The sequence below is a fragment of the Acomys minous genome (genome assembly GCF_964271855.1).
Source record: "Acomys minous genome assembly, chromosome: 15".
Classification (NCBI taxonomy): domain Eukaryota; kingdom Metazoa; phylum Chordata; class Mammalia; order Rodentia; family Muridae; genus Acomys; species Acomys minous.
Genome location: NC_140497.1, coordinates 82,549,558 through 82,692,585, shown reverse-complemented (window position 1 = coordinate 82,692,585; position 143,028 = coordinate 82,549,558). Strand labels below are relative to the sequence as shown.

General features: G+C 45.0%; 6 protein-coding genes and 2 long non-coding RNA genes across 20 annotated transcripts; 7 read left to right on the top strand and 1 right to left on the bottom strand.

Moving 5' to 3' along the window:
* Nucleotides 1-1,094: 1,094 nt before the first annotated feature.
* Nucleotides 1,095-6,457, top strand: LOC311584796 (lysozyme C-1). The gene is made up of 4 exons (XM_084759439.1): nt 1,095-1,319; nt 3,672-3,836; nt 5,048-5,126; nt 5,576-6,457. The coding sequence occupies exons 1-4, from the start codon at nt 1,184-1,186 to the stop codon at nt 5,640-5,642; spliced, it is 447 nt and encodes a 148-aa protein (XP_084615565.1). The 5' UTR covers nt 1,095-1,183; the 3' UTR covers nt 5,643-6,457.
* Nucleotides 6,458-26,004: 19,547 nt separating this feature from the next.
* On the top strand, nt 26,005-34,388 carry LOC311584797 (lysozyme C-1-like). The gene is made up of 4 exons (XM_084759440.1): nt 26,005-26,214; nt 28,561-28,725; nt 33,679-33,757; nt 34,207-34,388. The coding sequence occupies exons 1-4, from the start codon at nt 26,079-26,081 to the stop codon at nt 34,271-34,273; spliced, it is 447 nt and encodes a 148-aa protein (XP_084615566.1). The 5' UTR covers nt 26,005-26,078; the 3' UTR covers nt 34,274-34,388.
* A 6,520-nt stretch (nt 34,389-40,908) lies between these two features.
* LOC311584795 (lysozyme C-2-like) lies at nt 40,909-45,955 on the top strand. Of its 4 annotated transcripts, none has more exons than XM_084759435.1 (4): nt 40,909-41,183; nt 44,176-44,370; nt 44,475-44,553; nt 45,060-45,955. In XM_084759435.1, exons 1-4 carry the CDS (start codon nt 41,063-41,065, stop codon nt 45,124-45,126), a joined length of 462 nt encoding a protein of 153 aa, XP_084615561.1. In that variant the 5' UTR covers nt 40,909-41,062; the 3' UTR covers nt 45,127-45,955. The 4 variants fall into 4 exon arrangements, with proteins under 4 accessions (XP_084615561.1, XP_084615563.1, XP_084615562.1 ...); XM_084759437.1 differs by having other exon boundaries at nt 40,931-41,183; nt 44,176-44,340; XM_084759436.1 differs by having other exon boundaries at nt 40,946-41,168.
* A 9,913-nt stretch (nt 45,956-55,868) lies between these two features.
* On the top strand, nt 55,869-70,537 carry LOC311584800. Its single transcript, XR_014775005.1, has 3 exons — nt 55,869-55,994; nt 64,102-64,230; nt 70,500-70,537. It is a non-coding gene; the product is annotated as an uncharacterized lncRNA (long non-coding RNA).
* A 3,132-nt stretch (nt 70,538-73,669) lies between these two features.
* On the top strand, nt 73,670-82,112 carry LOC311584798 (lysozyme C-2-like). Its single transcript, XM_084759441.1, has 4 exons — nt 73,670-73,886; nt 76,233-76,397; nt 81,398-81,476; nt 81,926-82,112. Exons 1-4 carry the CDS (start codon nt 73,751-73,753, stop codon nt 81,990-81,992), a joined length of 447 nt encoding a protein of 148 aa, XP_084615567.1. The 5' UTR covers nt 73,670-73,750; the 3' UTR covers nt 81,993-82,112.
* Nucleotides 82,113-88,659: 6,547 nt separating this feature from the next.
* Nucleotides 88,660-126,761, top strand: LOC311584794 (lysozyme C-1-like). Of its 7 annotated transcripts, none has more exons than XM_084759428.1 (4): nt 88,660-88,904; nt 91,786-91,980; nt 92,085-92,163; nt 92,655-93,550. In XM_084759428.1, the coding sequence occupies exons 1-4, from the start codon at nt 88,784-88,786 to the stop codon at nt 92,719-92,721; spliced, it is 462 nt and encodes a 153-aa protein (XP_084615554.1). In that variant the 5' UTR covers nt 88,660-88,783; the 3' UTR covers nt 92,722-93,550. The 7 variants fall into 7 exon arrangements, with proteins under 7 accessions (XP_084615554.1, XP_084615558.1, XP_084615557.1 ...); XM_084759432.1 differs by having other exon boundaries at nt 88,665-88,904; nt 91,786-91,950; XM_084759431.1 differs by lacking the exons at nt 91,786-91,980; nt 92,085-92,163; nt 92,655-93,550 and adding exons at nt 120,922-121,086; nt 126,063-126,141; nt 126,590-126,761 and having other exon boundaries at nt 88,677-88,904.
* On the bottom strand, nt 92,961-96,519 carry LOC311584801. The gene is made up of 2 exons (XR_014775006.1): nt 96,304-96,519; nt 92,961-93,735 (listed from the first exon to the last, which is right to left on the bottom strand). It is a non-coding gene; the product is annotated as an uncharacterized lncRNA (long non-coding RNA).
* Nucleotides 126,762-134,345: 7,584 nt separating the features above from the next.
* LOC311584792 (lysozyme C-2-like) lies at nt 134,346-139,322 on the top strand. 4 transcript variants are annotated; one of them, XM_084759422.1, is made up of 4 exons: nt 134,346-134,521; nt 137,537-137,731; nt 137,836-137,914; nt 138,427-139,322. In XM_084759422.1, exons 1-4 carry the CDS (start codon nt 134,401-134,403, stop codon nt 138,491-138,493), a joined length of 462 nt encoding a protein of 153 aa, XP_084615548.1. In that variant the 5' UTR covers nt 134,346-134,400; the 3' UTR covers nt 138,494-139,322. The 4 variants fall into 4 exon arrangements, with proteins under 4 accessions (XP_084615548.1, XP_084615550.1, XP_084615549.1 ...); XM_084759424.1 differs by having other exon boundaries at nt 134,351-134,521; nt 137,537-137,701; XM_084759423.1 differs by having other exon boundaries at nt 134,355-134,506.
* The last annotated feature ends 3,706 nt before the right edge of the window (nt 139,323-143,028 follow it).

The window sequence follows — 143,028 nt, the reverse complement described above, 5'->3', positions numbered from 1 at the left end:
TCCAGTACAGATCCAGGGCCTGATGCCCTTGCTTTCTGATAGTGTCACTTTAAGGGTGCCCACAAGGGCTGGAGAGATGGCACAGTAGTGGAGAGCACTCATTCTTCTAGAGAACCCAAGCTCACATTGGGTACACAGCCATGCATGCACACATGCCTGTACACGTAGAATGTGGGTAATAATCGAAAAGCTTAAAGAAACATTCTGTTTGTTGTCTTTTCTGTATCAGGAAATGAAAACTTTACTTAAAAAATACCCATGGCAGGGGGGGGGGTAGAACAAGGGAAAAAAAAAGATATAACTCTCTCCATAAAAATAAACACACCCATTTCCTGGGCATGCCTGTTTGTTTTACCTTTAATAAATGGTAAAATTACAAGTATAAAACAAAAATACCCACAGGCTCCTGAGATGATCACACGTAAAGGTTGTATATAGCTACATTTATGTGTTTGGTTCAGTTTGAACCTTAGGTTTTAATGTGGAGAGGGGAGGCAAAGCGCTGTGTAAAAAGAGCTAGGCGTGAGCTCACAGGAGCCTCCCCTATACTAGTAAGACAAATGAACACTAGCCATGAGAACATTATAGAGCAGAATGGCAAAGCGATGTGAGGTCCTGTGACATATCCCTCTAGAGAACAAGTATATGTGGTGGGCCTATTTGGGGAAACCCATATACATAAAACAATTCAAGTAAGAAATCAGTGCAAAATGGCGGATGCAATATGAAGGAATGTTGGTGAAAAGTAGTTGCTGGTTTTAACTGCAAATATCAGTGTTCTTTTTCTTTTAGTTACCTAACTTCATAATAAACTGGAAGAAAAATCCTCTTTCAGAAACTATCCCTCTACATCCTGTTTTCTTTATTTACCTATTCACCACACATCCCTACTGCACTCCTCTCCCTGCTTTTCTTCCGGTCCCACCCTACCTCTCCAGTCTTCATGAGGGGCATCGTTAAGATATTTAAAACGGGTACTGGGCACTTATTCATGGACCGCAGACCATCCCTCATCAAACTTCTGGAAAAAGAAGGTACACCACTAAAGTCCTCAGAACTGTAGGACCTTCCTGCTTTGTAGGAGGTCGCAAGCTGAGGGAGAAAGGAGGAACTTGGACAATGCTTAAATAGGAGGCTTTGCTGTCTCTAGTCAGCCAGCAGCTGAACCAGCTTCCAGGTCAACATGAAGGCTCTCCTCGCCCTGGGGCTCCTGCTGCTTTCTGTCACTGTCCAGGCCAAGGTCTATGAACGCTGTGAGCTCGCCAGAACTCTGAAAGCACACGGGATGGATGGCTACGGGAGAGTCAAACTGGCAGACTGTAAGTCTCTTCTTGATACCTCCAGATAGGCTTCCAGAGCAAGGACAGTGATGAGTGACAAGGGAGGGAGCGGGAGTCAATACAGTTTTACGTTTCCTGGGAGTTTGAGTTAATTTGACTAAAAGCATCACCTTTTGTCTTTTGAATCAGAGATACTGGGTGAGGCCATGCGAAAGGAGATTCTGGGCCAGGCTAAGGCAATAGGACCTGAGATGCTCTTGGCCTGTCACTAGGTTTCCCAGTTGCTTCAGACTCAATAGCCCATGAGAAAAGGGCTGAAAAAAGATGGAAGGACCCAGTCAGTCAGAACATGGGATCAGAGATCCTGAGTGACATAGTATTTGTCTTCACTTCTCTTACCATTGTATGGTGCTTGAGATAAAATTTTTCAATTTTTTGAACTTTCTACATACACAGAGTAGAGGGATCCTATTTGCCCCTAGTGGCCGCATAAAAGAAGTCCTCTGAAATTGAGTATGAAGTGACTTAGTTCTGTTCTTCACTCTGAGATGGCCTTTGTTTTACACAATGGCCAATATGGATGAGGAAAATCTTCCAGAGTTACTGTGTGCTTTTCAGATGCATTTCCACCAGCTACCACATAATAACTAACTTTCAGTGAGTAAGTGAATATATGAATGGATGATGGATGGACAGACAGATAGGTGGGTGGATATAATCATAGAATAGCCTTCCTTGTTCTAACAGTCTTATAGAGAAAATTCTAAGTAGCCTGCTATGCTGCATGCATCTCTCATCTTAATACCTGGACACCGAGGCAGAGACTGACAGTTTTATTCAACACTTGATATTTAGTGACATGTTTTCTAAAAAGAAAAATAATTTTAATGTGCCATGAAAATTCAGTTTTCTATAAGAATATTACTCTGAGAAAAATGTTAATTTGTTAATAAATTATTTTTCATCTTCATATGTATTCCCTATTAACTTACTAAATCTACTAAACAAGTCCTTTTTTATTCTAGTCTAAATAGAAAGATGAGAGCAGGGAAATGTTAAAGCACTGAAAGAAGTAGCTATATTAATATTTTAAGGACAGGGTTTCAGTATGTAGCCCCAGTTAGCCTGGAACCTCTTTCCTAGAGAAGAATGGTTTCCAACTCACAGAACTCCACCTTCAAGCTTCTGCCTTCCAAGGGCTGGGATTAAAGGTGTGTGCCAGCATGCTGGACGCATGTATTTTGAGTTTTATTTCTTAATCTTTGACCACATTTTTATTTAAACAGGCTGCCTCAGTTGTTCTTTCTAGAATGAAGCAGGTGTCAACAGTGTGTGCAGCAGGCTTCCTTTCTTCTGTGGCAGTTTCTTTCCTCTGCTGGTTTCCTGGTAGCTGCAGCCATTCTCTGGGCTTCTTCAGCTTCTTGCCATCTGCAGTCCTCACTGGCAGAGAGACATAGACTTTTTTTTATGCCATCTCAGGCCTTATCTTTCTTAAACAGAAAAGCAACATCCCTGGTCTTCTTGTACAGTTCAACCTTATCTCCAACCACCAAAGGTAGTTCAGATGGCCTTTAGAGCTCATCCAAGCTGTGGAGACTGAGGCAGCCACCCAGGGCTCAGCAGGGGCGTGTGTCTTTGGGGTTGTGTTCATTGGGTGATGCCAAAGGCCTAGGTTTCAGTTGGAGGAAACATGTGGTCTCCCTGACACAGATCTTCAAAAAATCGCTGGCCAAGGGATGAAACAACCACCTCCAACTCTGGGATTTTATTCAAGTCTCTGCCAATACAAGTCAAGGCACTGATCTGATGACCTGTTAATTCATAACAGCATAGGGCCGAATGCTATTTTTGGACAAGTTGGTGTGAACAGAATTCACAACATCTGGTCCTTTGGTAGCCATGAACACATCTGGCAATCCTGGGTGACAGGTATTTGTCTTTGTCAGATGAATTGTCCTTCTCAGAGGATACCTGTTGAGTGGAGAGGCACATGTTATAGTGGGAAGAAAAGGTGGCCCTCCTCTCCACAAAGGAAAAGGAAGTACTTAGTGCAGGACTTTAAACTTTTGAGTCCCTATTCTTGTTTATTCTTATACATATTGGTTTGTCCTCAAAAAGATTCTCTTTGGAGCATTTGAAAATTACTTGCTGACTGGTTGCATCAGCTGCACCTGCTTGAAAGGCAGAGGCAGGAGGATCACGTGGAAGACCACCCTGAGCAACACAGCCAGACCCAGGCTGAACTAGTGGTAGCTTAGTGTACAATTTAACCATATGATTGTGCTCATAAAGTAAATCCCTTCTAAAAGACAGCTCAAAGAACAGATTGTGGTATCAAATATAGATCATGTGCTGTTGCTGCTTATTGATAAATACTCTTTTTCTTTTTAGGGGTGTGTTTAGCTCAGCATGAGAGTGGCTATAACACACGAGCTACAAACTACAACCCTGGAGATCGAAGCACAGACTATGGGATATTTCAGATCAATAGCCGATACTGGTGTAATGATGGCAAAACCCCAAGATCAGTGAACGCCTGTGGGATCCCCTGCAGTGGTAAGACAAGACAGGTTCACAGTGACAGCAAGCAACCCATCTGCTCTCATTGTAAGAGCAAAGGTTCTGTGTAGGGACATAACAGTGAAGGAATCATCAGGAACCAGGGGAGACTGGCTTTACTGTTAAAGAGTCATTCTGAAGTACATCAGGATAAGGTGCAGTGTGGTGATAGAATGCTCTGCCTACAAATCAGAGGACACTTCGTCCTGCTGACAAAATCAATGAATGAGTAAATAAAATAGACAGAGGCTGGGAAGATAGCTCAGACAGAAGAGTCACCTAAGCCAAGGTTTGACCCTCAGCAGCCACATAAAGCTGACATCGGTGTCAGTTATTTGTAACCACAGCATTGAGGAGTCTATGACAGGCAGACCATGAAGCTCACTGGCCACCCAGCACAGCCTGGTCTGCATGCTAGTTCTCAGTGGCAGTCTCTGCCTCAAAAAAATGTGGAGTGTTCTTGTAGAACAGCGCCTGGGGCAGACCTCAGACTTCTACATACACATACATACATGTGAGGTTCAGTGGTGTAAATACCAGCACACATATAGACACACATGTTAAAGTTATAATTAAAAAGTAAAGACCTAGCCAGGCGGGGTGCCACAAGCCTGTCATTCCAGCACTCTGGGAGGTAGAGACAAGTGGATATCTGTGAGTTCAAAGCCAGCGTGGTCTCCAAGGCTGGATGTGGTGCTGGGAAACAAATTCTCTGCTAGAGCATCCAGTGCCCTTAGCCATTGAGCCATGTCTCCAGCCCCTGGTTTTTCTGTAGGATGGATTTTCAGAGGTAGAGGCCCAGGTGAGAGTTCTCTGCTTGCTCTGTGTTCCCGTGTGAGGATGAAGAGGGGCTTCCCTCACCACAGCTGACAGCCCCACTTCCTCAGCGACTCCTCCCTCCTGCAGTGCTTCTTTGCTGTGCATCAGTGCTGCGATCCTAGAAACACAAACACATGCACATGCGGAAACACCCCTACCACTCAAGGACACCCCAGCCCTCCAGGGACTTTATGGATGAGAAAGGGAGAGACTGACACAATGTCACGTAGACAGAATCATGGCTGTCTCCAATAATCACAGATGCAGGGACACTTGGGAAATGATTCTTTTTTTAATACACTGCGCAGTGTCACAAAAGAAAGCTGGCTGGATGTGAACTGAAAATAGCTCTATAACTGTCCTTGTCATTCCTCATCTTTGTCTTTCAGCTCTGCTGCAGGATGACATCACTCAAGCCATACAGTGTGCAAAGAGGGTTGTGAGGGATCCACAGGGCATTCGAGCTTGGTATGTTGGAACTTTGCTTCTGGTGATAGATGCAGTCAGAATCTCTAAGGCCCAAGGGTCATTCTGAGAACTGTGGGTTCAGTTGGGGGCTTTCCCTACATCATCATTTTCAAGGAATTTCTGCAGATTGTGAGATTCCCACCCATGACTGCTTCCTTGTCAGGCCTCCAGACAAGGGACCCGTGACCCATACAACACACGTCATGCAGCCCTGACCTGCAGCATGCTGTGCTCTCCTGTGGGATTGGAGTGGACCAAACTGCCATGTAGACATGGCTCCATCAGTCTGTAGCGTTTCTGGCTGCAGCTACAGACTGTGTTTCACACTAGACCTTGGCCCTGGAGTGAAACTCCATTAGTGCCATGGTTCCCCTCCCTCTCCCCAAGGGTTGAGTATGTGTGTGACACGAATGTAACCACTGACACTCATGTCTCACTTTCCTCCACAGGGTGGCATGGAGAAACCACTGTCAAAACCGAGATCTGTCTCAGTATGTTCGGGGCTGTGGAGTCTAACTGCTGTGCTTCTCTTCAGCTACTGCTGTCTTTCTCACTGTGGGATATCACAGCAAAAATCTTTGTTTTCCCCTTCAAACTAGCAGCAGCATTTAAAGAGAAACAGGAGCAAGATGGAGGCTTTTTCCTAAGGGGCTTAGTGCTGACTACTGTGTTAAGCCCAGCCTTCATTTTTCAGCTAGCGAATGCAATGGGTCATGGGGACAGCCGTCCAGCACTGTGACCTTCACACGCATCTCTCTACATCAGTTCTTCACCAGTGAGGTGACTCACATTAAGTTTCATTGAAATTAGTCTTAATGGCCATTGTGTAGGAAAAAAATTACAAAATCCATTTACAAGAGACAGGATGGTCTGAGGTAAAATGGCAGTTGTGTGGGCTCCAAGGCTTTGTGTGTGGGCTCAGCACCAAGACTGTTAGAACAGCCACTGTGGTGGGCAAAGTGTGTTTTTAAGAGGACAGAACTCTGAGTCAGTGTTGACTGAAACGGCCTGAACTCAGACATTGTTGTCAGGAGATATGTGACCATCCAATACAGTATGTTCTTGCATCTGGCCCATGTACACTGCTTAAGAAGTAAATTCTCAGCCCATGTGTCAGTCATTTTACCCCTTGAGATAGCCTTCCCTGCCTCTTGCTGATCATGAGGGTATTCAGAGACATTAATGAACTATGCTAGTCCTTACCTTCCTTAAGTAGCTTCATGCATATGAACTAACTCTGAGGCAGATGAGCTTGTAGCAGCAAAAAGCCACAGAAGCAAAACTAAGCACATTGTGAAAATTACAAATCACATTAAATGATTTTTGATGCACACCTTGTCTTTGTTTCCTCTGAAGTGGTGTCTCTTCGGAAATTGTTTATATATTGAAAATATCAATATGGCACTCTGAATTGAGCCTACATCTAATCTGCAAATAGCCTGTATCTACATCCTCCCCTGCACATAGCCTGTGCCTACATCCTCCCCTGCACATAGCCTGTGTCTACATCCTCACTACACATAGCCTGTGTCTACATCCTCCCCTGCACATAGCCTGTGTCTCCATCCTCCCCTGCACATAGCCTGTGTCTACATCCTCACTACACATAGCCTGTGTCTACATCCTCCCCTGCACATAGCCTGTGTCTACATCCTCCCCTACACATAGCCTGTGTCTACATCCTCCCCTACACATAGCCTGTGTCTACATCCTCCCCTACACATAGCCTGTGTCTACATCCTCACTACACATAGCCTGTGTCTACATCCTCCCCTACACATAGCCTGTGTCTACATCCTCACTACACATAGCCTGTGTCTACATCCTCACTACACATAGCCTGTGTCTACATCCTCCCCTACACATAGCCTGTGTCTCCATCCTCCCCTGCACATAGCCTGTGTCTACATCCTCACTACACATAGCCTGTGTCTACATCCTCACTACACATAGCCTGTGTCTACATCCTCACTACACATAGCCTGTGTCTACATCCTCCCCTGCACATAGCCTGTGTCTGCATCCTCCCCTGCACATAGCCTGTGCCTACATCCTCCCCTGCACATAGCCTGTGTCTACATCCTCACTACACATAGCCTGTGTCTACATCCTCACTACACATAGCCTGTGTCTACATCCTCACTACACATAGCCTGTGTCTACATCCTCCCCTGCACATAGCCTGTGTCTGCATCCTCCCCTGCACATAGCCTGTGCCTACATCCTCACTACACATAGCCTGTGTCTACATCCTCCCCTGCACATAGCCTGTGGCTACATCCTCCCCTACACATAGCCTGTGTCTACATCCTCCCCTGCACATAGCCTGTGTCTACATCCTCCCCTATACATAGCCTGTGTCTACATCCTCATGGGCCCATAGCCTGTGGCTACATTCTCACCTGCACGTAACCAGCTGGATATTTATGGGTAAAATTTAAAAGCAACCTGACCAGCCTCCCTCCTTCCCTAATAAGCCCTTGAGAAAGTGAACAACTTCTTATTTTCAGGGTCTACTCCAGTCGTCTGATGCACCCCCCCCACCACACCCCCTCCCAGCGTCCCACACCCTGTTTCCTCTCAAATAGTTGTTGGCTCTTAGATTGTGACTTCCCTTCTAAGTGTGGGAATGCTATGGGCTCTATCAATTACCAGTGTTACACTTATCTTTGATTTATTTACTCACTTACTATTATCTCTCTCTCTTGTTCCAATTATTAACAGTGTTCTAAAGATATGGAATGAAAAAAATGCAAGAAGCAAGCAATCGTTGCTGTGAGACTTTCCTGTCCATCCTGTCCCACATGTGTGGAAACCCCAGTGCTCTGCTCTGTTCTGCCCAGCACTTGAGTCACACCCTTCTGCAGTGTTTCCACACTGTGCTCACCATACACTTCCTAGTCACTGAGACCTTGTCGGTATCTGAGTGCTCATGTGACAGTATTTAGCTTTTAGTTATTTTAGGTTACTGAACTGAATCATGATCCTGTCTTATTACCAATCACCGATCTCTTCCTCATGAATTAAACTTTGCCAAGGGAATACATATTGGGAAAGGCACAGTGTCTGTGGGATTCGGTACACTAGCTGTGGTTTCCATCTGCTAAGGAGCCATCAGAACTGGAACAAACAGAGCATAGCATGTGAATTCTACCCAGGCATGGACTCAGCACACTTCACTGTGCTCTCACATTCTAATTCAGAGCACTTACTGGTTAACTGTGAGGCATGGCAATCTCAGTCTCTTCAAATCTCCCAGCAGCTCCCCTATCTAAGAGCTTCCAAACATCAGAAATAAGAATCAAAGATGCCACCTTCCAAGCCTGGCTGCCTGAGTTCAAAACCAGGATGCACTTGATGGAAGGAGAAAATGGACTCCAGCCATTTGTCCACTGACCTCAATATGAGTATTTTTCCTACATGTAAGTCTGTGCATCATGTACATGTCTCATGCCTCCAGGATGCTGAGGAAGTTAATGGCTTCTCTAGAATTGGAGTTTAGATCATTATGAGCTGCACGTAGGTGCTGAGAACTGAACCTGAGGTACCTAGAAGAGCAGACAGTATTCATAACCAAGAAGTCATCTCTCCGGCTTATTACTTTTTATTCTTTTAAAACAATCCCGGAGAGACTACTTCCAATCTTTCACGGTCATGTCTGAGATGCTCACGGTGATTATTGCCCAGATGAGTTTGTCATTCAGGGCCAGAGGCCTTCCCTTCAGCCTATCAACTGACAAGGGCAGTCCAGTGACTGTCCAGTGTCCTCTGCAGCTACATGCCGGCCAGCAGAGGGCTTTTGCCTTCGTTCAAGGCCCAAATAGGAGAGAAATACACTATTGTTTTTCGTAAACATGTTCTCACTTATGAACACTGTGGTGGTTGAAAGACCTCTATAAGTCTGCAGCATTTGGATCCTTGCTCCCCAGGTGGTGGGGAGGAGTGGGAGGTGTGGCCTTGCTGAAGAAAATGAGTCACTTGGGGCTGGGTTTAAGGTTTTAAAGGACTTTATACCACTTCAAGTTAGTGCTCTTTGCCTCCTCCTTGTGCGTTGGGCTTGTGCTCTCAGCTGCGGCTCCAGCCACCTGCCACCAAGCCAGCATGGACTCTGCCAGCATGGACTCTAGCCTTCTGGAAAAGTAAGCCAGGTTAACCTTGCTTTATCAGTTCTCCTGCCCATGGTATATCACAGCAATAGGAAAGTGCCTAATGCAAACAGGAAGGTCTCTCTGTGTTCTCTGGTCATTTACCATGGTGCCCTTGTCTCTCTGATCTATTTCACTTGTTTTGTTCTGTTTCCTCTTGGTCCCTTCTCTTCTGTTTTGGTCTCCCAGGCAGTGGCTTCCATCTGGTATCTAGTGATCTTCGGCTGACTGTATAAAATCTTAGGGACTAAGGAACTGAATGGACCATCTGTGAGCAGGGTGACATCAAATAGAGCTGAGCACAGCTCAGTCCTGTGAGCCCAACATGAGCGTCACTGGACATTTCTCCGGCCTGGGAGAAAACTGTGTGAAACAGACAGACAGGCTGGTTAAAGGTTTTGTTTGATGTCACCTGTAATCTTAGGACCTGTGATGACGAGACAATGATTCTCATTAATTCAGTGACAGTCTAGAATACAATGAACCTTAGGATAGCCTGGGCTACAAAGTGAATCCTGGTCTCAAAAACAGCAAAGGCATCCTGGAGAAGTGACTTAGCACTTGAGAGCACTGGCTGCTCTTCTGGAGGACCCAGTTCCTAGCACCCACACAGTGGTCCACAATCACCTGTAAGTCCAGTTCCAGGAGATCCAATGCCCTTTCTAGCCTCTGCAGGCACCAGGTATGCAAGTAGTACACACACACACACACACACACACACACACACACACACACACACACACACAGAGAGAGAGAGAGAGAGAGAGAGAGAGAGAGAGAGAGAGAGAGAGAAAACACTCAGTCATAATAAGTGAAAACAGTAAACACCAAAAAAAAAAAAAAAATGAGGGGGAGGAAAGGGGGTGAAGGAGACAAGTGAGAGGCTTAAGGCTCAGAATTCATAATTTTACTTCTTTTCTATTATATCCGCCTTCACCTGTGGCTCTCTCTCCCTGTTTCCCAAAACTTCACTCCCCCGACTCCTTTCTGCCTCCCTGTGCCCCCACAACCCTCTCCTGGCTTCCTTCCTTTCTCAGGGTTGGGAGCTGACTAATGGCCCCCACGGAAGCTAACCAGTGAGCTGTTGTCAAATCCTCAAGCCTGCACTGACTGTCCGGGGTCTCCAGGTGTCCTCTCCACTGCTTGGTCCTGCCGCTCTTCTCTGAGGTATGGAGAGTCGGCAACCTGTGCTCCTGGCCTGGAACTTTGACCTTCACAGGGAGACTTCCCACTGGCCTCCCTGCTCTCACTGTCATGCTATTTGTGTCCACAGTCACTGAGTGCTGCGTGGGTGTCAGGAGACGAGAGGCTTGCTTTCCCTGCTGTGGGCACTTACGTGTCCTTCCCTGCCCTCTAGGTTCCTGTCCTTTACCTCTGGATTGCAAAGTTCTGTGCCTGTTTCTGCCTAGCCTCATGTCTTCTGTGTGCTTTTTGGCTCACACAGGTTTTCTTTATGCGACCATGTCTCCCTGTGGTGCTCAAGCTGTTTTCCAACTCATGAGGTCATTTGAACTCCCACCGCAGCATCCCAAACAGTGGGAGACAGAACAGTGCAGGTGGAGGCGTGAGTTGGCCTGGATGTTTTAAAAGATTATTATTATTTTTTTTGATACTGTCATTGCATTTGGCAGGGAGGAGAATGGAGTTATGCACCCATTTCACTACGTTTAACAGAGGTCTTAGAGCACATTCAAATGTCTTAAAATTTTTTATTAATACTTTCATTTTATTACACATGTATAAAACAAACTACATACAGCAGGGAGAACCATGTGACAATCATGAGAATAATGAGTTCTACACATGTTACATTCATAGTGACTTGGCCATCTGCATTCGTCTCGTTTGAAGTAAGTGTCTTTCCTGTCTTGTTGGGTCTAAATTTCCGAGTGAAAGTCAATATCTATCCTATCTCAACTCTAATAGCTTAACTTCTTTATATTAATCTAAGACGATCTTGCCCCCTAATCAACTAAGCTTGGTTGTAAAACTATACTATCTTGTCGTCAATGCCCCTCAGAGACTTGAGAAGGAATAAAACTTAAATTCCTGAGGGAATCAGCAATGTGGGTTAGCAGCTTCCAAAATGTACAAATTGACCTAAGACAGTTTACTGCCTGACCACTCACCCAATACACTTTATAACGCTGACTTGGCTTAGTGCGGCCGTTTGACTCTGCCTGCATCTAAGTTGCTCATTTTTAGGCAGATTCTGTTTGTGGCAGGAATGAGGACATTTTGCCCAATGGCTGGTTTGCCACCTTTGAAGCCATCTCCATAAGGAGGTTCTTTGATGCTCATCATCTCTTTGAGGTTGGCTGGGTGTTGTCAGGAGTTAACTTGTCTTGTTGTCGAAGAAATTTAGGACTGTAAGAACATCTTTAAATGCCATATTCTGTGTGTCTCTGAGGCTTTTGAAGACCTTATTCAACTAATTTACCACATATATTGATAGAGTCGTATCTATCTGTTAGACTTAGGATATATATTCTTGTGTTAAAATCTGCCAAGTGTTTTTTTTTTTTTGGAAAATTCCATGCATGTATGCAATGTTTTTCAGTCACAGACACCACACCCTGTACCTCTTTCCAACTTCTGGGATCTCCCAACTCCACTTAATAACACTCTGAATAGCACATGAGTGTGGGCCCATCCATTTATTTCTGTGGTATTTCCTGCAACAGTGAGACAAGACAGTTTGGGAGTGAAAACCTGGCTCCATTTCACTGTATTTAGAAGAAATTTCCTGCCTATGACACATCATAAACATTTGAAATAACTGTATTTCCTTCTAGAATGCATTACCATCTGCCTCAAAAATAGTTAATTAAGAAATTAAGTCTGGCATGTAGTTCGATGGAAGAATTACTGCTTAGCATCCAAAAGGTCACAGAGTCTCTTCCCAATGCCAGATTTAAAAACACTACTAAAGGACTGATGTCACAAACAGTCATGCTCTAGAGTTTCTAGAATAGATTCCTTTGTTGTAACTGGGATAGAGGTCATTAGTATTATATTCTGGAAAGAAGCTGCCTGCATTGTAGCCACATCCTGAGAACTTCAGTGAGGTGAGATTCAAAACTAATGGAGTGGGTGGGGCTGAGAGGTGGCTCAGTGATTAGAACACAGGCTGCTCTTGCAGAAGACCAGGGTTCAGTTCCCAGAACCCACAAGTAGGCTCACAACTATCTGGAACTCTGGTTCCAGGGGACCCAACACCATCTCTGACCTCTGAGGAGGTTTGTGCACACACATGCAAGCAAAACACTCATATACATAAAATAAAATAAAACTCTAAACACCATATAAATAAAATATTTAAAGTAATGGACTAACTTGTTTAACAGAGGAAATCTCAAGACTTGATAGCACTCAGGATGAACCATTGTCACTGCTTTTATCCAGGTCTACAAGTGAGACAGAATAAAGCAGAAGAAAATGGTATGTGTAGTGTGCCAGGGAAAGGAGGAAGTTCAAGGTTGCACACATCTCAGGAAACAGCTGTAGTTGCTAAGAGACTAACATCCTTCAGTGTTCACAGGAGCAACAGGAAAGCCACACAGAGGGCAGGAGTGTGTTCTATCTGGATAGGATTTAAATAATGTGAAAGCAGAGAGCAGAGAGTGAAATGCTAGTAGAGCTGTTTCCTGAACATAGGGAAGTGACCAGGAAAATGTTCCCCAGGGCCAGCAAGGATCACCAATGTAACTGTGCTCTAAAAGGCCAGTGCAACTATGGTCTAAGATTCCAGTGCAACTGTGGTCTAAGAGGCCAGTGCAACCGTGGTCTAAGAGGCCAGTGCAACTATGGTCTAAGATTCCAGTGCAACTATGGTCTAAGATTCCAGTGCAACTGTGGTCTAAGAGGCCAGTGCAACTATGGTCTAAGATTCCAGTGCAACTGTGGTCTAAGAGGCCAGTGCAACTATGGTCTAAGATTCCAGTGCAACTGTGGTCTAAGAGGCCAGTGCAACCGTGGTCTAAGAGGCCAGTGCAACTATGGTCTAAGATTCCAGTGCAACTATGGTCTAAGATTCCAGTGCAACTGTGGTCTAAGAGGCCAGTGCAACTATGGTCTAAGATTCCAGTGCAACTGTGGTCTAAGAGGCCAGTGCAACTGTGGTCTAAGAGGCCAGTGCAACTGTGGTCTAAGAGGCCAGTGCAACTGTGGTCTAAGAGGCCAGTGCAACTATGGTCTAAGATTCCAGTGCAACTGTGGTCTAAGAGGCCAGTGCAACTATGGTCTAAGATTCCAGTGCAACTGTGGTCTAAGAGGCCAGTGCAACTGTGGTCTAAGAGGCCAGTGCAACTGTGGTCTAAGAGGCCAGTGCAACTGTGGTCTAAGAGGCCAGTGCAACTATGGTCTAAGAGGCCAGTGCAACTGTGGTCTAAGAGGCCAGTGCAACTGTGGTCTAAGAGGCCAGTGCAACTGTGGTCTAAGATTCCAGTGCAACTGTGGTCTAAGAGGCCAGTGCAACTGTGGTCTAAGAGGCCAGTGCAACTGTGGTCTAAGAGGACAGTGCAACTGTGGTCTAAGAGGCCAGTGCAACTGTGGTCTAAGAGGCCAGTGCAACCGTGGTCTAAGAGGCCAGTGCAACTGTGGTCTAAGAGGCCAGTGCAACTGTGGTCTAAGAGGACAGTGCAACTGTGGTCTAAGAGGACAGTGCAACCGTGGTCTAAGAGGACAGTGCAACCGTGGTCTAAGAGGACAGTGCAACTGTGGTCTAAGAGGACAGTGCAACCGTGGTCTAAGAGGCCAGTGCAACCGTGGTCTAAGAGGACAGTGCAACTGTGGTCTAAGAGGACAGTGCAACTGTGGTCTAAGAGGACAGTGCAACTGTGGTCTAAGAGGACAGTGCAACCGTGGTCTAAGAGGACAGTGCAACCGTGGTCTAAGAGGCCAGTGCAACCGTGGTCTAAGAGGACAGTGCAACTGTGGTCTAAGAGGCTGCCTCATTTGTTACAATACAAATGTATTGGTTAGGCCTAAGAAGTAAATAATTGACACAGGGAAACAGAAGCGTACTTTTAGGCTGTCAGTTCTACTCTGGGCAGAAACTACACTAATTAAAATCTATTCCTAAACTATGGTAAACAAACTACTCTAAACTGATATATTATACATATACCCCAAGCATTTGCCACTGATGCTCGTCTGGCCGTTCTTCCCTTGTCTTCCTACTCCGTCAACCTTCTCTCTCCAACTGCCTCTCCTCATTCTCCTCCCCAGATTCCAGCCTTCCACTCCCTCCTTCTGCCCAGCTCATTGGCTAAACAGGGCTTTATTTATAGTTGTTACACACATTCACAATACCTCCACACTCCATCTCATGCTGGTGGCAGGACTTGGTAAAGTAATTGCTCACCAATTACTGGTTCTAGAGGCAGGAAATAAGGAAGACTGAGGGATTATGAATCTTGCACCATGATGTGAGAGAGCAGCTAACCCAGGCAAGGATTGCTAGGGTCAGAGTTCCTTCTCAGAAGCCCTGAGAGGCCATAGTGTGAAGCCTACATTCTGGTGGTGGCCCAAAGATGTTGATGATGCCTCTTGGAGAATGCAGGCATAGAATGGAGTGGTCCAAGAGAGGGCCTGTGTATGCTCTGAGTTTCAGAGCTGGAGGGGCCAGCTGTCCAGGGGCTTCAGAGGTGGGTGTGCCCTGGGGGCAGACACCCTACAGAGAGCTGCAGGACTTGCTGCTTGCATGGCTGTTTTTAGGTCTCCCTTAGGTCTGCTATTTCCTGGCCATGACCCCATTCTACCCTTTGAGGATGGCAATATTAGCAATGGGCACATGGCTTAGTTGGCAAGGTGCTTAACACTAGAGTGGGGCCCTGAGTGTGAATCCACAGAACTCAAGCAAAGACAGGTCCAGTAGTGAGCAACTGTAATCCAAGTGTTCCTTCTGCAAGGTGGGAGGTAGTGGTACAAGAAGCCTGGGAGCTTGGGGTCGGGGAGTAGAGCCAGCTAGGCTGCTGCACACAGCAGCGAGCAGCACGGCCGATTGGTCTCAAACACAGTAGGCAACGGCCAATCCCTGCGGTTGTCCTCTGGCCTCCGCATGCACCCTCACACTTGCATCCCAATACTCAAACACATGCATGCACACACATGCACATGCACCATGCAAACCTATATACACCACACACATATGAGGTGCTATGGTATGTTGGCAACACATAAAGTGTGTACATTTCAGTTAGTCTGATTGGGGTTACTTATAGGAGCTGTATAAGAGGTAATTTATAAGATCATGGAGAAGCACCTTACCTGTAGCTATACCACTGAGGAACTTGTCTCTCCCTCTCCTAATAGCTATTAACTCTCAGTGGATCAGCAGGGAGGGGTGGGCCTTGGGATGGCCACTCTTCTTCATCAACTTGACTATATCTGCAGTAAACTAAAGCCCAGGCAGCTGGATACACCAGTGAGGGCTGTTTCTTAGTTAAATCATTTGAAATGGGAAGACTCACCTTTAATCCAGATCTTATGGAGTTGAAAGAGCCACCTTTAATGTGGACCACACCTTCTGGTGGCAGCCTATATAAAGGACACGGTAGAAGGAAACTTTTGCTCTCTGTCTGCTTGCCCTCACCCTCACTGGCAAGTCCATTCCTTCACTGGCAGTAGAGCTTGCTTCTTTAGGATCCCTATGTGTACTGAAGACCAGGTGAGACATCCAGCTCGTGACTGAACAACTGCTGGATCATTTTACTTTGACACCATTGTTACACTAGCTGCACCATGTTCTGTGAGCATCTGTCTGTCTATCTATCTATCTATCTATCTATCTATCTATCTATCTATCTATCTATAATATTCTATATATTTATCTTATCTGTTCTGTTCCTCTAGAGAACCCTGAAGAATTCAATCCTGAATAATTCTCCTTTTGATTTTTATTCTTCTAACTTTACTTTTTCTCCCTCATAACCCCCAGGAAAATCTTTCAAGCAGTACAAAAATCACAATGAAGTTATGTTCTATTTTTATGTAAATGAACAATTAAAATGTGTATACATAAGAAAAACATGTTCCCTAATACGTTCACAAGTCCAAATGTTTATATATTATGGGTGAGAAACAAACGAACAACAAATTATTCCCAAGAACCCATATGCATTTGTAACTAAGTAATTTGTTATATATTAAGAATGTGAGCACACAGGGTAACCTCTCAGCCACCTTTTCTTTATGTGCAGGCAGCTATTTGTGCGCCCAAAGAAAAATCAATTACCATCAAAAGCAATCTTGCAGAAATCTTAAAAGAATCACAAACCTAAAGTTTTATATACAAAGGCAGTCAGCCATTTCTACTTTAAATCATCAAGGTGTGCATCTACTCGTTAATACTTGTTGTGAAATCATATCAGGAAGCTGAGGGTGAGAAACAGGATAAGGAAATTAATCATCATCTCTGTCACCAGCCCAGCTTGAAATAGTCACATCAGCCAGTGCTGCTCTGAGCCATTGTTCTTGCAGGCCAACCTCCAAAAGTCCCTAGCTTTGCTATTAAGAGTGTACTTTTTCTTAACATCAGATTGTCCCCTAAGATTTTCTGCATGAGATTCAGTGGCTGAAACATCTATACCTAAATTTGCTGAACAATTTATCTTTCCTTAAAATTGTCTATACGAGAGCCACTAGCACAAATATCTTTACCTAACCTTGCTAAGCAATGTAGTTTTCCAGACTCTTTCTAAGGGTAGAGGTCATTGCCAGCCGTGTACATCTGAGGTTCTTTTCCAGGGTGGTGTCTGAATCATTAATCTGCTCCAGCAGCAATGCCTGAAAGAGATCAAGCATTAATTGTAGTGAGTGCCAGTGATACTGCCCAGGGAGGAGCTAGGAGTCGCCTTGAGTATACTATTATATATTATGACAGATGTGATGACCACAAGGACAATGCAGAGCTGTGCTCCATAACAGCACAGAGTCTTCAGGACACGTAGTCCTGGGCTATGCCTCTCTGAGATACCCATCGTGGGTATGTTAACCAGTGAGGGTAGATTCCATGAGTTCTAGAGTTGTTTTGCTGTTCTTTCTTCACACACACACACACCCAACAGATGTCTGTGGCTTGGGCTGCCACTGCAGGTTCTGTTGATGTCTGTGGTACATGTTAGGACCAGAGGATGTGAGGATGCCCGTGACCTCATGACCTGTGCTGCTGCTGTGGGCCATGTATTGTCCATGACCCTGCTGCACTTAGGGGCCATGTTGGTGTCCATAGTCTGTGTTACCATCCAAGACCATGTTGGTGTGTGTGGTCTGTGTGCTTCCTAAGGCCATGTTGATGCCCGTGGGCTTTGTTGCCTCTAGACATCATGTCGTTGCCCGTGGTCTGTGCTGCACCTGAATCCACGTGGACATCCATGATCCTTGCTGCCTCTGACTATAAAGGACAAGGAAGCTTCTTTTGCCATAGAATTGATGACTGCAGACGCCCAGGTGAGAGTGAGAGACATAGAAGGCTTCTGTGACAACATCTCTTCCCACCCCCAACCCCTTCCCCACTCCCCCACAAAAGAAACATTCTAGACAGGAAGCCATTGAAGAGAACTCTTTAAAATTGTGAGACGGATGCTGAAGTGTAGCTCTTCCCAGCTGATGGCTTCAGGCAGAGGTGGGCGTGGAGGAAATATTCAGTTCTTATGGCGCTGGCCACTGAGAGTCTGACCATGCTTCAGTGAGTGTATGACCACCACTTGGACCTGGTATTTTATTGTACACCCTTGGTACAAGGGTGGGGGTGGACCTGGGAGGACTGGAGAGTGAATATGATTGGGCTACATTATGGGGAATATTACCACTCCTCCTAAGAAGACAAAAAGCCATATAGTATGCTGAATAAAATATGCAATATATAGAAAATGATTGTGGGAACAAACTTTTACCTCTAGATCAAGTGTACTTGCTCTTTAGGTTTTAAAATATTCAATCACCTCACTCTAGTTTTTCAAGTGAAATAGTAAAATGGAAGCATCAGGCTTTTTCCCTATCTCCTGCTACAGAGAAAATAACTCAGGGAACTAATACCATCTCCTCCATTAAAATATACTTTGGAGCAGTCCCTTAAGTTTGTTTTAGAGTGGCAATAAATATTTAGGTCTGGCCTGCAATGATATTCTTAATTTTAGAACAGCGTCCCCAAACAATAAGTGGAGAGTGGTACTTACTGACTTGTTCCACATGGCTTGGCTCAGCCTGATTTCTTATAGCAACCAGGGCCACCAGCCCAGGGATGGCACCACCACAATGGGCTGGGCGCTCCCCCATCAGTCACTAATTAAGAATATACCCTGCAGTTCGATATTGTGGGGGCATTTTCTCACTTAAGGTTCCCTCCTTTCAGATAACTCTAGCTTGTGCCAAGTTGGTGTAAGATTAGTCAGAACACCTTGTCATCTCTACAGGCCAATAAGAGAATGCCTGCCACCAATGTAAGTTCAGAGTAACTGGACAGGGATGACTTGGGATCTTCCTTTCTAGGCACGTCCAAGGCATGGTGCATATGAGGGTTGACAGCGTAGTTTATAAGTATCGCCACAGCCTTGTGAGATGATTGCTTTTAAAGGCGGCACATAGACAATGTATGTATTAGATTTCAGTCTGATTATGTAGTGTTGTGGTTATTTACCAGTATTGCCTATTAATGTTTATTATAAGGCCTAAATATTATTATTAGGGCAGTATTTTTTCTTTTTCTTCCTATTTGTGTTTTCGAGACAGGGTTTTTCTGTGTAAGAGCTCTAGTCGTCCTAGAACTAGCTCCATAGACCACGCTGGCCTTGAACTCACAGAGATCTGCCTGCTTCTGCACCCAAGTGCTGAGATCAAAGGCATCTGCCACCACTTACCAGTTTAGGGACTTATTTTCTAACACATTCACAATCAATCAAGACACAGATACCTGATATGTTTTAAAATAGCCTTAACCTGGGGCAGAGGAGATAGTAATCCCCTAAACCATTTCCCATAGTGGGGCAGGAATCCCATGCCATCTGCTTCTAATAATTTCTATCAAGCTACCTCCTGTCCATAATCCCAAATACTTGCTCATTACCATCATCTGGGCCAAGTCTCCATCCATGCCGGCCATGTGCTTCTCCTCCCCTAACCCATGGCGCAGCCTCCTTCTTCCTCCCCTCTCCTCCAGTCTTCTTCCTCCCAAGACTCTCTGTCTCTCCAAGCTCTGGAACCTTAGCCACAGCTATCCCATTTGCCCTGCCCAGGTGTGATGGCTTTTATTGGTCAAACAGGATAGGCTCTTAGGCAAGGTACAAGTGGGTCACTGAGGCAGCAAGCAGTAATTAGCATCAAAATACATCAGACCAACCTCCACAATGCAGTTCTGTTGCTTCATAGAGACAGATTGTGTTTTAACATGGAGAGGAGAGGCATTGTGCAAAGGAGGTAGGACTGATGTTCATCGGATACCTCCCTATAATGGCAAAACCTTTATTCATAATGATATACATTTATAGTAACAAAAACCATTGTAGAATAGAAACTAACTGGCCAGTATGATGCCCTGTGGCACATCCTTCCAGGGACCAGGAAGGAAAGTAAAACCAAAACTGGTGAGATCGGAGAACAACCGAACTTTTCTAGATTTTGTTTCCTATTACTCAAATTATTTCCATATTACCAATATAAATCTATATAGTCTCTGAAAAAGTAAATAAAATTCTATTACACAAATATTCTATAATTCACTGACCCATCTGTTACTATTAAGCACGTAGAATGTTTCAGTGGTACTGTTGGAAAGTTGTCAAGAAGAGTTTTACTCATACACATTTGAATACAGTTTCCATTTCTTCACGAGAGCTTTCTTTCATTCTTTTTCCCCCCGAGACATAGTTTTTCTGTCCTGGATTCACTTTGTATTCCAGGCTGGCCTTGAAATCACATAGACCCACCTGCCTCTGCCTCCAAGTGCTGGGATTACAGGCGTGCCCCACCATGCCTGGCTCAGGAGGAACTTTCAATGCTAGAATTGTCAAGTAAAAAAACTACCAAGCTTTTTTGTAAAACTAAGCTCCCTGGTCTTCAACTCCATCAGAGACTTGAGAAGGAATAAACTTTATTATGTCAGGATGTGGGAAGTGCAGGTTAGTAGCTTTCCAAGTGAGAAGATGACAGAAATAGCTTGCCACCTGAATAGTCATCCAGAACTCTCTATAACATTGGAGCATCTTCTTCAGCCTTCTGGCCCGATATATCTGACAGACATGTTTGTGAGGCAGGAACTATTTGGACTTGCTTACCCTGTCTTGGCAGAGTTTGGCCTTCGAATCAGCCAGCATCCAAACTTGTCCCTTTTTCGGTGGAATTCTGTCTGTGGTAGAAACGAGGTCATTTTGTCCAGTGGCTTGTTGGCCACATTTGAAGCCATCTTCATAAGGAGATTCTGTGATGCTCATCATCTTCTTTGAGGTAGGCTAGATGTTGCCAGGGTTAACTTGTCTCATCATCAGTGAATCTTTAAAATAATGAAAACATTTTTAAATGCCACATTTTGTACGTCTTTGAGGTTTTAAAAGACCTTATCTAACTATTTTACCTTATCTTTCTATAGAATCCTATGTATCTGTTGTCCCTAATATGTATATTCTTGTGAAAGTAGACTAGTAATTGAAATTACCATGATTTGATCAACTAACAATTAACTTGTATAACTTATTTATCCTAAACATCCTGCAATAGCACTTTCAAAGTATTGGAAGTAAACCTTGTATTGTAATTGAGTTATATGGGGACAATACCTCATTATAGAATATATATATGTATCATTCTATGTATATATATGTATATAATCCTATATTTGAGTTCTGTACCACTGTATCTAAAATTAAACTTATTTTGCATCTATATAAAAATTCTATACCAGTGAATTAAAAATAAGGCTGTGAGTGACAATTGAGGCATTAAGTTGAGGAGTAGATTTACTAATTTACTTTTTGTTCTATTTTCCCTACGTATTTCTATATTCCCCCTTCTTTCTTTTCAACCCCTATCTCCAAACCTAAGAATGTAAGATAAAGGAAAAGAGAGACATTTCTGAGTCTAACCTTGTTTTCACTTTAAATAAGACCAATAATAACTTGTAACCAACTCCCATTGATAGTAACCCTCTATAGCCCTAGAAAGCACCCCAAAATCTACCTGACCCCTTATGTGCAGGCAACGTGGCTTTGTTCTCTTAAGGTTTCTTCCTGCTCATTAGAGATGAATAATGCCCTGGTAGTGGCCCAAATCAAATTGGGGAGATGGTTAAACAAGCTAGGAATAGTATTTGTGGTCCAGTTTCTAAATGTTGAGAAATTCCAGGCTTAGTTAGAGTTCTGTGCGGGACAGTCTGAATTTTGTTTAGAGGTTAATATGCTTTCAGTCTAGATAGCTGTTTTGAGTTGATAATGACAAGATGTGATGGAGATCGATTTACATTCAGAATTTTAGACGCACCAAGATAGGAAAGACACACCTCATTTCTTCAAGGCTGTCAAATACAAATAGCCAAAACACTAAGAATATAACATTTACATAATTCCTGATGTGTCATGGTTATTATTGCTATAGGTAGTTTATTGACTATGTGTTATAATATAAATGTACATGTAAAAAATAAAAAATGCTTAATTATTAAAAAAAAATGAAAAAATGACAGACATGTTTTACTTTCCAGCATTGAGCGCAAAAGGAGAATTCCACCCTGTTTAGTAATAATTCTAGAGATTCCAACTAGTTTAATAAATGTGTAGGTGAGGATGTAGACACAGGCTATGTGTAGGTGAGGATGTAGACACAGGCTATATGGAGGGGAGGATGTAGATTTAATTCAGAATGCCATGTTGATTTTTTCAATATTTAAACAATTTCCCCAGAAACACCATTTTAGAGGAAAGAAAGACAAGCTGTGCATCAAAAATCATTTAATGTGATATGTAATTTTCACATTGTGCTAAGTTTTGCTTCTGTGGCTTTTTGCTGCTACAAGCTCATCTGCCTCAGTTTTTCATATGCATGAAGCTACTTAAGGAAGGTAAGGACTAGCATAGTTCATTAATGTCTCATGATTAGCAAGAGGCAGGGAAGGCTAACTCAAGGATGAAAATGACTGACACATGGGTTGAGAGCTTACTTCTTAAGCAGTGTACATGGACCAGGTCCAAGAACATACTGTTTTGGAAGGTCACACATCTCATGACAACAATGTCTGAGTTCAGGCCGTCTCAGTTGCCACCTACTCAAGTTCTGTCCCTTAAAAACCCACCCTGCCCATCACAGTGGCTGTTCTAACATTCTTGGTGCTGAACCCACACACAAAGCCTTGGAGCCCACACAACTGCCATTTTACTTCAGACCATCCTGTCTCTTGTAAATGGCTTTGGTATTTTTATCCAACACAAGGGCCATTAAGACTAATTTTCAATGAAACTTAATGTGAGTCACTTCATTGATGAAGAACTGATATAAACAGGTGTGTGTGACCAGCAAAGTGTTGGATGATTGTCCATGAATCATTTTTCTTTCTTTCATTTCTTTTTGGGACAGGGTTTCTTTGTGTAGCCCTGGCTGTTCTGGAACTACTATGTTGACCAGGCTGGCCTTGAATTCCTTGTAGTGCCTGGATTGCTGGGAAACAGCACATCATGTGAGTGTGCCAAACACAAGACCAGAACATTCTCATTTGAAGATGACGACCACTTTCTGGCCTTCTGGTAACTACTGTGTCTGCAGTTGAAACTCTTACTTAGTGAAAGTGAGATTAGGGGATGTAGGAAATTTCCTTCCAGTCTTCAGACCCCATCCCATCTCTGGGCATCACCTACGTTTAATCTGAGCTATACCCTGGCTCCTGTTGCCTTTTGTAGCAGGAAACAGCTTAATAATAGTTTTTCAAACTATGCCAGAGGCCCAAGTAAACAGTGTTATTTCTAGCACACTGCTGATACTGTGATAGTTTCTAGTAAAAAGCAAAGCACAACAAAGCATGTTAGTGTTGCAAACGCATCCCTGATGACCCAGCACAAGGAACAGCAGTCTCGGGGGGCTCAGGTATGCATTTGCCCAGGCACATGAGAGAATTCTCTGTTCCAGAGGATGACTGCACCCACTTTCTCTGTGCATGCCCTTCTGCTGTTTCCTCACTCCTTTGTTCTGCTGCACCTCTTTCATGCATGAGAAGTCCACTGCTGCTCTGCACTTCACCCAAGGGCCAGCAGGAAGAACTATCCGTTCCTATTTCCTTTCATCCCCCATTTGCTTTTCTTACTCTAGGCTGTGAGGGTCTTGTATCCATCTTTCTTTTGCTGGCACCTAGCCATGGCCCATATTGAGACCTGTTAGGTAGGGATAATGGCTGATAAAGACCAATGCTGAGGGCTATCTCAGGTAAGCACGTTCTTCTGATAATGCAGGCCAGCAAAATGGGGAATCCATCTCAGGCTTCAATAGAAGGAAAGATGCAGGGAACAAACCAAAGTCCTCATTTTTACAAGATTTTAAAGGGAGTGGATGTTTTAGGATATATGGCTTTACTGTCAGAATAAGGCCATAATTGGAGATTGTGGGTGACATCAGGGCTATGCCTGGTACAGACACAGAGATAAAAAAGGAATATTCAAGCTGTGCATGGTGGTGTTTGCTTTTATTCCCAGCACTCGGGAGGCAGAGGCAGGCAGATCACTTTGAGTTCAAGGCCAGCCTGATGTACAAAGTGAGTTCAGGACAGCCAAGATAACAGAGAAACCCTGCCTCTCAAAGAAAGAAAGAAAGAAAGAAAGAAAGAAAGAAAGAAAGAAGGAAAGAAAGAAAATGTATTTTACATTGTTGATGCAGCTGAACAAATTAGAACTCGGGGCTGGAGAGATGGCTCAGCGGTTAAGAGCCTTGACTGTTCTTCCAGAGGTCCTGTGTGCAATTCCCAGCCACCAAATGGAGGCTCATAACCATCTCTAGTGAGAACTGCTGCCCTCTTCTGGCGTGCAGCTGTACATGTACGCAGAGCATTGTATACATAATATTAAATAATAAATAAATCTTAAGAAGAAAATTAAATTAGAACTCAAGCTTTGTCTTTCAGAGCAACCACATTAACAGCAGCAGGGCCACGGTCTAGAGGACAGAAGGTAAAGGGAGGTGGAGGGCCAAGGAACTGGGACAGAGCTGGCTTCCTCCTCTTAGGCTGGCCTGCTGCAGGGCTTTGTTTCCCTTTACTTATCATATGCTGGAGCTTAGGCCAGAGGCTGAATCTGTGTTCCTGTATTAGGCACCGCTTCACTCAAGGCACAAAGCAGCTTGTGAAAGGAGATACTAGATCAGCTGGATCAGCATGTGGATTGGAGAGGGGCCTTAATGTTGTTTGTAAACAAAATCCCCAACGTTTGATTTTACCAATAAAGACTGAGGAGCCAGATGCTGGGGTGAAGGCATGCTAAGTCAGAGAGGCAGAGAAAGCACCCAGCTGACCTTCCTACTCAGCCGGTGTCCCAAAAAGAAAAAAGCCCCCTTTCCTTCTATATGCTGTCTTAAAACATCATCACACCAAATGTCCCTTTCCACTTCCTGTGTGTCTCTCTATCCATCATACAGACTTCCTCTCCCTCTCTATGGTTTTTTCCTATGTTCAGTAAAGTCAAGAGGTTGCTTGCTCTGCCTCTTGACCTATGGTTGACTTTATTTGACCTGTTTACAAAATGCTCTTGGGTTAAAGACTTGTGATAGGACTGAGCCACACCACAATGACCTGTTTACAATAAACATAAAATTCTTGGATTAGGGGCTAGAAAGATGGCTCTGTTCTTCCAGAGGTCCTGAGTTCAATTCCCAGCAACCAGATGGTGGCTCACCACCATCTGTAATGTGATCTGATTCTCTCTTGTGGTGTGCCTCAAAACAGTACTCATACACGCAAAATAAATAAATAAATCTAAAAAAAAGGTTTGGATTAAAGATGTATGCTAGGGCTCAGCCACACCATAACTAGATACAGGTTTTTCTAGTACACAATCTTGGGATTCATGGTGTGATCAAATATTCTGTAACACCTACAGATACACGAATCAAAATGCTTATTAGAGCAACAGCCATAGGTATTAGCCAGAAGATCCATGAAAGGTTTTCCAGCCAACTGTGCAGTGACTCTCACATCTGTTGTCTGATTCCGATTCTGATTCTTAAAGCACAGTCAGTTAGCTTTTTGGCTCTCTTACCTGGCTAGATTGACAAGACGACTCCCACATCCATAGTGGGAAATACAGGTTCAACCATCAGCTCCACTGAACAAGGCATGCCCAGTGCCCAGACTCTGGCATAAGGGAGGATCGAGGCACATATCATCCTATCCTTGGGTAATGGTTATGTGTAGGTGCAGATGAAAGCAATGCTTATGTTTAGGAGAGTGTGCAGGCACTGGTGATGTGGACTCCCTGTCCAGGCCTGCATGGCACCTCACAGGGGGTCATCTCAGGCTTGCTCTGCCTGTGTGGGCTATGTGGAGCATGCCTGGGGACTGTTTTGCTTGTGGCCTCCCCACTCCACACTTAATGACCCATATTGTTAAGATGTTGAATGTAAGCACTGTGCACTTATTCCTGCACTGCCAGAACATCGCTTATCAAAGTATAGGAAAGAAAGGTCAAATTCTGAAATCTGTAGAACTGTAGGAAGTTCCTGCTTTGCACAGAGCTCAAAAGTTGGAGGTCAAAATCTGCCAGAGAAGGGAAGAACTCAGAGGATGCTTAAATAGGAGGCTTGCTGTCTCTAGTCAGCCAGCAGCTGATCCAGCTTCAAGGTCAACATGAAGGCTCTCCTCGCCCTGGGACTCCTGCTGCTTTCTCTCCCTGTCCAGGCTAAAGTCTATGAACGCTGTGAGCTCGCCAAAACTCTGAAAGCACATGGGATGGATGGCTATGTTGGAGTCAGCCTGGCCAGCTGTAAGTCAGAGAAGCTTCCAGAACAGGGACAGGGAAGCAATGAGTGACAAGGGAGGAAGCTGGAATCAATAAGTTTTTGAATTCCCTGGGAGTTTGAGTAGTTTGACTAAAAGCATCACTTTTTGTCTTTTGAATTAGAGGTGCTAGATGCGGCCATGCGATAGGAGATTCTGGGTAAGGCTAAGGCAATAGGGCCCAAGATTGGCCTGTCACTAGGTTTCCCAGTTGCATCAGACTCAATAGCCTGTGAGAAAAGGGGCTGAGAAAGGATGGGAGGACTCAGTCAGTCAGAACATGGGATCTGAGATCCTGAATGACATAGTATTGGTCTATACTTCTCTTACCATTGTATGGAGCTTGAGATAAAAATTTTTAACTTTTTTGAACTTTCTACATAGAGTAGAGGGATCCTATAGTGGCCACATGAAGGAGGTCTTCTGAAATTGAGTATGAAGTGACTTAGTTCTGTTCTTCACTCTGAGATGGCCTTTGTTTTACACAATGGCCAATGTGGATGAGGAAAATCTTCCAGAGTTACTATGTGCTTTTCACATGCATTTCCACCAGCTACCACATAATAACTAACTTTCGGTGAGCAAGTGAATATATGAATGGATGATGGATGGACAGACAGATAGGTGGGTGGATATAATCATAGAATAGCCTTCCTTGTTCTAACAGTCTTATAGAGAAGATTCTGAGTAGCCCGCTATGATGCATTCATCTCTCATCTTAACACTTGGACACTGAGGCAGAGACTACCTGTTTTATTCAACATATGATATTTAGTGACATGTTTTCTAAAAAGAAAAATAATTTTATCATGGCAGGAAAATTCAGTTTGCTATTAAAAACATTACTCTGAGAAAAAACCTTGATTTTTAAAATAAATTATTTTTCATCTTCATAAGTATTTCCTATTAATGTATTAAATCTACTAAACAAGTATTTTTTATTTTAGTCTGAATAGAAATACAAGAGCAGGGAAATGTTAAAGCACTGAAAGAAGTAGCTATATTAATATTCTTAAGGACAGGGTTTTAATATGTAGCCCCAGTTAGCCTGGAACCTCTTTCCTAGAGAACAATGGTTTCCAACTCACAGAGCTCCACCTTCAAGCCTCTGCCTTCCAAGGGCTGGGATTAAAGGTGTGTGCCAGCATGCTGCGCTCAGGTATTTGAAGTTTTATTGTCTCAATCTTCGACCATGTTTTTATTAAACAGGCTGCCTCAGTTGTTCTTTCTAGAATGAAGCAGGCGTCAATAGTGTGTGCAGCAGGCTTCCTTTCTTCTGTGGCAGTTTCTTTCCTCTGCTGGTTTCCTGATAGCTGCAGCCATTCTCTGGGCTTCTTCAGCTTCTTGCCATCTGCAGTCCTCACTGGCAGAGAGACATAGACTTTTTTTTTAATGCCATCTCAGGCCTTATCTTTCTTAAACAGAAAAGCAACATCCCTGGTCTTCTTGTACAGTTCAACCTTATCTCCAACCACCAAAGATAGTTCAGGGACTTCCTTAATACAATGACCTTTAGAGCTCACCCAAGCTGTGGAGACTGAGGCAGCCACCCAGGGTGAGCAGAAGGCATATGTCTTTTGGGGTTGTGTTCATTGGGTGATACCAAAGGCCTAGGTTTCAGTTGGAGGAAACATGTGGTCTCCCTGACACAGATCTTCAAAAAACGCTGGCCAAGTGATAGTCCACGCACCTTCAACTCTGGGATTTTATCCAAGTCTCTGCCAATACAAGCCAAGGCATTGATCTGATGACCTGCTAATTCATAACAGCATAGGGCCGAATGCTGTTTTTGGACAAGTTGGTGTGAACAGAATTCACAACATCTGGTCCTTTGGTAGCCATGAACACATCTGGCAATCCTGGGTGACAGGTATTTGTCTTTGTCAGATGAATCGTCCTTCTCAGAGGATACCTGTTGAGTGGAGAGGCACATGTTATGGTGGGAAGAAAAGGTGGCCCTCCTCTCCACAAAGGAAAAGGAAGTACTTAGTGCAGGACTTTAAACTTTTGAGTACCTATTCTTGTTTATTGTTGTACATATTGGTTTATCCTCAAAAAGATTCTCTTTGGAGCATTTGAAAATTACTTGCTGACTGGTTGCATCAGTTGCACCTGCTTGAAAGGCAGAGGCAGGAGGATCACGTGGAAGACCACCCTGAGCAACACAGCCAGATCCAGGCTGAACTAGTGGTAGCTTAGTGTACAATTTAACCATATGATTGTGCTTATAAAGTCAATCCCTTCTAAAAGACAGCTCAAAGAACAGATTGTGGTATCAAATATAGATCATTTGCTGTTGCTGCTTATTGATGAATACTCTTTTTCTTTTTAGGGGTGTGTTTAGCTCAGCATGAGAGTGGCTTTAACACCCAAGCTATAACCTACAACAGTTTAAAGGAAAGCATCGACTATGGGATATTTCAGATCAATAACCGATACTGGTGTGACGATGGCAAAACCCCAAGATCAGTGAACGCCTGTGGGATCCCCTGCAGCGGTAAGACAAGGCAGGTTCACAGTGACAGCAAACAACCCATCTGCTCTCATTGTAAAAGCAAAGGTTCTGTGTAGGGACATAACAGTGAAGGAATCATCAGGAACCAGGGGAGACTGGCTTTACTGTTAAAGAGTCATTCTGAAGTACATCAGGATAAGGTGCAGTGTGGTGATAGAATGCTCTGCCTACAAATCAGAGGACACTTCGTCCTGCTGATAAAAATCAATGAATGAATAAATAAAGTAAATAGAGGCATGGAAGAAAGTTCAGACACAAGAGTCACCTAAGCCAAGGTTTGACCTTATGGAGGTTTAAGTGTCGAAGTTCTGTGGTATAATCCATACAGTACTCCAAGCAGCAGGGTCACATGGGAGGGGTTATTCGGGAAGGAAACACAGAAGCAGCTTCTGGATGAGGGTCGCAGGAAAGAGAGAGAGAGAGCAGAGCAGTGAGAGAGCATGCCAGGTGACAGGCAGGTTCTTACCTGATGAGCACCTCACACAGGTGATGACATAGGTCTTTGTCAGCACCTTAAAGGCCCCTGAGGGCACACCAGTTGAAATGCATGCACACCAACATAACATTCTTCCCTTTTTGTTTAATGAAAAGACAATGAACTAGGACAGGGCCATGAGGTAGGAGTGAGGTCATTTTGTTAGAAAATGACGGCTTCCTGCTGACTTGAAGGATGTGAAATCTTTGTTGATGCCAGTTTCAAGTGAGACTTGTCGCTTTCTTAGTCTAAAAGGAGATAAAATAATAAACAGAGAGTTCATTAGGTCTAAGAACTTTAATAATTGTTGTTTTATACCATGTGGTCATCAAAAATGGTGAAGTCACATGGCCAATTGCAGGCAATGTGATTTGATTTGGTTGCTATTTATAAACATCTGTGTTTTTATAGATACTACAAACACACACACACACACACACACACACACACACACACACACACACACGTTGAAACCAGAGTTGAACTTAGATTTTAAGCATCATTTCCGGTAAGCAATTATACAAACACTTAGATAAGTGTTTATGGCATAATCTTAACAAATTATTTTTGCGAGCAAAGTGTAAAGAAAGCGATTTAAGAGTTGGGAAGTACTTCCTTAGCCATCAGAGACTTTGGGAGCATGGGGAAGAGTTTAGATATCTGGGGACCATTTGTCAGTAAGAATTTGAAAAATTGGAATGCCAAATTTTGGCTTTTAATGAGGCCAAGTTTCTGAAATAGAGTCCATTGGGGAGAGGAGGGGAGACAGAAAGTGACCAGTTGGGGCTCCAGCAGGCCCACGGCAGGAGTAGGGGAGGGGCTGGCAGCTGTGGAAAGTGAGCAGGTCCTCTTAGACAGAGAGCCGTGTGGAGGAAATGGACTCTTATGTAGGAATTTGGGATCAGATTCCCAGAGAGGTAGAAACAGAGAAGTGGTCCACACACACCGCAGGAATAGCCTTGGGAAAGCTGCTTGCTGCAGGCTGACTGATGGTGGGGTACAGGTCGATGCTAGAGTAGGAGCATCAGAGCGGCCTGTGGCTGGAGAGGGAGGTGAGACCGCTGAAGAAACCGGAGACGGGTAGAAGCTGTGGGTTGGGAGCTGATGGAGGCTGGTTCTTGAGGTTGAGACTTTATAGCGGGAAGGAGCTGAGTCAGGGAACAGGAAGGACAGAAGGGTCGTTTGGAGTGAAGAAGAGAAGACTGAACATAGGGAAGCTCCTTCAGCTTGACCAATTGCTGGCAGTGATTACCAATAGCTCGTCCTTCTGGGCGTGGTGGCGCGCACCTTTAAATCAGCACTCGGGAGGCAGAGGCAGGCAGATCTCTGCGAGTTTGAGGCCAGCCTGGTCTACAAAGAGAGTCCACGGCAGCCAGGACTCTGTGTAACAGAGAAACTCTGTCTCAAAAACAAACGCACAAACAAACAAACAAACAAAAAAATGGTGTATAATGTTGTTGTCTAAAGTGCCAGTAAACGGCCATTTGGATCCATTATCTACGGGATACTGAGGGCCAGTTTGGAATCAGAGGCATGAAAGCTTAGAAGCCCTTAAAGCTGGCACTAGGCCCAGAAGGCATCCCAGAGGGGAACCTGGAGGGATGGACGAATGGACCGTTGCCATGGGTGAGAGTAGGAGTCAGTGGCCTGTCCAGGCACTCCAAGAGCGATGTCTGACTCAAGGAATGGGCAAAGCCTGTTCCAGAGTCTTGTTAGTCACTGGTGAGACACTGAGGGCAAATACGAAGGACAGATGAAACCTTGCTGGTGGAGGCAAATCTTGCCCAAGGGGAAAGGTCCTAAATGAAGGTCAGCCATAGCCTTGAGGGCTGTGGTTGAGGGTACCACTGCTTCAGATGTACAAGCTGGATGCCAGAGGATTAGCAGTCAGCCCCTGGGACCTAGAGAAGTGTTTATGCCGACCAGGAAGGGAAATTCACCAATCAAACCGAGGTTGCATGTAGGAATATAGTGACTGGGTAGTTGGAAAGTGAGCAGCAAGCAGGTGGAACAGGAATAGGGCCCCCCAGTGGTGTGACTTCCACCCATAGGGGGAAGCACAGGTGCCAGGAGGGCCTGTCCAAGCCAGGATGCTATATGTTGGAGTTTAGGCGGCAGACTTATGTGTTATAATCCATAAAGTCACATCAGGCAGCAAGTGTCATGTGGAAGGTGTATTAGGGAAAGGATCACAGAAACTGTTTATGGGTGAGAGTGACACAAAACAGAGAGAAAGAGAGAGAGAGAGAGAGAGAGAGAGAGAGAGAGAGAGAGAGAGAGAGAGAGAGAGAGAGCAGAAGAGTGAGAGAGGGCCCATCAATTGGCAGGCAGTTCTTATCTGCCACACACCTGGCCCAGGTGATGACATAGGATACTGGAGGTGACATAGGACATTGTTAGGACCCTAAAGGCCCCTGAGGGCACACCAGTTGAATTGCCTGCACACCAACATAACAAACCCTCAACAGCTACCTAAAAGTTTACTTTGGTAGCATGCTTTTTTTGCAGAATATTTGATCTCAGTGTGGTCCTTGAGATTGTGAACTGTAAAAACCTGTCTTTTTGTTTGGCGGAGTTGAGCCCTAACACACACCTTTAATCCAAGAGCTGTCTGTAAACAGGATTTAATAAAGTTAGCCTGAGGTCAAGAGGCAAAGCAAGAAATCAGCTGACAGGGATTGAAAAGTAGGAGGGGCTTTGGGTTGAGGGGTGTTTAAGACAGTGTGTAGAAGCAGAAGGGTGCTTTAGCTCTTGGGGTCTTGGGATTTTAGCTTGAGCTCTTTTTAGGTCTTCAGTTTTAGCTCTTTGGTGCCCTAGCGCTTGAGCTCCTCAGTTCTTTGTCCTTTGGCTTTTGGGCTTTGAGCTAGCAAGCCATTGGCCTTGGGTTTTTTGGCCTTTTCCTTCTGGCCTGTCAGCTGAGCTAGTGAGCCTTTTGGGTCTTCTCCACTGGGAAGTGAGCTGAGTAGGAAGGTCGGCTGGTGTTTTCTCTGCCCCTCTGAGCTATCAGGTTTTTTTACCCCAACATCTGGTTCCTGAGTCTTTCTTGGTAAAATAGAACAATCTGGGATTTTCAATGAAAACAACACGCATTGTAACCGGAGCACGGAGGCGTCTGAGACAGGCAGATCCATGGGGCTCACTGCCCAACCAGCAGAGGCTGATCTGCAAGCCAGTTCCCAATGGCAGACTCCACCTCACAAACAGTGTGGACCATTCCCGGGGCTGTCCTCTGACAGGCCCCTGTATCAATTCCTACTCTGTAGAACTTGGTTGTTACATTTCCCAAGAGAAAATGGATTGTGGAACATTCTGTGTAAGTTGTCTGTAATCATTGGAAAGTATGAGAAATACAAGAAAAAAATGTATTGTTGCCTTCTTTTATAGTACACAAGATTCACTCGACTGGAAACTTTTTGAAAGTCCTGTTGCAGAATGCAAATCTATGCTGTAGGTACATGAAAAGTTGTATGATGCACATATTCCTTACAGGACAAGGTGTACACAGTTTCATTTTCTACACAAATTATATTATCCTTACACAGCTGCATCATTTGGCTGTGAATCAAAACCATATCCACAGTAGCAAATACTGACCTGAACTGTCATATTAAAGAGTAAAATATTCTGAGCTGGGAAACACCAGTCTAAAGTCCTAGGTCTTAAAGCATCTGGGCTGCTTCCATGTTACTAGTTATAAACCACTAAGACCTTTTTTCATACAAGGGTTATACATTGTTTTCTTTTTTAAGGATTAATTTATCTTTATGTGTGAGTGTGTTTTTCCTGCGTGTAGGTCTGTGCGCCCTAGGTGTATGTCTGGTACCTGTGGGAGCCAGAAGACGCATTTGGATCTCATGGAACTGGAGTTGCAGACAGTTGTGAGCTGCTATGTGGGTGCAGGGAAACAAACTCTCTGCAAGAGCATGCAGTGACCTTAGCCACTGAGCCATGTCTCCAGCCCCTGGTTTTTCTGTAGGATGGATTTTCAGAGGTAGAGGCCCAGGTGAGAGTTCTCTGCTTGCTCTGTGTTCCCGTGTGAGGATGAAGAGGGGCTTCCCTCACCACAGCTGACAGCCCCACTCCCTCAGCGACTCCTCCTTCCTGCAGTGCTTCTTTGCTGTGCATCAGTGCTGCGATCCTAGAAACACAAACACATGCACATGCGGAAACATCCCTACCGCGCCCCAGCCCTCCAGGGACTTTATGGATGAGAAACAGAGAGACACAATGTCACATAGACAGAATCAATGGCTGTCTCCAATAATCAAAGATGCATGGACACTTGGGAAATGTTTCTTCTTCTTCTTCTTCTTCTTCTTCTTCTTCTTCTTCTTCTTCTTCTTCTTCTTCTTCTTCTTCTTTTTTAATACACTGCTCAGTGTTACAGAAGAAAGCTGGCTGGATGTGAACTGAAAATAGCTTTATAACTGTCCTTGTCATTCCTCATCTTTGTCTTTCAGCTCTGCTGCAGGATGACATCACTGAGGCCATAAAATGTGCAAAGAGGGTTGTGAGGGATCCACAGGGCATTCGAGCTTGGTATGTTGGAACTTTGCTTCTGGTGATACATGCAGTCAGAATCTCTAAGGCCCAAGTGTCATTCTGAGAACTGCGGGTTCAGTTGGGGGCTTTCCCTGCATCATAATTTTCAGGGAATTTCCGCAGATTGTGAGATTCCCACCCATGACTGCTTCCTTGTCAGGCCTCCAGACAAGGGACCCGTGACCCGTACAACACATGTGATGCAGCCCTGACCTGCAGCATGCTGTGCTCTCCTGTGGGATTGGAGTGGACCAAACTGCCATGTAGACATGGCTCCATCAGTCTGTAGCGTTTCTGGCTGCATCTGCAGACTGTGTTTCACACTAGACCTTGGCCCTGGAGTGAAACTCCATTAGTGCCATGGTTCCCCTCCCTCTCCCCAAGGTTTGAGTATGTGTGTGACACGAATGTAACCATTGATCTTAATGTCTCACTTTCCTCCACAGGGTGGCATGGAGAACAAAGTGTCACAGAGGAGATCTGTCTCAGTATGTTCAGGGCTGTGGAGTCTAACCACTGTGCTTCCCTTCAGTTCACACTGTCTCCCTCTCACTGTAGGATAGTCATGACAAGGCTCATACCTACTTTCTTGCTTTCCCCTTCAAACACTTATATCATACAATAAAAACCTAAAAACCCTATAAACAGCTAAAGTAATCGACTAACTTGTTTGACAGATGAAATCTCAAGACTTGACAGCACTGAGGATGAATCGTGGTCACTGATTGTTATCCAAGTCCACAAGAGAGAGAGCGAAACAGAAGAAAACATTTTGAAAAAATATGTATAGTTTGCCAGGGAAAGGAGGAAATTCAGTTTCACATAGCGGAGGAAACAGCTGCAGCTGCTAAAAGACTAACATCCTCAGAGGGAGACCTGCAGTGTTCACAGGAGCAACAGAAAAGAGCCCAGAGGGCAGGAGTGTGTTGTACCTGGATAGGATTCAAATAATGTGAAAGCAGAGAGCAGAGAGTGAAATGCTACTAGAGCTGTTTCCTGATCATAGGGAAGTGACCAGGAAAATGTTGCCTGGGACCAGCAAAGGAAAAACAATGCAACTGTGCTCTAAGAGGCCAATGCAACTGTGCTCTAAGAAGCCAATGCAACTGTGCTCTAAGAGGCCGGCCTATATCCCAGGCTGGTAGCCGGACCTGATACAGTAGTGTCCATGAATTACTGGTTCTAGAGGCAGGAAATAAGGAAGATTGAGGGGTTATGAATCTTGCACCATGATGTGAGAGAGCAGCTAACCCAGGCAAGGATTGCTAGGGTCAGAGTTCCTTCTCAGAAGCCCTGAGAGGCCATAGTGTGAAGCCTACATTCTGGTGGTGGCCCAAAGATGTTGATGATGCCTCTTGGAGGATGCAGGCATAGAATGGAGTGGTCCAAGAGAGGGCCTGTGTATGCTCTGAGTTTCAGAGCTGGAGGGGCCAGCTGTCCAGGGGCTTCAGAGGTGGATGTGCCCTGGGGGCAGACACCCTACAGAGAGCTGCAGGACTTGCTGCTTGCATGGCTGTTTTTAGGTCTCCCTTAGGTCTGCTATTTCCTGGCCATGCCCCCATTCTACCCTTTGAAATATGAATATTAACAATGGGGCCATGGCTTAGTTGGCAAGGTGCTTAACACTAGAGTGAGGCCCTGAGTGTGAATCCACAGAACTCAAGCAAAGGCAGGTACAGTAGTGAGCAACTGTAATCCAAGTGTTCCTTCTGCAAGGTGGGAGGTAGTGGTACAAGAAGCCTGGGAGCCTGGGGTTGGGGAGTAGAGCCTGCTTCTTCAGGATCCCTATGTGTACTGAAGACCAGGTGAGACATCCAGCCTCATGACTGAACAATTACTGAATTATTTTAATTTAGACAATCATTATTACACTAACTGGACCATGGCCTGTGAGCATCTATCTGTCTGTCTGTCTGTCTGTTCATATTCTGTATATTCATCCTATCAATTCTGTTCCCCTAGAGAATCCTAAATAATTCAGGCCTTATGAGAACAGTCGCACACACACACGGATAGGTGTGCCCCCCCCCCCAGAATCAAGTGTTTGAATAATTGTTCCAAAACAAGTGACACCTCTGGGAGTTATAGCTTTTTTGGAGCCCATGAGTCACTGAGGGTGTGGACTTGGAGGTCTCCCATGCTCAAGCTATGCCAGTGTGGCACACAGTCTCCTTCTACAGCCTGAAGATGAAGAGACAAAACTCTCAGCTCCTTCTCCAGCATCATGCCATGCTGCTCTCTGTTACACAGTGGACCAGACCTCCGTAACTGGGAAGCCAGCTCCAATTAAATGTTGTCTTTATAGTAGTTTCTGTGCCGCCTGAGGCCCTGGTGATGTCTGTGGTTGTGCTGCCACCAAGGGCCATGTGGATGTCCATGGTTTGTGCTGCTGCCTGAGGCCCTGTTGCTGCTGGAGCGCTGCTAGAGACCATGTCGATGTCTATCAAAGACCACTTTCGACATCACAGGGTAAACTGAGTCAGGATGCAGATCGACCACTGACTGGTCACCCTCCAGACTTTCTCTGAGGGCAACTTCCCAGGCTGGAACTGGTTGGTACTGGCAGTGGCTTCCACTAATAGTGGCAGCTGAGAGGCCAGAACCAAATTGCTGGTGGTGGGCAGTACTGATAGCTTCCTAGTAAGGACCTACATTTGTTTTGGTTAGTGAGGACTGTTGGCTCCTAGGAGAGGCTTCTGCCAGTTGTGGCAAGAAGGGGCTTACTCCTATTATGGTACATGGGGGCTAGGACTGGTGGCCCTAGCAGGGGCTTCCCACTGGTGGTGGCAAAGTATCTAAAAAAGAAAAGAAAGGAGAGAAAATGAACACACACACAGACATGTGCACACACACACTTACACATAATGATGAAGTAATAAAGCCTCCAGCAGGTAGGCTCCAACAAGCTTCTTCTTACTTAATGTTTTCTCCTTTTTCTTTTTCTTCTTCTAACTTTATTTTTTTTCTCCCTCAGTTTATATATCACAGGAAAATATTTCAAGCAGTACCAAAGTCACAATGCAGTTATATTCTATTTATCTGTAAATGAACTATTAAATGTATATACATAAGAAAAATATGTTCCCTAATAGGTTCACATGATCCAATGTTTATATATCATGGGTGAAAAGCAAACATGAACAGCAAGTTATTCCCAAGAACCCATACACATTTGTAACTAAGCAATTTGTTATATATTAACAAAGTGTGAGCTCACAGGTTAAATTCTCAGCCAGCTTTTCTTTATGGGCAGGCTGCAATTTGTAGTTCAAAAAAAAAAAAACCAACAACCAATTATCTTTAAAAAGATAAAAAGAATCACAATCGTAAACCTTTATATAAAAAGGCAGTCAGCCATTTCTACTTTAAATCATCAAGGCATGCACCTACTCATTAATACTTGTTGTGAAATCATATCAGGAAGCTGAGGGTAAAAAACAGGATAAGGAAATTAATCATCCTCTCTGTCACCAGCCCAGCTTGAACTAGTCACATCAGCCAGTGCTGCTCTGAGCCATTGTTCTTGCAGGCCAACCTCCAAAAGTCCCTAGCTTTGCTATTAAGAGTGTACTTTTTCTTAACTTCAGATTGTCCCCAAGATTTTCTACATGAGATCTAATAACAAAAACATCTTTACCTAATTTTCTAAACAATGTATTTTTCCTTAAATTTGTCTATACGAGAGCCATTAGCAAAAATATCTTTACCTAACCTTGCTAAACAATGTAGTTTTCCCAATTCTTCCTAAGGGTAGAGGTCATTGCCAGCCGTGTACATCTGAGGTTCTTTTCCAGGGTGGTGTCTGAATCATTAATCTGCCCCAGCAGCAGTGCCTGAAAGAGATCAAGCATTATTGTTGTGAGTGCCAGTGATACTGCCCAGGGAGGAGCTAGGAGGCGCCTTGAGTACTCACACAACTCATATATTATGACAGATGTGGTGACCACAAGGGCAACACACAGAGCTGTGCTCCATAACAGCACAGAGTCTTCAGGACATGTAGTCCTGGGTCATGCCTCTCTGAGATACCCATCGTGGGTATGCTAAATGGTGAGGCCATATTCCATGACTTCTAGAGCTGTTTTGTTGTTCTTCCTACATGGCCCCCCAATAGATGTCTGTGGCCTGTGCTGCCACTGCAGGTTGTGTTAATGTCTGTGTTACATGGCAGGACCAGAGGATGTGAGGATGCCCATGACCTGCGTTGCTGCTGTGGGCCGTGTACTGTCCACAACCCTGCTGCACTCAGGGGCCATGTTGGTGTCCATAGTCTGTGTTACCACCCAAGACCATGTTGGTGTGTGTGGTCTGTGCTGTTGCCTAAGGCCATGTAGATGCCCGTGGGCCTTGTTGCTGCCAGAGGCCATGTGTTCTCCATAGTCTGTGAACATGTGAACATCCTGAATCCATGTGAACATCCATGATCCTTGCTGCCTCTGACTATAAAGGACAAGGAAGCTTCTTTTGCCATAGTACTGATGACTGCAGACTCTCAGGTGAGGGTGAGAGACATAGAAGGCTTCTGTGACAACAGCTCCCCCAACTCGAACCTTTTCCCCCCTCCCCCCTCCCCAAAGAAACATTCTAGACAGGAAGCCATTGAAGAGAGCTCTTTAAAATTGTGATACAGATGCTGAAGTGTAGCTCTTCCCAGCTGATGGCTTCAGGCAGAGGTGGGCGTGGAGGAAATATTCAGTTCTTTATGGCGCTGGCCACTGAGAGTCTGATCATGCTTCAGTGAGTGTATGACAACCACTTGGACTTGGTATTTTTTTGTATTTTTTTCTTCTTTTGTTTTGAGGGAGGTACAAGGGTGGGGGTGGACCTGGGAGGATTGGGCAGTGAATAGGATTGGGCTACATTATGGGGAATATTACCACTCTTCCTAAGAAGACAAAAAGCCATATAATATGCTGAATAAAATATGCAATATATAGAAAATGTGAGAACAAACCTTTACCTCCAGATCAAGTGTACTTGCTACTTATGTTTTAAAATATTTAATCACCTCACTCTAGTATTTCAAGTGAAACAGTAAAATGGAAACATCAGGATTTTCCCCCTATCTCCTGCTACAGAGAATGTAATTCAGGGAACTGATACCGTCTCCTCCATTAAAATACATTGGACCAGTCCCTTAAGTTTGTTTTAGAGTGGAAATAAATATTTAGGTCTGGCCTACAATGAAATTCTTAATTTTAGAACAGGGTCTCCAAGCAGTAAGTTATGGTACCTGGTATCTTAGTTTAAGTTACTATTTCCATGATGAAACTCCATGACCAAAACCACGTGAGGAGGCAAGGCTGTATTTCATTCACAGTTCCATATAATGGTTCATCATCAAAGGGAGGAAGGGCAGGAACACAAACAGGGCAGGAAGCTGGAGGCAGGAGCTAAGGTAGAGGCCATGGAGGGTGGTGGTTACTGACTTGCTCGGCATGGCTTGGATCAACCTGATTTCTTATAGAATCCAGGGCCACCAGCCCAGGGATGGCACCATCACAATGGGCTGGGCGCTCCCCCATCAGTCACTAATTAAGAATATACCCTACAGTTTGGTATTATGGGGGCATTTTCTCTGTTAAGGTTTCCTCGTTCTAGATAACTCTAACTAGGGCCAAGTTGTCATAAGATTAGCCAGCACACCTGCTCATCTCTATAGGCCAGTAAGAGAATGCCTGCCACCAATGTAAGTTCAGAGTAACTGAACAGGGATGACTAGGGATCTTCGTTTCTAGGCACATCCAAGGCATGGTGCATATGAGGGTTGAGAGCGTAGTTTATAAGTATACCCACAGCCTTGTAAGATGATTGCTTTTAAAGGCTACACATACACAATGCATGTATTTGATTTCCGTCCGATTATGCAGTGTTGTGGTTAATTTACCAATATGGTCTAATAATGTTTATTATAAGGACTCTAATTAATATTAGGGCAGTATTTTATTTTATTTTCCTTTTTTTTTTGAGGGGGGGTTTTTGAGACAGGGTTTCTCTGTGTAAGAGCTCTAGTCGTCCCAGAACTAGCTCCATAGACCACGCTGGCCTTGAACTCACAGAGATCTGCCTGCTTCTGCACCCAAGTGCCCACATTAAAGGCATGTGCCACCACTGCTCAGCTTACAGCTGAATTTTCTAATGCATTAACAATCAATCAACACGAAAACTCCTGTTGTATTTTAAAATAGCCTTAGTTAACCTGGGGCAGGGCAGATAGTAATCCCCTAAACTACTCCCCATAGTGGGGCAGGAATCCCATGCCATCTGCTTCTAATAATTTCTATTAAGCTACTTCCTGTCCATAATCCCAAATACTTGCTCATTACCATCATCTGGGCCAAGTCTCCATCCATGCCGGCCATGTGCTTCTCCTCCCCTAACCCATGGCACAGCCTCCTTCTTCCTCCCCTCTCCTCCAGTCTTCTTCCTCCCAAGACTCTCCTGTCTCTCCAAGCTCTGGAACCTTAGCCACAGCTATCCCATTTGCCCTGCCCAGGTGTGATGGCTTTTATTGGTCAAACAGGTTAGGCTCTTAGGCAAGGTACAAGTGGGTCACAGAGGCAGCAAGCAGTAATTAGCATCAAAATACATCAGACCAACCTCCACAATGCAGTTCTGTTGCTTCATAGAGACAGATTGTGTTTTAACATGGAGAGGAGAGGCATTGTGCAAAGGAGGTAGGACTGATGTTCATGAGATCAGTTCCTATAATGGTAAAACACTTATTCATAATGATATACATTTATAGTAACCGTTCTGGAGCAGAACTGCCTGTGCAATATGATGCCCTGTGACACATCCTTCCAGGGAACAGGGTACACATGGGAGGGGGTCAGTTTTAGGAAAATGTGCGTGATATGATCTAAGTAAAACTATGATTCCAAAATGGAGTATGTAAACAAAATAATATGAGCAAAGGAAACACCAGTCAAACGTCGCCGTTGATCTTAGTGGTATAAAGTACTCACGGATTTCCTTCTTAGTTGCTCATAAGGGACTTCCTCTTTCACTGCTAACTCCCATTTGTGTCAGAGCCAAGTCTTTAACAACAACACATTAGTTTTGTCACACTTATTCCTGCTACTCCAGAGTAATTCGCAGAAAAAAAAAAAAAAAAAAAAAAAAAAGGAAAGTAAAACCAAACTGGTGAGCTCGGGGAACAGAACACCTAGTCCGTACTGTTTGGCACATAGTTCAAATGTAGAGACCCCACCCTTTCGTACCGGAAGGAGGGAGGCAGAAGACATTTAAACACTGGAGCTGCTTTCTCCAGTCAGATGTGCAGCCTGCTTCCCTGGCAGCATGAATGATAAACAAGGCCAGCCCAAAGTCTATGGACGCTGTGAATTCGTCCAAACTCTGAAAAAACTTGGGATGGATGGCTACAATGGAGTAAGCCTGGCAGACTGTAAGTGTCTTCTTGGTACGTCCAAAGAAGCTTCCAGAACAGGGACAGTGATGAGTGACAAGAGAGGGAGCTGGAGTCAATACATTCTTATGTTTCCTGGGGGTTTGAGTTAATTTGACTAAAAGCATCACTTTTTGTCTTTTGAATCAGAGCTGCTGGGTGAGGCCATGTTAAAGGAGATTCTGGGGCAGGCTAAGGCAATAGGACCTAAGGTGCTCTTGGCCTGTTGCTAGGTTTCCCAGTTGCTTCAGACTCAACAGCCCATGAGAAAAGGGGCTGAGAAAGGATAGGAAGACTCAGTCAGTCATAATGTGGGATCTGAGATCCTGGGTGACATAGTATTTGTCTTCACTTCTCTTACCATGGTGTAAAACTTTTTAGATGAAAAATTTCAGCTTTTTGAATTTTCTACACAGAGTAGAGGGGTCCTATTTGCCTCTAGTGGCTGCATAAGTGGGGCCCTCTGAAACTGAGCATAAAATGATTTAGTTCTGTTCTTCACTCTGAGATGGCCTTTTGCTTCACATAGTGGAAGATGAGAATGTTTTTCAAGGGCTACTGTGTGCTTTTCAGATGTATTTCCAACAGCTACCATGTAATAACTAACCTTCAGTGAGTAAAAGAATATATGGGTGGATGATGGATGGATGGATCGATGGATATAATCATAGAATAGCTTTTCTTGGTATAATAATCCTGTATAGAGGAGATTATAAGTAGCATGTTGTGATGCATGCATCTTTAATCTTAACATCAGATACTGAGGGAAAAGACTACCAGATTCGTGCCCACATAAACTGCTTAGTGACATCTTGTCTGAAAAGAAAAAAAAAAAAAAAGAATTTTAGCTTGATTGAAAATCCATCTTGCTAAAAAAAAAATTTACTCTGGCAAAAACCTTATTTTTCTACTTAAATTATTTTCATTATTAAATCTACTAGAGATGCTTCCCCCGCCTCTAGGCTTAGGTGGCTTGAAAGATTAGAGCAGGTAGTTTAAAGCAACGCAAGAACTAGCTGTTTTACTTTATTTTTCGACGAGGTTTCACTGTATGCATAGTCCTGCTTAGACTGGGAACTTATTACTAGAAAAGGCTGGTTTCCAACTCACAGAGCTCCACCTACCTGCCTCTGCCTTCCAAGGGTTGGGATTAAAGGTGTATTTGGGGTTTGATTGTCTCAATCTTTGACCATGTTTTCATTAAACAGGCTACCTCAGTTGTTCTTTCTAGAATGAAGCAGGTGTCAACAGTGTGTGCAGCAGGCTTCCTTTCTTCTGTGGCAGTTTCTTTCCTCTGCTGGTTTCCTGGTAGCTGCAGCCATTCTCTGGGCTTCTTCAGCTTCTTGCTGTCTGCAGTCCTCACTGGCAGAGAGACATAGACTTTTTGATGCCATCTCAGGCCCTTTTTTCCTTTCTTGCTGCATGCTGGCTTCGTGCCTGCAGCTCACGCCCTAAATTGTCTAGAGCTCTGGTTTCCACTTTCTCTCCTGATTTCTGAACATCCACGATTTTCCTTCTATGCATGGGGGTTCACAGTCACCATGCCTCCTCTCTGTGACTCTGAGAAACCTCCTTGTGTGGTGCCTGGAGGGCTCCGTGGCGCTCTGAGGTTTTCAGGATTCGGGTAAGGTTTATCATGTCAGGCATGAGAAGGCTAAAGTTACTCTTGAAGGGTATAAAGTAGTTTATACTTTTAGGGCCAACTACTCACTAGAAACAAATGTCAGAGCCTTGCCCATGCCCACAAGGAGCAGCTTTCTAATTATACAGCTGGAGGCATGAGAAGGCTAAAGTTACTCTTGAAGGGTATAAAGTAGTTTATACTTTTAGGGCCAACTACTCACTAGAAACAAATGTCAGAGCCTTGCCCATGCCCACAAGGAGCAGCTTTCTAATTATACAGCTGGGTCCCCTTAGGCAGAGTAATAATACCAGGGATGCTTGTGAAGGCTTTGATGATGCCGCTACCTTCATTGTGATGACTCAGGAACCCACACGCAGGATACAACGTTGGATTCTCAGTTTCGCCCTTGCGAGCTCTCACTGGCAGAAAGACATAGACTTTTTGATGTCATCCCAGGCCTCCCACTTTCTAAACAGAAAAGCACCTTCCCTGGTCTTCTTGTAACCTTCAACCTTATCCTCAACCACCAAAGGTAGTTCAGGGACTTCCTCAATACAATAACCTTTAGACCTCACCCAAGATGTGGAGATCGAGGCAGCCATCCAGGGCCCAGCAGAGGGCTTATTGCTTTGAGGTTGTGTTCATTCTGTGGTGTCAGAGGCCCAAGTTCCAGATGGTGTGAGCATGTAGTCTTTCTGACATACTTCCAAAGAAACCCTGGCCAAGTGAAGGATCCCACAACCCCCAACAATGGGATTCCACCCAAGTCCCTGATAGGAGACAAGGCACTGATCTGATGACCTTCCAATTCATCACAGCATAGGGCTGAATGCTGTTTTTTCACAAGTTCATGTGGACAGACTTCACAGTATCTGGTTCAACAGAAAGAGTGCACACATCTGGAAAAGTGAAATGCTTTGCCAGATGAGTCCCTTTCTCATAGAGTATAACCACTGATGGGAGAGGCACATGCTACTGTGGGAGAAACGGTGACCCTTCCCTCAATAGAATTCTTCCAAGTGGAAAAAGGAAGTATTTAGTACTTTATTTAAACTTTTCAGTACTTATTCTTGCCTATTCCTGGCACAAACTGATTTGTCCTCAAAAATATATTCTTTGGAGCCCTTGAAAACTAGTTGCTGACTGGTTACAGCAGTTGCACCTGCTTGAAAAGCAGAGGCAGGAGGATCATTTGAGAGACCACCCTGAGCAACACAGCCAGTCCCAGGCTGAACAAGTGGTAGGTTAGTGTACTATTTAAGCATATGATTGTGCTCATAAAGAAAATTCCTTCTAAACGACAGCCAGCTCAAAGAGCAGATTTGGCGTCTAATATAAACTATTTGCTGTTGCTCCTTATTGATAGTATTCTTTTCTTTTTAGGGGTTTGTTTGGCTCAGCATGAGAGTAATTTTAACACTGGGGCTACAAACTACAACCCCAGAGACCAAAGCACGGACTATGGGATATTTCAGATCAATAGTCGATACTGGTGTGAGGATGGCAAAACCCCAGGAGCAGTGAACGCCTGTAGAATCCCCTGCAGCGGTAAGACAAGGCAGGTTCACAGTGACAGCAGTAATTTAGTTTTGAATTCACTGCTCAGTGTCACAGAGGAAAACTGGCTGGATCTGCACTGCAAATGGATTCTATGGCTGTCCTTGTCACTCTTTGTCTTTCAGCTCTGCTGCAGGATGACATCACTGAGGCCGTAGAATGTGCAAAGAGGATTGTGAGGGATCCACAGGGCATTCGAGCTTGGTATGTTGGAACTTTGCTTCTGGTGATAGATGCAGTCAGAATCTCTAAGGCCCAAGGGTCATTCTGAGAACTGTGGGTTCAGTTGGGGGCTTTCCCTACATCATTATGTTTAGGGAAATTTCTGCAGATTGTGAGATCCCACACATAACTCTTTCCTTGCCAGGCCTACAAACTAGTTGTAGAGTCATGAACTTGATGGAACACTGACCTGCAGCATGAGCATGCTGTGCTCTCCTGTGGGACTGGAGAAGAGCAAACTGCCACATGGCTCCATCCGTCTGTAGCAGTTTCTAGGTGCAGCTGTAGCCTGTATATCAAGCAAGAATTTGACCCAGAACCCAATCCCCATTAGTGTCACGGCTTTATTATCTTCCCGCAGTGTGTGTGTGTGTGTGTGTGTGTGTGTGTGTGTGTGTGTGTGTGTGTGTGTATGTGTGTGTGTGTGTATGTGAGACAGAAGATGTAACTTTTAACCATTGATCCCCATGTCTCATTTTCCTCCACAGGGTGGCATGGAGAAAACACTGTCAAAACCGAGATCTATCTCAGTATGTGAAGAACTGTGGAGTCTAACCACTGTGCTTCCCTTCAGCTCCTGCTGTCTCTTTCTCATTGTAGGATAGCCAAGGGAAAGAACACACTTCCTTGTTTTCCCCTTCAAACTAGCAGCATTTAAAGAGAAACAGGAGCAAAATGGAGGCTTTTTCCTAAGGGGCTTCGTGCTGACTACTGTGTTCATTGTGTTAAGCCCAGCCTCCATTTTTCAGCTAGTGAATGCAATGGGTCATGGGGACAGCTGTCCAGCACTGTGACCATCACATGCATCTCTCTACATCAGTTCTTCACCAGTGAGGTGACTCATATTAAGTTTCATTGAAATTAGTCTTAATGGCCATTGTGTAGGATAAAAAAACAAAATCCATTTGCAAGAGACAGGATGGTCTGAAGTAACATGGCAGTTGTGTGGGCTCCAAGGCTTTGTGTGTGGGTTCAGCACCAAGACTGTTAGAACAGCCACTGTGGTGGGCAAGGTGGGTTTTTAAGGGACAGAACTTGGGTGGGTGGCAACTGAGACGGCCTGAACTCAGACATTGTTGTCAGGAGACATGTGACCTTCCAAAACAGTATGTTCTTGGTCCTGGTTCAAGTACACTGCTTAAGAAGTAAATTCTCAGCCTATGTGTCAGTCATTTTACCCCTTGAGATAGCCTTCCCTGCCTCTTGCTGATCGTGAGGGTATTCAGGAGATATTAATGAACTATGCTAGTCTTTACCTTCCTTAGGTAGCTTCATGCATATGAACTAACTCTGAGGCAGATGAGCTTGTAGCAGCAAAAAGCCACAGAAGCAAAACTAAGCACAATGTGAAAATTACATATCACATTAAATGATTTTTGATGCACACCTTGTCTTTGTTTCCTCTGAAGTGGTGTCTCTGCGGAAATTGTTTCTATATTGAAAATACCAATATGGTACTCTAAATTGAGCTCACACCCTCACCAGCACATAGCTATTGCCTGCATCGTTGTGTACACATAGCCTGTGTCTACATCCTCCCCTACACATAGCCTGTGTCTACATCCTCCCCTGCACATAGCCTGTGTCTACATCCTCACTACACATAGCCTGTGTCTACATCCTCCCCTACACATAGCCTGTGTCTACATCCTCACTACACATAGCCTGTGTCTACATCCTCCCCTACACATAGCCTGTGTCTACATCCTCATATGCACATAGCCTGTGTCTACATCCTCACTACACATAGCCTGTGTCTACATCCTCCCCTATACATAGCCTGTGCCTACATCCTCACTACACATAGCCTGTGTCTACATCCTCCCCTACACATAGCCTGTGTCTACATCCTCCCCTACACATAGCCTGTGTCTACATCCTCCCCTACACATAGCCTGTGTCTACATCCTCACTACACATAGCCTGTGTCTACATCCTCCCCTGTACATAGCCTGTGTCTACATCCTCCCCTACACATAGCCTGTGTCTACATCCTCACTACACATAGCCTGTGTCTACATCCTCACTACACATAGCCTGTGTCTACATCCTCACTACACATAGCCTGTGTCTACATCCTCCCCTGCACATAGCCTGTGCCTACATCCTCCCCTGCACATAGCCTGTGTCTACATCCTCACTACACATAGCCTGTGTCTACATCCTCACTACACATAGCCTGTGTCTACATCCTCACTACACATAGCCTGTGTCTACATCCTCCCCTACACATAGCCTGTGTCTACATCCTCACTACACATAGCCTGTGTCTACATCCTCACTACACATAGCCTGTGTCTACATCCTCACTACACATAGCCTGTGTCTACATCCTCACTACACATAGCCTGTGTCTACATCCTCACTACACATAGCCTGTGTCTACATCCTCCCCTGCACATAGCCTGTGTCTACATCCTCACTACACATAGCCTGTGTCTACATCCTGACCTACACATAGCCTGTGTCTACATCCTCACTACACATAGCCTGTGTCTACATCCTCCCCTACACATAGCCTGTGTCTACATCCTCACTACACATAGCCTGTGTCTACATCCTCACTACACATAGCCTGTGTCTACATCCTCACTACACATAGCCTGTGTCTACATCCTCCCCTGCACATAGCCTGTGTCTACATCCTCACTACACATAGCCTGTGTCTACATCCTGACCTACACATAGCCTGTGTCTACATCCTCACTACACATAGCCTGTGTCTACATCCTCCCCTACACATAGCCTGTGTCTACATCCTCACTACACATAGCCTGTGTCTACATCCTCCCCTACACATAGCCTGTGTCTACATCCTCATATGCACATAGCCTGTGTCTACATCCTCACTACACATAGCCTGTGTCTACATCCTCCCCTATACATAGCCTGTGCCTACATCCTCACTACACATAGCCTGTGTCTACATCCTCCCCTACACATAGCCTGTGTCTACATCCTCCCCTACACATAGCCTGTGTCTACATCCTCCCCTACACATAGCCTGTGTCTACATCCTCACTACACATAGCCTGTGTCTACATCCTCCCCTGTACATAGCCTGTGTCTACATCCTCCCCTACACATAGCCTGTGTCTACATCCTCACTACACATAGCCTGTGTCTACATCCTCACTACACATAGCCTGTGTCTACATCCTCACTACACATAGCCTGTGTCTACATCCTCCCCTGCACATAGCCTGTGCCTACATCCTCCCCTGCACATAGCCTGTGTCTACATCCTCACTACACATAGCCTGTGTCTACATCCTCACTACACATAGCCTGTGTCTACATCCTCACTACACATAGCCTGTGTCTACATCCTCCCCTACACATAGCCTGTGTCTACATCCTCACTACACATAGCCTGTGTCTACATCCTCACTACACATAGCCTGTGTCTACATCCTCACTACACATAGCCTGTGTCTACATCCTCACTACACATAGCCTGTGTCTACATCCTCACTACACATAGCCTGTGTCTACATCCTCCCCTGCACATAGCCTGTGTCTACATCCTCACTACACATAGCCTGTGTCTACATCCTGACCTACACATAGCCTGTGTCTACATCCTCACTACACATAGCCTGTGTCTACATCCTCCCCTACACATAGCCTGTGTCTACATCCTCACTACACATAGCCTGTGTCTACATCCTCACTACACATAGCCTGTGTCTACATCCTCACTACACATAGCCTGTGTCTACATCCTCCCCTGCACATAGCCTGTGCCTACATCCTCCCCTGTACATAGCCTGTGTCTACATCCTCACTACACATAGCCTGTGTCTACATCCTCACTACACATAGCCTGTGTCTACATCCTCACTACACATAGCCTGTGTCTACATCCTCACTACACATAGCCTGTGTCTACATCCTCACTACACATAGCCTGTGTCTACATCCTCACTACACATAGCCTGTGTCTACATCCTCACTACACATAGCCTGTGTCTACATCCTCCCCTACACATAGCCTGTGTCTACATCCTCACTACACATAGCCTGTGTCTACATCCTCACTACACATAGCCTGTGTCTACATCCTCACTACACATAGCCTGTGTCTACATCCTCCCCTGCACATAGCCTGTGTCTACATCCTCACTACACATAGCCTGTGTCTACATCGTCACTACACATAGCCTGTGTCTACATCCTCCCCTGTACATAGCCTGTGTCTACATCCTCCCCTGCACATAGCCTGTGTCTACATCCTCCCCTGTACATAGCCTGTGTCTACATCCTCACTACACATATCCTGTGTCTACATCGTCACTACACATAGCCTGTGTCTACATCCTCACTACACATAGCCTGTGTCTACATCCTCACTACACATAGCCTGTGTCTACATCCTCACTACACATAGCCTGTGTCTACATCCTCCCCTGCACATAGCCTGTGTCTACATCCTCACTACACATAGCCTGTGTCTACATCCTCCCCTGCACATAGCCTGTGTCTACATCCTCACTACACATAGCCTGTGTCTACATCCTCCCCTGCACATAGCCTGTGTCTACATCCTCACTACACATAGCCTGTGCCTACATCCTCCCCTGTACATAGCCTGTGTCTACATCCTCCCCTACACATAGCCTGTGTCTACATCCTCACTACACATAGCCTGTGTCTACATCCTCACTACACATAGCCTGTGTCTACATCCTCCCCTGCACATAGCCTGTGCCTACATCCTCACTACACATAGCCTGTGTCTACATCCTCCCCTACACATAGCCTGTGTCTACATCCTCCCCTACACATAGCCTGTGTCTACATCCTCACTACACATAGCCTGTGTCTACATCCTCCCCTGCACATAGCCTGTGTCTACATCCTCACTACACATAGCCTGTGTCTACATCCTCCCCTACACATAGCCTGTGTCTACATCCTCACTACACATAGCCTGTGTCTACATCCTCACTACACATAGCCTGTGTCTACATCCTCACTACACATAGCCTGTGTCTACATCCTCCCCTACACATAGCCTGTGTCTACATCCTCCCCTACACATAGCCTGTGTCTACATCCTCACTACACATAGCCTGTGTCTACATCCTCCCCTGCACATAGCCTGTGTCTACATCCTCACTACACATAGCCTGTGTCTACATCCTCACTACACATAGCCTGTGTCTACATCCTCACTACACATAGCCTGTGTCTACATCCTCCCCTACACATAGCCTGTGTCTACATCCTCCCCTACACATAGCCTGTGTCTACATCCTCACTACACATAGCCTGTGTCTACATCCTCCCCTGCACATAGCCTGTGTCTACATCCTCACTACACATAGCCTGTGTCTACATCCTCCCCTACACATAGCCTGTGTCTACATCCTCACTACACATAGCCTGTGTCTACATCCTCACTACACATAGCCTGTGTCTACATCCTCCCCTACACATAGCCTGTGTCTACATCCTCACTACACATAGCCTGTGTCTACATCCTCCCCTGCACATAGCCTGTGTCTACATCCTCACTACACATAGCCTGTGTCTACATCCTCCCCTACACATAGCCTGTGTCTACATCCTCACTACACATAGCCTGTGTCTACATCCTCACTACACATAGCCTGTGTCTACATCCTCACTACACATAGCCTGTGTCTACATCCTCACTACACATAGCCTGTGTCTACATCCTCCCCTACACATAGCCTGTGTCTACATCCTCACTACACATAGCCTGTGTCTACATCCTCACTACACATAGCCTGTGTCTACATCCTCACTACACATAGCCTGTGTCTACATCCTCCCCTACACATAGCCTGTGTCTACATCCTCACTACACATAGCCTGTGTCTACATCCTCCCCTGCACATAGCCTGTGTCTACATCCTCACTACACATAGCCTGTGTCTACATCCTCCCCTACACATAGCCTGTGTCTACATCCTCACTACACATAGCCTGTGTCTACATCCTCACTACACATAGCCTGTGTCTACATCCTCACTACACATAGCCTGTGTCTACATCCTCACTACACATAGCCTGTGTCTACATCCTCACTACACATAGCCTGTGTCTACATCCTCCCCTGCACATAGCCTGTGTCTACATCCTCACTACACATAGCCTGTGTCTACATCCTGACCTACACATAGCCTGTGTCTACATCCTCACTACACATAGCCTGTGTCTACATCCTCACTACACATAGCCTGTGTCTACATCCTCCCCTGCACATAGCCTGTGCCTACATCCTCCCCTGTACATAGCCTGTGTCTACATCCTCACTACACATAGCCTGTGTCTACATCCTCACTACACATAGCCTGTGTCTACATCCTCACTACACATAGCCTGTGTCTACATCCTCACTACACATAGCCTGTGTCTACATCCTCCCCTACACATAGCCTGTGTCTACATCCTCACTACACATAGCCTGTGTCTACATCCTCACTACACATAGCCTGTGTCTACATCCTCCCCTACACATAGCCTGTGTCTACATCCTCACTACACATAGCCTGTGTCTACATCCTCACTACACATAGCCTGTGTCTACATCCTCACTACACATAGCCTGTGTCTACATCCTCACTACACATAGCCTGTGTCTCCATCCTCCCCTGCACATAGCCTGTGCCTACATCCTCACTACACATAGCCTGTGTCTACATCGTCACTACACATAGCCTGTGTCTACATCCTCCCCTGTACATAGCCTGTGTCTACATCCTCCCCTACACATAGCCTGTGTCTACATCCTCACTACACATAGCCTGTGTCTACATCCTCACTACACATAGCCTGTGTCTACATCCTCCCCTGTACATAGCCTGTGTCTACATCCTCACTACACCTAGCCTGTGTCTACATCCTCACTACACATAGCCTGTGTCTACATCCTCCCCTGTACATAGCCTGTGTCTACATCCTCACTACACCTAGCCTGTGTCTACATCCTCACTACACATAGCCTGTGTCTACATCCTCCCCTACACATAGCCTGTGTCTACATCCTCACTACACATAGCCTGTGTCTACATCCTCACTACACATAGCCTGTGTCTACATCCTCACTACACATAGCCTGTGTCTACATCCTCCCCTACACATAGCCTGTGTCTACATCCTCACTACACATAGCCTGTGTCTCCATCCTCCCCTGCACATAGCCTGTGCCTACATCCTCACTACTCATAGCCTGTGTCTACATCGTCACTACACATAGCCTGTGTCTACATCCTCCCCTGCACATAGCCTGTGCCTACATCCTCACTACACATAGCCTGTGTCTACATCGTCACTACACATAGCCTGTGTCTCCATCCTCCCCTGCACATAGCCTGTGCCTACATCCTCACTACACATAGCCTGTGTCTACATCGTCACTACACATAGCCTGTGTCTACATCCTCCCCTGCACATAGCCTGTGTCTACATCCTCACTACACATAGCCTGTGTCTACATCGTCACTACACATAGCCTGTGTCTACATCCTCCCCTGTACATAGCCTGTGTCTACATCCTCACTACACCTAGCCTGTGTCTACATCCTCACTACACATAGCCTGTGTCTACATCCTCCCCTACACATAGCCTGTGTCTACATCCTCCCCTACACATAGCCTGTGTCTACATCCTCCCCTGCACATAGCCTGTGTCTACATCCTCACTACACATAGCCTGTGTCTACATCGTCACTACACATAGCCTGTGTCTACATCCTCCCCTGTACATAGCCTGTGTCTACATCCTCCCCTGCACATAGCCTGTGTCTACATCCTCCCCTGTACATAGCCTGTGTCTACATCCTCACTACACATAGCCTGTGTCTACATCCTCCCCTACACATAGCCTGTGTCTACATCGTCACTACACATAGCCTGTGTCTACATCCTCACTACACATAGCCTGTGTCTACATCCTCACTACACATAGCCTGTGTCTACATCCTCACTACACATAGCCTGTGTCTACATCGTCACTACACATAGCCTGTGTCTACATCCTCCCCTGCACATAGCCTGTGTCTACATCCTCACTACACATAGCCTGTGTCTACATCCTCCCCTGCACATAGCCTGTGTCTACATCCTCACTACACATAGCCTGTGCCTACATCCTCCCCTGTACATAGCCTGTGTCTACATCCTCCCCTACACATAGCCTGTGTCTACATCCTCACTACACATAGCCTGTGTCTACATCCTCACTACACATAGCCTGTGTCTACATCCTCACTACACATAGCCTGTGTCTACATCCTCCCCTGCACATAGCCTGTGCCTACATCCTCCCCTGCACATAGCCTGTGTCTACATCCTCACTACACATAGCCTGTGTCTACATCCTCACTACACATAGCCTGTGTCTACATCCTCACTACACATAGCCTGTGTCTACATCCTCACTACACATAGCCTGTGTCTACATCCTCCCCTACACATAGCCTGTGTCTACATCCTCACTACACATAGCCTGTGTCTACATCCTCACTACACATAGCCTGTGTCTACATCCTCACTACACATAGCCTGTGTCTACATCCTCACTACACATAGCCTGTGTCTACATCCTCCCCTACACATAGCCTGTGTCTACATCCTCACTACACATAGCCTGTGTCTACATCCTCACTACACATAGCCTGTGTCTCCATCCTCCCCTATACATAGCCTGTGTCTACATCCTCACTACACATAGCCTGTGTCTACATCCTCACTACACATAGCCTGTGTCTACATCCTCACTACACATAGCCTGTGTCTACATCCTCACTACACATAGCCTGTGTCTACATCCTCACTACACATAGCCTGTGTCTACATCCTCACTACACATAGCCTGTGTCTACATCCTCACTACACATAGCCTGTGTCTACATCCTCCCCTACACATAGCCTGTGTCTACATCCTCACTACACATAGCCTGTGCCTACATCCTCCCCTACACATAGCCTGTGTCTACATCCTCACTACACATAGCCTGTGCCTACATCCTCCCCTGCACATAGCCTGTGTCTACATCCTCCCCTACACATAGCCTGTGTCTACATCCTCACTACACATAGCCTGTGCCTACATCCTCCCCTACACATAGCCTGTGTCTACATCCTCACTACACATAGCCTGTGTCTACATCCTCACTACACATAGCCTGTGTCTACATCCTCACTACACATAGCCTGTGTCTACATCCTCACTACACATAGCCTGTGTCTACATCCTCACTACACATAGCCTGTGTCTACATCCTCACTACACATAGCCTGTGTCTACATCCTCACTACACATAGCCTGTGTCTACATCCTCACTACACATAGCCTGTGTCTACATCCTCCCCTACACATAGCCTGTGTCTACATCCTCCCCTACACATAGCCTGTGTCTACATCCTCCCCTACACATAGCCTGTGTCTACATCCTCCCCTACACATAGCCTGTGTCTACATCCTCACCTGCACATAGCCTGTGTCTACATCCTCACTACACATAGCCTGTGTCTACATCCTCCCCTACACATAGCCTGTGTCTACATCCTCCCCTACTCATAGCCTGTGTCTACATCCTCACCTGCACATAGCCTGTGTCTACATCCTCACTACACATAGCCTGTGTCTACATCCTCCCCTACACATAGCCTGTGTCTACATCCTCATGGGCCCATAGCCTGTGGCTACATTCTCACCTGCACGTAACCAGCTGGATATTTATGGGTAAAATTTAAAAGCAACCTGACCAGCCTCCCTCCTTCCCTAACAGACCCTTGAGAAAGTGAACAACTTCTTATTTTCAGGGTCTACTCCAGTCGTCTGATGCACCCCCCCCACCACACCCCCTCCCAGCGTCCCACACCCTGTTTCCTCTCAAATAGTTGTTGGCTCTTAGATTGTGACTTCCCTTCTAAGTGTGGGAATGCTATGGGCTTTTTCATTTACCAGTGTTACACTTATCTTTGATTTATTTACTCACTTACTATTATCTCTCTTTCTTGTTCCAATTATTAACAGTGTTCTAAAGATATGGAAGGAAAGAAATGCCAGAAGCAAGCAATCGTTGCTGTGAGACTTTCCTGTCCATCCCGTCCCACATGTGTGGAAACCCCAGTGCTCTGCTCTGTTCTGCCCAGCACTTGAGTCACACCCTTCTGCAGTGTTTCCACACTGTGCTCACCATACACTTCCTAGTCACTGAGACCTTGTCGGTATCTGCGTGCTCATGTGACAGTATTTAGCTTTTAGTTATTTTAGGTTACTGAACTGAATCATGATCCTGTCTTATTACCAATCACCGATCTCTTCCTCATGAATTAAACTTTGCCAAGGGAATACATATTGGGAAAGGCACAGTGTCTGTGGGATTCGGTACACTAGCTGTGGTTTCCATCTGCTAAGGAGCCATCAGAACTGGAACAAACAGAGCATAGCATGTGAATTCTAACCAGGCCTGGACTCAGCACACTTCACTGTGCTCTCACATTCTAATTCAGAGCACTTACTGGTTAACTGTGAGGCATGGCAATCTCAGTCTCTTCAAATCTCCCAGCAGCTCCCCTATCTAAGAGCTTCCAAACATCAGAAATAAGAATCAAAGATGCCACCTTCCAAGCCTGGCTGCCTGAGTTCAAAACCAGGATGCACTTGATGGAAGGAGAAAATGGACTCCAGCCATTTGTCCACTGACCTCAATATGAGTATTTTTCCTACATGTAAGTCTGTGCATCATGTACATGTCTCATGCCTCCAGGATGCTGAGGAAGTTAATGGCTTCTCTAGAATTGGAGTTTAGATCATTATGAGCTGCACGTAGGTGCTGAGAACTGAACCTGAGGTACCTAGAAGAGCAGACAGTATTCATAACCAAGAAGTCATCTCTCCGGCTTATTACTTTTTATTCTTTTAAAACAATCCTGGAGAGACTACTTCCAATCTTTCACGGTCATGTCTGAGATGCTCACGGTGATTATTGCCCAGATGAGTTTGTCATTCAGGGCCAGAGGCCTTCCCTTCAGCCTATCAACTGACAAGGGCAGTCCAGTGACTGTCCAGTGTCCTCTGCAGCTACATGCCGGCCAGCTGAGGGCTTTTGCCTTCGTTCAAGGCCCAAATAGGAGAGAGATACACTATTGTTTTTCGTAAACATGTTCTCACTTATGAACACTGTGGTGGTTGAAAGACCTCTATAAGTCTGCAGCATTTGGATCCTTGCTCCCCAGGTGGTGGGGAGGAGTGGGAGGTGTGGCCTTGCTGAAGAAAATGAGTCACTTGGGGCTGGGTTTAAGGTTTTAAAGGACTTTATACCACTTCAAGTTAGTGCTCTTTGCCTCCTCCTTGTGCGTTGGGCTTGTGTTCTCAGCTGCGGCTCCAGCCACCTGCCACCAAGCCTTTGCTCTGCCAGCATGGACTCTAGCCTTCTGGAAAAGTAAGCCAGGTTAACCTTGCTTTATCAGTTCTCCTGCCCATGGTATATCACAGCAATAGGAAAGTGCCTAATGCAAACAGGAAGGTCTCTCTGTGTTCTCTGGTCATTTACCATGGTGCCCTTGTCTCTCTGATCTATTTCACTTGTTTTGTTCTGTTTCCTCTTGGTCCCTTCTCTTCTGTTTTGGTCTCCCAGGCAGTGGCTTCCATCTGGTATCTAGTGATCTTCGGCTGACTGTATAAAATCTTAGGGACTAAGGAACTGAATGGACCATCTGTGAGCAGGGTGACATCAAATAGAGCTGAGCACAGCTCAGTCCTGTGAGCCCAACATGAGCGTCACTGGACATTTCTCCGGCCTGGGAGAAAACTGTGTGAAACAGACAGACAGGCTGGTTAAAGGTTTTGTTTGATGTCACCTGTAATCTTAGGACCTGTGATGACGAGACAATGATTCTCATTAATTCAGTGACAGTCTAGAATACAATGAACCTTAGGATAGCCTGGGCTACAAAGTGAATCCTGGTCTCAAAAACACCAAAGGCATCCTGGAGAAGTGACTTAGCACTTGAGAGCACCGGCTGCTCTTCTGGAGGACCCAGTTCCTAGCACCCACACAGTGGTCCACAATCACCTGTAAGTCCAGTTCCAGGAGATCCAATGCCCTTTCTAGCCTCTGCAGGCACCAGGTATGCAAGTAGTACACACACACACACACACACACACACACACACACACACACACACAGAGAGAGAGAGAGAGAGAGAGAGAGAGAGAGAGAGAGAGAGAGAGAGAGAGAAAACACTCAGTTATAATAAGTGAAAACAGTAAACACCAAAAAAGAAAAAAAAATGAGGGGGAGGAAAGGGGGTGAAGGAGACAAGTGAGAGGCTTAAGGCTCAGCATTCATAATTTTACTTCTTTTCTATTATATCCGCCTTCACCTGTGGCTCTCTCTCCCTCTGTTTCCCAAAACTTCACTCCCCCGACTCCTTTCTGCCTCCCTGTGCCCCCACAACCCTCTCCTGGCTTCCTTCCTTTCTCAGGGTTGGGAGCTGACTAATGGCCCCCACGGAGGCTAACCAGTGAGCTGTTGTCAAATCCTCAAGCCTGCACTGACTGTCCGGGTCTCCAGCTGTCCTCTCCATCGCTTGGTCCTGCCGCTCTTCTCTGAGGTATGGAGAGTCGGCAACCTGTGCTCCTGGTCTGGAACTTTGACCTTCACAGGGAGACTTCCCACTGACCTCCCTGCTCTCACTGTCATGCTATTTGTGTCCACAGTCACTGAGTGCTGCGTGGGTGTCAGGAGACAAGAGGCTTGCTTTCCCTGCTGTGGGCACTTACGTGTCCTTCCCTGCCCTCTAGGTTCCTGTCCTTTACCTCTGGATTGCAAAGTTCTGTGCCTGTTTCTGCCTAGCCTCATGTCTTCTGTGTGCTTTTTGGCTCACACAGGTTTTCTTTATGCGACCATGTCTCCCTGTGGTGCTCAAGCTGTTTTCCAACTCATGAGGTCATTTGAACTCCCACCGCAGCATCCCAAACAGTGGGAGACAGAACAGTGCAGGTGGAGGCGTGAGTTGGCCTGGATGTTTTAAAAGATTATTATTATTTTTTTTGATACTGTCATTGCATTTGGCAGGGAGGAGAATGGAGTTATGCACCCATTTCACTACGTTTAACAGAGGTCTTAGAGCACATTCAAATGTCTTAAAAATTTTTATTAATACTTTCATTTTATTACACATGTATAAAACAAACTACATACAGCAGGGAGAACCATGTGACAATCATGAGAATAATGAGTTCTATACATGTTACATTCATAGTGACTTGGCCATCTGCATTCGTCTCGTTTGAAGTAAGTGTCTTTCCTGTCTTGTTGGGTCTAAATTTCCGAGTGAAAGTCAATATCTATCCTATCTCAACTCTAATAGCTTAACTTCTTTATATTAATCTAAGACGATCTTGCCCCCTAATCAACTAAGCTTGGTTGTAAAACTATACTATCTTGTCGTCAATGCCCCTCAGAGACTTGAGAAGGAATAAAACTTAAATTCCTGAGGGAATCAGCAATGTGGGTTAGCAGCTTCCAGAATGTACAAATTGACCTAAGACAGTTTACTGCCTGACCACTCACCCAATACACTTTATAACGCTGACTTGGCTTAGTGCGGCCGTTTGACTCTGCCTGCATCTAAGTTGCCCATTTTTAGGCAGATTCTGTTTGTGGCAGGAATGAGGACATTTTGCCCAATGGCTGGTTTGCCACCTTTGAAGCCATCTCCATAAGGAGGTTCTTTGATGCTCATCATCTCTTTGAGGTTGGCTGGGTGTTGTCAGGAGTTAACTTGTCTTGTTGTCGAAGAAATTTAGGACTGTAAGAACATCTTTAAATGCCATATTCTGTGTGTCTCTGAGGCTTTTGAAGACCTTATTCAACTAATTTACCACATATATTGATAGAGTCGTATCTATCTGTTAGACTTAGGATATATATTCTTGTGTTAAAATCTGCCAAGTGTTTTTTTTTTTTTTTTTTGGAAAATTCCATGCATGTATGCAATGTTTTTCAGTCACAGACACCACACCCTGTACCTCTTTCCAACTTCTGGGATCTCCCAACTCCACTTAATAACACTCTGAATAGCACATGAGTGTGGGCCCATTCATTTATTTCTGTGGTATTTCCTGCAACAGTGAGACAAGACAGTTTGGGAGTGAAAACCTGGCTCCATTTCACTGTATTTAGAAGAAATTTCCTGCCTATGACACATCATAAACATTTGAAATAACTGTTTTTCCTTCTAGAATGCATTACCATCTGCCTCAAAAATAGTTAATTAAGAAATTAAGTCTGGCATGTAGTTCAGTGGAAGAATTACTGCTTAGCATCCAAAAGGTCATAGAGTCTCTTCCCAATGCCAGATTTAAAAACAATAATAAAGGACTGATGTCACAAACAGTCATGCTCTAGAGTTTCTAGAATAGATTCCTTTGTTGTAACTGGGATAGAGGTCATTAGTATTATATTCTGGAAAGAAGCTGCCTGCATTGTAGCCACATCCTGAGAACTTCAGTGAGGTGAGATTCAAAACTAATGGAGTGGGTGGGGCTGAGAGGTGGCTCAGTGATTAGAACACAGGCTGCTCTTGCAGAAGACCAGGGTTCAGTTCCCAGCACCCACAAGTAGGCTCACAACTATCTGGAACCCTGGTTCCAGGGGACCCAACACCATCTCTGACCTCTGAGGAGGTTTGTGCACACACATGCAAGCAAAACACTCATATACATAAAATAAAATAAAACTCTAAACACCATATAAATAAAACATTTAAAGTAATGGACTAACTTGTTTAACAGAGGAAATCTCAAGACTTGATAGCACTCAGGATGAACCATTGTCACTGCTTTTATCCAGGTCTACAAGTGAGACAGAATAAAGCAGAAGAAAATGGTATGTGTAGTGTGCCAGGGAAAGGAGGAAGTTCAAGGTTGCACACATCTCAGGAAACAGCTGTAGTTGCTAAGAGACTAACATCCTTCAGTGTTCACAGGAGCAACAGGAAAGCCACACAGAGGGCAGGAGTGTGTTCTATCTGGATAGGATTTAAATAATGTGAAAGCAGAGAGCAGAGAGTGAAATGCTACTAGAGCTGTTTCCTGATCATAGGGAAGTGACCAGGAAAATGTTCCCCAGGGCCAGCAAGGATCACCAATGTAACTGTGCTCTAAAAGGCCAGTGCAACTATGGTCTAAGATTCCAGTGCAACTGTGGTCTAAGAGGCCAGTGCAACCGTGGTCTAAGAGGACAGTGCAACTATGGTCTAAGATTCCAGTGCAACTGTGGTCTAAGAGGCCAGTGCAACTGTGGTCTAAGATTCCAGTGCAACTATGGTCTAAGATTCCAGTGCAACTGTGGTCTAAGAGGCCAGTGCAACCGTGGTCTAAGAGGACAGTGCAACTGTGGTCTAAGAGAACAGTGCAACTATGGTCTAAGATTCCAGTGCAACTGTGGTCTAAGAGGACAGTGCAACTGTGGTCTAAGAGGCCAGTGCAACTATGGTCTAAGATTCCAGTGCAACTGTGGTCTAAGAGGCCAGTGCAACTGTGGTCTAAGAGGCCAGTGCAACCGTGGTCTAAGAGGACAGTGCAACTGTGGTCTAAGAGAACAGTGCAACTATGGTCTAAGAGGCCAGTGCAACTGTGGTTCTAAGAGGCCAGTGCAACCGTGGTCTAAGAGGCCAGTGCAACTGTGGTCTAAGAGGACAGTGCAACCGTGGTCTAAGAGGACAGTGCAACCGTGGTCTAAGAGGACAGTGCAACCGTGGTCTAAGAGGACAGTGCAACTATGGTCTAAGATTCCAGTGCAACTGTGGTCTAAGAGGCCAGTGCAACTGTGGTCTAAGATTCCAGTGCAACTATGGTCTAAGATTCCAGTGCAACTGTGGTCTAAGAGGCCAGTGCAACCGTGGTCTAAGAGGACAGTGCAACCGTGGTCTAAGAGGACAGTGCAACTGTGGTCTAAGAGGACAGTGCAACCGTGGTCTAAGAGGACAGTGCAACTGTGGTCTAAGAGGACAGTGCAACTGTGGTCTAAGAGGCCAGTGCAACTGTGGTCTAAGAGGCCAGTGCAACTGTGGTCTAAGAGGCCAGTGCAACTGTGGTCTAAGAGGCCAGTGCAACTGTGGTCTAAGAGGACAGTGCAACTGTGGTCTAAGAGGCTGCCTCATTTGTTACAATACAAATGTATTGGTTAGGCCTAAGAAGTAAATAATTGACACAGGGAAACAGAAGCGTACTTTTAGGCTGTCAGTTCTACTCTGGGCAGAAACTACACTAATTAAAATCTATTCCTAAACTATGGTAAACAAACTACTCTAAACTGATATATTATACATATACCCCAAGCATTTGCCACTGATGCTCGTCTGGCTGTTCTTCCCTTGTCTTCCTACTCCGTCAACCTTCTCTCTCCAACTGCCTCTCCTCATTCTCCTCCCCAGATTCCAGCCTTCCACTCCCTCCTTCTGCCCAGCTCATTGGCTAAACAGGGCTTTATTGACAGTTGTTATACACATTCACAATACCTCCACACTCCATCTCATGCTGGTGGCAGGACTTGGTAAAGTAATTGCTCACCAATTACTGGTTCTATAGGCAGGCAATAAGGAAGACTGAGGGATTATGAGTCTTGCACCATGATGTGAGAGAGCAGCTAACCCAGGCAATGATTGCTAGGGTCAGAGTTCCTTCTCAGAAGCCCTGAGAGGCCATAGTGTGAAGCCTACATTTAGGTGGTGGCCCAAAGATGTTGATGATGCCTCTTGGAGGATGCAGGCATAGAATGGAGTGGTCCAAGAGAGGGCCTGTGTATGCTCTGAGTTTCAGAGCTGGAGGGGCCAGCTGTCCAGGGGCTTCAGAGGTGGGTGTGCCCTGGGGGCAGACACCCTACAGAGAGCTGCAGGACTTGCTGCTTGCATGGCTGTTTTTAGGTCTCCCTTAGGTCTGCTATTTCCTGGCCATGACCCCATTCTACCCTTTGAGGATGGCAATATTAGCAATGGGCACATGGCTTAGTTGGCAAGGTGCTTAACACTAGAGTGGGGCCCTGAGTGTGAATCCACAGAACTCAAGCAAAGACAGGTCCAGTAGTGAGCAACTGTAATCCAAGTGTTCCTTCTGCAAGGTGGGAGGTAGTGGTACAAGAAGCCTGGGAGCTTGGGGTCGGGGAGTAGAGCCAGCTAGGCTGCTGCACACAGCAGTGAGCGGCACTGCCGATTGGTCTCAAACACAGTAGGTAACGGCCAATCCCTGCGGTTGTCCTCTGGCCTCCGCATGCACCCTCACACTTGCATCCCAATACTCAAACACATGCATGCACACACATACACATGCACCATGCAAACCTATATACACCACACACATATGAGGTGCTATGGTATGTTGGCAACACATAAAGTGTGTACATTTCAGTTAGTCTGATTGGGGTTACTTATAGGAGCTGTGTAAGAGGTAATTTATAAGATCATGGAGAAGCACCTTACCTGTAGCTATACCACTGAGGAACTTGTCTCTCCCTCTCCTAACAGCTATTAACTCTCAGTGGATCAGCAGGGAGGGGTGGGCCTTGGGATGGTCATTCTTGTTCATCAACTTGACTACATCTGCAGTAAACTAAAGCCCAGGCAGCTGGATACACCAGTGAGGGCTGTTTCTTAGTTAAATCATTTGAAATGGGAAGACTCACCTTTAATCCAGATCTTATGGAGTTGAAAGAGCCACCTTTAATGTGGACCACACCTTCTGGTGGCAGCGTATATAAAGGACACGGTAGAAGGAAGCTGTTGCTCTCTGTCTGCTTGCCCCACCCTCACTGGCAAGTCCATTCCTTCACTGGCAGTAGAGCCTGCTTCTTCAGGATCCCTATGTGTACTGAAGACCAGGTGAGACACCAGCTCGTGACTGAACAACTGCTGGATCATTTTACTTTGACACCATTGTTACACTAGCTGGACCATGTTCTGTGAGCATCTGTCTATCTATCTATCTATCTATCTATCTATCTATCTATCTATCTACCTACCTATCTACCTATCTAATAATATTCTATATATTTATCTTATCTGTTCTGTTCCTCTAGAGAACCCTGAAGAATTCAATCCTGAATAATTCTCCTTTTGATTTTTATTCTTCTAACTTTACTTTTTCTCCCTCATAACCCCCAGGAAAATCCTTCAAGCAGTACAAAAATCACAATGAAGTTATGTTCTATTTTTATGTAAATGAACAATTAAAATGTGTATACATAAGAAAAACATGTTCCCTAATACGTTCACAAGTCCAAATGTTTATATATTATGGGTGAGAAACAAATGAACAACAAATTATTCCCAAGAACCCATATACATTTGTAACTAAGTAATTTGTTATATATTAAGAATGTGAGCACACAGGGTAACCTCTCAGCCACCTTTTCTTTATGTGCAGGCAGCTATTTGTGCGCCCAAAGAAAAATCAATTACCATCAAAAGCAATCTTGCAGAAATCTTAAAAGAATCACAAACCTAAAGTTTTATATACAAAGGCAGTCAGCCATTTCTACTTTAAATCATCAAGGTGTGCATCTACTCGTTAATACTTGTTGTGAAATCATATCAGGAAGCTGAGGGTAAAAAACAGGATAAGGAAATTAATCATCATCTCTGTCACCAGCCCAGCTTGAAATAGTCACATCAGCCAGTGCTGCTCTGAGCCATTGTTCTTGCAGACCAACCTCCAAAAGTCCCTAGATTTGCTATTAAGAGTGTACTTTTTCTTAACATCAGATTGTCCCCTAAAATTTTCTGCATGAGATTCAGTAGCTGAAACATCTATACCTAAATTTGCTAAACAATTTATCTTTCCTTAGAACTGTCTATATGAGAGCCACTAGCAAAAATATCTTTACCTAACCTTGCTAAGCAATGTAGTTTTCCAAACTCTTTCTAAGGGTAGAGGTCATTGCCAGCCGTGTACATCTGAGGTTCTTTTCCAGGGTGGTGTCTGAATCATTAATCTGCTCCAGCAGCAATGCCTGAAAGAGATCAAGCATTATTGTTGTGAGTGCCAGTGATACTGCCCAGGGAGGAGCTAGGAGTCACCTTGAGTATACTACTATGTATTATGACAGATGTGATGACCACAAGGACAACATGCAGAGCTGTGCTCCATAACAGCACAGAGTCTTCAGGACACGTAGTCCTGGGCTATGCCTCTCCGAGATACCCGTCGTGGGTATGTTAACCAGTGAGGGTAGATTCCATGAGTTCTAGAGTTGTTTTGCTGTTCTTTCTTCACACACACACACACCCAACAGATGTCTGTGGCTTGGGCTGCCACTGCAGATTCTGTTGATGTCTGAGGTACATGTTAGGACCAGAGGATGTGAGGATGCCCGTGACCTCATGACCTGTGCTGCTGCTGCGGGCCATGTGTTGTCCATGACCCTGCTGCACTTAGGGGCCATGTTGGTGTCCATAGTCTGTGTTACCATCCAAGACCATGTTGGTGTGTGTGGTCTGTGTGCTTCCTAAGGCCATGTTGATGCCCGTGGGCTTTGTTGCCTCTAGACATCATGTCGTTGCCCGTGGTCTGTGCTGCACCTGAATCCACGTGGACATCCATGATCCTTGCTGCCTCTGACTATAAAGGACAAGGAAGCTTCTTTTGCCATAGAATTGATGACTGCAGACGCCCAGGTGAGAGTGAGAGACATAGAAGGCTTCTGTGACAACATCTCTTCCCACCCCCAACCCCTTCCTCACTCCCCCACAAAAGAAACAATCTAGACAGGAAGCCATTGAAGAGAGCTCTTTAAAATTGTGATACAGATGTTGAAGTGTGACTCTTCCCAGCTGATGGCTTCAGGCAGAGGTGGGCATGGAGGAAATATTCAGTTCTTATGGCGCTGGCCACTGAGAGTCTGACCATGCTTCAGTGAGTGTATGACCACCACTTGGACCTGGTATTTTATTGTACACCCTTGGTACAAGGGTGGGGGTGGACCTGGAGGACTGGGGAGTGAATATGATTGGGCTACATTATGGGGAATATTACCACTCCTCCTAAGAAGACAAAAAGCCATATAGTATGCTAAATAAAATGTGCAATATATAGAAAATGATTATGGGAACAAACTTTTACCTCTAGATCAAGTGTACTTGCTCCTTAGGTTTTAAAATATTCAATCACCTCACTCTAGTATTTCAAGTGAAACAGTAAAATGGAAGCATCAGGCTTTTTCCCTATCTCCTGCTACAGAGAAAATAATTCGGGAAACTAATACCGTCTCCTCTATTAAAATATATATTGGACCAGTCCCTTAAGTTTGTTTTAGAGTGGCAATAAATATTTAGGTCTGGCCTGCAATGATATTCTTAATTTTAGAACAGCGTCCCCAAACCATAAGTGGAGAGTGGTGCTTACTGACTTGCTCCACATGGCTTGGCTCAGCCTGATTTCTTTTTTTTTTCTTTTTTTTTTTTTAATATTTATTTATTTTATGTATTGCATATGAGTGCTTTATCTGCAGAAGAGGGTATCAGATTACATTATAGATGGTTGTGAGCCACCATGTGGTTGCTGGGAATTGAACTCAGGACCTCTGGAAGAGCAGGTGACGCTCTTAACCACTGAGCCATCTCTCCAGCCCCTCAGCCTGATTTCTTATAGCAACCAGGGCCACCAGCCCAGGGATGGTACCACCACAATGGGCTGGGCGCTCCCCCATCAGTCACTAATTAAGAATATACCCTGCAGTTCGATATTGTGGGGGCATTTTCTCACTTAAGGTTCCTTCCTTTCAGATAACTCTAGCTTGTGCCAAGTTGTCATAAGATTATCTAGCACACCTGCTCATCTCTACAGGCCAATAAGAGAATGCCTGCCACCAATGTAAGTTCAGAGTAACTGAACAGGGATGACTTGGGATCTTCGTTTCTAGGCACGTCCAAGGCATAGTGCATATGAGGGTTGAGAGCGTAGTTTATAAATATAGCCACAGCCTTGTGAGATGATTGCTTTTAAAGGCTGCACATAGACAATATATGTATTTGATTTCAGTCTGATTATGTAGTGTTGTGGTTATTTACCAGTATTGCCTATTAATGTCTATTATAAGGCCTAAATATTATTATTAGGGCAGTATTTTTTCTTCCTATTTGGGTTTTCGAGACAGGGTTTTTCTGTGTAAGAGCTCTAGTCATCCTAGAACTAGCTCCATAGACCACGCTGGCCTCGAACTCACAGAGATCTGCCTGCTTCTGCACCCAAGTGCTGAGATCAAAGGCATGTGCCACCACTTACCAGTTTAGGGACTTATTTTCTAACACATTCACAATCAATCAAGACACAGATACCTGATATGTTTTAAAATAGCCTTAACCTGGGGCAGAGGAGATAGTAATCCCCTAAACCATTTCCCATAGTGGGGCAGGAATCCCATGCCATCTGCTTCTAATAATTTCTATCAAGCTACCTCCTGTCCATAATCCCAAATACTTGCTCATTACCATCATCTGGGCCAAGTCTCCATCCATGCCGGCCATGTGCTTCTCCTCCCCTGACCCATGGCACAGCCTCCTTCTTCCTCCCCTCTCCTCCAGTCTTCTTCCTCCCAAGACTCTCTGTCTCTCCAAGCTCTGGAACCTTAGCCACAGCTATCCCATTTGCCCTGCCCAGGTGTGATGGCTTTTATTGGTCAAACAGGTTAGGCTCTTAGGCAAGGTACAAGTGGGTCACTGAGGCAGCAAGCAGTAATTAGCATCAAAATACATCAGACCAACCTCCACAATGCAGTTCTGTTGCTTCATAGAGACAGATTGTGTTTTAACATGGAGATGAGAGGCTTTGTGCAAAGGAGGTAGGACTGATGTTCATCAGATACCTCCCTATAATGGCAAAACCTTTATTCATAATGATATACATTTATAGTAACAAAAACCATTGTAGAATAGAAACTAACTGGCCAGTATGATGCCCTGTGGCACATCCTTCCAGGGACCAGAAAGGAAAGTAAAACCAAAACTGGTGAGATCGGAGAACCACTGAACTTTTCTATATTTTGTTTCCTATTACTCAAATTATTTCCATATTACCAATATAAATCTATATAGTCTCTGAAAAAGTAAATAAAATTCTATTACACAAATATTCTATAATTCACTGACCCATCTGTTACTATTAAGCGCGTAGAATGTTTCAGTGGTACTGTTGGAAAGTTGTCAAGAAGAGTTTTACTCATACACATTTGAATACAGTTTCCATTTCTTCACGGAGAGCTTTCTTTCATTCTTCGTTTTCCCCCCGAGACATAGTTTTTCTGTCCTGGATTTACTTTGTATTCCAGGATGGCCTTGAACTCACATAGATCCACCTGCCCCTGCCTCCAAGTGCTGGGATTACAGGCGTGCCCCACCATGCCTGGCTCAGGAAGAGCTTTCAATGCTAGAATTGTCAAGTAAAAAAACTACCAAGCTTTTTTGTAAAACTAAGCTCCCTGGTCTTCAGCTCCATCAGAGACTTGAGAAGGAATAGACTTTATTATGTCAGTATGTGGGGAGTGCAGGTTAGTAGCTTTCCAAGTGAGAAGATGACAGAAATAGCTTGCCACCTGAATAGTCATCCAGAACTCTCTATAACATTGGAGCATCTTCTTCAGCCTTCTGGCCCGATATATCTGACAGACATGTTTGTGAGGCAGGAACTATTTGGACTTGCTTACCCTGTCTTGGCAGAGTTTGGCCTTCGAATCAGCCAGCATCCAAACTTGTCCCTTTTTAGGCGGAATTCTGTCTGTGGTAGAAATGAGGTCATTTTGTCCAGTGGCTTGTTTGCCACATTTGAAGCCATCTTCATAAGGAGATTCTGTGATGCTCATCATCCTCTTTGAGGTAGGCTAGATGTTGCCAGGGTTAACTTGTCTCATCATCAGTGAATCTTTAAAATAATGAAAACATTTTTAAATGCCACATTTTGTATGTCTTTGAGGTTTTAAAAGACCTTATCTAACTATTTTACCTTATCTTTCTATAGAATCCTATGTATCTGTTGTCCCTAATATGTATATTCTTGTGAAAGTAGACTAGTAATTGATATTACCATGATTTGATCAACTAACAATTAACTTGTATAACTTATTTATCCTAAACATCCTGCAATAGCACTTTCAAAGTATTGGAAGTAAACCTTGTATTATAATTGAGTTATATGGGGACAATACCTCATTATAGAATATATATATATATGTATCATTCTATGTATATATATGTATATAATCCTATATTTGAGTTCTGTACCACTGTATCTAAAATTAAACTTATTTTGCATCTATATAAAAATTCTATACCAGTGAATTAAAAAATAAGGCTGTGAGTGACAATTGAGGCATTAAGTTGAGGAGTAGATTTACTAATTTACTTTTTGTTCTATTTTCCCTATGTATTTCTATATTCCCCCTTCTTTCTTTTCAACCCCATCTCCAAACCTAAGAATGTAAGATAAAGGAAAAGAGAGACATTTCTGAGTCTAACCTTATTTTTACTTTAAATAAGACCAATAATAACTTGTAACCAACTCCCATTGATAGTAACCCTCTATAGCCCTAGAAAGCACCCAAAAATCTACCTGACCCCTTTATGTGCAGGCAACGTGGCTTTGTTCTCTTAAGGTTTCTTCCTGCTCATTAGGGATGAATAATGCCCTGGTAGTGGCCCAAATCAAATTGGGGAGATGGTTAAACAAGCTAGGAATAGTATTTGTGGTCCAGTTTCTAAATGTTGAGAAATTCCAGGCTTAGTTAGAGTTCTGTGTGGGACAGTCTGAATTTTGTTTAGAGGTTAATATGCCTTCAGTCTAGATAGCTGTTTTGAGTTGATAATGACAAGATGTGATGGAGATCGATTTACATTCAGAATTTTAGACGCACCAAGATAGGAAAGACGCACCTCATTTCTTCAAGGCTGTCAAATACAAATAGCCAAAACACTAAGAATATAACATTTACATAATTCCTGATGTGTCATGGTTATTATTGCTATAGGTAGTTTATTGACTATGTGTTATAATATAACTGTACATGTAAAAAATAAAAAAATGTTTAATTATTAAAAAAAGGAAAAATGACAGGCATGTTTTACTTTCCAGCATTGAGTGCAAAAGGAGAATTCCACCCTGTTTAGTAATAATTCTAGAGATTCCAACTAGTTTAATAAATGTGTAGGTGAGGATGTAGACACAGGCTATGTGTAGGTGAGGATGTAGACACAGGCTATGTGTAGTGAGGATGTAGACACAGGCTATGTGTAGGGGAGGATGTAGACACAGGCTATGTGTAGGGAAGGATGTAGACACAGGCTATGTGTAGGTGAGGATGTAGACACAGGCTATGTGTAGTGAGGATGTAGACACAGGCTATGTGCAGGGGAGGATGTAGACACAGGCTATGTGTAGGGGAGGATGTAGACACAGGCTATGTGTAGTGAGGATGTAGACACAGGCTATGTGTAGTGAGGATGTAGACACAGGCTATGTGTAGTGAGGATGTAGACACAGTCTATGTGTAGGGGAGGATGTAGGCACAGGCTATGTACAGGGAAGGATGTAGACACAGGCTATGTGTAGGGAAGGATGTAGACACAGGCTATGTGCAGGGGAGGATGTAGACACAGGCTATGTGTAGTGAGGATGTAGACACAGGCTATGTGCAGGGGAGGATGCAGACACAGGCTATGTGCAGGGGAGGATGTAGACACAGGCTATGTGTAGTGAGGATGTAGACACAGGCTATGTGCAGGGGAGGATGTAGACACAGGCTATGTGCAGGGGAGGATGTAGACACAGGCTATGTGCAGGGGAGGATGTAGACACAGGCTATGTGTAGTGAGGATGTAGACACAGGCTATGTGTAGTGAGGATGTAGACACAGGCTATGTGTAGTGAGGATGTAGACACAGGCTATGTGCAGGGGAGGATGTAGACACAGGCTATGTGTAGGGGAGGATGTAGGCACAGGCTATGTGCAGGGGAGGATGTAGACACAGGCTATGTGTAGTGAGGATGTAGACACAGGCTATATGGAGGGGAGGATGTAGATTTAATTCAGAATGCCATGTTGATTTTTTTCAATATTTAAACAATTTCCCCAGAAACACCATTTTAGAAGAAACAAAGACAAGCTGTGCATCAAAAATCATTTAATGTGATATGTAATTTTCACATTGTGCTGAGTTTTGCTTCTGTGGCTTTTTGCTGCTACAAGTTCATCTGCCTCAGAGTTTTTCATATGCATGAAGCTACTTAAGGAAGGTAAAGACTAGCATAGTTCATTAATGTCTCTGAATACCCTCATGATTAGCAAGAGGCAGGGAAGGCTAACTCAAGGATGAAAATGACTGACACACGGGTTGAGAGCTTACTTCTTTTTTTTTTTTTTTTTTTTTTTTTGTTTTTTGAGACAAGGTTTCTCTGTGTAGCCTTGCCTGTCCTAGACTCGCTTTGTAGACCAGGCTAGCCTCGAACTCACAGCGATCCGCCTGCCTCTGCCTCCGAGAGCTTACTTCTTAAGCAGTGTACACGGACCAGGTCCAAGAACATACTGTTTTGGAAGGTCACACATCTCATGGCAACAATGTCTGAGTTCAGGCCGTCTCAGTTGCCACCTACTCAACTTCTGTCCATTAAAAACCCACCCTGCCCATCACAGTGGTTGTTCTAACATTCTTGGTGCTGAACCCACACACAAAGCCTTGGAGCCCACACAACTGCCATTTTACTTCAGACCATCCTGTCTCTTGTAAATGGCTTTGGTATTTTTATCCAACACAAGGGCCATTAAGACTAATTTTCAATGAAACTTAATGTGAGTCACTTTATTGATGAAGAACTGATATAAACAGGTGTGTGTGACCAGCAAAGTGTTGGATGACTGTCCATGAATCATTTTTCTTTCTTTCATTTCTTTTTGGGACAGGGTTTCTTTGTGTAGCCCTGGCTGTTCTGGAACTACTATGTGGACCAGGCTGGCCTTGAATTCCTTGTAGTGCCTGGATTGCTGGGAAACAGCACATCATGTGAGTGTGCCAAACACAAGACCAGAACATTCTCATTTGAAGATGACGACCACTTTCTGGCCTTCTGGTAACTAATGTGTCTGCAGTTGAAACTCTTACTTAGTGAAAGTGAGATTAGGGAATGTAGGAAATTTCCTTCCAGTCTTCAGTCCCCCTCCTATCTCTGGGCATCACCTACGTTTAATCTGAGCTATACCCTGGCTCCTGTTGCCCTTTGTAGCAGGAAACAGCTTAATAATAGTTTTTCAAACTATGCCAGAGGCCCAAGTAAACAGTGTTATTTCTAGCACACTGCTGATACTGTGATAGTTTCTAGTAAAAAGCAAAGCACAACAAAGCATGTTATTGTTGCAAACGCGTCCCTGATGACCCAGCACAAGGAACAGCAGTCTCGGGGGGCTCAGGTATGCATTTGCCCAGGCACATGAGAGACTTCTCTGTTCCAGAGGATGACTGCACCCACTTTCTCTGTGCATGCCCTTCTGCTGTTTCCTCACTCCTTTGTTCTGCTGCACCTGTTTCATGCATGAGAAGCCCACTGCTGCTCTGCACTTCACCCAAGGGCCAGCAGGAAGAACTATCCATTTCTATTTCCTTTCATCCCCCGTTTGCTTTTCTTACTCTAGGCTGCGAGGGTCTTGTATCCATCTTTCTCTTGCTGGCACCTGGCCATGGCCCGTAGTGAGAACTGTTAGGTAGGGATAATGGCTGATAAGGACCAATGCTGAGGGCTGTCTCAGGTAAGCAGGTTCTTCTGATAATGCGGGCCATCAAAACGGGGAATCCATCTCAGGACCCAATAGAAGGAAAGATGCAGGGAACAAACCAAAGTCCTCATTTTTACAAGATTTTAAAGGGAATGGATGTTTTAGGATATATGGCTTTACTGTCAGAATAAGGCCATAACTGGAGATTGTGGGTGACATCAGGGCTATGCCTGGTACAGACACAGAGATAAAAAAGGAATATTCAAGCTGTGCATGGTGGTGTTTGCTTTTATTCCCAGCACTCAGGAGGCAGAGGCAGGCAGATCACTTTGAGTTCAAGACCAGCCTGGTCAACAAAGTGAGTTCAGGACAGCCAAGATAACAGAGAAACCCTGTCTCTCAAAGAAAGAAAGAAAGAAAGAAAGAAAGAAAGAAAGAAAGAAAGAAAGAAAGAAAGAAAATGTATTTTACATTGTTGTTGCAGCTGAACAAATTAGAACTCAGGGCTGGAGAGATGGCTCAGCGGTTAAGAGCCTTGACTGTTCTTCCAGAGGTCCTGAGTTCAATTCCCAGCCACCACATAGAGGCTCATAACCATCTATAGTGAGATCTGGTGCCCTCTTCTGGCGTGCAGCTGTACATGTACGCAGAGCATTGTATACATAATATTAAATAATAAATAAATCTTAAGAAAAAAATTAAATTAGAACTCAAACCTTGTCTGTCAGAGCAACCACATTAACAGCAGCAGGGCCACGGTCTAGAGGACAGAAGGTAAAGGGAGGTGGAGGGCCAAGGAACTGGGACAGAGCTGGCTTCCTCCTCTTAGGCTGGCCTGCTGCAGGGCTTTGTTTCCCTTTACTTATCATATGCTGGAGCTTAGGCCAGAGGCTGAATCTGTGTTCCTGTATTAGGCACCGCTTCACTCAAGGCACAAAGCAGCTTGTGAAAGGAGATACTATGTTAGCTGGATCAGCATGTGGATTGGAGAAGGGCCTTAATGTTGTTTGTAAACAAAATCCCCAACATTTGATTTTACCAATAAAGACTGAGGAGCCAGATGCTGGGGTGAAGGCATGCTAGGTCAGAGAGGCAGAGAAAGCACCCAGCTGACCTTCCTACTCAGCCGGTGTCCCAAAAAGAAAAAAGCCCCCTTTCCTTCTATATGCTGTCTTAAAACATCATCACACCAAATGTCCCTTTCCACTTCCTGTGTGTCTCTCTATCCATCATACAGACTTCCTCTCCCTCTCTATGGTTTTTTCCTATGTTCAGTAAAGACAAGAAGTTGCTTGCTCTGCCTCTTGACCTATGGTTGACTTTATTTGACCCTGTTTACAAAACGCTCTTGGGTTAAAGTCCTGTGATAGGACTGAGCCACACCACAATGACCTGTTTACAATAAACATAAAATTCTTGGATTAGGGGCTAGAAAGATGGCTCTGCTCTTCCAGAGGTCCTGAGTTCAATTCCCAGCAACCAGATGGTGGCTCACCACCATCTGTAATGTGATCTGATTCTCTCTTGTGGTGTGCCTCAAAACAGTACTCATACACACAAAATAAATAAACAAATCTAAAAAAAAGGTTTGGATTAAAGATGTATGCTAGGGCTCAGCCACACCATAACTAGATACAGGTTTTTCTAGTACACAATCTCGGGATTCATGGTGTGATCAAATATTCTGTAACACCTACAGATACACGAATCAAAATGCTTATTAGAGCAACAGCCATAGGTATTAGCCAGAAGATCCATGAAAGGTTTTCCAGCCAACTGTGCAGTGACTCTCACATCTGTTGTCTGATTCCAATTCTGATTCTTAAAGCACAGTCAGTTAGCTTTTTGGCTCTCTTACCTGGCTAGATTGACAAGACGACTCCCACATCCATAGTGGGAAATACAGGTTCAACCATCAGCTCCACTGAGCAAGGCATGCCCAGTGCCCAGACTCTGGCATAAGGGAGGAGCGAGGCACATATCATCCTATCCTTGGGTAATGGTTATGTGTAGGTGCAGATGAAAGCAATGCTTATGTTTAGGAGAGTGTGCAGGCACTGGTGATGTGGACTCCCTGTCCAGGCCTGCATGGCACCTCACAGGGGGCATCTCAGGCTTGCTCTGCCTGTGTGGGCTATGTGGAGCATGCCTGGGGACTGTTTTGCTTGTGGCCTCCCCACTCCACACTTAATGACCCATATTGTTAAGATGTTGAATGTAAGCACTGTGCACTTATTCCTGCACTGCCAGAACATCGCTTATCAAAGTATAGGAAAGAAAGGTCAAATTCTGAAATCTGTAGAACTGTAGGAAGTTCCTGCTTTGCACAGAGCTCAAAAGTTGGAGGTCAAAATCTGCCAGAGAAGGGAAGAACTCAGAGGATGCTTAAATAGGAGGCTTGCTGTCTCTAGTCAGCCAGCAGCTGATCCAGCTTCAAGGTCAACATGAAGGCTCTCCTCGCCCTGGGACTCCTGCTGCTTTCTCTCCCTGTCCAGGCTAAAGTCTATGAACGCTGTGAGCTCGCCAGAACTCTGAAAGCACATGGGATGGATGGCTATGTTGGAGTCAGCCTGGCCAGCTGTAAGTCAGAGAAGCTTCCAGAACAGGGACAGGGAAGCAATGAGTGACAAGGGAGGAAGCTGGAGTCAATACATTTTTGTATTCCCTGGGGGTTTGAGTAATTTGACTAAAAGCATCACCTTTTGTCTTTTGAATTAGAGGTGCTAGATGCGGCCATGCGATAGGAGATTCTGGGTAAGGCTAAGGCAATAGGGCCCAAGGTTGGCCTGTCACTAGGTTTCCCAGTTGCATCAGACTCAATAGCCTGTGAGAAAAGGGGCTGAGAAAGGATGGGAAGACTCAGTCAGTCAGAACATGGGATCTGAGATCCTGAATGACATAGTATTGGTCTATACTTCTCTTACCATTGTATGGAGCTTGAGATAAAAATTTTTAACTTTTTTGAACTTTCTACATAGAGTAGAGGGCTCCTATAGTGGCCACATGAAGGAGGTCTTCTGAAATTGAGTATGAAGTGACTTAGTTCTGTTCTTCACTCTGAGATGGCCTTTGTTTTACACAATGGCCAATGTGGATGAGGAAAATCTTCCAGAGTTACTATGTGCTTTTCACATGCATTTCCACCACTACCACATAATAACTAACTTTTGGTGAGCAAGTGAATATATGAATGGATGATGGATAGACAGACAGATAGGTGGGTGGATATAATCATAGAATAGCCTTCCTTGTTCTAACAGTCTTATAGAGAAGATTCTGAGTAGCCTGCTATGATGCATTCATCTCTCATCTTAACACTTGGACACTGAGGCAGAGACTACCTGTTTTATTCAACATATGATATTTAGTGACATGTTTTCTAAAAAGAAAAATAATTTTATCATGGCAGGAAAATTCAGTTTGCTATTAAAAACATTACTCTGAGAAAAAACCTTGATTTTTAAAATAAATTATTTTTCATCTTCATAAGTATTTCCTATTAATGTATTAAATCTACTAAACAAGTATTTTTTATTTTAGTCTGATTAGAAATACGAGAGCAGGGAAATGTTAAAGCACTGGAAGAAGTAGCTATATTAATATTCTTAAGGACAGGGTTTTAATATGTAGTCCCAGTTAGCCTGGAACCTCTTTCCTAGAGAACAATGGTTTCCAACTCACAGAGCTCTACCTTCAAGCTTCTGCCTTCCAAGGGCTGGGATTAAAGGTGTGTGCCAGCATGCTGTGCTCAGGTATTTGGAGTGTTATTGTCTCAATCTTCGACCATGTTTTTATTAAACAGGTTGCCTCAGTTGTGCTTTCTAGAATGAAGCAGGCGTCAATAGTGTGTGCATCAGGCTTCCTTTCTTCTGTGGCAGTTTCTTTCCTCTGCTGGTTTCCTGGTAGCTGCAGCCATTCTCTGGGCTTCTTCAGCTTCTTGCCATCTGCAGTCCTCACTGGCAGAGAGACATAGACTTTTTTTTTAATGCCATCTCAGGCCTTATCTTTCTTAAACAGAAAAGCAACATCCCTGGTCTTCTTGTACAGTTCAATTTTATCTCCAACCACCAAAGATAGTTCAGGGACTTCCTTAATACAATAACCTTTAGAGCTCACCCAGGCTGTGGAGACTGAGGCAGCCACCCAGGGCTCAGCAGAAGGCATATGTCTTTTGGGGTTGTGTTCATTGGGTGATACCAAAGGCCTAGGTTTCAGTTGGAGGAAACATGTGGTCTCCCTGACACAGATCTTCAAAAAACGCTGGCCAAGTGATAGTCCACGCACCTTCAACTCTGGGATTTTATCCAAGTCTCTGCCAATACAAGCCAAGGCATTGATCTGATGACCTGCTAATTCATAACAGCATAGGGCCGAATGCTGTTTTTGGACAAGTTGGTGTGAACAGAATTCACAACATCTGGTCCTTTGGTAGCCATGAACACATCTGGCAATCCTGGGTGACAGGTATTTGTCTTTGTCAGATGAATCGTCCTTCTCAGAGGATACCTGTTGAGTGGAGAGGCACATGTTATGGTGGGAAGAAAAGGTGGCCCTCCTTTCCACAAAGGAAAAGGAAGTACTTAGTGCAGGACTTTAAACTTTTGAGTCCCTATTCTTGTTTATTGTTGTACATATTGGTTTATCCTCAAAAAGATTCTCTTTGGAGCATTTGAAAATTACTTGCTGACTGGTTGCATCAGTTGCACCTGCTTGAAAGGCAGAGGCAGGAGGATCACGTGGAAGACCACCCTGAGCAACACAGCCAGACCCAGGCTGAACTCCTGGAAGCTTAGTGTACAATTTAACCATATGATTGTGCTCATAAAGTAAATCCCTTCTAAAAGACAGCTCAAAGAACAGATTGTGGTATCAAATATAGATCATGTGCTGTTGCTGCTTATTGATAAATACTCTTTTTCTTTTTAGGGGTGTGTTTAGCTCAGCATGAGAGTGGCTTTAACACCCAAGCTATAACCTACAACAGTTTAAAGGAAAGCATCGACTATGGGATATTTCAGATCAATAACCGATACTGGTGTGACGATGGCAAAACCCCAAGACCAGTGAACGCCTGTGGGATCCCCTGCAGCGGTAAGACAAGGCAGGTTCACAGTGACAGCAAGCAACCCATCTGCTCTCATTGTAAGGGCAAAGGTTCTGTGTAGGGACATAACAGTGAAGGAATCATCAGGAACCAGGGGAGACTGTCTTTACTGTTAAAAAGTCATTCTGAAGTACATCAGGATACGGTGCAGTGTGGAGATAGAATGCTCTGCCTACAAATCAGAGGACACTTCGTCCTGCTGACAAAAATCAATGAATGAATAAATAAATAGAGGCATGGAAGAAAGTTCAGACACAAGAGTCACCTAAGCCAAGGTTTGACCTTGTGGAGGTTTAAGTGTCGAAGTTCTGTGGTATAATCCATACAGTACTCCAAGCAGCAGGGTCACATGGGAGGGGTTATTCGGGAAGGAAACACAGAAGCAGCTTCTGGATGAGGGTCGCAGGAAAGAGAGAGAGAGAGAGAGCAGAGCAGTGAGAGAGCATGCCAGGTGACAGGCAGGTTCTTACCTGATGAGCACCTCACACAGGTGATGACATAGGTCTTTGTCAGCACCTTAAAGGCCCCTGAGGGCACACCAGTTGAATTGCCTGCACACCAACATAACATTCCTCCCTTTTTGTTTAATGAAAAGACAATGAACTAGGACAGGGCCATGAGGTAGGAGTGAGGTCTTTTTGTTGGAAAATGACAGCTTCCTGCTGACTTGGAGGATGTGAAATCTTTGTTGATGCCAGTTTCAAGTGAGACTTGTCCCTTTCTTAGTCTAAAAGGAGATAAAATAATAAACAGAGAGTCCATTAGGTCTAAGAACTTTAATAATTGTTGTTTTATACCATGTGGTCATCAAAAATGGTGAAGTCACATGGCCAATTGCAGGCAATGTGATTTGATTTGGTTGCTATTTATAAACATCTGTGTTTCTATAGATACTACAAACACACACACACACACACACACACACACACACACACACGTTGAAACCAGAGTTGAACTTAGATTTTAAGCATCATTTCCGGTAAGCAATTATACAAACACTTAGATAAGTGTTTATGGCATAATCTTAACAAATTATTTTTGCGAGCAGAGTGTAAAGAAAGCGATTTAAGAGTTGGGAAGTACTTCCTTAGCGATCAGAGACTTTGGGAGCATGGGGAAGAGTTTAGATATCTGGGGACCATTTGTCAGTAAGAATTTGAAAAATTGGAATGCCAAATTTTGGCTTTTAATGAGGCCAAGTTTCTGAAATAGAGTCCATTGGGGAGAGGAGGGGAGACAGAAAGTGACCAGTTGGGGCTCCAGCAGGCCCACGGCAGGAGTAGGGGAGGGGCTGGCAGCTGTGGAAAGTGAGCAGGTCCTCTTAGACAGAGAGCCGTGTGGAGGAAATGGACTCTTATGTAGGAATTTGGGATCAGATTCCCAGAGAGGTGGAAAGAGACAAGTGGTCCACACACACCGCAGGAGTAGCCTTGGGAAAGCTGCTTGCTGCAGGCTGACTGATGGTGGGGTACAGGTCGATGCTAGAGTAGGAGCATCAGAGCGGCCTGTGGCTGGAGGGGGAGGTGAGACCGCTGAAGAAACCGGAGACGGGTAGAAGCTGTGGGTTGGGGGCTGATGGAGGCTGGTTCTTGAGGTTGAGACTTTATAGCGGGAAGGAGCTGAGTCAGGGAACAGGAAGGACAGAAGGGTCGTTTGGAGTGAAGAAGAGAAGACTGAACATAGGGAAGCTCCTTCAGCTTAACCAATTGCTGGCAGTGATTACCAATAGCTCGTCCTTCTGGGCGTGGTGGCGCGCACCTTTAAATCAGCACTCGGGAGGCAGAGGCAGGCAGATCTCTGCGAGTTTGAGGCCAGCCTGGTCTACAAAGAGAGTCCACGGCAGCCAGGACTCTGTGTAACAGAGAAACTCTGTCTCAAAAACAAACGCACAAACAAACAAACAAACAAACAAACAAAAAATGGTGTATAATGTTGTTTTCTAAAGTGCCAGTAAACGGCCATTTGGATCCATTATCTACGGGATACTGAGGGCCAGTTTGGTTTCAGAGGCATGAAAGCTTAGAAGCCCTTAAAGCTGGCACTAGGCCCAGAAGGCATCCCAGAGGGGAACCTGGAGGGATGGACGAATGGACCGTTGCCATGGGTGAGAGTAGGAGTCAGTGGCTTGTCCAGGCACTCCAAGAGCGATGTCTGACTGAAGGAATGGGCAAAGCCTGTTCCAGAGTCTTGTTAGTCACTGGTGAGACACTGAGGGCAAATACGAAGGACAGATGAAACCTTGCTGGTAGAGGCAAATCTTGCCCAAGGGGAAAGGTCCTAAATGAAGGTCAGCCATAGCCTTGAGGGCTGTGGTTGAGGGTACCACTGCTTCAGATGTACAAGCTGGATGCCAGAGGATTAGCAGTCAGCCCCTGGGACCTAGAGAAGCGTTTATGCCGACCAGGAAGGGAAATCCACCAATCAAACCGAGGTTGCATGTAGGAATATAGTGACTGGGTAGTTGGAAAGTGAGCAGCAAGCAGGTGGAACAGGAATAGGGCCCCCCAGTGGTGTGACTTCCACCCATAGGGGGAAGCACAGGTGCCAGGAGGGCCTGTCCAAGCCAGGATGCTATATGTTGGAGTTTAGGCGGCAGACTTATGTGTCATAATCCATAAAGTCACATCAGGCAGCAAGTGTCATGTGGAAGGTGTATTAGGGAAAGGATCACAGAAACTGTTTATGGGTGAGAGTGACACAAGACAGAGAGAGAGAGAGAGAGAGAGAGAGAGAGAGAGAGAGAGAGAGAGAGAGAGAGAGAAAGAGAGAGAGAGAGAGAGTGCGCAGAAGAGTGAGAGAGGGCCCATCAATTGGCAGGCAGTTCTTATCTGCCACACACCTGGCCCAGGTGATGACATAGGATACTGGAGGTGACATAGGACATTGTTAGGACCCTAAAGGCCCCTGAGGGCACACCAGTTGAATTGCCTGCATACCAACATAACAAACCCTCAACAGCTACCTAAAAGTTTACTTTGGTAGCATGCATTTTTTGCAGAATATTTGATCTCAGTGTGGTCCTTGAGATTGTGAACTGTAAAAACCTGTCTTTTTGTTTGGCGGAGTTGAGCCCTAACACACACCTTTAATCCAAGAGCTATCTGTAAACAGGATTTAATAAAGTTAGCCTGAGGTCAAGAGGCAAAGCAAGAAATCAGCTGACAGGGATTGAAAAGTAGGAGGGGCTTTGGGTTGAGGGGTGTTTAAGACAGTGTGTAGAAGCAGAAGGGTGCTTTAGCTCTTGGGGTCTTGGGATTTTAGCTTGAGCTCTTTTTAGGTCTTCAGTTTTAGCTCTTTGGTGCCCTAGCGCTTGAGCTCCTCAGTTCTTTGTCCTTTGGCTTTTGGGCTTTGAGCTAGCAAGCCATTGGCCTTGGGTTTTTTGGTCTTTTCCTTCTGGCCTGTCAGCTGAGCTAGTGAGCCTTTTGGGTCTTCTCCACTGGGAAGTGAGCTGAGTAGGAAGGTCGGCTGGTGTTTTCTCTGCCCCTCTGAGCTATCAGATTTTTTTACCCCAACATCTGGTTCCTGAGTCTTTCTTGGTAAAATAGAACAATCTGGGATTTTCAATGAAAACAACACGCATTGTAACCAGAGCACGGAGGCGTCTGAGACAGGCAGATCCATGGGGCTCACTGCCCAACCAGCAGAGGCTGATCTGCAAGCCAGTGCCCAATGGCAGACTCCACCTCACAAACAGTGTGGACCATTCCCGGGGCTGTCCTCTGACAGGCCCCTGTATCAATTCCTACTCTGTAGAACTTGGTTGTTACATTTCCCAAGAGAAAATGGATTGTGGAACATTCTGTGTAAGTTGCTTAGTCAGTCTTTAAGACTGTTTTGTATGCTCATCTGTAATCATTGGAAAGTATGAGAAATACAAGAAAAAAATGGATTGTTGCCTTCTCTTATAGTACACAAGATTCACTCGACTGGAAACTTTTTGAAAGTCCTGTTGCAGAATGCAAATCTATGCTGTAGGTACATGAAAAGTTGTATGATGCACATATTCCTTACAGGACAACGTGTACACAGTTTCATTTTCTACACAAATTATATTATCCTTACACAGCTGCATCATTTGGCTGTGAATCAAAACCATATCCACAGTAGCAAATACTGACCTGAACGGTCATATTAAAGAGTAAAATATTCTGAGCTGGGAAACACCAGTCTAAAGTCCTAGGTCTTAAAGCATCTGGGCTGCTTCCATGTTACTAGTTATAAACCACTAAGACCTTTTTTCATACAAGGGTTATACATTGTTTTCTTTTTTAAGGATTAATTTATCTTTATGTGTGAGTGTGTTTTTCCTGCGTGTAGGTCTGTGCGCCCTAGGTGTATGTCTGGTACCTGTGGGAGCCAGAAGACGCATTTGGATCTCATGGAACTGGAGTTGCAGACAGTTATGAGCTGCTATGTGGGTGCTGGGAAACAAACTCTCTGCAAGAGCATGCAGTGCCCTTAGCCACTGAGCCATGTCTCCAGCCCCTGGTTTTTCTGTAGGATGGATTTTCAGAGGTAGAGGCCCAGGTGAGAGTTCTCTGCTTGCTCTGTGTTCCCGTGTGAGGATGAAGAGGGGCTTCCCTCACCACAGCTGACAGCCCCACTCCCTCAGCGACTCCTCCCTCCTGCAGTGCTTCTTTGCTGTGCATCAGTGCTGCGATCCTAGAAACACAAACACATGCACATGCGGAAACACCCCTACCGCGCCCCAGCCCTCCAGGGACTTTATGGATGAGAAACAGAGAGATACAATGTCACATAGACAGAATCAATGGCTGTCTCCAATAATCAAAGATGCATGGACACTTGGGAAATGTTTCTTCTTCTTCTTCTTCTTCTTCTTCTTCTTCTTCTTCTTCTTCTTCTTCTTCTTCTTCTTCTTCTTCTTTTTTAATACACTGCTCAGTGTTACAAAAGAAAGCTGGCTGGATGTGAACTGAAAATAGCTCTATAACTGTCCTTGTCATTCCTCATCTTTGTCTTTCAGCTCTGCTGCAGGATGACATCACTGAGGCCATAAAATGTGCAAAGAGGGTTGTGAGGGATCCACAGGGCATTCGAGCTTGGTATGTTGGAACTTTGCTTCTGGTGATACATGCAGTCAGAATCTCTAAGGCCCAAGTGTCATTCTGAGAACTGCGGGTTCAGTTGGGGGCTTTCCCTGCATCATAATTTTCAGGGAATTTCCGCAGATTGTGAGATTCCCACCCATGACTGCTTCCTTGTCAGGCCTCCAGACAAGGGACCCATGACCCGTACAACACATGTGATGCAGCCCTGACCTGCAGCATGCTGTGCTCTCCTGTGGGATTGGAGTGGACCAAACTGCCATGTAGACATGGCTCCATCAGTCTGTAGCGTTTCTGGCTGCATCTGCAGACTGTGTTTCACACTAGACCTTGGCCCTGGAGTGAAACTCCATTAGTGCCATGGTTCCCCTCCCTCTCCCCAAGGGTTGAGTATGTGTGTGACACGAATGTAACCATTGATCTTAATGTCTCACTTTCCTCCACAGGGTGGCATGGAGAACGAAGTGTCACAGAGGAGATCTGTCTCAGTATGTTCAGGGCTGTGGAGTCTAACCACTGTGCTTCCCTTCAGTTCACACTGTCTCCCTCTCACTGTAGGATAGTCATGACAAGGCTCATACCTACTTTCTTGCTTTCCCCTTCAAACACTTATATCATACAATAAAAACCTAAAAACCCTATAAACAGCTAAAGTAATCGACTAACTTGTTTGACAGATGAAATCTCAAGACTTGACAGCACTGAGGATGAATCGTGGTCACTGATTGTTATCCAAGTCCACAAGAGAGAGAGCGAAACAGAAGAAAACATTTTGAAAAAATATGTATAGTTTGCCAGGGAAAGGAGGAAATTCAGTTTCACATAGCGGAGGAAACAGCTGCAGCTGCTAAAAGACTAACATCCTCAGAGGGAGACCTGCAGTGTTCACAGGAGCAACAGGAAAGAGCCCAGAGGGCAGGAGTGTGTTGTACCTGGATAGGATTCAAATAATGTGAAAGCAGAGAGCAGAGAGTGAAATGCTACTAGAGCTGTTTCCTGATCATAGGGAAGTGACCAGGAAAATGTTGCCTGGGACCAGCAAAGGAAAAACAATGCAACTGTGCTCTAAGAAGCCAATGCAACTGTGCTCTAAGAGGCCGGCCTATATTCCAGGCTCGTAGCCGGACCTGATACAGTAGTGTCCATGAATTACTGGTTCTAGAGGCAGGAAATAAGGAAGATTGAGGGGTTATGAATCTTGCACCATGATGTGAGAGAGCAGCTAACCCAGGCAATGATTGCTAGGGTCAGAGTTCCTTCTCAGAAGCCCTGAGAGGCCATAGTGTGAAGCCTACATTCTGGTGGTGGCCCAAAGATGTTGATGATGCCTCTTGGAGGATGCAGGCATAGAATGGACTGGTCCAAGAGAGGGCCTGTGTATGCTCTGAGTTTCAGAGCTGGAGGGGCCAGCTGTCCAGGGGCTTCAGAGGTGGGTGTGCCCTGAGGGCAGACACCCTACAGAGAGCTGCAGGACTTGCTGCTTGCATGGCTGTTTTTAGGTCTCCCTTAGGTCTGCTATTTCCTGGCCATGCCCCCATTCTACCCTTTGAGGATGGCAATATTAGCAATGGGGCCATGGCTTAGTTGGCAAGGTGCTTAACACTAGAGTGGGGCCGTGAGTGTGAATCCACAGAACTCAAGCAAAGGCAGGCCCAGTAGTGAGCAACTGTAATCCAAGTGTTCCTTCTGCAAGGTGGGAGGTAGTGGTACAAGAAGCCTGGGAGCCTGGGGTTGGGGAGTAGAGCCTGCTTCTTCATGATCCCTATGTATACTGAAGACCAGGTGAGACATCCAGCCTCGTGACTGAACAATTACTGAGTTATTTTAATTTAGACAATCATTATTACACTAGCTGGACCATGGCCTGTGAGCATCTGTCTGTCTGTCTGTCTGTCTGTTCATATTCTGTATATTCATCCTATCAATTCTGTTCCTCTAGAGAATCCTAAATAATTCAGGCCTTATGAGAACGGGCACACACACACACACACACACACACACACACACACACACACAGGTATGGATAGGTGTGCCCCCCCCCCCAGAATCAAGTGTTTGAATAATTGTTCCAAAACAAGCGACACCTCTGGGAGTTATAGCTTTTTTGGAGCCCATGAGTCACTGAGGGTGTGGACTTGGCGGTCTCCCATGCTCAAGCTATGCCAGTGTGGCACACAGTCTCCTTCTACAGCCTGAAGATGAAGAGACAAAACTCTCAGCTCCTTCTCCAGCATCATGCCATGCTGCTCTCTGTTACACAGTGGACCAGACCTCCGTAACTGGGAAGCCAGCTCCAATTAAATGTTGTCTTTATAGTAGTTTCTGTGCCGCCTGAGGCCCTGGTGATGTCTGTGGTTGTGCTGCCACCAAGGGCCATGTGGATGTCCATGGTTTGTGCTGCTGCCTGAGGCCCTGTTGCTGCTGGAGCGCTGCTAGAGACCATGTCGATGTCTATCAAAGACCACTTTCGACATCACAGGGTAAACTGAGTCAGGATGCAGATCGACCACTGACTGGTCACCCTCCAGACTTTCTCTGAGGGCAACTTCCCAGGCTGGAACTGGTTGGTACTGGCAGTGGCTTCCACTAATAGTGGCAGCTGAGAGGCCAGAACCAAATTGCTGGTGGTGGGCAGTACTGATAGCTTCCTAGTAAGGACCTACATTTGTTTTGGTTAGTGAGGACTGTTGGCTCCTAGGAGAGGCTTCTGCCAGTTGTGGCAAGAAGGGGCTTACTCCTATTATGGTACATGGGGGCTAGGACTGGTGGCCCTAGCAGGGGCTTCCCACTGGTGGTGGCAAAGTATCTAAAAAAGAAAAGAAAGGAGAGAAAAGGAACACACACACACATGTGCACACACACACTTACACATAATGATGAAGTAATAAAGCCTCCAGCAGGTAGGCTCCAACAAGCTTCTTCTTACTTAATGTTTTCTCCTTTTTCTTTTTCTTCTTCTAACTTTATTTTTTTTCTCCCTCAGTTTATATATCACAGGAAAATATTTCAAGCAGTACCAAAGTCACAATGCAGTTATATTCTATTTATCTGTAAATGAACTATTAAATGTATATACATAAGAAAAATATGTTCCCTAATAGGTTCACATGATCCAATGTTTATATATCATGGGTGAAAAGCAAACATGAACAGCAAGTTATTCCCAAGAACCCATACACATTTGTAACTAAGCAATTTGTTATATATTAACAAAGTGTGAGCTCACAGGTTAAATTCTCAGCCAGCTTTTCTTTATGGGCAGGCTGCAATTTGTAGTTCAAAAAAAAAAAAACCAACACCAATTATCTTTAAAAAGATAAAAAGAATCACAATCGTAAACCTTTATATAAAAAGGCAGTCAGCCATTTCTACTTTAAATCATCAAGGCATGCACCTACTCATTAATACTTGTTGTGAAATCATATCAGGAAGCTGAGGGTAAAAAACAGGATAAGGAAATTAATCATCCTCTCTGTCACCAGCCCAGCTTGAACTAGTCACATCAGCCAGTGCTGCTATGAGCCATTGTTCTTGCAGGCCAACCTCCAAAAGTCCCTAGCTTTGCTATTAAGAGTGTACTTTTTCTTAACTTCAGATTGTCCCCAAGATTTTCTACATGAGATCTAATAACAAAAACATCTTTACCTAATTTTCTAAACAATGTATTTTTCCTTAAATTTGTCTATACGAGAGCCATTAGCAAAAATATCTTTACCTAACCTTGCTAAACAATGTAGTTTTCCCAATTCTTCCTAAGGGTAGAGGTCATTGCCAGCCGTGTACATCTGAGGTTCTTTTCCAGGGTGGTGTCTGAATCATTAATCTGCCCCAGCAGCAGTGCCTGAAAGAGATCAAGCATTATTGTTGTGAGTGCCAGTGATACTGCCCAGGGAGGAGCTAGGAGGCGCCTTGAGTACTCACACAACTCATATATTATGACAGATGTGGTGACCACAAGGGCAACACACAGAGCTGTGCTCCATAACAGCACAGAGTCTTCAGGACATGTAGTCCTGGGTCATGCCTCTCTGAGATACCCATCGTGGGTATGCTAAATGGTGAGGCCATATTCCATGACTTCTAGAGCTGTTTTGTTGTTCTTCCTACATGGCCCCCCAACAGATGTCTGTGGCCTGTGCTGCCACTGCAGGTTGTGTTAATGTCTGTGTTACATGGCAGGACCAGAGGATGTGAGGATGCCCATGACCTGCGTTGCTGCTGTGGGCCGTGTACTGTCCACAACCCTGCTGCACTCAGGGGCCATGTTGGTGTCCATAGTCTGTGTTACCACCCAAGACCATGTTGGTGTGTGTGGTCTGTGCTGTTGCCTAAGGCCATGTAGATGCCCGTGGGCCTTGTTGCTGCCAGAGGCCATGTGTTCTCCATAGTCTGTGAACATGTGAACATCCTGAATCCATGTGAACATCCATGATCCTTGCTGCCTCTGACTATAAAGGACAAGGAAGCTTCTTTTGCCATAGTACTGATGACTGCAGACTCTCAGGTGAGGGTGAGAGACATAGAAGGCTTCTGTGACAACAGCTCCCCCAACTCGAACCTTTTCCCCCCTCCCCCCTCCCCAAAGAAACATTCTAGACAGGAAGCCATTGAAGAGAGCTCTTTAAAATTGTGATACAGATGCTGAAGTGTAGCTCTTCCCAGCTGATGGCTTCAGGCAGAGGTGGGCGTGGAGGAAATATTCAGTTCTTTATGGCGCTGGCCACTGAGAGTCTGATCATGCTTCAGTGAGTGTATGACAACCACTTGGACTTGGTATTTTTTTGTATTTTTTTCTTCTTTTGTTTTGAGGGAGGTACAAGGGTGGGGGTGGACCTGGGAGGATTGGGCAGTGAATATGATTGGGCTACATTATGGGGAATATTACCACTCTTCCTAAGAAGACAAAAAGCCATATAATATGCTGAATAAAATATGCAATATATAGAAAATGTGAGAACAAACCTTTACCTCCAGATCAAGTGTACTTGCTACTTATGTTTTAAAATATTTAATCACCTCACTCTAGTATTTCAAGTGAAACAGTAAAATGGAAACATCAGGATTTTCCCCCTATCTCCTGCTACAGAGAATGTAATTCAGGGAACTGATACCGTCTCCTCCATTAAAATACATTGGACCAGTCCCTTAAGTTTGTTTTAGAGTGGAAATAAATATTTAGGTTTGGCCTACAATGAAATTCTTAATTTTAGAACAGGGTCTCCAAGCAGTAAGTTATGGTACCTGGTATCTTAGTTTAAGTTACTATTTCCATGATGAAACTCCATGACCAAAACCACGTGAGGAGGCAAGGCTGTATTTCATTCACAGTTCCATATAATGGTTCATCATCAAAGGGAGGAAGGGCAGGAACACAAACAGGGCAGGAAGCTGGAGGCAGGAGCTAAGGTAGAGGCCATGGAGGGTGGTGGTTACTGACTTGCTCGGCATGGCTTGGGTCAACCTGATTTCTTATAGAACCCAGGGCCACCAGCCCAGGGATGGCACCATCACAATGGGCTGGGCGCTCCCCCATCAGTCACTAATTAAGAATATACCCTACAGTTTGGTATTATGGGGGCATTTTCTCTCTTAAGGTTTCCTCGTTCTAGATAACTCTAGCTTGTGCCAAGTTGTCATAAAATTATCCAGCACACCTGCTCATTTCTACAGGCCAGTAAGAGAATGCCTGCCACCAATGTAAGTTCAGAGTAACTGAACAGGGATGACTTGGGATCTTCGTTTCTAGGCACGTCCAAGGCATGGTGCATATGAGGGTTGAGAGCGTAGTTTATAAGTATACCCACAGCCTTGTAAGATGATTGCTTTTAAAGGCTACACATACACAATGCATGTATTTGATTTCCGTCCGATTATGCAGTGTTGTGGTTAATTTACCAATATGGTCTAATAATGTTTATTATAAGGACTCTAATTAATATTAGGGCAGTATTTTATTTTATTTTCCTTTTTTTCTTGAGGGGTGGGGGTTTTGAGACAGGGTTTCTCTGTGTAAGAGCTCTAGTCGTCCCAGAACTAGCTCCATAGACCACGCTGGCCTTGAACTCACAGAGATCTGCCTGCTTCTGCACCCAAGTGCCCACATTAAAGGCATGTGCCACCACTGCTCAGCTTACAGCTGAATTTTCTAATGCATTAACAATCAATCAACACGCAAACTCCTGTTGTATTTTAAAATAGCCTTAGTTAACCTGGGGCAGGGCAGATAGTAATCCCCTAAACTACTCCCCATAGTGGGGCAGGAATCCCATGCCATCTGCTTCTAATAATTTCTATTAAGCTACTTCCTGTCCATAATCCCAAATACTTGCTCATTATCATCATCTGGGCCAAGTCTCCATCCATGCCGGCCATGTGCTTCTCCTCCCCTAACCCATGGCACAGCCTCCTTCTTCCTCCCCTCTCTTCCAGTCTTCTTCCTCCCAAGACTCTCTGTCTCTCCAAGCTCTGGAACCTTAGCCACAGCTATCCCATTTGCCCTGCCCAGGTGTGATGGCTTTTATTGGTCAAACAGGTTAGGCTCTTAGGCAAGGTACAAGTGGGTCACTGAGGCAGCAAGCAGTAATTAGCATCAAAATACATCAGACCAACCTCCACAATGCAGTTCTGTTGCTTCATAGAGACAGATTGTGTTTTAACATGGAGAGGAGAGGCTTTGTGCAAAGGAGGTAGGACTGATGTTCATGAGATCAGTTCCTATAATGGTAAAACACTTATTCATAATGATATACATTTATAGTAACCGTTCTGGAGCAGAACTGCCTGTGCAATATGATGCCCTGTGACACATCCTTCCAGGGAACAGGGTACACATGGGAGGGGGTCAGTTTTAGGAAAATGTGCATGATATGATCTAAGTAAAACTATGATTCCAAAATGGAGTATGTAAACAAAATAATATGAGCAAAGGAAACACCGGTCAAACGTCGCCGTTGATCTTAGTGGTATAAAGTACTCACGGATTTCCTCCTTAGTTGCTCATAAGGGACTTCCTCTTTCACTGCTAACTCCCATTTGTGTCAGAGCCAAGTCTTTAACAACAACACATTAGTTTTGTCACACTTATTCCTGCTACTCCAGAGTAATTCGCAGAAAAAAAAAAAAAAAAAAAGGAAAGTAAAACCAAACTGGTGAGCTCGGGGAACAGAACACCTAGTCGGTACTGTTTGGCACATAGTTCAAATGTAGAGACCCCACCCTTTCGTACCGGAAGGAGGGAGGCAGAAGACATTTAAACACTGGGGCTGCTTTCTCCAGTCAGATGTGCAGCCTGCTTCCCTGGCAGCATGAATGATAAACAAGGCCAGCCCAAAGTCTATGGACGCTGTGAATTCGTCCAAACTCTGAAAAAACATGGGATGGATGGCTACAATGGAGTAAGCCTGGCAGACTGTAAGTGTCTTCTTGGTACGTCCAAAGAAGCTTCCAGAACAGGGACAGTGATGAGTGACAAGAGAGGGAGCCGGAGTCAATACATTCTTATGTTTCCTGGGAGTTTGAGTTAATTTGACTAAAAGCATCACTTTTTGTCTTTTGAATCAGAGCTGCTGGGTGGGGCCATGTTAAAGGAGATTCTGGGCCAGGCTAAGGCAATAGGACCTAAGGTGCTCTTGGCCTGTTGCTAGGTTTCCCAGTTGCTTCAGACTCAACAGCCCATGAGAAAAGGGGCTGAGAAAGGATAGGAAGACTCAGTCAGTCATAATGTGGGATCTGAGATCCTGGGTGACATAGTATTTGTCTTCACTTCTCTTACCATGGTGTAAAACTTTTTAGATGAAAAATTTCAGCTTTTTGAATTTTCTACACAGAGTAGAGGGGTCCTATTTGCCTCTAGTGGCTGCATAAGTGGGGCCCTCTGAGACTGAGCATAAAATGATTTAGTTCTGTTCTTCACTCTGAGATGGCCTTTTGTTTCACGTAGTGGAAGATGAGAATGTTTTTCAAGGGCTACTGTGTGCTTTTCAGATGTATTTCCAACAGCTACCATGTAATAACTAACCTTCAGTGAGTAAAAGAATATATGGGTGGATGATGGATGGATGGATCGATGGATATAATCATAGAATAGCTTTTCTTGGTATAATAATCCTGTATAGAGGAGATTCTAAGTAGCATGTTGTGATGCATGCATCTTTAATCTTAACATCAGATACTGAGGGAAAAGACTACCAGATTCGTGCCCACATAAACTGCTTAGTGACATCTTGTCTGAAAAGAAAAAAAAAAAGAATTTTAGCTTGATTGAAAATCCATCTTGCTAAAAAAAAATTTACTCTGGCAAAAACCTTATTTTTCTACTTAAATTATTTTCATTATTAAATCTACTAGAGATGCTTCCCCCGCCTCTAGGCTTAGGTGGCTTGAAAGATTAGAGCAGGTAGTTTAAAGCAATGCAAGAACTAGCTGTTTTACTTTATTTTTCGACGAGGTTTCACTGTATGCATAGTCCTGCTTAGACTGGGAACTTATTACTAGAAAAGGCTGGTTTCCAACTCACAGAGCTCCACCTACCTGCCTCTGCCTTCCAAGGGCTGGGATCAAAGGTGTGTGCCAGCATGCTGCGCTCAGGTATTTGGGGTTTGATTGTCTCAATCTTTGACCATGTTTTCATTAAACAGGCTGCCTCAGTTGTTCTTTCTAGAATGAAGCAGGTGTCAACAGTGTGTGCAGCAGGCTTCCTTTCTTCTGTGGCAGTTTCTTTCCTCTGCTGGTTTCCTGGTAGCTGCAGCCATTCTCTGGGCTTCTTCAGCTTCTTGCCATCTGCAGTCCTCACTGGCAGGGAGACATAGACTTTTTGATGCCATCTCAGGCCCTTTTTTCCTTTCTTGCTGCGTGCTGGCTTCGTGCCTGCAGCTCACGCCCTAAATTGTCTAGAGCTCTGGTTTCCACTTTCTCTCCTGATTTCTGAACATCCACGATTTTCCTTCTATGCATGGGGGTTCACAGTCACCATGCCTCCTCTCTGTGACTCTGAGAAACCTCCTTGTGTGGTGCCTGGAGGGCTCCGTGGCTCTCTGAGGTTTTCAGGATTCGGGTAAGGTTTATCATGTCAGGCATGAGAAGGCTAAAGTTACTTTTGAAGGGTATAAAGTGGTTTATACTTTTAGGGCCAACTACTCACTAGAAACAAATGTCAGAGCCTTGCCCATGCCCACAAGGAGCAGCTTTCTAATTATACAGCTGGGTCCCCTTAGGCAGAGTAATAATACCAGGGATGCTTGTGAAGGCTTTGATGATGCCGCTACCTTCATTGTGATGACTCAGGAACCCACACGCAGGATACAACGTTGGATTCTCAGTTTCGCCCTTGCGAGCTCTCACTGGCAAAAAGACATAGACTTTTTGATGTCATCCCAGGCCTCCCACTTTCTAAACAGAAAAGCACCTTCCCTAGTCTTCTTGTAACCTTCAATCTTATCCTCAACCACCAAAGGTAGTTCAGGGACTTCCTCAATACAATAACCTTTAGACCTCACCCAAGATGTGGAGATCCAGGCAGCCATCCAGGGCCCAGCAGAGGGCTTATTGCTTTGAGGTTGTGTTCATTCTGTGGTGTCAGAGGCCCAAGTTCCAGATGGTGTGAGCATGTAGTCTTTCTGACATACTTCCAAAGAAACCCTGGCCAAGTGAAGGATCCCACAACCCCCAACAATGGGATTCCACCCAAGTCCCTGATAGGAGACAAGGCACTGATCTGATGACCTTCCAATTTATCACAGCACAGGGCTGAATGCTGTTTTTTCACAAGTTCATGTGGACAGACTTCACAGTATCTGGTTCAACAGAAAGAGTGCACACATCTGGAAAAGTGAAATGCTTTGCCAGATGAGTCCCTTTCTCATAGAGTATAACCACTGATGGGAGAGGCACATGCTACTGTGGGAGAAACGGTGACCCTTCCCTCAATAGAATTCTTCCAAGTGGAAAAAGGAAGTATTTAGTACTTTATTTAAACTTTTCAGCACTTATTCTTGCCTATTCCTGGCACAAACTGATTTGTCCTCAAAAAGATATTCTTTGGAGCCCTTGAAAACTAGTTGCTGACTGGTTACAGCAGTTGCACCTGCTTGAAAAGCAGAGGCAGGAGGATCATTTGAGAGACCACCCTGAGCAACACAGCCAGTCAGTCCCAGGCTGAACAAGTGGTAGGTTAGTGTACTATTTAAGCATATGATTGTGCTCATAAAGAAAATTCCTTCTAAACGACAGCCAGCTCAAAGAGCAGATTTGGCGTCTAATATAAACTATTTGCTGTTGCTCCTTATTGATAGTATTCTTTTCTTTTTAGGGGCTTGTTTGGCTCAGCATGAGAGTAATTTTAGCACTGGGGCTACAAACTACAACCCCAGAGATCAAAGCACGGACTATGGGATATTTCAGATCAATAGCCGATACTGGTGTGAGGATGGCAAAACTCCCAAATCAATGAACGGCTGTGGAATCCCCTGCAGCGGTAAGACAAGGCAGGTTCACAGTGACAGCAGTAATTTAGTTTTCAATTCACTGCTCAGTGTCACAGAGGAAAGCTGGCTGGATCTGCACTGCAAATGGATTCTATGGCTGTCCTTGTCACTCTTTGTCTTTCAGCTCTGCTGCAGGATGACATCACTGAGGCCGTAAAATGTGCAAAGAGGGTTGTGAGGGATCCACAGGGCATTCGAGCTTGGTATGTTGGAACTTTGCTTCTGGTGATACATGCAGTCAGAATCTCTAAGGCCCAAGGGTCATTCTGAGAACTGTGGGTTCAGTTGGGGGCTTTCCCTGCATCATTATGTTTAGGGAAATTTCTGCAGATTGTGATTCCCACACATAACTCTTTCCTTGCCAGGCCTACAAACTAGTTGTAGAGTCATGAACTTGATGGAACACTGACCTGCGGCATGAGCATGCTGTGCTCTCCTGTGGGACTGGAGAAGAGCAAACTGCCACATGGCTCCATCTGTCTGTAGCAGTTTCTAGGTGCAGCTGTAGCCTGTATATCAAGCAAGAATTTGACCCAGAACCCAATCCCCATTAGTGTCACGGCTTTATTATTTTCCCGCAGTGTGTGTGTGTGTGTGTGTGTGTGTGTGTGTGTGTGTGTGTGTGTGTGTGTGTGTGTGTGACAGAAGATGTAACTTTTAACCATTGATCCCCATGTTTCATTTTCCTCCACAGGGTGGCGTGGAGAAAACACTGTCAAAACCGAGATCTATCTCAGTATGTGAAGGACTGTGGAGTCTAACCACTGTGCTTCCCTTCAGCTCCCGCTGTCTCTTTCTCATTGTAGGATAGCCAAGGGAAAGAACACACTTCCTTGTTTTCCCCTTCAAACTAGCAGCATTTAAAGAGAATCAGGAGCAAAATGGAGGCTTTTTCCTAAGGGGCTTCGTGCTGACTACTGTGTTCATTGTGTTAAGCCCAGCCTCCATTTTTCAGCTAGTGAATGCACTGGGTCATGGGGACAGCTGTCCAGCACTGTGACCATCACACGCATCTCTCTACATCAGTTCCTCACCAGTGAGGTGACTCACATTAAGTTTCATTGAAATTAGTCTTAATGGCCATTGTGTAGGATAAAAAAACAAAATCCATTTGCAAGAGACAGGATGGTCTGAGGTAACATGGCAGTTGTGTGGGCTCCAAGGCTTTGTGTGTGGGTTCAGCACCAAGACTGTTAGAACAGCCACTGTGGTGGGCAAGGTGGGTTTTTAAGGGACAGAACTTGGGTGGGTGGCAACTGAGACGGCCTGAACTCAGACATTGTTGTCAGGAGACGTGTGACCTTCCAAAACAGTATGTTCTTGGTCCTGGTTCAAGTACACTGCTTAAGAAGTAAATTCTCAGCCTATGTGTCAGTCATTTTACCCCTTGAGATAGCCTTCCCTGCCTCTTGCTGATCGTGAGGGTATTCAGGAGATATTAATGAACTATGCTAGTCTTTACCTTCCTTAGGTAGCTTCATGCATATGAACTAACTCTGAGGCAGATGAGCTTGTAGCAGCAAAAAGCCACAGAAGCAAAACTAAGCACAATGTGAAAATTACATATCACATTAAATGATTTTTGATGCACACCTTGTCTTTGTTTCCTCTGAAGTGGTGTCTCTGCGGAAATTGTTTCTATATTGAAAATACCAATATGGTACTCTAAATTGAGCTCACACCCTCACCAGCACATAGCTATTGCCTGCATCGTTGTGTACACATAGCCTGTGTCTACATCCTCCCCTACACATAGCCTGTGTCTGCATCCTCCCCTGCACATAGCCTGTGTCTACATCCTCACTACACATAGCCTGTGTCTACATCCTCACTACACATAGCCTGTGTCTACATCCTCCCCTACACATAGCCTGTGTCTACATCCTCCCCTACACATAACCTGTGTCTACATCCTCCCCTGCACATAGCCTGTGTCTACATCCTCCCCTGCACATAGCCTGTGTCTACATCCTCCCCTACACATAGCCTGTGTCTACATCCTCACTACACATAGCCTGTGTCTACATCCTCCCCTGCACATAGCCTGTGTCTACATCCTCCCCTACACATAGCCTGTGTCTACATCCTCCCCTGCACATAGCCTGTGTCTACATCCTCCCCTACACATAGCCTGTGTCTGCATCCTCACTACACATAGCCTGTGTCTACATCCTCACTACACATAGCCTGTGTCTACATCCTCCCCTACACATAGCCTGTGTCTACATCCTCCCCTGCACATAGCCTGTGTCTACATCCTCACTACACATAGCCTGTGTCTACATCCTCCCCTACACATAGCCTGTGTCTGCATCCTCCCCTGCACATAGCCTGTGTCTACATCCTCACTACACATAGCCTGTGTCTACATCCTCACTACACATAGCCTGTGTCTACATCCTCACTACACATAGCCTGTGTCTACATCCTCCCCTGCCCATAGCCTGTGTCTACATCCTCACTACACATAGCCTGTGTCTACATCCTCCCCTACATATAGCCTGTGTCTACATCCTCACTACACATAGCCTGTGTCTACATCCTCACTACACATAGCCTGTGTCTACATCCTCCCCTACACATAGCCTGTGTCTACATCCTCCCCTACACATAGCCTGTGTCTACATCCTCACTACACATAGCCTGTGTCTACATCCTCCCCTACACATAGCCTGTGTCTACATCCTCCCCTGCCCATAGCCTGTGTCTACATCCTCACTACACATAGCCTGTGTCTACATCCTCCCCTACACATAGCCTGTGTCTACATCCTCCCCTACACATAGCCTGTGTCTACATCCTCACTACACATAGCCTGTGTCTACATCCTCACTACACATAGCCTGTGTCTACATCCTCCCCTACACATAGCCTGTGTCTACATCCTCACTACACATAGCCTGTGTCTACATCCTCACTACACATAGCCTGTGTCTACATCCTCCCCTACACATAGCCTGTGTCTACATCCTCACTACACATAGCCTGTGTCTACATCCTCCCCTACATATAGCCTGTGCCTACATCCTCCCCTACACATAGACTGTGTCTACATCCTCACTACACATAGCCTGTGTCTACATCCTCCCCTGCACATAGCCTGTGTCTACATCCTCACTACACATAGCCTGTGTCTACATCCTCACTACACATAGCCTGTGTCTACATCCTCCCCTACACATAGCCTGTGTCTACATCCTCACTACACATAGCCTGTGTCTACATCCTCCCCTACACATAGCCTGTGTCTACATCCTCACTACACATAGCCTGTGTCTACATCCTCACTACACATAGCCTGTGTCTACATCCTCCCCTGCCCATAGCCTGTGTCTACATCCTCCCCTGCCCATAGCCTGTGTCTACATCCTCACTACACATAGACTGTGTCTACATCCTCCCCTACACATAGCCTGTGTCTACATCCTCCCCTACACATAGCCTGTGTCTACATCCTCACTACACATAGCCTGTGTCTACATCCTCACTACACATAGCCTGTGTCTACATCCTCCCCTACACATAGCCTGTGTCTACATCCTCACTACACATAGCCTGTGTCTGCATCCTCACTACACATAGCCTGTGTCTACATCCTCACTACACATAGCCTGTGTCTACATCCTCCCCTACACATAGCCTGTGTCTACATCCTCACTACACATAGCCTGTGTCTACATCCTCCCCTACACATAGCCTGTGTCTACATCCTCACTACACATAGCCTGTGTCTACATCCTCACTACACATAGCCTGTGTCTACATCCTCACTACACATAGCCTGTGTCTACATCCTCCCCTACATATAGCCTGTGTCTACATCCTCCCCTACATATAGCCTGTGTCTACATCCTCCCCTACATATAGCCTGTGTCTACATCCTCCCCTGCCCATAGCCTGTGTCTACATCCTCACTACACATAGCCTGTGTCTACATCCTCACTACACATAGCCTGTGTCTACATCCTCACTACACATAGCCTGTGTCTACATCCTCCCCTACACATAGCCTGTGTCTACATCATCCCCTACACATAGCCTGTGTCTACATCCTCACTACACATAGCCTGTGTCTACATCCTCCCCTACACATAGCCTGTGTCTACATCCTCACTACACATAGCCTGTGTCTACATCCTCACTACACATAGCCTGTGTCTACATCCTCCCCTACATATAGCCTGTGTCTACATCATCCCCTACACATAGCCTGTGTCTACATCCTCCCCTACACATAGCCTGTGTCTACATCATCCCCTACACATAGCCTGTGTCTACATCCTCACTACACATAGCCTGTGTCTACATCCTCCCCTATACATAGCCTGTGTCTACATCCTCACTACACATAGCCTGTGTCTACATCCTCATGGGCCCATAGCCTGTGGCTACATTCTCACCTGCATGTAACCAGCTGGATATTTATGGGTAAAATTTAAAAGCAACCTGACCAGCCTCGCTCCTTCCCTAATAGACCCTTGAGAAAGTGAACAACTTCTTATTTTCAGGGTCTACTCCAGTCGTCTGATGCACCCCCCCCCCACCACACCCCCTCCCAGCGTCCCACACCCTGTTTCCTCTCAAATAGTTGTTGGCTCTTAGATTGTGACTTCCCTTCTAAGTGTGGGAATGCTATGGGCTCTATCAATTACCAGTGTTACACTTATCTTTGATTTATTTACTCACTATTATCTCTCTCTTGTTCCAATTATTAACAGTGTTCTAAAGATATGGAATGAAAAAAATGCAAGAAGCAAGCAATCGTTGCTGTGAGACTTTCCTGTCCATCCTGTCCCACATGTGTGGAAACCCCAGTGCTCTGCTCTGTTCTGCCCAGCACTTGAGTCACACCCTTCTGCAGTGTTTCCACACTGTGCTCACCATACACTTCCTAGTCACTGAGACCTTGTCGGTATCTGCGTGCTCATGTGACAGTATTTAGCTTTTAGTTATTTTAGGTTACTGAACTGAATCATGATCCTGTCTTATTACCAGTCACCGATTTCTTCCCGTGCTGCCCTCATGAATTAAACTTTGCCAAGGGAATACATATTGGGAAAGGCACAGTGTCTGTGGGATTCGGTACACTCGCTGTGGTTTCCATCTGCTAAGGAGCCATCAGAACTGGAACAAACAGAGCATAGCATGTGAATTCTAACCAGGCATGGACTCAGCACACTTCACTGTGCTCTCACATTCTAATTCAGAGCACTTACTGGTTAACTTTGAGGCATGGCAGTCTCAGTCTCTTCAAATCTCCCAGCAGCTCCCCTATCTAAGAGCTTCCAAACATCAGAAATAAGAATCAAAGATGCCACCTTCCAAGCCTGGCTGCCTGAGTTCAAAACCAGGATGCACTTGATGGAAGGAGAAAATGGACTCCAGCCATTTGTCCACTGACCTCAATATGAGTATTTTTCCTACATGTAAGTCTGTGCATCATGTACATGTCTCATGCCTCCAGGATGCTGAGGAAGTTAATGGCTTCTCTAGAATTGGAGTTTAGATCATTATGAGCTGCACGTAGGTGCTGAGAACTGAACCTGAGGTACCTAGAAGAGCAGACAGTATTCATAACCAAGAAGTCATCTCTCCGGCTTATTACTTTTTATTCTTTTAAAACAATCCCGGAGAGACTACTTCCAATCTTTCACGGTCATGTCTGAGATGCTCACGGTGATTATTGCCCAGATGAGTTTGTCATTCAGGGCCAGAGGCCTTCCCTTCAGCCTATCAACTGACAAGGGCAGTCCAGTGACTGTCCAGTGTCCTCTGCAGCTACATGCCGGCCAGCAGAGGGCTTTTGCCTTCGTTCAAGGCCCAAATAGGAGAGAAATACACTATTGTTTTTCGTAAACATGTTCTCACTTATGAACACTGTGGTGGTTGAAAGACCTCTATAAGTCTGCAGCATTTGGATCCTTGCTCCCCAGGTGGTGGGGAGGAGTGGGAGGTGTGGCCTTGCTGAAGAAAATGAGTCACTTGGGGCTGGGTTTAAGGTTTTAAAGGACTTTATACCACTTCAAGTTAGTGCTCTTTGCCTCCTCCTTGTGCGTTGGGCTTGTGCTCTCAGCTGGGGCTCCAGCCACCTGCCACCAAGCCTTTGCTCTGCCAGCATGGACTCTAACCTTCTGGAAAAGTAAGCCAGGTTAACCTTGCTTTATCAGTTCTCCTGCCCATGGTATATCACAGCAATAGGAAAGTGCCTAATGCAAACAGGAAGGTCTCTCTGTGTTCTCTGGTCATTTACCATGGTGCCCTTGTCTCTCTGATCTATTTCACTTGTTTTGTTCTGTCTCCTCTTGGTCCCTTCTCTTCTGCTTTGGTCTCCCAGGCAGTGGCTTCCATCTGGTATCTAGTGATCTTTGGCTGACTGTATAAAATCTTAGGGACTAAGGAACTGAATGGACCATCTGTGAGCAGGGTGACATCAAATAGAGCTGAGCACAGCTCAGTCCTGTGAGCCCAACATGAGCATCACTGGACATTTCTCCGGCCTGGGAGAAAACTGTGTGAGACAGACAGACAGGCTGGTTAAAGGTTTTGTTTGATGTCACCTGTAATCTTAGGACCTGTGATGATGAGACAATGATTCTCATTAATTCAGTGACAGTCTAGAATACAATGAACCTTAGGATAGCCTGGGCTACAAAGTGAATCCTGGTCTCAAAAACAGCAAAGGCATCCTGGAGAGGTGACTTAGCACTTGAGAGCACTGGCTGCTCTTCTGGAGGACCCAGTTCCTAGCACCCACACAGTGGTCCACAATCACCTGTAAGTCCAGTTCCAGGAGATCCAATGCCCTTTCTAGCCTCTGCAGGCACCAGGTATGCAAGTAGTACACACACACACACACACACACACACACACACACACACACACACACAGAGAGAGAGAGAGAGAGAGAGAGAGAGAGAGAGAGAGAGAGAGAGAGAGAGAGAGAGAGAGAACACTCAGTCATAACAAGTGAAAACAGTAAACACCAAAAAAAAAAAAAAAATGAGGGGGAGGAAAGGGGGTGAAGGAGACAAGTGAGAGGCTTAAGGCTCAGAATTCATAATTTTACTTCTTTTCTATTATATCCGCCTTCACCTGTGGCTCTCTCTCCCTCTGTTTCCCAAAACTTCACTCCCCCGACTCCTTTCTGCCTCCCTGTGCCCCCACAACCCTCTCCTGGCTTCCTTCCTTTCTCAGGGTTGGGAGCTGACTAATGGCCCCCACGGAAGCTAACCAGTGAGCTGTTGTCAAATCCTCAAGCCTGCACTGACTGTCCGGGTCTCCAGCTGTCCTCTCCATCGCTTGGTCCTGCCGCTCTTCTCTGAGGTATGGAGAGTCGGCAACCTGTGCTCCTGGCCTGGAACTTTGACCTTCACAGGGAGACTTCCCACTGGCCTCCCTGCTCTCACTGTCATGCTATTTGTGTCCACAGTCACTGAGTGCTGCGTGGGTGTCAGGAGACAAGAGGCTTGCTTTCCCTGCTGTGGGCACTTACGTGTCCTTCTCTGTCCTCTAGGTTCCTGTCCTTTACCTCTGGATTGCAAAGTTCTGTGCCTGTTTCTGCCTAGCCTCATGTCTTCTGTGTGCTTTTTGGCTCACACAGGTTTTCTTTATGCGACCATGTCTCCCTGTGGTGCTCAAGCTGTTTTCCAACTCATGAGGTCATTTGAACTCCCACCGCAGCATCCCAAACAGTGGGAGACAGAACAGTGCAGGTGGAGGCGTGAGTTGGCCTGGATGTTTTAAAAGATTATTATTATTTTTTTGATACTGTCATTGCATTTGGCAGGGAGGAGAATGGAGTTATGCACCCATTTCACTACGTTTAACAGAGGTCTTAGAGCACATTCAAATGTCTTAAAATTTTTTATTAATACTTTCATTTTATTACACATGTATAAAACAAACTACATATAGCAGGGAGAACCATGTGACAATCATGAGAATAATGAGTTCTATACATGTTACATTCATAGTGACTTGGCCATCTGCATTCGTCTCGTTTGAAGTAAGTGTCTTTCCTGTCTTGTTGGGTCTAAATTTCCGAGTGAAAGTCAATATCTATCCTATCTCAACTCTAATAGCTTAACTTCTTTATATTAATCTAAGACGATCTTGCCCCCTAATCAACTAAGCTTGGTTGTAAAACTATACTATCTTGTCGTCAATGCCCCTCAGAGACTTGAGAAGGAATAAAACTTAAATTCCTGAGGGAATCAGCAATGTGGGTTAGCAGCTTCCAAAATGTACAAATTGACATAAGACAGTTTACTGCCTGACCACTCACCCAATACACTTTATAACGCTGACTTGGCTTAGTGCGGCCGTTTGACTCTGCCTGCATCTAAGTTGCACATTTTTAGGCAGATTCTGTTTGTGGCAGGAATGAGGACATTTTGCCCAATGGCTGGTTTGCCACCTTTGAAGCCATCTCCATAAGGAGGTTCTTTGATGCTCATCATCTCTTTGAGGTTGGCTGGGTGTTGTCAGGAGTTAACTTGTCTTGTTGTCGAAGAAATTTAGGACTGTAAGAACATCTTTAAATGCCATATTCTGTGTGTCTCTGAGGCTTTTGAAGACCTTATTCAACTAATTTACCACATATATTGATAGAGTCGTATCTATCTGTTAGACTTAGGATATATATTCTTGTGTTAAAATCTGCCAAGTGTTTTTTTTTTTTTTTTGGAAAATTCCATGCATGCATGCAATGTTTTTCAGTCACAGACACCACACCCTGTACCTCTTTCCAACTTCTGGGATCTCCCAACTCCACTTAATAACACTCTGAATAGCACATGAGTGTGGGCCCATCCATTTATTTCTGTGGTATTTTCTGCAACAGTGAGACAAGACAGTTTGGGAGTGAAAACCTGGCTCCATTTCACTGTATTTAGAAGAAATTTCCTGCCTATGACACATCATAAACATTTGAAATAACTGTATTTCCTTCTAGAATGCATTACCATCTGCCTCAAAAATAGTTAATTAAGAAATTAAGTCTGGCATGTAGTTCGATGGAAGAATTACTGCTTAGCATCCAAAAGGTCACAGAGTCTCTTCCCAATGCCAGATTTAAAAACACTACTAAAGGACTGATGTCACAAACAGTCATGCTCTAGAGTTTCTAGAATAGATTCCTTTGTTGTAACTGGGATAGAGGTCATTAGTATTATATTCTGGAAAGAAGCTGCCTGCATTGTAGCCACATCCTGAGAACTTCAGTGAGGTGAGATTCAAAACTAATGGAGTGGGTGGGGCTGAGAGGAGGCTCAGTGATTAGAACACAGGCTGCTCTTGCAAGAAGACCAGGGTTCAGTTCCCAGAACCCACAAGTAGGCTCACAACTATCTGGAACTCTGGTTCCAGGGGACCCAACACCATCTCTGACCTCTGAGGAGGTTTGTGCACACACATGCAAGCAAAACACTCATATACATAAAATAAAATAAAACTCTAAACACCATATAAATAAAATATTTAAAGTAATGGACTAACTTGTTTAACAGAGGAAATCTCAAGACTTGATAGCACTCAGGATGAACCATTGTCACTGCTTTTATCCAGGTCTACAAGTGAGACAGAATAAAGCAGAAGAAAATGGTATGTGTAGTGTGCAAGGGAAAGGAGGAAGTTCAAGGTTGCACACATCTCAGGAAACAGCTGTAGTTGCTAAGAGACTAACATCCTTCAGTGTTCACAGGAGCAACAGGAAAGCCACACAGAAGGCAGGAGTGTGTTCTATCTGGATAGGATTTAAATAATGTGAAAGCAGAGAGCAGAGAGTGAAATGCTAGTAGAGCTGTTTCCTGAACATAGGGAAGTGACCAGGAAAATGTTCCCCAGGGCCAGCAAGGATCACCAATGTAACTGTGCTCTAAAAGGCCAGTGCAACTATGGTCTAAGATTCCAGTGCAACTGTGGTCTAAGAGGCCAGTGCAACTGTGGTCTAAGAGGACAGTGCAACCGTGGTCTAAGAGGACAGTGCAACTGTGGTCTAAGAGGACAGTGCAACTGTGGTCTAAGAGGACAGTGCAACTGTGGTCTAAGAGGACAGTGCAACCGTGGTCTAAGAGGCCAGTGCAACTGTGGTCTAAGAGGCCAGTGCAACCGTGGTCTAAGAGGCCAGTGCAACTGTGGTCTAAGAGGACAGTGCAACTGTGGTCTAAGAGGACAGTGCAACCGTGGTCTAAGAGGACAGTGCAACTGTGGTCTAAGAGGACAGTGCAACCGTGGTCTAAGAGGACAGTGCAACTGTGGTCTAAGAGGACAGTGCAACTGTGGTCTAAGAGGCCAGTGCAACTGTGGTCTAAGAGGACAGTGCAACCGTGGTCTAAGAGGCCAGTGCAACTGTGGTCTAAGAGGCCAGTGCAACCGTGGTCTAAGAGGCCAGTGCAACTGTGGTCTAAGAGGACAGTGCAACTGTGGTCTAAGAGGACAGTGCAACTGTGGTCTAAGAGGACAGTGCAACTGTGGTCTAAGAGGACAGTGCAACTGTGGTCTAAGAGGCCAGTGCAACTGTGGTCTAAGAGGACAGTGCAACCGTGGTCTAAGAGGACAGTGCAACTGTGGTCTAAGAGGCTGCCTCATTTGTTACAATACAAATGTATTGGTTAGGCCCAAGAAGTAAATAATTGACACAGGGAAACAGAAGCGTACTTTTAGGCTGTCAGTTCTACTCTGGGCAGAAACTACACTAATTAAAATCTATTCCTAAACTATGGTAAACAAACTACTCTAAACTGATATATTATACATATACGCCAAGCATTTGCCACTGATGCTCGTCTGGCCGTTCTTCCCTTGTCTTCCTACTCCGTCAACCTTCTCTCTCCAACTGCCTCTCCTCATTCTCCTCCCCAGATTCCAGCCTTCCACTCCCTCCTTCTCCCATTGGCTAAACAGGGCTTTATTGACAGTTGTTATACACATTCACAATACCTCCACACTCCATCTCATGCTGGTGGCAGGACTTGGTAAAGTAATTGCTCACCAATTACTGGTTCTATAGGCAGGAAATAAGGAAGACTGAGGGATTATGAGTCTTGCACCATGATGTGAGAGAGCAGCTAACCCAGGCAAGGATTGCTAGGGTCAGAGTTCCTTCTCAGAAGCCCTGAGAGGCCATAGTGTGAAGCCTACATTCTGGTGGTGGCCCAAAGATGTTGATGATGCCTCTTGGAGGATGCAGGCATAGAATGGAGTGGTCCAAGAGAGGGGCTGTGTATGCTCTGAGTTTCAGAGCTGGAGGGGCCAGCTGTCCAGGGGCTTCAGAGGTGGATGTGCCCTGGGGGCAGACACCCTACAGAGAGCTGCAGGACTTGCTGCTTGCATGGCTGTTTTTAGGTCTCCCTTAGGTCTGCTATTTCCTGGCCATGACCCCATTCTACCCTTTGAGGATGGCAATATTAGCAATGGGCACATGGCTTAGTTGGCAAGGTGCTTAACACTAGAGTGGGGCCGTGAGTGTGAATCCACAGAACTCAAGCAAAGGCAGGCACAGTAGTGAGCAACTGTAATCCAAGTGTTCCTTCTGCAAGGTGGGAAGTAGTGGTACAAGAAGCCTGGGAGCTTGGGGTCGGGGAGTAGAGCCAGCTAGGCTGCTGCACACAGCAGTGAGCGGCACTGCCGATTGGTCTCAAACACAGTAGGTAACGGCCAATCCCTGCGGTTGTCCTCTGGCCTCTGCATGCACCCTCACACTTGCATCCCAATACTCAAACACATGCATGCACACACATGCACATGCACCATGCAAACCTATATACACCACACACATATGAGGTGCTATGGTATGTTGGCAACACATAAAGTGTGTACATTTCAGTTAGTCTGATTGGGGTTACTTATAGGAGCTGTATAAGAGGTAATTTATAAGATCATGGAGAAGCACCTTACCTGTAGCTATACCACTGAGGAACTTGTCTCTCCCTCTCCTAATAGCTATTAACTCTCAGTGGATCAGCAGGGAGGGGTGGGCCTTGGGATGGCCACTCTTCTTCATCAACTTGACTATATCTGCAGTAAACTAAAGCCCAGGCAGCTGGATACACCAGTGAGGGCTGTTTCTTAGTTAAATCATTTGAAATGGGAAGACTCACCTTTAATCCAGATCTTATGGAGTTGAAAGAGCCACCTTTAATGTGGACCACACCTTCTGGTGGCAGCCTATATAAAGGACACGGTAGAAGGAAACTTTTGCTCTCTGTCTGCTTGCCCTCACCCTCACTGGCAAGTCCATTCCTTCACTGGCAGTAGAGCTTGCTTCTTTAGGATCCCTATGTGTACTGAAGACCAGGTGAGACATCCAGCTCGTGACTGAACAACTGCTGGATCATTTTACTTTGACACCATTGTTACACTAGCTGCACCATGTTCTGTGAGCATCTGTCTGTCTGTCTATCTATCTATCTATCTATCTATCTATCTATCTATCTATCTATCTATCTATAATATTCTATATATTTATCTTATCTGTTCTGTTCCTCTAGAGAACCCTGAAGAATTCAATCCTGAATAATTCTCCTGTTGATTTTTATTCTTCTAACTTTATTTTTTCTCCCTCATAACCCCCAGGAAAATCTTTCAAGCAGTACAAAAATCACAATGAAGTTATGTTCTATTTTTATGTAAATGAACAATTAAAATGTGTATACATAAGAAAAACATGTTCCCTAATATGTTCACAAGTCCAAATGTTTATATATTATGGGTGAGAAACAAACGAACAACAAATTATTCCCAAGAACCCATATACATTTGTAACTAAGTAATTTGTTATATATTAAGAATGTGAGCACACAGGGTAACCTCTCAGCCACCTTTTCTTTATGTGCAGGCAGCTATTTGTGCGCCCAAAGAAAAATCAATTACCATCAAAAGCAATCTTGCAGAAATCTTAAAAGAATCACAAACCTAAAGTTTTATATACAAAGGCAGTCAGCCATTTCTACTTTAAATCATCAAGGTGTGCATCTACTCGTTAATACTTGTTGTGAAATCATATCAGGAAGCTGAGGGTGAGAAACAGGATAAGGAAATTAATCATCATCTCTGTCACCAGCCCAGCTTGAAATAGTCACATCAGCCAGTGCTGCTCTGAGCCATTGTTCTTGCAGACCAACCTCCAAAAGTCCCTAGATTTGCTATTAAGAGTGTACTTTTTCTTAACATCAGATTGTCCCCTAAAATTTTCTGCATGAGATTCAGTAGCTGAAACATCTATACCTAAATTTGCTAAACAATTTATCTTTCCTTAGAACTGTCTATATGAGAGCCACTAGCAAAAATATCTTTACCTAACCTTGCTAAGCAATGTAGTTTTCCAAACTCTTTCTAAGGGTAGAGGTCATTGCCAGCAGTGTACATCTGAGGTTCTTTTCCAGGGTGGTGTCTGAATCATTAATCTGCTCCAGCAGCAATGCCTGAAAGAGATCAAGCATTATTGTTGTGAGTGACAGTGATACTGCCCAGGGAGGAGCTAGGAGTCACCTTGAGTATACTACTATGTATTATGACAGATGTGATGACCACAAGGACAACATGCAGAGCTGTGCTCCATAACAGCACAGAGTCTTCAGGACACGTAGTCCTGGACTATGCCTCTCTGAGATACCCATTGTGGGTATGTTAACCAGTGAGGGTAGATTCCATGAGTTCTAGAGTTGTTTTGCTGTTCTTCCTTCACACACACACACACCCAACAGATGTCTGCGGCTTGGGCTGCCACTGCAGGTTCTGTTGATGTCTGTGGTACATGTTAGGACCAGAGGATGTGAGGATGCCCGTGACCTCATGACCTGTGCTGCTGCTGTGGGCCATGTGTTGTCCATGACCCTGCTGCACTTAGGGGCCATGTTGGTGTCCATAGTCTGTGTTACCATCCAAGACCATGTTGGTGTGTGTGGTCTGTGTGCTTCCTAAGGCCATGTTGATGCCCGTGGGCTTTGTTGCCTCTAGACATCATGTCATTGCCCGTGGTCTGTGCTGCACCTGAATCCACGTGGACATCCATGATCCTTGCTGCCTCTGACTATAAAGGACAAGGAAGCTTCTTTTGCCATAGAATTGATGACTGCAGACTCCCAGGTGAGAGTGAGAGACATAGAAGGCTTCTGTGACAACATCTCTTCCCACCCCCAACCCCTTCCCCACTCCCCCACAAAAGAAACAATCTAGACAGGAAGCCATTGAAGAGAGCTCTTTAAAACTGTGATACAGATGTTGAAGTGTAGCTCTTCCCAGCTGATGGCTTCAGGCAGAGGTGGGCGTGGAGGAAATATTCAGTTCTTATGGCGCTGGCCACTGAGAGTCTGACCATGCTTCAGTGAGTGTGTGACCACCACTTGGACTTGGTATTTTATTGTACACCCTTGGTACAAGGGTGGGGGTGGACCTGGAGGACTGGGGAGTGAATATGATTGGGCTACATTATGGGGAATATTACCACTCCTCCTAAGAAGACAAAAAGCCATATAGTATGCTGAATAAAATATGCAATATATAGAAAATGATTGTGGGAACAAACTTTTACCTCTAGATCAAGTGTACTTGCTCTTTAGGTTTTAAAATATTCAATCACCTCACTCTAGTTTTTCAAGTGAAACAGTAAAATGGAAGCATCAGGCTTTTTCCCTATCTCCTGCTACAGAGAAAATAACTCAGGGAACTAATACCATCTCCTCCATTAAAATATACATTGGAGCAGTCCCTTAAGTTTGTTTTAGAGTGGCAATAAATATTTAGGTCTGGCCTGCAATGATATTCTTAATTTTAGAACAGCGTCCCCAAACAATAAGTGGAGAGTGGTGCTTACTGACTTGCTCCACATGGCTTGGCTCAGCCTGATTTCTTATAGCAACCAGGGCCACCAGCCCAGGGATGGCACCACCACAATGGGCTGGGCGCTCCTCCATCAGTCACTAATTAAGAATATACCCTGCAGTTCGATATTGTGGGGGCATTTTCTCACTTAAGGTTCCCTCCTTTCAGATAACTCTAGCTTGTGCCAAGTTGGTGTAAGATTAGTCAGAACACCTTGTCATCTCTACAGGCCAATAAGAGAATGCCTGCCACCAATGTAAGTTCAGAGTAACTGGACAGGGATGACTTGGGATCTTCCTTTCTAGGCACGTCCAAGGCATGGTGCATATGAGGGTTGACAGCGTAGTTTATAAGTATCGCCACAGCCTTGTGAGATGATTGCTTTTAAAGGCGGCACATAGACAATGTATGTATTAGATTTCAGTCTGATTATGTAGTGTTGTGGTTATTTACCAGTATTGCCTATTAATGTTTATTATAAGGCCTAAATATTATTATTAGGGCAGTATTTTTTCTTTTTCTTCCTATTTGTGTTTTCGAGACAGGGTTTTTCTGTGTAAGAGCTCTAGTCGTCCTAGAACTAGCTCCATAGACCACGCTGGCCTCGAACTCACAGAGATCTGCCTGCTTCTGCACCCAAGTGCTGAGATCAAAGGCATGTGCCACCACTTACCAGTTTAGAGACTTATTTTCTAACACATTCACAATCAATCAAGACACAGATACCTGATATGTTTTAAAATAGCCTTAACCTGGGGCAGAGGAGATAGTAATCCCCTAAACCATTTCCCATAGTGAGGCAGGAATCCCATGCCATCTGCTTCTAATAATTTCTATCAAGCTACTTCCTGTCCATAATCCCAAATACTTGCTCATTACCATCATCTGGGCCAAGTCTCCATCAATGCTGGCCATGTGCTTCTCCTCCCCTAACCCATGGCACAGCCTCCTTCTTCCTCCCCTCTCCTCCAGTCTTCTTCCTCCCAAGACTCTCTGTCTCTCCAAGCTCTGGAACCTTAGCCACAGCTATCCCATTTGCCCTGCCCAGGTGTGATGGCTTTTATTGGTCAAACAGGTTAGGCTCTTAGGCAAGGTACAAGTGGGTCACTGAGGCAGCAAGCAGTAATTAGCATCAAAATACATCAGACCAACCTCCACAATGCAGTTCTGTTGCTTCATAGAGACAGATTGTGTTTTAACATGGAGAGGAGAGGCTTTGTGCAAAGGAGGTAGGACTGATGTTCATCGGATACCTCCCTATAATGGCAAAACCTTTATTCATAATGATATACATTTATAGTAACAAAAACCATTGTAGAATAGAAACTAACTGGCCAGTATGATGCCCTGTGGCACATCCTTCCAGGGACCAGAAAGGAAAGTAAAACCAAAACTGGTGAGATCGGAGAACAACCGAACTTTTCTAGATTTTGTTTCCTATTACTCAAATTATTTCCATATTACCAATATAAATCTATATAGTCTTTGAAAAAGAAAATAAAATTCTATTACACAAATATTCTATAATTCACTGACCCATCTGTTACTATTAAGCACTTAGAATGTTTCAGTGGTACTGTTGGAAAGTTGTCAAGAAGAGTTTTACTCATACACATTTGAATACAGTTTCCATTTCTTCACGAAGAGCTTTCTTTCATTCTTTTTTCTCTTTTTCCCCCGAGACATAGTTTTTCTGTCCTGGATTCACTTTGTATTCCAGGCTGGCCTTGAACTCACATAGACCCACCCGCCTCTGCCTCCAAGTGCTGGGATTACAGGCATGCCCCACCATGCCTGGCTCAGGAAGAACTTTCAATGCTAGAATTGTCAAGTAAAAAAACTACCAAGCTTTTTTGTAAAACTAAGCTCCCTGGTCTTCAGCTCCATCAGAGACTTGAGAAGGAATAGACTTTATTATGTCAGTATGTGGGGAGTGCAGGTTAGTAGCTTTCCAAGTGAGAAGATGACAGAAATAGCTTGCTACCTGAATAGTCATCCAGAACTCTCTATAACATTGGAGCATCTTCTTCAGCCTTCTGGCCCGATATATCTGACAGACATATTTGTGAGGCAGGAACTATTTGGACTTGCTTACCCTGTCTTGGCAGAGTTTGGCCTTCGAATCAGCCAGCATCCAAACTTGTCCCTTTTTAGGCGGAATTCTGTCTGTGGTAGAAACGAGGTCATTTTGTCCAGTGGCTTGTTGGCCACATTTGAAGCCATCTTCATAAGGAGATTCTGTGATGCTCATCATCCTCTTTGAGGTAGGCTAGATGTTGCCAGGGTTAACTTGTCTCATCATCAGTGAATCTTTAAAATAATGAAAACATTTTTAAATGCCACATTTTGTATGTCTTTGAGGTTTTAAAAGACCTTATCTAACTATTTTACCTTATCTTTCTATAGAATCCTATGTATCTGTTGTCCCTAATATGTATATTCTTGTGAAAGTAGACTAGTAATTGATATTACCATGATTTGATCAACTAACAATTAACTTGTATAACTTATTTATCCTAAACATCCTACAATAGCACTTTCAAAGTATTGGAAGTAAACCTTGTATTATAATTGAGTTATATGGGGACAATACCTCCTTATAGAATATATATATGTATTATTCTATGTATATATATGTATATAATCCTATATTTGAATTCTGTACCACTGTATCTAAAATTAAACTTATTTTGCATCTACATAAAAATTCTATACCAGTGAATTAAAAATAAGGCTGTGAGTGACAATTGAGGCATTAAGTTGAGGAGTAGATTTACTAATTTACTTTTTGTTCTATTTTCCCTATGTATTTCTATATTCCCCCTTCTTTCTTTTCAATCCCTATCTCCAAACCTAAGAATGTAAGATAAAGGAAAAGAGAGACATTTCTGAGTCTAACCTTGTTTTCACTTTAAATAAGACCAATAATAACTTGTAACCAACTCCCATTGATAGTAACCCTCTATAGCCCTAGAAAGCACCCCAAAATCTACCTGACCCCTTTATGTGCAGGCAATGTGGCTTTGTTCTCTTAAGGTTTCTTCCTGCTCATTAGGGATGAATAATGCCCTGGTAGTGGCCCAAATCAAATTGGGGAGATGGTTAAACAAGCTAGGAATAGTATTTGTGGTCCAGTTTCTAAATGTTGAGAAATTCCAGGCTTAGTTAGAGTTCTGTGTGGGACAGTCTGAATTTTGTTTAGAGGTTAATATGCCTTCAGTCTAGATAGCTGTTTTGAGTTGATAATGACAAGATGTGATGGAGATCGATTTACATTCAGAATTTTAGACGCACCAAGATAGGAAAGACGCACCTCATTTCTTCAAGGCTGTCAAATACAAATAGACAAAACACAAAGAATATAACATTTACATAATTCCTGATGTGTCATGGTTATTATTGCTATAGGTAGTTTATTGACTATGTGTTATAATATAACTGTACATGTAAAAAATTAAAAATGGGTAATTATTAAAAAAAGGAAAAATGACAGGCATGTTTTACTTTCCAGCATTGAGTGCAAAAGGAGAATTCCACCCTATTTAGTGATAATTCTAGAGATTCCAACTAGTTTAATAAATGTGTAGGTGAGGATGTTGACACAGGCTATGTGCAGGGGAGGATGTAGACACAGGCTATGTGTAGTGAGGATGTAGACACAGGCTATGTGTAGGGGAGGATGTAGACACAGGCTATGTGTAGGGGAGGATGTAGACACAGGCTATGTGTAGTGAGGATGTAGACACAGGCTATGTATAGGGGAGGATGTAGGCACAGGCTATGTGTAGTGAGGATGTAGACACAGGCTATGTGTAGTGAGGATGTAGACACAGGCTATGTGCAGGGGAGGATGTAGACACAGGCTATGTGTAGTGAGGATGTAGACACAGGCTATGTGTAGGGGAGGATGTAGACACAGGCTATGTGCAGGGGAGGATGTAGACACAGGCTATGTGTAGTGAGGATGTAGACACAGGCTATGTGTAGGGGAGGATGTAGACACAGGCTATGTGCAGGGGAGGATGTAGACACAGGCTATGTGTAGGGGAGGATGTAGACACAGGCTATGTGTAGGGGAGGATGTAGGCACAGGCTATGTGTAGTGAGGATGTAGACACAGGCTATGTATAGGGGAGGATGTAGGCACAGGCTATGTGTAGTGAGGATGTAGACACAGGCTATGTGTAGTGAGGATGTAGACACAGGCTATGTGTAGGGGAGGATGTAGACACAGGCTATGTATAGGGGAGGATGTAGGCACAGGCTATGTGTAGTGAGGATGTAGACACAGGCTATGTGTAGGGGAGGATGTAGACACAGGCTATGTATAGGGGAGGATGTAGGCACAGGCTATGTGTAGGGGAGGATGTAGACACAGGCTATGTGTAGGGGAGGATGTAGACACAGGCTATGAGTAGGGGAGGATGTAGACACAGGCTATGTGTAGGGGAGGATGTAGGCACAGGCTATGTGTAGTGAGGATGTAGGCACAGGCTATGTGTAGGGGAGGATGTAGGCACAGGCTATGTGTAGGGGAGGATGTAGACACAGGCTATGTATAGGGGAGGATGTAGGCACAGGCTATGTGTAGTGAGGATGTAGACACAGGCTATGTGTAGGGGAGGATGTAGACACAGGCTATGTATAGGGGAGGATGTAGGCACAGGCTATGTGTAGGGGAGGATGTAGACACAGGCTATGTGTAGGGGAGGATGTAGACACAGGCTATGTGTAGGGGAGGATGTAGACACAGGCTATGTGTAGGGGAGGATGTAGGCACAGGCTATGTGTAGTGAGGATGTAGGCACAGGCTATGTGTAGGGGAGGATGTAGGCACAGGCTATGTGTAGGGGAGGATGTAGACACAGGCTATGTGTAGGGGAGGATGTAGGCACAGGCTATGTGTAGGGGAGGATGTAGACACAGGCTATGTGTAGTGAGGATGTAGACACAGGCTATGTATAGGGGAGGATGTAGACATAGGCTATGTGCAGGGGAGGATGTAGACACAGGCTATGTGTAGTGAGGATGTAGACACAGGCTATGTGCAGTGGAGGATGTAGACACAGGCTATGTGTAGTGAGGATGTAGGCACAGGCTATGTGTAGGGGAGGATGTAGGCACAGGCTATGTGTAGGGGAGGATGTAGACACAGGCTATGTGTAGGGGAGGATGTAGGCACAGGCTATGTGTAGGGGAGGATGTAGGCACAGGCTATGTGTAGGGGAGGATGTAGACACAGGCTATGTGTAGTGAGGATGTAGACACAGGCTATGTATAGGGGAGGATGTAGACACAGGCTATGTGCAGGGGAGGATGTAGACACAGGCTATGTGTAGTGAGGATGTAGACACAGGCTATGTGCAGGGGAGGATGTAGACACAGGCTATGTGTAGTGAGGATGTAGGCACAGGCTATGTGTAGGGGAGGATGTAGGCACAGGCTATGTGTAGGGGAGGATGTAGACACAGGCTATGTGTAGTGAGGATGTAGACACAGGCTATGTGTAGTGAGGATGTAGACACAGGCTATGTGTAGTGAGGATGTAGACACAGGCTATGTGCAGGGGAGGATGTAGACACAGGCTATGTGTAGTGAGGATGTAGACACAGGCTATGTGCAGGGGAGGATGTAGACACAGGCTATGTGCAGGAGAGGATGTAGACACAGGCTATGTGCAGGGGAGGATGTAGACACAGGCTATGTGCAGGAGAGGATGTAGGCACAGGCTATGTGCAGGAGAGGATGTAGACACAGGCTATGTGCAGGGGAGGATGTAGACACAGGCTATGTGCAGGAGAGGATGTAGACACAGGCTATGTGCAGGAGAGGATGTAGACACAGGCTATGTGCAGGGGAGGATGTAGACACAGGCTATGTGCAGGAGAGGATGTAGACACAGGCTATGTGTAGTGAGGATGTAGACACAGGCTATGTGTAGTGAGGATGCAGACACAGGCTATGTGTAGGGGAGGATGTAGACACAGGCTATGTGCAGGAGAGGATGAAGACACAGGCTATGTGTAGTGAGGATGTAGACACAGGCTATGTGCATATGAGGATGTAGACACAGGCTATGTGTAGGGGAGGATGTAGGCACAGGCTATGTGCAGGAGAGGATGTAGACACAGGCTATGTGTAGGGGAGGATGTAGGCACAGGCTATGTGCAGGGGAGGATGTAGGCACAGGCTATGTGCAGGGGAGGATGTAGGCACAGGCTATGTGCAGGAGAGGATGTAGACACAGGCTATGTGTAGGGGAGGATGTAGACACAGGCTATGTGCAGGGGAGGATGTAGACACAGGCTATGTGCAGGGGAGGATGTAGACACAGGCTATGTGTAGGGGAGGATGTAGACACAGGCTATGTGTAGGGGAGGATGTAGACACAGGCTATGTGCAGGAGAGGATGTAGGCACAGGCTATGTGCAGGAGAGGATGTAGGCACAGGCTATGTGCAGGAGAGGATGTAGACACAGGCTATGTGTAGTGAGGATGTAGACACAGGCTATGTGTAGTGAGGATGTAGACACAGGCTATGTGTAGTGAGGATGTAGACACAGGCTATGTGTAGTGAGGATGTAGACACAGGCTATGTGTAGGGGAGGATGTAGACACAGGCTATGTGTAGTGAGGATGTAGACACAGGCTATGTGTAGTGAGGATGTAGACACAGGCTATGTATAGGGGAGGATGTAGACACAGGCTATGTGTAGTGAGGATGTAGACACAGGCTATGTGTAGTGAGGATGTAGACACAGGCTATGTGTAGTGAGGATGTAGACACAGGCTATGTGTAGGGGAGGATGTAGACACAGGCTATGTGTAGTGAGGATGTAGACACAGGCTATGTGTAGTGAGGATGTAGACACAGGCTATGTGTAGTGAGGATGTAGACACAGGCTATGTGTAGTGAGGATGTAGACACAGGCTATGTATAGGGGAGGATGTAGACACAGGCTATGTATAGGGGAGGATGTAGACACAGGCTATGTGTAGTGAGGATGTAGACACAGGCTATGTGCATATGAGGATGTAGACACAGGCTATGTGTAGGGGAGGATGTAGACACAGGCTATGTGCAGGGGAGGATGTAGACACAGGCTATGTGCAGGGGAGGATGTAGACACAGGCTATGTGCAGGGGAGGATGTAGACACAGGCTATGTGTAGTGAGGATGTAGACACAGGCTATGTGCAGGGGAGGATGTAGACACAGGCTATGTGCAGGGGAGGATGTAGGCACAGGGTATGTGTAGTGAGGATGTAGACACAGGCTATGTGTAGTGAGGATGTAGACACAGGCTATGTGTAGTGAGGATGTAGACACAGGCTATGTGTAGTGAGGATGTAGACACAGGCTATGTGCAGGGGAGGATGTAGACACAGGCTATGTGCAGGGGAGGATGTAGGCACAGGGTATGTGTAGTGAGGATGTAGACACAGGCTATGTGTAGTGAGGATGTAGACACAGGCTATGTGTAGTGAGGATGTAGACACAGGCTATGTGCAGGGGAGGATATAGACACAGGCTATGTGTAGTGAGGATGTAGACACAGGCTATGTGTAGTGAGGATGCAGGCACAGGCTATGTGCAGGGGAGGATGTAGACACAGGCTATGTGCAGGGGAGGATGTAGACACAGGCTATGTGCATGGGAGGATGTAGGTTTAATTCAGAGTGCCATGTTGATTTTTTTCAATATTTAAACAATTTCCCCAGAAACACCATTTTAGAAGAAACAAAGACAAGCTGTGCATCAAAAATCATTTAATGTGATATGTAATTTTCACATTGTGCTGAGTTTTGCTTCTGTGGCTTTTTGCTGCTACAAGTTCATCTGCCTCAGAGTTTTTCATATGCATGAAGCTACTTAAGGAAGGTAAAGACTAGCATAGTTCATTAATGTCTCTGAATACCCTCATGATTAGCAAGAGGCAGGGAAGGCTAACTCAAGGATGAAAATGACTGACACACGGGTTGAGAGCTTACTTCTTAAGCAGTGTACACGGACCAGGTCCAAGAACATACTGTTTTGGAAGGTCACACATCTCATGGCAACAATGTCTGAGTTCAGGCCGTCTCAGTTGCCACCTACTCAACTTCTGTCCATTAAAAACCCACCCTGCCCATCACAGTGGTTGTTCTAACATTCTTGGTGCTGAACCCACACACAAAGCCTTGGAGCCCACACAACTGCCACTTTACTTCAGACCATCCTGTCTCTTGTAAATGGCTTTGGTATTTTTATCCAACACAAGGGCCATTAAGACTAATTTTCAATGAAACTTGATGTGAGTCACTTCATTGATGAAGAACTGATATAAACAGGTGTGTGTGACCAGCAAAGTGTTGGATGACTGTCCATGAATCATTTTTCTTTCTTTCATTTCTTTTTGGGACAGGGTTTCTTTGTGTAGTCCTGGCTGTTCTGGAACTACTATGTTGAACAGGCTGGCCTTGAATTCCTTGTAGGGCCTGGATTGCTGGGAAACAGCACATCATGTGAGTGTGCCAAACACAAGACCAGAACATTCTCATTTGAAGATGACGACCACTTTCTGGCCTTCTGGTAACTACTGTGTCTGCAGTTGAAACTCTTACTTAGTGAAAGTGAGATTAGGGGATGTAGGAAATTTCCTTCCAGTCTTCAGACCCCATCCCATCTCTGGGCATCACCTACGTTTAATCTGAGCTATACCCTGGCTCCTGTTGCCCTTTGTAGCAGGAAACAGCTTAATAATAGTTTTTCAAACTATGCCAGAGGCCCAAGTAAACAGTGTTATTTCTAGCACACTGCTGATACTGTGATAGTTTCTAGTAAAAAGCAAAGCACAACAAAGCATGTTAGTGTTGCAAACGCATCCCTGATGACCCAGCACAAGGAACAGCAGTCTCGGGGGGCTCAGGTATGCATTTGCCCAGGCACATGAGAGGCTTCTCTGTTCCAGAGGATGACTGCACCCACTTTCTCTGTGCATGCCCTTCTGCTGTTTCCTCACTCCTTTGTTCTGCTGCACCTGTTTCATGCATGAGAAGTCCACTGCTGCTCTGCAGTTCACCCAAGGGCCAGCAGGAAGAACTATCCGTTCCTATTTCCTTTCATCCCCCGTTTGCTTTTCTTACTCTAGGCTGTGAGGGTCTTGTATCCATCTTTCTCTTGCTGGCACCTGGCCATGGCCCGTAGTGAGAACTGTTAGGTAGGGATAATGGCTGATAAGGACCAATGCTGAGGGCTGTCTCAGGTAAGCAGGTTCTTCTGATAATGCGGGCCATCAAAATGGGGAATCCATCTCAGGCTTCAATAGAAGGAAAGATACAGGGAACAAACCAAAGTCCTCATTTTTACAAGATTTTAAAGGGAGTGGATGTTTTAGGATATATGGCTTTACTGTCAGAATAAGGCCATAATTGGAGATTGTGGGTGACATCAGGGCTATGCCTGGTACAGACACAGAGATAAAAAAGGAAATTCAAGCTGTGCATGGTGGTGTTTGCTTTTATTCCCAGCACTCGGGAGGCAGAGGCAGGCAGATCACTTTGACTTCAAGGCCAGCCTGATGTACAAAGTGAGTTCAGGACAGCCAAGATAACAGAGAAACCCTGCCTCTCAAAGAAAGAAAGAAAGGAAGGAAGAAAGAAAGAAGGAAAGAAAGAAGGAAAGAAAGAAAATGTATTTTACATTGTTGTTGCAGCTGAACAAATTAGAACTCGGGGCTGGAGAGATGGCTCAGCGGTTAAGAGCCTTGACTGTTCTTCCAGAGGTCCTGTGTGCAATTCCCAGCCACCAAATGGAGGCTCATAACCATCTCTAGTGAGAACTGGTGCCCTCTTCTGGCGTGCAGCTGTACATGTACGCAGAGCATTGTATACATAATATTAAATAATAAATAAATCTTAAGAAAAAAATTAAATTAGAACTCAAGCTTTGTCTGTCAGAGCAACCACATTAACAACAGCATGGCCACGGTCTAGAGGACAGAAGGTAAAGGGAGGTGGAGGGCCAAGGAACTGGGACAGAGCTGGCTTCCTCCTCTTAGGCTGGCCTGCTGCAGGGCTTTGTTTCCCTTTACTTATCATATGCTGGAGCTTAGGCCAGAGGCTGAATCTGTGTTCCTGTATTAGGCACCGCTTCACTCAAGGCACAAAGCAGCTTGTGAAAGGAGATACTAGATCAGCTGGATCAGCATGTGGATTGGAGAGGGGCCTTAATGTTGTTTGTAAACAAAATCCCCAATGTTTGATTTTACCAATAAAGACTGAGGAGCCAGATGCTGGGGTGAAGGCATGCTAAGTCAGAGAGGCAGAGAAAGCACCCAGCTGACCTTCCTACTCAGCCGGTGTCCCAAAAAGAAAAAAGCCCCCTTTCCTTCTATATGCTGTCTTAAAACATCATCACACCAAATGTCCCTTTCCACTTCCTGTGTGTCTCTCTATCCATCATACAGACTTCCTCTCCCTCTCTATGGTTTTTTCCTATGTTCAGTAAAGACAAGAGGTTGCTTGCTCTGCCTCTTGACCTATGGTTGACTTTATTTGACCTGTTTACAAAATGCTCTTGGGTTAAAGACTTGTGATAGGACTGAGCCACACCACAATGACCTGTTTACAATAAACATAAAATTCTTGGATTAGGGGCTAGAAAGATGGCTCTGTTCTTCCAGAGGTCCTGAGTTCAATTCCCAGCAAGCAGATGGTGGCTCACCACCATCTGTAATGTGATCTGATTCTCTCTTGTGGTGTGCCTCAAAACAGTACTCATACATGCAAAATAAATTAATAAATCTAAAAAAAAGGTTTGGATTAAAGATGTATGCTAGGGCTCAGCCACACCATAACTAGATACAGGTTTTTCTAGTACACAATCTCGGGATTCATGGTGTGATCAAATATTCTGTAACACCTACAGATACACGAATCAAAATGCTTATTAGAGCAACAGCCATAGGTATAAGCCAGAAGATCCATGAAAGGTTTTCCAGCCAACTGTGCAGTGACTCTCACATCTGTTGTCTGATTCCGATTCTGATTCTTAAAGCACAGTCAGTTAGCTTTTCGGCTCTCTTACCTGGCTAGATTGACAAGACGACTCCCACATCCATAGTGGGAAATACAGGTTCAACCATCAGCTCCACTGAGCAAAGCATGCCCAGTGCCCAGACTCTGGCATAAGGGAGGAATCAGTCACATATCATCCTATCCTTGGGTAATGGTTATGTGTAGGTGTGGATGAAAGCAATGCTTATGTTTAGGAGAGTGTGCAGGCACTGGTGATGTGGACTCCCTGTCCAGGCCTGCATGGCACCTCACAGGGGGGTCATCTCAGGCTTGCTCTGTGTGGGCTATGTGGAGCATGCCTGGGGACTGTTTTGCTTGTGGCCTCCCCACTCCACACTTAATGACCCATATTGTTAAGATGTTGAATGTAAGCACTGTGCACTTATTCCTGCACTGCCAGAACATCGCTTATCAAAGTATAGGAAAGAAAGGTCAAATTCTGAAATCTGTAGAACTGTAGGAAGTTCCTGCTTTGCACAGAGCTCAAAAGTTGGAGGTCAAAATCTGGCAGAGAAGGGAAGAACTCAGAGGATGCTTAAATAGGAGGCTTGCTGTCTCCAGTCAGCCAGCAGCTGAACCAGCTTCCAGGTCAACATGAAGGCTCTCCTCGCCCTGGGGCTCCTGCTGCTTTCTCTCCCTGTCCAGGCCAAGGTCTATGAACGCTGTGAGCTCGCCAGAATTCTGAAAGCACATGGGATGGATGGCTATGTTGGAGTCAGCCTGGCCAGCTGTATGTCAGAGAAGCTTCCAGAACAGGGACAGGGAGGCAATGAGTGACAAGGGAGGAAACTGGAGTCAATAAGTTTTTGTATTCCCTGGGGGTTTGAGTAATTTGACTAAAAGCATCACTTTTTGTCTTTTGAATTAGAGGTGCTAGATGTGGCCATGCGATAGGAGATTCTGGGTAAGGCTAAGGCAATAGGGCCCAAGGTTGGCCTGTCACTAGGTTTCCCAGTTGCATCAGACTCAATAGCCTGTGAGAAAAGGGGCTGAGAAAGGATGGGAAGACTCAGTCAGTCAGAACATGGGATCTGAGATCCTGAATGACATAGTATTGGTCTATACTTCTCTTACCATTGTATGGTGCTTGAGATAAAAAATTTTTAACTTTTTTGAACTTTCTACATAGAGTAGAGGGATCCTATTTGCTTCTTGTGGCCACATGAAGGAGGTCCTCTGAAATTGAGTATGAAGTGATTTAGTTCTGTTCTTCACTCTGAGATGGCCTTTGTTTTACACAATGGCCAATGTGGATGAGGAAAATCTTCCAGAGTTACTATGTGCTTTTCACATGCATTTCCACCACTACCACATAATAACTAACTTTTGGTGAGCAAGTGAATATATGAATGGATGATGGATAGACAGACAGATAGGTGGGTGGATATAATCATAGAATAGCCTTCCTTGTTCTAACAGTCTTATAGAGAAGATTCTGAGTAGCCCGCTACGATGCATTCATCTCTCATCTTAACACTTGGACACTGAGGCAGAGACTACCTGTTTTATTCAACATATGATATTTAGTAACATGTTTTCTAAAAAGAAAAATAATTTTATCATGGCAGGAAAATTCAGTTTGCTATTAAAAACATTACTCTGAGAAAAAACCTTGATTTTTAAAATAAATTATTTTTCATCTTCATAAGTATTTCCTATTAATGTATTAAATCTACTAAACAAGTATTTTTTATTTTAGTCTGAATAGAAATACGAGAGCAGGGAAATGTTAAAGCACTGAAAGAAGTAGCTATATTAATATTCTTAAGGACAGGGTTTTAATATGTAGCCCCAGTTAGCCTGGAACCTCTTTCCTAGAGAACAATGGTTTCCAACTCACAGAGCTCCACCTTCAAGCCTCTGCCTTCCAAGGGCTGGGATTAAAGGTGTGTGCCAGCATGCTGCGCTCAGGTGTTTGGGGTTTGATTGTCTCAATCTTCAACCATGTTTTTATTAAACAGGCTGCCCCAGTTGTTCTTTCTAGAATGAAGCAGGTGTCAACAGTGTGTGCAGCAGGCTTCCTTTCTTCTGTGGCAGTTTCTTTCCTCTGCTGGTTTCCTGGTAGCTGCAGCCATTCTCTGGGCTTCTTCAGCTTCTTGCCATCTGCAGTCCTCACTGGCAGAGAGACATAGACTTTTTTATGCCATCTCAGGCCTTATCTTTCTTAAACAGAAAAGCAACATCCCTGGTCTTCTTGTACAGTTCAACCTTATCTCCAGCCACCAAAGGTAGTTCAGGGACTTCCTTAGTACAATAACCTTTAGAGCTCACCCAAGCTGTGGAGACTGAGGCAGCCACCCAGGGTGAGCAGAAGCAGAAGGCATATGTTTTTGGGGTTGTGTTCATTGGGTGATGCCAAAGGCCTAGGTTTCAGTTGGAGCAAACATGTGGTCTCCCTGACACAGATCTTCAAAAAACGCTGGCCAAGTGATAGTCCACGCACCTTCAACTCTGGGATTTTATCCAAGTCTCTGCCAATACAAGCCAAGGCATTGATCTGATGACCTGCTAATTCATAACAGCATAGGGCCGAATGCTGTTTTTGGACAAGTTGGTGTGAACAGAATTCACAACATCTGGTCCTTTGGTAGCCATGAACACATCTGGCAATCCTGGGTGACAGGATTTGTCTTTGTCAGATGAATCGTCCTTCTCAGAGGATACCTGTTGAGTGGAGAGGCACATGTTATGGTGGGAAGAAAAGGTGGCCCTCCTCTCCACAAAGGAAAAGGAAGTACTTAGTGCAGGACTTTAAACTTTTGAGTACCTATTCTTGTTTATTGTTGTACATATTGGTTTATCCTCAAAAAGATTCTCTTTGGAGCATTTGAAAATTACTTGCTGACTGGTTGCATCAGTTGCACCTGCTTGGAAGGCAGAGGCAGGAGGATCACGTGGAAGACCACCCTGAGCAACACAGCCAGACCCAGGCTGAACTCGTGGTAGCTTAGTGTACAATTTAACCATATGATTGTGCTCATACAGTAAATCCCTTCTAAAAGACAGCTCAAAGAACAGATTGTGGTATCAAATATAGATCATGTGCTGTTGCTGCTTATTGATAAATACTCTTTTTCTTTTTAGGGGTGTGTTTAGCTCAGCATGAGAGTGGCTTTAACACCCAAGCTATAACCTACAACAGTTTAAAGGAAAGCATCGACTACGGGATATTTCAGATCAATAACCGATACTGGTGTGACGATGGCAAAACCCCAAGATCAGTGAACGCCTGTGGGATCCCCTGCAGCGGTAAGACAAGGCAGGTTCACAGTGACAGCAAACAACCCATCTGCTCTCATGTTAACAGCAAAGGTTCTGTGTAGGGACATAACAGTGAAGGAATCATCAGGAACCAGGGGAGACTGTTTTACTGTTAAAGAGTCATTCTGAAGTACATCAGGATAAGGTGCAGTGTGGTGATAGAATGCTCTGCCTACATATCAGAGGACACTTGGTCCTGCTGACAAAAATCAATGAATGAATAAATAAAGTAAATAGAGGCATAGAAGAAAGTTCAGACACAAGAGTCACCTAAGCCAAGGTTTGACCTTGTGGAGGTTTAAGTGTCGAAGGTCTGTGGTATAATCCATACAGTACTCCAAGCAGCAGGGTCACATGGGAGGGGTTATTAGGGAAGGAAACACAGAAGCAGCTTCTGGATGAGGGTCACAGGAAAGAGAGAGAGAGAGCAGAGCAGTGAGAGAGCATGCCAGGTGACAGGCAGGTGCTTACCTGATGAGCACCTCACACAGGTGATGACATAGGTCTTTGTCAGCACCTTAAAGGCCCCTGAGGGCACACCAGTTGAAATGCATGCACACCAACATAACATTCTTCCCTTTTTGTTTAATGAAAAGACAAGGAACTAGGACAGGGCCATGAGGTAGGAGTGAGGTCTTTTTGTTAGAAAATGACGGCTTCCTGCTGACTTGGAGGATGTGAAATCTTTGTTGATGCCAGTTTCAAGTGAAACTTGTCGCTTTCTTAGTCGAAAAGGAGATAAAATAATAAACAGAGAGTTCACTAGGTCTAAGAACTTTAATAGTTGTTGTTTTATACCATGTGGTCATCAAAAATGGTGAAGTCACATGGCCAATTGCAGGCAATGTGATTTGATTTGGTTGCTATTTATAAACATCTGTGTTTCTATAGATACTACAAACACACACACACACACACACACACACACACACACACACGTTGAAACCAGAGTTGAACTTAGATTTTAAGCATCATTTCCGGTAAGCAATTATACAAACACTTAGATAAGTGTTTATGGCATAATCTTAACAAATTATTTTTGCGAGCAGAGTGTAAAGAAAGCTATTTAAGAGTTGGGAAGTACTTCCTTAGAGATCAGAGACTTTGGGAGCATGGGGAAGAGTTTAGATATCTGGGGACCATTTGTCAGTAAGAATTTGAAAAATTGGAATGCCAAATTTTGGCTTTTAATGAGGCCAAGTTTCTGAAATAGAGTCCATTGGGGAGAGAAGGGGAGACAGAAAGTGACCAGTTGGGGCTCCAGCAGGCCCATGGCAGGAGTAGGGGAGGGGCTGGCAGCTGTGGAAAGTGAGCAGGTCCTCTTAGACAGAGAGCCGTGTGGAGGAAATGGACTCTTATGTAGGAATTTGGGATCAGATTCCCAGAGAGGTAGAAACAGAGAAGTGGTCCACACACACCGCAGGAGTAGCCTTGGGAAAGCTGCTTGCTGCAGGCTGACTGATGGTGGGGTACAGGTCGATGCTAGAGAAGGAGCATCAGAGCGGCCTGTGGCTGGAGGGGGAGGTGAGACCGCTGAAGAAACCGGAGACGGGTAGAAGCTGTGGGTTGGGGGCTGATGGAGGCTGGTTCTTGAGGTTGAGACTTTATAGCGGGAAGGAGCTGAGTCAGGGAACAGGAAGGACAGAAGGGTCGTTTGGAGTGAAGAAGAGAAGACTGAACATAGGGAAGCTCCTTCAGCTTAACCAATTGCTGGCAGTGATTACCAATAGCTCGTCCTTCTGGGCGTGGTGGCGCCACCTTTAAATCAGCACTCGGGAGGCAGAGGCAGGCAGATCTCTGCGAGTTTGAGGCCAGCCTGGTCTACAAAGAGAGTCCACGGCAGCCAGGACTCTGTGTAACAGAGAAGCTCTGTCTCAAAAACAAACACACAAACAAACAAACAAACAAACAAAAATGTCGTATAATGTTGGTGTCTAAAGTGCCAGTAAACGGCCATTTGGATCCATTATCTACGGGATACTGAGGGCCAGTTTGGTTTCAGAGGCGTGAAAGCTTAGAAGCCCTTAAAGCTGGCACTAGGCCCAGAAGGCATCCCAGAGGGGAACCTGGAGGGATGGACGAATGGACCGTTGCCATGGGTGAGAGTAGGAGTCAGTGGCTTGTCCAGGCACTCCAAGAGCGATGTTTGACTGAAGGAATGGGCAAAACCTGTTCCAGAGTCTTGTTAGTCACTGGTGAGACACTGAGGGCAAATACGAAGGACAGATGAAACCTTGCTGGTAGAGGCAAATCTTGCCCAAGGGGAAAGGTCCTAAATGAAGGTCAGCCATAGCCTTGAGGGCTGTGGTTGAGGGTACCACTGCTTCAGATGTACAAGCTGGATGCCAGAGGATTAGCAGTCAGCCCCTGGGACCTAGAGAAGCGTTTATGCCGACCAGGAAGGGAAATTCACCAATCAAACCGAGGTTGCATGTAGGAATATAGTGACTGGGTAGTTGGAAAGTGAGCAGCAAGCAGGTGGAACAGGAATAGGGCCCCCCAGTGGTGTGACTTCCACCCATAGGGGGAAGCACAGGTGCCAGGAGGGCCTGTCCAAGCCAGGATGCTATATGTTGGAGTTTAGGCGGCAGACTTATGTGTCATAATCCATAAAGTCACATCAGGCAGCAAGTGTCATGTGGAAGGTGTATTAGGGAAAGGATCACAGAAACTGTTTATGGGTGAGAGTGACACAAGACAGACAGAGAGAGAGAGAGAGAGAGAGAGAGAGAGAGAGAGAGAGAGAGAGAGAGAGCAGAAGAGTGAGAGAGGGCCCATCAATTGGCAGGCAGTTCTTATCTGCCACACACCTGGCCCAGGTGATGACATAGGATACTGGAGGTGACATAGGACATTGTTAGGACCCTAAAGGCCCCTGAGGGCACACCAGTTGAATTGCCTGCACACCAACATAACAAACCCTCAACAGCTACCTAAAAGTTTACTTTGGTAGCATGCATTTTTTTGCAGAATATTTGGTCTCAGTGTGATCCTTGAGATTGTGAACTGTAAAAACCTGTCTTTTTGTTTGGCGGAGTTGAGCCCTAACACACACCTTTAATCCAAGAGCTATCTGTAAACAGGATTTAATAAAGTTAGCCTGAGGTCAAGAGGCAAAGCAAGAAATCAGCTGACAGGGATTGAAAAGTAGGAGGGGCTTTGGGTTGAGGGGTATTTAAGACAGTGTGTAGAAGCAGAAGGGTGCTTTAGCTCTTGGGGTCTTGGGATTTTAGCTTGAGCTCTTTTTAGCTCTTCAGTTTTAGATCTTTGGTGCCCTAGCGCTTGAGCTCCTCAGTTCTTTGTCCTTTGGCTTTTGGGCTTTGAGCTAGCAAGCCATTGGCCTTGGGTTTTTTGGCCTTTTCCTTCTGGCCTGTCAGCTGAGCTAGTGAGCCTTTTGGGTCTTCTCCACTGGGAAGTGAGCTGAGTAGGAAGGTCGACTGGTGTTTTCTCTGCCCCTCTGAGCTATCAGGTTTTTTTACCCCAACATCTGGTTCCTGAGTCTTTCTTGGTAAAATAGAACAATCTGAGATTTTCAATGAAAACAACACGCATTGTAACCGGAGCACGGAGGCGTCTGAGACAGGCAGATCCATGGGGCTCACTGCCCAACCAGCAGAGGCTGATCTGCAAGCCAGTTCCCAATGGCAGACTCCACCTCACAAACAGTGTGGACCATTCCCGGGGCTGTCCTCTGACAGGCCCCTGTATCAATTCCTACTCTGTAGAACTTGGTTGTTACATTTCCCAAGAGAAAATGGATTGTGGAACATTCTGTGTAAGTTGCTTAGTCAGTCTTTAAGACTGTTTTGTATGCTCATCTGTAATCATTGGAAAGTATGAGAAATACAAGAAAAAAATGGATTGTCGCCTTCTGTTATAGTACACACAATTCACTCGACTGGAAACTTTTTGAAAGTCCTGTTGTAGAATGCAAATCTATGCTGTAGGTACATGAAAAGTTGTATGATGCACATATTCCTTACAGGACAACGTGTACACAGTTTCATTTTCTACACAAATTATATTATCCTTACACAGCTGCATCATTTGGCTGTGAATCAAAACCATATCCACAGTAGCAAATACTGACCTGAACTGTCATATTAAAGAGTAAAATATTCTGAGCTGGGAAACACCAGTCTAAAGTCCTAGGTCTTAAAGCATCTGGGCTGCTTCCATGTTACTAGTTATAAACCACTAAGACCTTTTTTCATGCAAGGGTTATACATTGTTTTCTTTTTTAAGGATTAATTTATCTTTATGTGTGAGTGTGTTTTTCCTGCGTGTAGGTCTGTGCGCCCTAGGTGTATGTCTGGTACCTGTGGGAGCCAGAAGACGCATTTGGATCTCATGGAACTAGAGTTGCAGACAGTTGTGAGCTGCTATGTGGGTGCAGGGAAACAAACTCTCTGCAAGAGCATGCAGTGCCCTTAGCCACCGAGCCATGTCTCCAGCCCCTGGTTTTTCTGTAGGATCGATTTTCAGTGGTAGAGGCCCAGGTGAGAGTTCTCTGCTTGCTCTGTGTTCCCGTGTGAGGATGAAGAGGGGCTTCCCTCACCACAGCTGACAGCCCCACTCCCTCAGCGACTCCTCCCTCCTGCAGTGCTTCTTTGCTGTGCATCAGTGCTGCGATCCTAGAAACACAAACACATGCACATGCTGAAACACCCCTACCACTCAAGGACACCCAGGCCTCCAGGGACTTTATGGATGAGAAACGGAGTGACACAATGTCACATAGACAGAATCAATGGCTGTCTCCAATAATCAAAGATGCATGGACACTTGGGAAATGTTTCTTCTTCTTCTTCTTCTTCTTCTTCTTCTTCTTCTTCTTCTTCTTCTTCTTCTTCTTCTTCTTCTTTTTAATATACACTGCTCAGTGTTACAGAAGAAAGCTGGCTGGATGTGAACTGAAAATATCTCTATAACTGTCCTTGTCATTCCTCATCTTTGTCTTTCAGCTCTGCTGCAGGATGACATCACTCAAGCCATACAGTGTGCAAAGAGGGTTGTGAGGGATCCACAGGGCATTCGAGCTTGGTATGTTGGAATTTTGCTTCTGGTGATACATGCAGTCAGAATCTCTAAGGCCCAAGGGTCATTCTGAGAACTGTGGGTTCAGTTGGGGGCTTTCCCTGCATCATAATTTTCAGGGAATTTCTGCAGATTGTGAGATCCCACCCATGACTGCTTCCTTGTCAGGCCTCCAGACAAGGGACCCGTGACCCGTACAACACATGTGATGCAGCCCTGACCTGCAGCATGCTGTGCTCTCCTGTGGGATTGGAGTGGACCAAACTGCCATGTAGACATGGCTCCATCAGTCTGTAGCGTTTCTGGCTGCATCTGCAGACTGTGTTTCACACTAGACCTTGGCCCTGGAGTGAAACTCCATTAGTGCCATGGTTCCCCTCCCTCTCCCCAAGGGTTGAGTATGTGTGTGACACGAATGTAACCATTGATCTTAATGTCTCACTTTCCTCCACAGGGTGGCATGGAGAACGAAGTGTCACAGAGGAGATCTGTCTCAGTATGTTCAGGGCTGTGGAGTCTAACCACTGTGCTTCCCTTCAGTTCACACTGTCTCCCTCTCACTGTAGGATAGTCATGACAAGGCTCATACCTACTTTCTTGCTTTCCCCTTCAAACACTTATATCATACAATAAAAACCTAAAAACCCTATAAACAGTTAAAGTAGTCGACTAACTTGTTTGACAGATGAAATCTCAAGACTTGACAGCACTGAGGATGAATCGTGGTCACTGATTGTTATCCAGGTCCACAAGAGAGAGAGCGAAACAGAAGAAAACATTTTGAAAAAATATGTATAGTTTGCCAGGGAAAAGAGGAAATTCAGTTTCACATAGCGGAGGAAACAGCTGCAGCTGCTAAAAGACTAACATCCTCAGAGGGAGACCTGCAGTGTTCACAGGAGCAACAGGAAAGAGCCCAGAGGGCAGGAGTGTGTTGTACCTGGATAGGATTCAAATAATGTGAAAGCAGAGAGCAGAGAGTGAAATGCTACTAGAGCTGTTTCCTGATCATAGGGAAGTGACCAGGAAAATGTTGCCTGGGACCAGCAAAGGAAAAACAATGCAACTGTGCTCTAAGAAGCCAATGCAACTGTGCTCTAAGAGGCCGGCCTATATTCCAGGCTCGTAGCCGGACCTGATACAGTAGTGTCCATGAATTACTGGTTCTAGAGGCAGGAAATAAGGAAGATTGAGGGGTTATGAATCTTGCACCATGATGTGAGAGAGCAGCTAACCCAGGCAATGATTGCTAGGGTCAGAGTTCCTTCTCAGAAGCCCTGAGAGGCCATAGTGTGAAGCCTACATTCTGGTGGTGGCCCAAAGATGTTGATGATGCCTCTTGGAGGATGCAGGCATAGAATGGACTGGTCCAAGAGAGGGCCTGTGTATGCTCTGAGTTTCAGAGCTGGAGGGGCCAGCTGTCCAGGGGCTTCAGAGGTGGGTGTGCCCTGAGGGCAGACACCCTACAGAGAGCTGCAGGACTTGCTGCTTGCATGGCTGTTTTTAGGTCTCCCTTAGGTCTGCTATTTCCTGGCCATGCCCCCATTCTACCCTTTGAGGATGGCAATATTAGCAATGGGGCCATGGCTTAGTTGGCAAGGTGTTTAACACTAGAGTGGGGCCCTGAGTGTGAATCCACAGAACTCAAGCAAAGGCAGGCACAGTAGTGAGCAACTGTAATCCAAGTGTTCCTTCTGCAAGGTGGGAAGTAGTGATGCAAGAAGCCTGGGAGCCTGGGGTCGGGGAGTAGAGCCAGCTTCTTCAGGATCCCTATGTGTACTGAAGACCAGGTGAGACATCCAGCCTCGTGACTGAACAACTGCTGAATTATTTTAATTTAGACAATCATTATTACACTAGCTGGACCATGGCCTGTGAGCATCTATCTGTCTGTCTGTCTGTTCATATTCTGTATATTCATCCTATCAATTCTGTTCCTCTAGAGAATCCTAAATAATTCAGGCCTTATGAGAACGGGCACACACACACACACACACACACACACACACACACACACACACACACATACACACACACACACACACACACACACGTATGGATAGGTGTGCCCCCTCCACCCCAGAATCAAGTGTTTGAATAATTGTTCCAAAACAAGTGACACCTCTGGGAGTTATAGCTTTTTTTGGAGCCCATGAGTCACTGAGGGTGTGGACTTGGCGGTCTCCCATGCTCAAGCTATGCCAGTGTGGCACACAGTCTCCTTCTACAGCCTGAAGATGAAGAGACAAAACTCTCAGCTCCTTCTCCAGCATCATGCCATGCTGCTCTCTGTTACACAGTGGACCAGACCTCCGTAACTGGGAAGCCAGCTCCAATTAAATGTTGTCTTTATAGTAGTTTCTGTGCCGCCTGAGGCCCTGGTGATGTCTGTGGTTGTGCTGCCACCAAGGGCCATGTGGATGTCCATGGTTTGTGCTGCTGCCTGAGGCCCTGTTGCTGCTGGAGCGCTGCTAGAGACCATGTCGATGTCTATCAAAGACCACCTTCGACATCACAGGATAAACTGAGTCAGGATGCAGATCGACCACTGACTGGTCACCCTCCAGACTTTCTCTGAGGGCAACTTCCCAGGCTGGAACTGGCTGGTACTGGCAGTGGCTTCCACTGATAGTGGCAGCTGAGAGGCCAGAACCAAATTGCTGGTGGTGGGCAGTACTGATAGCTTCCTAGTAAGGACCTACATTTGTTTTGGTTAGTGAGGACTGTTGGCTCCTAGGAGAGGCTTCTGCCAGTTGTGGCAAGAAGGGGCTTACTCCTATTATGGTACATGGGGGCTAGGACTGGTGGCCCTAGCAGGGGCTTCCCACTGGTGGTGGCAAAGTGTCTAAAAAAGAAAAGAAAGGAGAGAAAAGGAACACACACACACACATGTGCACACACACACTTACACATAATGATGAAGTAATACAGCCTCCAGCAGGTAGGCTCCAACAAGCTTCTTCTTACTTAATGTTTTCTCCTTTTTCTTTTTCTTCTTCTAACTTTATTTTTTTTCCTCCCTCAGTTTATATATCACAGGAAAATATTTCAAGCAGTACCAAAGTCACAATGCAGTTATATTCTATTTATCTGTAAATGAACTATTAAATGTATATACATAAGAAAAATATGTTCCCTAATAGGTTCACATGATCCAATGTTTATATATCATGGGTGAAAAGCAAACATGAACAACAAGTTATTCCCAAGAACCCATACACATTTGTAACTAAGCAATTTGTTATATATTAACAAAGTGTGAGCTCACAGGTTAAATTCTCAGCCAGCTTTTCTTTATGGGCAGGCTGCAATTTGTAGTTAAAAAAAAAACAAACAACCAATTATCTTAAAAAAGATAAAAAGAATCACAATCGTAAACCTTTATATAAAAAGGCAGTTAGCCATTTCTACTTTAAATCATCAAGGCATGCACCTACTCATTAATACTTGTGAAATCATATCAGGAAGCTGAGGGTAAAAAACAGGATAAGGAAATTAATCATCATCTCTGTCACCAGCCCAGCTTGAAATAGTCACATCAGCCAGTGCTGCTATGAGCCATTGTTCTTGCAAGCCAACCTCCAAAAGTCCCTAGATTTGCTCTTAAGAGTGTACTTTTTCTTAACTTCAGATTGTCCCCAAGATTTTCTACATGAGATCTAATAACAAAAACATCTTTACCTAATTTTCTAAACAATGTATTTTTCCTTAAATTTGTCTATACGAGAGCCATTAGCAAAAATATCTTTACCTAACCTTGCTAGACAATGTAGTTTTCCCAATTCTTTCTAAGGGTAGAGGTCATTGCCAGCAGTGAACATCTGAGGTTCTTTTCCAGGGTGGTGTCTGAATCACTAATCTGCCCCAGCAGCAATTCCTGAAAGAGATCAAGCATTATTGTTGTGAGTGCCAGTGATACTGCCCAGGGAGGAGCTAGGAGGCGCCTTGAGTACTCACACAACTCAAATATTATGACAGATGTGGTGACCACAAGGGCAACACACAGAGCTGTGCTCCATAACAGCACAGAGTCTTCAGGACATGTAGTCCTGGGTCATGCCTCTCTGAGATACCCATCGTGGGTATGCTAAATGGTGAGGCCATATTCCATGACTTCTAGAGCTGTTTTGTTGTTCTTCCTGCATGGCCCCCCAACAGATGTCTGTGGCCTGTGCTGCCACTGCAGGTTGTGTTAATGTCTGTGTTACATGGTAGGACCAGAGGACGTGAGGATGCCCATGACCTGCGTTGCTGCTGTGGGCCGTGTACTGTCCACGACCCTGCTGCACTCAGGGGCCATGTTGGTGTCCATAGTCTGTGTTACCACCCAAGACCATGTTGGTGTGTGTGGTCTGTGCTGTTGCCTAAGGCCATGTAGATGCCCGTGGGCCTTGTTGCTGCCAGAGGCCATGTGTTCTCCGTAGTCTGTGAACATATGAACATCCTGAATCCATGTGAACATCCATGATCCTTGCTGCCTCTGACTATAAAGGACAAGGAAGCTTCTTTTGCCATAGTACTGATGACTGCAGACTCTCAGGTGAGGGTGAGAGACATAGAAGGCTTCTGTGACAACAGCTCCCCCAACTCGAACCTTTTCTCCCCTCCCCCCTCCCCAAAGAAACATTCTAGACAGGAAGCCATTGAAGAGAGCTCTTTAAAATTGTGATACAGATGCTGAAGTGTAGCTCTTCCCAGCTGATGGCTTCAGGCAGAGGTGGGCGTGGAGGAAATATTCAGTTCTTTATGGCGCTGGCCACTGAGAGTCTGACCATGCTTCAGTGAGTGTGTGACAACCACTTGGACTTGGTATTTTTTTGTATTTTTTCTTCTTTTGTTTTGAGGGAGGTACAAGGGTGGGGGTGGACCTGGAGGACTGGGGAGTGAATATGATTGGGCTACATTATGGGGAATATTACCACTCCTCCTAAGAAGACAAAAAGCCATATAATATGCTGAATAAAATATGCAATATATAGAAAATGTGAGAACAAACCTTTAACTCCAGATCAAGTGTACTTGCTACTTATGTTTTAAAATATTTAATTACCTCACTCTAGTATTTCAAGTGAAACAGTAAAATGGAAACATCAGGATTTTCCCCCTATCTCCTGCTACAGAGAATGTAATTCAGGGAACTGATACCATCTCCTCCATTAAAATATACATTGGACCAGTCCCTTAAGTTTGTTTTAGAGTGGAAATAAATATTTAGGTCTGAAAGCTATCTGGTGCTTTCTCAGAAAAATGGGAATAGGGCTTCCTCAAGACCCAGCTATTCCACTCCTTGGAATATACCCAGAGGATGTACTACCACACAACAGGGACATATGCTCAACCATGTTCATAGCTGCCTTATTCATAATAGCCAGAACTTGGAAACAACCTACGTGTCCCTCAACAGAAGAATGGATAAAGAAACTGTGGTACATTTACACTATGGAATACTACTCAGCTATTAAAAACAAGGAATTTCCAAAATTTGTGGACAAATGGATTGAACTAGAAATTGTCATAATGAGTGAGTTCACACAGAAGCAAAAAGAGCTAAATGGTATATACTCACTTATATCGAGACACTAGCCCAAGGTGTACGTCCCCATGAAAAACTGTACCTACCAGAATAATGGGTAAGAGGGGAGGACATCCTATTGAAACTTTAGGTGTGAGAAGCCTGGGAGAAAGAGGAAATGGAAGGATCCAGTGGGTCCTGGAAAACTACAGGCGAGTCTGGGCCCTGGGGTCCTCCGCAAACTGTGGCAACAGCCAAGGAAAAAATAGGCAGTAAAAACCTTGAACCCCTACCCGGACTAGCCGATGGACATTCTCCACTGTTGAGTGGAGAAGAAGATCTAACTCTCACACAAACTCTGGTGCCCCATATTTGATCATGTCCCTTGGATGGAGATGCCTGGTGGCACTCAGAGGAAAGATAATAGGTCACCAAGGAGAGACTTGATACCGTATGAGCATATTCAGGGGGAGGAGATCCCCCTCAGACACAGACATAGGGGAGGGGAGTAGGGGGGGGAAGTGGGAGGAAGGGAGGGATGGGAGGATACATGGGATGGGCTAACAACTGAGATGTAATATGTATAAATTAATAAAAATGTATTAAAAAAAATAAATATTTAGGTCTGGCCTACAATGAAATTCTTAATTTTAGAACAGGGTCTCCAAGCAGTAAGTTATGGTACCTGGTATCTTAGTTTAAGTTACTATTTCCATGATGAAACTCCATGACCAAAACCATGTGAGGAGGCAAGGCTGTATTTCATTCACAGTTCCATATAATGGTTCATCATCAAAGGGAGGAAGGGCAGGAACACAAACAGGGCAGGAAGCTGGAGGCAGGAGCTAAAGTAGAGGCCATGGAGGGTGGTGGTTACTGACTTGCTCGGCATGGCTTGGGTCAACCTGATTTCTTATAGAATCCAGGGCCACCAGCCCAGGGATGGCACCATCACAATGGGCTGGGCGCTCCCCCATCAGTCACTAATTAAGAATATACCCTACAGTTTGGTATTATGGGGGCATTTTCTCTCTTAAGGTTTCCTCGTTCTAGATAACTCTAACTAGGGCCAAGTTGTCATAAGATTAGCCAGCACACCTGCTCATCTCTACAGGCCAGTAAGAGAATGCCTGCCACCAATGTAAGTTCAGAGTAACTGAACAGGGATGACTTGGGATCTTCGTTTCTAGGCACGTCCAAGGCATGGTGCATATGAGGGTTGAGAGCGTAGTTTATAAGTATACCCACAGCCTTGTAAGATGATTGCTTTTAAAGGCTACACATACACAATGCATGTATTTGATTTCCGTCCGATTATGCAGTGTTGTGGTTAATTTACCAATATGGTCTAATAATGTTTATTATAAGGACTCTAATTAATATTAGGGCAGTATTTTATTTTATTTTCCTTTTTTTTTTTGAGGGGGGGTTTTGAGACAGGGTTTCTCTGTGTAAGAGCTCTAGTCGTCCTAGAACTAGCTCCATAGACCACGCTGGCCTTGAACTCACAGAGATCTGCCTGCTTCTGCACCCAAGTGCCCACATTAAAGGCATGTGCCACCACTGCTCAGCTTACAGCTGAATTTTCTAACGCATTAACAATCAATCAACACGCAAACTCCTGTTGTATTTTAAAATAGCCTTAGTTAACCTAGGGCAGGGCAGATAGTAATCCCCTAAACTACTCCCCATAGTGGGGCAGGAATACCATGCCATCTGCTTCTAATAATTTCTATTAAGCTACTTCCTGTCCATAATCCCAAATACTTGCTCATTACCATCATCTGGGCCAAGTCTCCATCCATGCCGGCCATGTGCTTCTCCTCCCCTAACCCATGGCACAGCCTCCTTCTTCCTCCCCTCTCTTCCAGTCTTCTTCCTCCCAAGACTCTCTGTCTCTCCAAGCTCTGGAACCTTAGCCACAGCTATCCCATTTGCCCTGCCCAGGTGTGATGGCTTTTATTGGTCAAACAGGTTAGGCTCTTAGGCAAGGTACAAGTGGGTCACAGAGGCAGCAAGCAGTAATTAGCATCAAAATACATCAGACCAACCTCCACAATGCAGTTCTGTTGCTTCATAGAGACAGATTGTGTTTTAACATGGAGAGGAGAGGCTTTGTGCAAAGGAGGTAGGACTGATGTTCATCGGATACCTCCCTATAATGGCAAAACCTTTATTCATAATGATATACATTTATAGTAACAAAAACCATTGTAGAATAGAAACTAACTGGCCAGTATGATGCCCTGTGACACATCCTTCCAGGGAACAGGGTACACATGGGAGGGGGTCAGTTTTAGGAAAATGTGCGTGATATGATCTAAGTAAAACTATGATTCCAAAATGGAGTATGTAAACAAAATAATATGAGCAAAGGAAACACCAGTCAAACGTCGCCGTTGATCTTAGTGGTATAAAGTACTCACGGATTTCCTTCTTAGTTGCTCATAAGGGACTTCCTCTTTCACTGCTAACTCCCATTTGTGTCAGAGCCAAGTCTTTAACAACAACACATTAGTTTTGTCACACTTATTCCTGCTACTCCAGAGTAATTCGCAGAAAAAAAAAAAAAAAAAAAGGAAAGTAAAACCAAACTGGTGAGCTCGGGGAACAGAACACCTAGTCCGTACTGTTTGGCACATAGTTCAAATGTAGAGACCCCACCCTTTTGTACCGGAAGGAGGGAGGCAGAAGACATTTAAACACTGGGGCTGCTTTCTCCAGTCAGATGTGCAGCCTGCTTCCCTGGCAGCATGAATGATAAACAAGGCCAGCCCAAAGTCTATGGACGCTGTGAATTCGTCCAAACTCTGAAAAAACTTGGGATGGATGGCTACAATGGAGTAAGCCTGGCAGACTGTAAGTGTCTTCTTGGTACGTCCAAAGAAGCTTCCAGAACAGGGACAGTGATGAGTGACAAGAGAGGGAGCCGGAGTCAATACATTCTTATGTTTCCTGGGGGTTTGAGTTAATTTGACTTAAAAGCATCACTTTTTGTCTTTTGATCAGAGCTGCTGGGTGAGGCCATGTTAAAGGAGATTCTGGGGCAGGCTAAGGCAATAGGACCTAAGGTGCTCTTGGCCTGTTGCTAGGTTTCCCAGTTGCTTCAGACTCAACAGCCCATGAGAAAAGGGGCTGAGATAGGATAGGAAGACTCAGTCAGTCATAATGTGGGATCTGAGATCCTGGGTGACATAGTATTTGTCTTCACTTCTCTTACCATGGTGTAAAACTTTTTAGATGAAAAATTTCAGCTTTTTGAATTTTCTACACAGAGTAGGGGGGGTCCTATTTGCCTCTAGTGGCTGCATAAGTGGGGCCCTCTGAAACTGAGCATAAAATGATTTAGTTCTGTTCTTCACTCTGAGATGGCCTTTTGTTTCACATAGTGGAAAATGAGAATGTTTTTCAAGGGCTACTGTGTGCTTTTCAGATGTATTTCCAACAGCTACCATGTAATAACTAACCTTCAGTGAGTAAATGAATATATGGGTGGATGATGGATGGATGGATCGATGGATATAATCATAGAATAGCTTTTCTTGGTATAATAATCCTGTATAGAGGAGATTCTAAGTAGCATGTTGTGATGCATGCATCTTTAATCTTAACATCAGATACTGAGGGAAAAGACTACCAGATTCATGCCCACATAAACTGCTTAGTGACATCTTGTCTGAAAAGAAAAAAAAAAAAGAATTTTAGCTTGATTGAAAATCTATCTTGCTAAAAAAAAATTTTTACTCTGGCAAAAACCTTATTTTTCTACTTAAATTATTTTCATTATTAAATCTACTAGAGATGCTTCCCCCGCCTCTAGGCTTAGGTGGCTTGAAAGATTAGAGCAGGTAGTTTAAAGCAACGCAAGAACTAGCTGTTTTACTTTATTTTTCCAACAAGGTTTCACTGTATGCATAGTCCTGCTTAGACTGGGAACTTATTACTAGAAAAGGCTGGTTTCCAACTCACAGAGCTCCACCTTCAAGCCTCTGCCTTCCAAGGGCTGGGATTAAAGGTGTGTGCCAGCATGCTGCACTCAGGTATTTGGGGTTTGATTGTCTCAATCTTCAACCATGTTTTTATTAAACAGGCTGCCCCAGTTGTTCTTTCTAGAATGAAGCAGGTGTCAACAGTGTGTGCAGCAGGCTTCCTTTCTTCTGTGGCAGTTTCTTTCCTCTGCTGGTTTCCTGGTAGCTGCAGCCATTCTCTGGGCTTCTTCAGCTTCTTGCCATCTGCAGTCCTCACTGGCAGGGAGACATAGACTTTTTGATGCCATCTCAGGCCCTTTTTTCCTTTCTTGCTGCGTGCTGGCTTCGTGCCTGCAGCTCACGCCCTAAATTGTCTAGAGCTCTGGTTTCCACTTTCTCTCCTGATTTCTGAACATCCACGATTTTCCTTCTATGCATGGGGGTTCACAGTCACCATGCCTCCTCTCTGTGACTCTGAGAAACCTCCTTGCGTGGTGCCTGGAGGGCTCCGTGGCTCTCTGAGGTTTTCAGGATTCGGGTAAGGTTTATCATGTCAGGCATGAGAAGGCTAAAGTTACTCTTGAAGGGTATAAAGTAGTTTATACTTTTAGGGCCAACTACTCACTAGAAACAAATGTCAGAGCCTTGCCCATGCCCACAAGGAGCAGCTTTCTAATTATACAGCTGGAGGCATGAGAAGGCTAAAGTTACTCTTGAAGGGTATAAAGTAGTTTATACTTTTAGGGCCAACTACTCACTAGAAACAAATGTCAGAGCCTTGCCCATGCCCACAAGGAGCAGCTTTCTAATTATACAGCTGGGTCCCCTTAGGCAGAGTAATAATACCAGGGATGCTTGTGAAGGCTTTGATGATGCCGCTACCTTCATTGTGATGACTCAGGAACCCACACGCAGGATACAACGTTGGATTCTCAGTTTCGCCCTTGCGAGCTCTCACTGGCAGAAAGACATAGACTTTTTGATGTCATCCCAGGCCTCCCACTTTCTAAACAGAAAAGCACCTTCCCTGGTCTTCTTGTAACCTTCAACCTTATCCTCAACCACCAAAGGTAGTTCAGGGACTTCCTCAATACAATAACCTTTAGACCTCACCCAAGATGTGGAGATCGAGGCAGCCATCCAGGGCCCAGCAGAGGGCTTATTGCTTTGAGGTTGTGTTCATTCTGTGGTGTCAGAGGCCCAAGTTCCAGATGGTGTGAGCATGTAGTCTTTCTGACATACTTCCAAAGAAACCCTGGCCAAGTGAAGGATCCCACAACCCCCAACAATGGGATTCCACCCAAGTCCCTGATAGGAGACAAGGCACTGATCTGATGACCTTCCAATTTATCACAGCACAGGGCTGAATGCTGTTTTTTCACAAGTTCATGTGGACAGACTTCACAGTATCTGGTTCAACAGAAAGAGTGAACACATCTGGAAAAGTGAAATGCTTTGCCAGATGAGTCCCTTTCTCATAGAGTATAACCACTGATGGGAGAGGCACATGCTACTGTGGGAGAAACGGTGACCCTTCCCTCAATAGAATTCTTCCAAGTGGAAAAAGGAAGTATTTAGTACTTTATTTAAACTTTTCAGTACTTATTCTTGCCTATTCCTGGCACAAACTGATTTGTCCTCAAAAAGATATTCTTTGGAGCCCTTGAAAACTAGTTGCTGACTGGTTACAGCAGTTGCACCTGCTTGAAAAGCAGAGGCAGGAGGATCATTTGAGAGACCACCCTGAGCAACACAGCCAGTCCCAGGCTGAACAAGTGGTAGGTTAGTGTACTATTTAAGCATATGATTGTGCTCATAAAGAAAATTCCTTCTAAACGACAGCCAGCTCAAAGAGCAGATTTGGCGTCTAATATAAACTATTTGCTGTTGCTCCTTATTGATAGTATTCTTTTCTTTTTAGGGGTTTGTTTGGCTCAGCATGAGAGTAATTTTAACACTGGGGCTACAAACTACAACCCCAGAGACCAAAGCACGGACTATGGGATATTTCAGATCAATAGTCGATACTGGTGTGAGGATGGCAAAACCCCAGGAGCAGTGAACGCCTGTAGAATCCCCTGCAGCGGTAAGACAAGGCAGGTTCACAGTGACAGCAGTAATTTAGTTTTGAATTCACTGCTCAGTGTCACAGAGGAAAACTGGCTGGATCTGCACTGCAAATGGATTCTATGGCTGTTTTTGTCACTCTTTGTCTTTCAGCTCTGCTGCAGGATGACATCACTGAGGCCGTAGAATGTGCAAAGAGGATTGTGAGGGATCCACAGGGCATTCGAGCTTGGTATGTTGGAACTTTGCTTCTGGTGATAGATGCAGTCAGAATCTCTAAGGCCCAAGGGTCATTCTGAGAACTGTGGGTTCAGTTGGGGGCTTTCCCTACATCATTATGTTTAGGGAAATTTCTGCAGATTGTGAGATCCCACACATAACTCTTTCCTTGCCAGGCCTACAAACTAGTTGTAGAGTCATGAACTTGATGGAACACTGACCTGCAGCATAAGCATGCTGTGCTCTCCTGTGGGACTGGAGAAGAGCAAACTGCCACATGGCTCCATCCGTCTGTAGCAGTTTCTAGGTGCAGCTGTAGCCTGTATATCAAGCAAGAATTTGACCCAGAACCCAATCCCCATTAGTGTCACGGCTTTATTATCTTCCCGCAGTGTGTGTGTGTGTGTGTGTGTGTGTGTGTGTGTGTGTGTGTGTGTGTGTGTGTGTGTATGTGTGTGTGTGTGTATGTGAGACAGAAGATGTAACTTTTAACCATTGATCCCCATGTCTCATTTTCCTCCACAGGGTGGCATGGAGAAAACACTGTCAAAACCGAGATCTATCTCAGTATGTGAAGAACTGTGGAGTCTAACTGCTGTGCTTCCCTTCAGCTCCCGCTGTCTCTTTCTCATTGTAGGATAGCCAAGGGAAAGAACACACTTCCTTGTTTTCCTCTTCAAACTAGCAGCATTTAAAGAGAAACAGGAGCAAAACGGAGGCTTTTTCCTAAGGGGCTTAGTGCTGACTACTGTGTTCATTGTGTTAAGCCCAGCCTCCATTTTTCAGCTAGCGAATGCAATGGGTCATGGGGACAGCTGTCCAGCACTGTGACCATCACATGCATCTCTCTACATCAGTTCTTCACCAGTGAGGTGACTCATATTAAGTTTCATTGAAATTAGTCTTAATGGCCATTGTGTAGGATAAAAAAACAAAATCCATTTGCAAGAGACAGGATGGTCTGAAGTAACATGGCAGTTGTGTGGGCTCCAAGGCTTTGTGTGTGGGTTCAGCACCAAGACTGTTAGAACAGCCACTGTGGTGGGCAAGGTGGGTTTTTAAGGGACAGAACTTGGGTGGGTGGCAACTGAGACGGCCTGAACTCAGACATTGTTGTCAGGAGACATGTGACCTTCCAAAACAGTATGTTCTTGGTCCTGGTTCAAGTACACTGCTTAAGAAGTAAATTCTCAGCCTATGTGTCAGTCATTTTACCCCTTGAGATAGCCTTCCCTGCCTCTTGCTGATCGTGAGGGTATTCAGGAGATATTAATGAACTATGCTAGTCTTTACCTTCCTTAGGTAGCTTCATGCATATGAACTAACTCTGAGGCAGATGAGCTTGTAGCAGCAAAAAGCCACAGAAGCAAAACTAAGCACAATGTGAAAATTACATATCACATTAAATGATTTTTGATGCACACCTTGTCTTTGTTTCCTCTGAAGTGGTGTCTCTGCGGAAATTGTTTCTATATTGAAAATACCAATATGGTACTCTAAATTGAGCTCACACCCTCACCAGCACATAGCTATTGCCTGCATCGTTGTGTACACATAGCCTGTGTCTACATCCTCCCCTACACATAGCCTGTGTCTACATCCTCCTCTGCACATAGCCTGTGTCTACATCCTCCCCTACACATAGCCTGTGTCTACATCCTCCCCTATACATAGCCTGTGTCTACATCCTCACTACACATAGCCTGTGTCTACATCCTCCCCTACACATAGCCTGTGTCTACATCCTCACTACACATAGCCTGTGTCTACATCCTCCCCTGCACATAGCTTGTGCCTACATCCTCACTACACATAGCCTGTGTCTACATCCTCACTACACATAGCCTGTGTCTACATCCTCCCCTGCACATAGCCTGTGTCTACATCCTCCCCTACACATAGCCTGTGTCTACATCCTCCCCTACACATAGCCTGTGCCTACATCCTCCCCTACACATAGCCTGTGTCTACATCCTCCTCTGCACATAGCCTGTGTCTACATCCTCCCCTACACATAGCCTGTGTCTACATCCTCACTACACATAGCCTGTGTCTACATCCTCCCCTACACATAGCCTGTGTCTACATCCTCACTACACATAGCCTGTGTCTACATCCTCGCCTGCACATAGCCTGTGCCTACATCCTCACTACACATAGCCTGTGTCTACATCCTCACTACACATAGCCTGTGCCTACATCCTCACTACACATAGGCTGTGTCTACATCCTCACTACACATAGCCTGTGTCTACATCCTCCCCTGCACATAGCCTGTGTCTACATCCTCCCCTGCACTTAGCCTCTGCCTACATCCTCACTACACATAGCCTGTGTCTACATCCTCACTACACATAGCCTGTGTCTACATCCTCCCCTGCACATAGCCTGTGTCTACATCCTCACTACACATAGCCTGTGTCTACATCCTCACTACACATAGCCTGTGTCTACATCCTCACTACACATAGCCTGTGTCTACATCCTCCCCTACACATAGCCTGTGTCTACATCCTCACTACACATAGCCTGTGTCTACATCCTCACTACACATAGCCTGTGTCTACATCCTCACTACACATAGCCTGTGTCTACATCCTCACTACACATAGCCTGTGTCTACATCCTCCCCTGCACATAGCCTGTGTCTACATCCTCACTACACATAGCCTGTGTCTACATCCTCCCCTGCACATAGCCTGTGTCTACATCCTCACTACACATAGCCTGTGTCTACATCCTCCCCTGCACATAGCCTGTGTCTACATCCTCCCCTACACATAGCCTGTGTCTACATCCTCACTACACATAGCCTGTGTCTACATCCTCCCCTGCACATAGCCTGTGTCTACATCCTCCCCTACACATAGCCTGTGTCTACATCCTCACTACACATAGCCTGTGTCTACATCCTCACTACACATAGCCTGTGTCTACATCCTCCCCTGCACATAGCCTGTGTCTACATCCTCACTACACATAGCCTGTGTCTACATCCTCACTACACATAGCCTGTGTCTACATCCTCACTACACATAGCCTGTGTCTACATCCTCACTACACATAGCCTGTGTCTACATCCTCCCCTACCCATAGCCTGTGTCTACATCCTCACTACACATAGCCTGTGTCTACATCCTCCCCTACACATAGCCTGTGTCTACATCCTCACTACACATAGCCTGTGTCTACATCCTCACTACACATAGCCTGTGTCTACATCCTCCCCTACACATAGCCTGTGTCTACATCCTCACTACACATAGCCTGTGTCTACATCCTCCCCTACACATAGCCTGTGTCTACATCCTCCCCTACACATAGCCTGTGTCTACATCCTCCCCTACACATAGCCTGTGTCTACATCCTCACTACACATAGCCTGTGTCTACATCCTCACTACACATAGCCTGTGTCTACATCCTCACTACACATAGCCTGTGTCTACATCCTCCCCTGCACATAGCCTGTGTCTACATCCTCACTACACATAGCCTGTGTCTACATCCTCCCCTACACATAGCCTGTGTCTACATCCTCCCCTACACATAGCCTGTGTCTACATCCTCACTACACATAGCCTGTGTCTACATCCCCCCCTACACATAGCCTGTGTCTACATCCTCCCCTGCACATAGCCTGTGTCTACATCCTCCCCTACACATAGCCTGTGTCTACATCCCCCCCTGCACATAGCCTGTGTCTACATCCTCCCCTACACATAGCCTGTGTCTACATCCTCACTACACATAGCCTGTGTCTACATCCTCCTCTGCACATAGCCTGTGTCTACATCCTCCTCTGCACATAGCCTGTGTCTACATCCTCACTACACATAGCCTGTGTCTACATCCCCCCCTACACATAGCCTGTGTCTACATCCTCCCCTGCACATAGCCTGTGTCTACATCCTCCCCTACACATAGCCTGTGTCTACATCCCCCCCTGCACATAGCCTGTGTCTACATCCTCCCCTACACATAGCCTGTGTCTACATCCTCACTACACATAGCCTGTGTCTACATCCTCCCCTGCACATAGCCTGTGTCTACATCCTCACTACACATAGCCTGTGTCTACATCCTCCCCTACACATAGCCTGTGTCTACATCCTCACTACACATAGCCTGTGCCTACATCCTCCCCTACACATAGCCTGTGTCTACATCCTCACTACACATAGCCTGTGCCTACATCCTCCCCTACACATAGCCTGTGTCTACATCCTCACTACACATAGCCTGTGTCTACATCCTCACTACACATAGCCTGTGTCTACATCCTCACTACACATAGCCTGTGCCTACATCCTCCCCTACACATAGCCTGTGTCTACATCCTCCCCTGCCCATAGCCTGTGTCTACATCCTCCCCTGCACATAGCCTGTGTCTACATCCTCACTACACATAGCCTGTGTCTACATCCTCACTACACATAGCCTGTGTCTACATCCTCACTACACATAGCCTGTGTCTACATCCTCCCCTACCCATAGCCTGTGTCTACATCCTCACTACACATAGCCTGTGTCTACATCCTCACTACACATAGCCTGTGTCTACATCCTCCCCTACACATAGCCTGTGTCTACATCCTCACTACACATAGCCTGTGCCTACATCCTCACTACACATAGCCTGTGTCTACATCCTTCCCTGCACATAGCCTGTGTCTACATCCTCACTACACGTAGCCTGTGTCTACATCCTCACTACACATAGCCTGTGTCTACATCCTCCCCTGCACATAGCCTGTGTCTACATCCTCACTACACATAGCCTGTGTCTACATCCTCCCCTACACATAGCCTGTGTCTACATCCTCCCCTACACATAGCCTGTGTCTACATCCCCCCCTACACATAGCCTGTGTCTACATCCTCCCCTGCACATAGCCTGTGTCTACATCCTCCCCTACACATAGCCTGTGTCTACATCCCCCCCTGCACATAGCCTGTGTCTACATCCTCCCCTACACATAGCCTGTGTCTACATCCTCACTACACATAGCCTGTGTCTACATCCTCCTCTGCACATAGCCTGTGTCTACATCCTCCCCTACACATAGCCTGTGTCTACATCCTCACTACACATAGCCTGTGTCTACATCCTCCTCTGCACATAGCC

What these genes read in the sequence shown, in the direction of transcription:
- LOC311584796 (XM_084759439.1), top strand. Translation starts at nt 1,184, where the DNA reads ATGAAGGCTCTCCTCGCCCTGGGGCTCCTGCTGCTTTCTGTCACTGTC. An exon ending in CTGTGGGATCCCCTGCAGTG is followed by an intron (nt 3,837 to 5,047) that starts GTAAGACAAGAC and finishes TTTGTCTTTCAG; the next exon opens with CTCTGCTGCAGGATGACATC. An exon ending in CCACAGGGCATTCGAGCTTG is followed by an intron (nt 5,127 to 5,575) that starts GTATGTTGGAAC and finishes TTTCCTCCACAG; the next exon opens with GGTGGCATGGAGAAACCACT.
- LOC311584797 (XM_084759440.1), top strand. Translation starts at nt 26,079, where the DNA reads ATGAAGGCTCTCCTCGCCCTGGGACTCCTGCTGCTTTCTCTCCCTGTC. An exon ending in TGGAGTCAGCCTGGCCAGCT is followed by an intron (nt 26,215 to 28,560) that starts GTAAGTCAGAGA and finishes TTTTCTTTTTAG; the next exon opens with GGGTGTGTTTAGCTCAGCAT. An exon ending in CCACAGGGCATTCGAGCTTG is followed by an intron (nt 33,758 to 34,206) that starts GTATGTTGGAAC and finishes TTTCCTCCACAG; the next exon opens with GGTGGCATGGAGAACAAAGT.
- LOC311584795 (XM_084759435.1), top strand. Translation starts at nt 41,063, where the DNA reads ATGAATGATAAACAAGGCCAGCCCAAAGTCTATGGACGCTGTGAATTC. An exon ending in AGACTGTAAGTGTCTTCTTG is followed by an intron (nt 41,184 to 44,175) that starts GTACGTCCAAAG and finishes TTTTCTTTTTAG; the next exon opens with GGGTTTGTTTGGCTCAGCAT. An exon ending in GCAGGTTCACAGTGACAGCA is followed by an intron (nt 44,371 to 44,474) that starts GTAATTTAGTTT and finishes TTTGTCTTTCAG; the next exon opens with CTCTGCTGCAGGATGACATC.
- LOC311584798 (XM_084759441.1), top strand. Translation starts at nt 73,751, where the DNA reads ATGAAGGCTCTCCTCGCCCTGGGACTCCTGCTGCTTTCTCTCCCTGTC. An exon ending in TGGAGTCAGCCTGGCCAGCT is followed by an intron (nt 73,887 to 76,232) that starts GTAAGTCAGAGA and finishes TTTTCTTTTTAG; the next exon opens with GGGTGTGTTTAGCTCAGCAT. An exon ending in CTGTGGGATCCCCTGCAGCG is followed by an intron (nt 76,398 to 81,397) that starts GTAAGACAAGGC and finishes TTTGTCTTTCAG; the next exon opens with CTCTGCTGCAGGATGACATC.
- LOC311584794 (XM_084759428.1), top strand. Translation starts at nt 88,784, where the DNA reads ATGAATGATAAACAAGGCCAGCCCAAAGTCTATGGACGCTGTGAATTC. An exon ending in AGACTGTAAGTGTCTTCTTG is followed by an intron (nt 88,905 to 91,785) that starts GTACGTCCAAAG and finishes TTTTCTTTTTAG; the next exon opens with GGGCTTGTTTGGCTCAGCAT. An exon ending in GCAGGTTCACAGTGACAGCA is followed by an intron (nt 91,981 to 92,084) that starts GTAATTTAGTTT and finishes TTTGTCTTTCAG; the next exon opens with CTCTGCTGCAGGATGACATC.
- LOC311584792 (XM_084759422.1), top strand. Translation starts at nt 134,401, where the DNA reads ATGAATGATAAACAAGGCCAGCCCAAAGTCTATGGACGCTGTGAATTC. An exon ending in AGACTGTAAGTGTCTTCTTG is followed by an intron (nt 134,522 to 137,536) that starts GTACGTCCAAAG and finishes TTTTCTTTTTAG; the next exon opens with GGGTTTGTTTGGCTCAGCAT. An exon ending in GCAGGTTCACAGTGACAGCA is followed by an intron (nt 137,732 to 137,835) that starts GTAATTTAGTTT and finishes TTTGTCTTTCAG; the next exon opens with CTCTGCTGCAGGATGACATC.